This window comes from Paramisgurnus dabryanus, chromosome 9 (assembly GCF_030506205.2).
Source record: "Paramisgurnus dabryanus chromosome 9, PD_genome_1.1, whole genome shotgun sequence".
Lineage (NCBI taxonomy): Eukaryota > Metazoa > Chordata > Actinopteri > Cypriniformes > Cobitidae > Paramisgurnus > Paramisgurnus dabryanus.
The window spans coordinates 12,132,792-12,272,346 of NC_133345.1; the positions used below are offsets into that span (position 1 = coordinate 12,132,792).

Genomic DNA, 139,555 nt, shown 5'->3' on the forward strand with positions numbered 1-139,555 from the left:
CGTACAGTTAGACCACAACCTGAGGGACCCCAGTTTGAAAAAACCCTGCTCTAGTGGACCAAACTGTCTATTACACAATGGCTCTGTTTACATGCACAAAATTTTGTCAATCTGACTGAATTTAATACGATTGAAAGTTACGACGATACAGTTTACATGCACCCTAAACATTGCAATCTGATTTAAATGTTCGTTTACATGTACATTATATAGAATCCGAACCGAAAGTCTGCACAAGCACACCGCAAGGATTGCCAGACTCGCATATCAAAACCATCCGAATGGATGTTCAAAACTAGCCCAAAAGCATCCCAATGACTATTCACAGCCCAAAACGAAATAATTTAATCTTTAAACCGCAGAAAAAACAACTGCTGGAGACAGTTTAAACAGTAGCCCAAATCTAAACTCGAAAAAAAAGCAGAGGACTTGGCAATCCTACGCTGCGGACAGCATCTCTCGTCGAGTTCACGCTTTATCTCTGGATAAAAGTTAAAACTGAGTTAGAAAGTTGTTCTTAAGAAGTTTTCAGATATAGGTAATGAAAACACACTTTTTAAAAGGCACAACGCTATATTAATTACTTTAAGTAGCCTAATGTTTTAAAAGTACACATAAACGCTGCAGAATTTAGTACATTGCGTGCACAGCGCGTGACCCCATTAACGTTATGTGATGCATTACCTTGTTGTTGCGTGTTTCTGTGACGAGAATCATGTGATATAAGAGGTAAATATAATACGTGAACTTGGAGCACAAATGTTCAGCGCATGTGCACAATGTATTTTTGCATCCGATTTAGAAAATACTATGATTCACCCGTTTACATGCATACTTTTCTCCTGTTGATCGGATCACAGATCGGAGTACACCACTTCAATACTATCGAAATTTGCATCCGATCGTCCTCAATCATGTTGATTAAGGTGTTTACATGACGACTTTTCAATACGATTGAGACATCAATATGATTACAAACGGATTATTTGGTTGCATGTAAACGTACCTAATTTGGGGTGATACCGGGTTGCATATTCACCTTATGGTTTGAAGGAGTCTCATCCTCTTCGTTATCATCTTCCTCATGAGCAAATGTAGCCTTACAAAACACCAAAGCACATTTAAAAGGACAGAGGACACATGAGAGTAATATATGAAAAGATATAAGAAAAGAGACAAAATGAGAGCATGACAACGGAAATGTATTAAATATTTAATTTGAAGGACAATATCTCTCAATTATAGCATAACATACCATTTGTTTTGACGTCCACATTTTGTGTGTCTTTAACCACTGGTACTCTGCCTTTTTTTACCCAAGGCTCTCTGTATTGAAGTAAAGCAAAAGTGATTATACAACAGTATCTTGCAGAGTATAAAATAACATAAATGAAAGCATAAAAATATTTTATAGACTTTCCATTTTAATAAATGAAATTTATTTGTTAAAAACAAGTTACCTGATTAACTTAAACCTATTTCTGTCAGAAATGGAATCACCTCAAAAATACATTGTTTTAGATATTGTTGCTATCAAACGACATTGTTTTTTTTTACAACTTTACTCACAAGTTGTGGTTTTACAACGTGTATCAATTCGGAGATCGGTCCTGTCAGACTGCTGTGCAAGCGCTGGTCTGAGTTCAGTTTAAGGTGGGAGGCGCGTGTTGTTATATTTCCCATTTATGTTAGCTCAACATTTAAAAATAGCAGCCTGCGTAGCATGTTTAACATGACTTATCAAATAAACATGTTTACCATGAGGCGACTTAAAACCTATAAAAGTTAAATAAACGAATTAAATGAAATTCACTTACCGTTCACGTTGAGTATTTGTGCTGGAAACGCTTTCCAACCGCCTTTAGGCGTTTTGTTCCTCGTTGTCCACAAGACCAACCGTCTTTGGGTCACTTAACATGTATTGTCCTTCGCATATTTATCCAAACCAACTCTTACATGGTTTTCTTTTATCCATTTAATGAGCAAGGTTCAACTTTCTCGTCTTACTTAGATTTACCTCAGCAAGTTGCAACGGATAAAGAGCGCGAATCACATTAACCAGATCAACTGACAGACGTACAACGTCAAAGTTCCGCGAGAGCGATTTGAAAGCAGACTCCTCGAATCGCTTTCGCGATACTTTGACGTCATCGGCCTGTCAGTTCTTTTGGCGCCGTATGAAGTCGAAAAAGCCTTTTGACTGGATGATCTGGATGAATGAATACGATAGACTGTAAATAAAGATGAATACACAGAACAGATTGGAACCGCCTAGAAAAAAAGAGGAGTGTGTGCGCGCGTGTGTGCCTGCGTGCGTGCGTGTGTGCTTGCGCATGCTCACTGGGATTGGTTAAATGCGGATCAATATACCCCTTATTTGCACAGGCACAGCAGAGCCATCAAATAATTCTGTGTTCCTTGGATATGCAAGATTGCAATTAATGCATATTTTTTCCATGATAATGCCCTGTAACTAAGCTTCCATTGCCTTTATTGCAATTGTAGGACTGACAATATTGTCTGCAAACCCTTCTCCAAATATTAAGTCTTATTCTATTACAACATGCCACCTGCCAGCAACCAAATATCTTTTTAAAAATATATTGTCAATTTTTGTAAATAGATAATTTTGTCAAAATAAAGATTAAAAAAAATCTGCTACCACATTTGTGTGTATATTGCCTTTATGCAGATTTCAAATGTATTTATACAATTTATCATTGGAACCAAAGTACACATTATCACACTTGTTGATGCACAGTAAAGCCGAAAGTTGATGTTTACGCAAACATTAGCCTACTTGTGGTTTGGTAACATGTGATCCACATGTTGAAAGTATTGCATTATATAAGACATTTCTCACATGTGCTTTGTTATAACATGTTCCACATGTGCACTATTATGTTGCAACATGTGGTGAGATGTTTTTCACACGTGGAAATATTGTCCATATGTGAGCACATATTTTCCACATGTGAGCATAAATTGTCCACATGTGAGCACATATTGTCCACATGTGAGCACATATTTTCCACATGTGAGCATAAATTGTCCACATGTGAGCACATGTTGTCCACATGTGAGCACATATTTTCCACATGTGACCATAAATTGTCCACATGTGAGCACATGTTGTCCACATGTGATAACATGTGATAACATGTGGTCACATGTGACCACATGTGAACAACATGTGAAAAACATGTGAAATGCATGTGCTTTTTCTGTAAGGGAAAACACCAAAAAACATATGTTAGGCAAAGGTCATGCCAAATCACTATAAACCTTATACTTACAGCTAAGAAAAAAATCAAATGTTTAATAAATGTGTGTTAAGCTAAAAAATAATATAAACATTTCAAGATGTACACAACAATGCATCCCACAGTATTATAAACTTAAATGATGATCTCCTACTTTAATGGGCAGTTTCCTGGACAGGGTGTAGATTAATCCAGTACTACGCCTTAGTCATATTATGACATTAAGTCATTTTCTTATGTCAGTAAAAGGTGTTTTTAAAAGGAAAACACCACCGCTTTTCAATATGTTACTATGTTCTTACCTCAACCTAAACGAATTAATACTTACATATATTTTTCAATGCATGGACTTCATCTCGTCATGAATGTGTTAGAATTAAGCCTAGCCAAGACAAAAAAAGAATCCGCAAACTGAACTCACCAAGTTCAGTGGTGAGTTCAGTGTGCGGATTCTTCTTTTGCCTTGTTAAAGCAACACTATGTAGTTTCCATGTAAAAATGACTTACAGCTCCCCCATGTGGTTGAAAAGCGCAACAGTGCCTGGTATCAGACACTCTTCTGCAGGCAGGGGGAGGGGCGTGGCTGTGTGCTCTACCCTCCACCGCCACTTTCAGAGTGTGCTTGTAGCAGCTAGGAGGTTGCTCAGGTTGCAGCAACAGTACAATTTGTCCAGTTAAAAGTTGTTCTATCACTGAAATAATTTTAGAGACATTATTTAAAGGTAAAAAAACTACATAGTGTTGCTTTAAGTTGTATTTTTGGATTCCGGCACCTGCTAGTGTTTGGATGTGCGTGTCTCCCTTTCTAGCATTTAGCCTAGCCCCATTCATTCCTTAGGATCCAAACAGGGATACATTTAGAAGCCACCAAACACTTCCATGTTTTACCTATTTAAAAAGTGTTACCTGAGTAGTTACATAAGTATGGTGGCACAAAATAAAACGTTTTGATTTTTTACACGGATAAGAAATGAGACTTCTATTATATGGCCGAAGAGCATTTAGTTTGCAGCACTTCAACCTCGGGCACAGTAACATCATCACTCCTGTGAACTCCCCCCTTTCGCTCAAACTTCCAAGTCAGGAATGATACTGTACATGTAACTACTCATGTTACTCATGTCTTTAAATAGGGAAAACATGGAAGTGTTTGGTGGCTTATAAATCCATCACTGTTTGGATCATAAGGAATTAATGGGGCTAGGCTAAATGCTAACACATTCACGATGCACTGTGCAAAGATGAAGTGCACGCATTGAAAAAAGATAGGTATGTTTTCATTTGTCTTAGTTGAGGTAAGAACACAGTAAAATATTAAAAAACAGTGGTGTTTTACCTTAAATTAAGGTAGCTCAAACATGCACTTTAGTCTGCGACTAGGATAAACCCTGTCTGGGAAAACGCCCCAAACTGTATTACTTACTTACTCATTTAGCTGACACTTTTTATCAAAAGCAACTTACAATTACTATATATGTCAGAGGTCGCACGCCTCTGGAGCAACTAGGGGTTAAGTGTCTTGCTCAGAGACACAATGGTGTTTCACAGTGGATTCAAACCCGGGTCTCTCACACCAAAGGTGTGTCTTATCCACTCCGCCATCACCACCCCCCTATTAATAATATATTTCTAAAACACATCTATAAAGATATTGGGGCAGTTTCCCAGACCGGATTTAGATTAATCCAGGACTAGGCATTAGTTATATTAGGACATTTAAGTCGTTTTTACAAACATACCTTACAAAAAACAATACTGGTGTGCATCTTGAGACACAACAATGGCACTGATATGTTCAGATATGTCAGTGCAAGAGCTTAAGCCCTGTCTGGGAAATCACCCCATTATGTTTAGCAAAGATACCAAGATAGATATATAATATACTTCCTTGATAACAGTCGCAAAAGCGACTATATCATTCCCATCCTGAGATCCCTGCATTGGTTACCTATCCAACTCAGAATTGATTTTAAAATCCTTTTACTGGTATACAAATCGTTATACAACCTTGCCCCCAGTTAGAGGCTGTTTACACTTGGCATTAACATGCGTTTTCATCGATCGGATCACAAGTGGATGACATTAATGCCAGGTGTAAACGGTGTTCAAAACGTTTTGAACGCGTCCACTTTCGACCACTTTCAACCACATCCAGAGGTAGTCGAAACCACTTTCGATCGGATCGCTTTGGAGTTGCGGAACGCAAATGTGGTTGAATGTGTTCGAACAGCCACACGCGTCCGCCTTCTCTCCGCCCATTTATCTAATCTGAGGTATTAAGCACAAGTTTATGTCTTTTTTTGACTTCTGGCGTGAACATAAGGTGAACAGCGCTATTTTTAGCCTTTCATTGATAAAACTACTGCAGGTGTTCTCCGTAGTTTCGTTTTGAAAGCGTGAAAGTTGCGCAATCCTATTTCATCAATTGCGCTGAAAATTCAGAGAAAGCTCCAACATATAAATGTACAAAACACTGTGCAGCATGTATACTTGCTAAACAAGCAGCGGACTCTGACATAATATTAGTTTGTGTCCATATAAACTCATAATTACTCCCGCTCGCGTTTAAATGACAGCAGAGAGACTCGCCCACCGTCTCAAGGACCGTCCCCTCACAGTATTCAGGACAGAAGCGGTCGAAAGTGGAAAAAAGAGACGGATTTAAATACCAGGTGTAAACGTAATGTGTCTCTCTCGTCCACTTGTGATCCGATCGATGAAAACACATCTTAATACCAAATGTAAACAGCACCTTATTTATCTGAGCTAGTTCATCTTTACATTCCCGCAGAAACCTCAGATCCAGTGATCAGCATCTCCTTTTAATTCCTCCCTCAAAATTAAAACGTAGAGGGGATCGAGCCTTTTCGGTGGTAGGGCCCCGTCTATGGAACAACTTGCCGCTCAAGATTAGAGAGGCACCTTCTATATCTACTTTTAAGTCTCTTTTAAAAATCTGTTTGAGATGGCATACTCATTTTTATTTGTATTTCACTGTAGTGTAAAACCTGTTTGGTTTTAAATTCAAATTTTTATGGATTTAAATGCATTTTGTTTTTATTTTTGGTTTATCTGTCTTTTCTATAATTTTAATGTACAGCACTTTGGTCAGTCTTGTGGCTGTTTTAAATGTGCTTATAAATAAATGAACTTGAACTTGAATATACAGTCTATCTATCTATCTATCTATCTATCTATCTATCTATCTATCTATCTATCTATCTATCTATCTATCTATCTATCTATCTTAATATATATCTATCTATCTGATCCTGCCTGTATAGCGTCAATTGCAATAAAATTCATTATAAAGAGCTTCTAAAGATCTTCTGTGTTTACTGAATAAGGAGGTCTAGACCTAAAGAGTCGTCTGATTGGACCCAATCCAAACATAGAAACAAAGACAATTGCACTGTTTATCTGTCACTCAGTTTAACTGCTTCCATTATTGGCTAAAGATTACAGTCATTACGCATTATGGCCTTATGCTGGCACACTCAGGCTACACATATAAACCAAGACAAAGCCTCAGCTTCAGCAAGAAGCTACATACTGCAGAGTCATGCCGATTCTTGAAACCATTTTGATGATTATCCCATTTACTGTAACTGCTGCACAACCTAAATGTACAGCTTATGGAACAGATGAACTTCTTCATTTCTCAAAAGAGGGTGATGCCTTTATCGGGGGCATTTTTTCCTTTCACCAAAATCCGGCTGATGTAAATCCAACACTCTTGAGCAATCCGGGAAACAGCAGGTGTTACGGGTAAGATGGTGATAACAAAACCCTATTTATATTATAAACTTATTTAAAAAAATATATATATATATATATATATATAAAGCGTCAAAAACATTACTGCAAAAAATCTCCCTGACACACTGATTTTCAGACTTGATCCTGGAGAGCTGCAGTATGCCATGACAATGATTTTTGCCATTGAGGAAATAAACAACAGCACACACCTTCTGCCTGGCTTTACACTTGGATACCGCATCTATGGCTCTTGCCCAAGCATCCCTCTCTCTGTTAGAGCATCACTAGCTCTAATGAATGGGCAAACAGAGTCAGAAAAGAGCTGTAAAAGTCCCGCTACTGTACAAGCTGTGATTGGGGATACTACATCCACATCTACTATAGACATTGCAAGGACCATGGGTCCATTTAAAATACCTGTGGTAAGTATACAGTCAAGACTGGGTGTAATATTTTTACATTGAAGAGTAAGTAAAAAAGCTAAATCTGAAGCCTTAGATTAAATGGTATAAATGGCTTGTTGTGTTAAGGTTTTGTGGTATTGATGTACAGTAGATGTGCATACAGATACAATTCATTATGGTTTTGTTCATTAAAGTATGCATGTGTTAATTGTACTGTATTATGTCTATACAGTCATCTAGCTGTACATCAATGCACATTTTGTGTCTCTCTTATCTGACACACTCACTTCAACTTTCTCTGCTTATGAGCCGATGTTTTACAAATGTGCAATGAACTTGTATTAGAGGCGTATAACATGTAAAAACTAAATGATTTTGTGTCTTTTGTTTCAGCTAAGCCATTCAGCAACCTGTGCATGTCTCAGTAATAGACAGCAGTATCCCTCCTTCTTCAGGACTATTCCTAGTGATCACTACCAGAGCAGAGCGCTTGCCAAACTAGTCAAGTATTTTGGTTGGACTTGGGTTGGGGCTGTGAGAAGCAGGGGAGACTACGGCAACAACGGTATGGCCACTTTTCTAGAAGCGGCTGAGAACGAGGGCGTATGCGTTGAATACTCAGTGGCTATTTACAGAACTGATCCAAGAGAAAAGTTTTTGGAAGTGGTAGATATAATCAAAAAGTCCACATCTAAAGTCATAGTAGCTTTTGCGGACGGCAACGATCTGGACATTCTGATAAAAGAGCTTTACTACCAAAATGTAACTGGCTTTCAGTGGGTTGGAAGTGAGGGCTGGATCACATATAGATATGTAGCAACCCAAATAAACTATGCTGTGCTCGAAGGGGCAGTTGGCTTTGCTGTGCCCAATGCACATATACCCGGATTGAGGGAGTTTATTGAAAGTAGCCGTCCCTCTTTGAGACCGGGTAATACAGGACTGGTTGAGCTATGGGAAAATGTGTTTCAGTGCACTTTAAACTCAACTGCACAAAATGTCTCCAAAATGTGCAATGAAGAGGAGTCCCTAGCGAATACATACACACGTTTTACAGATGTGTCAGATTCCAGCCTTCTCAACAACGTCTACAAAGCAGTATATGCAGTCGCTCATGCTATGAAAGAACTACTTGCGTGTAAGAAAGGAATGGGGCCATTTCCCAACAAAACATGTGCAGAGAAAGGAAAAATACAGCCTTGGCAGGTGTGAATGAACTTAGATCTGTAATCATCTGTAATTCTAAACTGCTGTGATGTGTGTGTATAACAAACACCACTGTTTATCCAGGTGCTGCATTACCTGACCCAGGTGAACTTTACAAGCAGAAATGGGGAAAATGTTAACTTTGATGCGAGTGGTGATCCAGCTGCACGTTATGCCCTGGTTAATTGGCAAATGAATGATGAGGGAATATTAACATTTAAAGCCATTGGACTATATGATGCATCTTGGCCCGATGGACAACAGATTAGAATGAAAGATGAGATCAGTGCAGTATGGTCAGGAAATCAGAAAAATGTAAGCTAATTCGAAAATAATGCATGATAAGCTACTGTAAACATACAATGCTTTCCTAACAGTGCTTGTGTATGTTTTACGTTTATATGTTTTAGGTCCCCCAGTCTGTGTGTAGTGAATCTTGCCCTCCAGGCACCAGCAGGGCTTTTGTTAAAGGAAAACCCATTTGCTGCTTTGACTGCATACCGTGTGCAGATGGAGAATTTAGCAACAACACAAGTGAGATGACAAGGCCTCTAATATTAACAGTGATACTCCTCATGTTTCTCTGTGGTCAGCTGAAAGTCTGCATGATGTTACATTGTTTTAAAATGATGCTATTCTCCCTTTGTAATTTGTTTATGCTTTCAGATGCAGTAACATGTCTCCCTTGCCCTCTTGAGTACAAATCAAATGGAAACAGAACTCGATGTGAACTTAAAAACATAGAATTCTTGTCTTTTAATGAAGTAATGGGTAATATACTAGTGACATTTTCTTTGTGTGGAGGATGTCTCACAATCACAACAGGGCTGATTTTCTTCTGCCACAGACATACTCCTATAGTAAAAGCCAATAACTCTGAGCTGAGCTTCCTGTTGCTCTTCTCATTGACTTTGTGTTTTCTCTGTTCACTTACTTTCATTGGTCGCCCCACTGAGTGGTCCTGTATGTTGCGTCACACAGCGTTTGGGATCACTTTTGTCCTCTGTATCTCCTGTGTTCTGGGGAAAACAATAGTGGTGTTAATGGCATTCAAGGCCACACTTCCAGGAAGTAATGTCATGAAATGGTTTGGGCCTCCTCAGCAAAGACTCAGTGTTCTTGCTTTTACTCTCATACAAGTGCTTATTTGTGTGCTTTGGTTAACAACATCACCCCCATTTCCCTACAAAAACATGAATCATTACAATGATAAAATAATTCTTGAGTGTAATTCAGGCTCATCCATAGGTTTCTGGGCTGTGCTGGGTTATATTGGCCTATTAGCCATATTGTGCTTCATTTTGGCTTTTTTGGCTCGGACGCTGCCTGATAACTTCAACGAAGCTAAATTCATCACATTCAGTATGCTCATATTCTGTGCTGTATGGATCACATTTATCCCAGCTTATGTCAGCTCACCTGGAAAATTTACTGTAGCTGTGGAGATTTTTGCTATTTTGGCCTCCAGTTATGGGATGTTATTTTGTATATTTATTCCCAAATGCTACATAATCTTATTCAAACCAGACATGAACTCTAAAAAACTTTTGATGGGTAAAGCGACTTCAAAAGTTCACTGAATAACATGTTGTGGTCTATGACACTACTGCTATTAACAGCCTGATCTCACAAAATACGTGAAATAGTCACGCATTATTTTGCTCAGTTTTGCGTGACATTGTCACGTATTTCCACCATATTACGTGCCCCTGAATTTCTTTTCCGTGACAGTTTCACGTATTGGTTACTCAACTGTTTTTCCTATTTTCTTACAATTGTCGCTTCGGTTTGGGGTTAGAACAACTTTCTGTTACATAAAATGACATCCTTACCCAAACCCAACTCTAACCCTAACGACGATCAGGCGACGATGGTTTAAAAAGCATACGAAAAAATTGTATAAACCAATAATTTAAGTGACATCCTAACGCAAACAGAAAATCTAACCCCAAACCGAAGCGACAATTGTTTAAAAATAGGAAAAACAGTTGAGTTACCAATACGTGAAACTTTCACGGAAAAGAAAGTCGTGGCAGGGGCACGTAATATGGTGGAAATACGAGACGATGTCACGCAAAACTGAGCAAAATAATGCGTGACTACTTCATGGAAATTTGTGAGATCAGGTTGGCTATTAAATCTCAACAATAAACATTTTAATTTGTGGGGGGGGGGTATTCATTTGGGCATTAGTTTTAAAGGCTGACATGTAACATTGCTTTGCTAATAATTTGTGCATAAATAATTTCTTTAAAAATGGACATACTGTATATTTGGATGTACAATGAATTCTGACCATACTCTCTTATTATCTTCATATAATTTATATATAGAGAGAAGTGCATTATTTGATGTGCTTTTAACACACCAAATAATAGTTGTTTTATTTACCCATGCCACTGACCACTCCTGAAGTTGAGATCACATGAACATGCAAACTTTTATTCGAGCTATAGGCACCAAATGTGTGTAAGCACTTATCTGCTTGCTTTCATTTCATGATTCCTTGTTTAGTTTTCACATTTTATTTGCTAAAGTTGTTTAGAAATAAGATGTTATATTCAATTAACTGATTACCTTTCTCATTGACTAGATTCATCATCATTGTCAGTTTTGTCTAAAAATATACTTTTTTAAACTCATTCTTATTTTGGATCACCCCCTAATGTTTGTCAAAAATATTAATAAATGATATTAAATGGTTCACTAAACTGTTTTATTAACAAATATGATGCTAAAGATGCAAATAAGAAGTGAGGCTGTAAATGTAAGGGAAAGATTAAACATAAAATATATCTTTGCCAGAATGATCTACAGGAACGGTTTGGTGACCGTTCACCATACTGGTGAAAAATATACAAATAAAAAAAATCGAAAAAATACTAAGGTGTTTAAAGGGACACAGCTTTGTATAGTTAGAACCCCAAACATGTTTTTGAATGGTCATGCATCATTTCCTCAGTTGCCGCTGAGACAGGAGAAATACAGATTTCAGTGTTGCACTTCCTTCTTTCAATGATGTAAAAATCATCATTTTGCATCATTGAAAGAAGGAAGTCCAATATCTTTGTTGAGGGAGTGAGACTACAAACACCCCTTTTCTCGGTCAAATAGGCACCAAATTCTAAATGTATGTTAAATTTCACCTACAAATATAACACACTTTCGATAAAGATTAATGTTTCTATGAGTGAAATGCTCCTTTAAATCAATGGTTAGGTAAACAACAAAAAACAAATCTGAGTTGAAACAAACCAGCATAAGGTATTTTAAACCCAGGGGTTAAGTATGTCCATTTATTAAAATATATAAAATATATAAACAAAAATAATTTTTGCCATGAAACAGAAGTAGCGATTGCCTTATATTCCACGAGGTGACATATATCCGGGTGTAACTGGCTGTCAGGACTCTGCCTTGAAGTCTTGTTATATTTGTATTTTGTCATGGTGGCAGAGTTCTGGCAGTCCCTGGCCTTGTGTGGAGGTTCATGCCTTGTTTTGTGTTTGGCATGTTTCTCTTATATAATGTTCTTCTGTCCTTGTTTCTGTGCAGGTAATTTCGTTATATAGTCACGTATTTTTTTGATTCTTTTTTCGTGCTATTATCACGAAATTTCGTGTTTTTTCGTGATCGTATAACGAATTCCTGTTTTCGTGTGATTAGTGTATCACGTATTGGTTACTCAACTGTTTTGTCCTATTTTCTTACCATTGTCGCTTCGGTTTAGGGTTAGATTTACATAAAATGACATCCCTAACCAAACCCAACTCTAACCCTAACGCCAGGCGACATATAAAAAAATAAATCAGAAAAAATAGTATAAACCAATATATAAAGTGACATTCTAATGCAAGCACCAAATCTAACCCTAAACCGAAGCGACAATGGTTTAAAAATAGGAAAAAGCAGTTGAGTAACCAATACGTGATAATCACACGAAAACAGGAATTCGTTATACGATCACGAAAAAACACGAAATTTCGTGATAATAGCACGAAAAAAGAATCAAAAAAATACGTGACTATATCACGAAACTTTGTGAGACTGGGTTAGTCTGTGTCATCCAGTATTGTGTATTCCAGTCAAGAAGTCTAGTCTAGTTAATCTGTCAAGTTGTGAGTCTAGTTTAGTGTTTAGTCGTGTCAATTTCATGTTTAATGTGTTACCCCCTCGTGGGCTTTTGTTTTGTCTTGTTTATTATTAAAATCCTTTGTTAACCCCTTCATCGTTCGCTATTGGGTTCATCTGTCCTGCTAATCCTAACACTGGCTTCTAAAATGAAATAAGGCAGGGCTGGATTTCAATTTGTCCATCAAGATCTGAATGGATCATTTGAAGTTGGGTCATGCTGCTAATTGCTAATCGCAGTGATTCTCTCACAGACCCCGTCCACCTGCCATACCATATGAACAGAAGTAAAGACAGATCATTTTGAGGAGGGGAGCACATTTGCATTTTTGATTAAAGATGATGAGGGCACATGAATTTAAAAAATTATATTGAAGCTCACAAACAAGTCATTTGTAAAAAAAAATTTTCATTTTATTTTCATGGCGACTTTAAAAATGTAAAGAAGACTATATCCACTATTTTCAGTTTTTGAAGGTTCTGTTTATGACTGTTGGACCATTAAAGGTGCAAAGTGTAAATTGGAGGAGAACCATTATGTTATGGGGTGTGAGCAGTGTATTGAGCTGTTGGTAGCAATTCGCAACCTCACCACTATGCCACTAAAATGTACAAATTTCACCTTTATTTCACGCAAAAAATGATCAAATCTTTCTCATATTTGACTTGGATCATTATCAAACAAAACCTAACCAATCATATTACCAAATTACATAATTGACACTCAAATTGTAGGTGCCAAACATTGTAATTATTTGTCTACATGCATAAAGATAGACATTTTGGCCTGTTGCTTCATGCTGTTTCTTTACAGTCTCGCTCAATCAACTCCTAGTTGTCAAGTCCCCATACTGTATTAATTTAAAAACAATGCAACTAAACTATTGTAAAACATGACTTCTGCATTCCGTTTATCTGACCTTTGTCTAGCAATTTATAAAAGAAATACATGTAAAAATAATACTATAACTCGTATCCAAATGTTGCACCTCCTTCAAACAAGGTCCACCTGTGTCGTTTCCCAAAAGATTATGGCCACTGTCACCTCTATAAATACAGCAACATTTTACTATTAAATGACACATCTCTTACATTGACAGTATATATGTTGAATGGGTAAATGGAGCCACTAGTTGCACTCCTGCATATGGTAATGGCCATCATGACTTTCTCTAAAGCCAATGAGACTGTATGTCATCTGCGTGGAGAGCCTACATACCCTAAGTTAGGGAAAGATGGGGACATCATAATTGGAGGGGTATTTTCCTTCCATAGCAGCTGGGAGGTCAGACAGCTGGCGTATACAGTTTCTCCACCTCCACTGAAGTGCATCAAGTGAGTAAAACTTAGTTTTAAGACTATACTCAAGTACTATAATGGACTTTTTTATATTATTTTTAAGTTTCATCTGATTATTGCTTAGGATTTTGTTAATGTTTTCTGTTTGTTTAACCAGTCTTAATTTCAGGGACTTCCAGTATGCACAGTCAATGCTCTTCGCAATAGAGGAGATTAACAACAGCACCACTTTGCTTCCGGGGGTCTCGTTGGGCTACAAGATCTACGACACATGCGGCTCTTTGGCTGTGGGTGTTCAAGCAGCTATGGCGCTTGCAAATGGGTTTGAGAAAACATCAGTTGAAGGACCCTGCACAAAGCAATCTGAGGTGCAAGCCATCATAGGAGACACAAGCTCGTCAGCTTGCATAGTAATAACAAAGAGTATTGGACCACTTAAGATTCCCTTGGTATGTTTAATATGCCAAATTTTAACAGTCTGTCATAACATATGCATGGCATTATATGCGTGTTCTTAAATACAATACAGTTACCTATAATAAATGTATTAAGACCAAATGCATCCTAATATTAATTACAAATAACATCTATATTTTCTTCTAGATCAGTCATTATGCCACTTGTGAGTGTCTAAGTGACAAAATTAAATATCCTTCATTTTTTCGAACTATTGCAAGTGATTATTATCAAAGCAGAGCACTGGCAGAGCTTGTAAGACACTTTGGTTGGACTTGGGTGGGAGCCATCAGATCAGACGATGATTATGGTAACAGTGGAATGGCCACTTTCACTAAAGTCGCTGAGCAGATGGGCATCTGTCTGGAATATTCTCTCCCGTTTTTCAGAACGTATCCAGAAGACAAAATAATGCGAATAATTGAGCAGATTAAAAGCTCTACTTCTCGAGTAATTGTGGGATTTCTTGCTCACTGGGATTTGGAATTTCTGCTGCATAAATTTCTTGAACACAACATCACAGGATTTCAGTGGGTGGGCACAGAAAGCTGGATCTCAGATTCAGTCATTGCCAGTATGGATAAGCACCATATTCTACAAGGGGCCATTGGATTGGCTATTCCCAAAAATCAAGTAACAGGTCTAAAGGAATTTATTCTAGATATAAAGCCATTGAAATCATCAGGTAGTGCCATTTTCAGTGAGCTTTGGGAATCTTTGTTTGAGTGTAAATACTCCACTAAAAATGATTCAACATTCACAACTGAATGTACAGGAAATGAATCACTGTCAGACATGCAAAATACATTCACAGACATGTCACTCATGCCCATCTTCAGTAATGTCTATAAAGGAGTCTATGCTGCTGCTCATACACTTCATGACCTTCTGGGCTGCAAGGACAAATGTGCCACAAAGAAACAGCCTGACCCCTCAACAGTGTGTTAACACTACATTCATATTCTGACTTAATTTTGCTAAATATATTTTCTTTAAAGCTTTTGTAGAATATGATTTTTTTTTAATATAAAATAGTATCTGACACAATTAGTGGTGTTTATTGATGTATAGACTAAGAGTGAGTATGATTTGTTTATTCATCATTAGATATTAGAATAAAATGTTATTAACTCTTTCAGTTTTTAAGGTACCTGAAGAAAGTACGATTTAAGACCAAAGATGGTGAGGAGGTTTACTTTGATGAAAATGGAGATCCAATTGCAAAATATGAGATAATAAATTGGCAACCAAGTAAAATAAAACATGATGAATTTGTCCCTGTTGGACTTTATGATTCATCTTTTCCTGTGAAAGATCGTTTGATAGTGAATATGCCTGCAATTGTATGGGCAAATAATAAAACAAAGGTGAGATTATGATGCATTTTATTTACTGTTAGTGTATTGTGTGCGTGCATGCAAGCGTGTGAACAGTGTATCTGAATAAAACAATGCAATAATACATGTAACCGGTTTTTTATATATATATTTAAATCTGTGGGTTGCAGGTGCCTGTGTCTGTGTGCAGTGAGAGTTGTCCTCCTGGCACTAGAAAGGCTGTGCAAAAAGGAAAACCTATATGTTGTTATGACTGCATACCATGCACAGAAGGTGAAATCAGCAATACTACAGGTAAAATACATGAATTTATACCAGGGGGCTGTTATTCTGCTTGGTTGCAAAATGTTCCACGAGTATGCATTATTTTTTCGATAAATTCACACCTTACTTTTCAAATTTCGTACAATAATCACCAGAGCACTGTCTATGGTAACTGTGGTATAAGTGAAATAATTGACTCCGGTCCTTCGTGTAGTGCCGCATAAACACATAGGATGTGCATTATTTTCTAATAATTCAACGGCCAGTTGTTAATTAATATTTACTTAAAACAGCTTGCGATTAATATAGCTATATCTACAGTATGTATAGTTACATATAAGTGTAATGTGAAGCAATCATAAACATATTAATTCTTTTTCATATTTAATAGTTGTTACAATTTTTTAATTTGTTATTATACTTTATAACAGATTCTATCACATGTCTGCGGTGCAATGAAGACTTCTGGTCAAATCTACAAAAGGATGGATGTGTTGAGAAGGAGACTGAATATTTGTCTTATGAGGAGATCATGGGAATTTTGCTCACAACTATTTCAGTTATTGGTGCATTTACAACATTGATAATCGCAGTCATATTTTTCAGATATAAAAACACTCCTATCGTAAAAGCCAACAACTCAGAGCTGAGCTTCTTGCTTCTGTTCTCATTGACTTTGTGTTTTCTCTGTTCACTTACTTTCATTGGTCGCCCCAGTGAGTGGTCCTGTATGTTGCGCCACACAGCGTTTGGGATCACTTTTGTCCTCTGTATCTCCTGTGTTCTGGGGAAAACAATAGTGGTGTTAATGGCATTCAGGGCCACACTTCCAGGAAGTAATGTCATGAAATGGTTTGGGCCTGCACAACAGAGACTCAGTGTTTTTGCCTTTACACTCATACAAGTTCTTATCTCTGTTCTTTGGCTAACAATATCTCCACCTTTTCCCTTTAAAAATGTAGATTACTTCAAAGAAAAGATCATATTAGAGTGTAATGTGGGCTCAGCTGTAGGTTTCTGGGCTGTGTTGGGTTATATAGGATTTCTTGCCCTGTTGTGCTTTATTTTGGCTTTCCTGGCTCGGAAACTACCTGATAACTTCAATGAAGCTAAATTCATCACATTCAGTATGCTCATTTTCTGTGCTGTATGGATCACATTTATTCCAGCTTATGTCAGTTCACCTGGAAAATTTACTGTAGCCGTTGAGATATTTGCTATTTTAGCATCTAGTTTTGGTTTGCTGTTCTGCATCTTTCTCCCAAAATGCTATGTGATTTTACTCAAACCAGAGAAGAATTCTAGGAAGCACATGATGGGAAAGTAAAAATCTGTAAATTTCTTAAAAATAGTACTATTTATAAAAATTGTGTAAATATGGTAAGATACTGTATGAATAAAATAAAAAATAAACTCAAATGTCAAATAAACTGGCAATTGCAAATGTGTTGAAAAAATACACCTTTAAATAAAAGAGATAATATTGACAAATGTTCTAGGCTTAAGTAGATGCCCACTCATTGCCAGATGCAGTGGCAGCCAGTGACTTCTTTTTTTGAGGGCGCAAGATGTGAAGTTCGTCATCTGTGTGGTTCGTAATTTGTTCGCAATTTGAATTTGCACCCCTCGGAAGAGCAGTCACAAGCCGCCACCGGCCAGATGCTAGAAGACAGCTGACTTGTAGTAACTGCAGTTGTAGCGAGTAACCTTTTGGTAACATTTTATAAAAAACTAATCAGTTAGGGCGGGGTGTTGACATATTTAAAGGGATAGTTCACCCAAAAATGAAAAATCTGTAATCATTGTCTCACTCTCATGTTGCTACAAACCTGTATAAATGTAGGAACAAGGAACACACGTATTGATAAAATGTATAGCTTGAATGCACCGCAAGTTGCTTTGGATGTGTGTCTTAGAGATTTTTAATCAGCGTGGGGAATATCTTTTGTTTTAATTATCTTGCAAACTTAGTTAAAATATTGTTTATCCATCAAACATAAAATACTTTGATCATGTTAGAGGGCGGCACCTCCTTCAGGTAAGGTCCACCTGTGTCATTTCCCAATAGATCACTCACACTTTCATACCCATAAATATCTTAAACTCTTACTATTATCTATAATTTTGCAGCAGAGACACCTCTAATATATGATAGTATCAATTCAATGGGTGAATGGAGCCACTTGTTGCACTCCTGCATATGGTAATGGCCATCATGACTTTCTCTAAAGCCAATGAGACTGTATGTCATCTGAGTGGAGAGCCTGCATATCCTCAGCTGTGGAAAGATGGAGACATTGTACTTGGAGGGGTTTTTTCCTTCCATAGCAGCTGGGAGGTCAGACAGCTGGCGTATACAGTTACTCCACCTCCACTGGAGTGCATCAAGTGAGTAAAACCTGAAAAATATATAATACTGAAAAATGTAAAGCTTTTTTATTTAAGTCCTTTTCAAATGATTTCTTCTGGTTCTTTTAACCAGTCTTAATTTCAGGGACTTCCAGTATGCCCAGTCAATGCTCTTCGCAATAGAGGAGATTAACAACAGCACCACTTTGCTGCCAGGGGTCTCATTGGGCTACAAGATCTACGACACATGCGGCTCTGTGGCTGTGGGGGTTAAGGCAGCTATGGCCCTTGCTAATGGGTTTGAGAAAACATCAGTTGAAGGACCCTGCACAAAGCAATCTGAGGTGCAAGCCATCATAGGAGACACAACCTCATCAGCTTGCATAGTAATAACAAAGAGTATTGGACCACTTAAGATTCCAATGGTTTGTTTAATATGCCAAATTTTAATAGTCTGTCATAACATATGCATGTCATTATATGTGTGTTCTTGAATCCAATACAGGTAACTATAATAAATGCATTAGGACTAAATGCAACCTAATCTTTATCACAAATAATCTTTAAATTGTCTCCTAGATCAGTCATTATGCCACTTGTGAGTGTCTCAGTGACAAAATTAAATATCCTTCATTTCTTCGAACTATTGCAAGTGATTATTATCAAAGCAGAGCACTAGCAGAGCTTGTAAGACACTTTGGTTGGACTTGGGTGGGAGCCATCAGGTCAGACGATGATTATGGTAACAGTGGAATGGCCACTTTCACTAAAGTCGCTGAGCAGATGGGCATCTGTCTGGAATATTCCCTCCCAATTTACAGAACCTACGCTGAAGATAAAGTACTGAGAATTATTGACAAAATTAAAAGCTCTACTTCTCGAATAATTGTGGGATTTATGGTGCACTGGGAGATGGAGTTTCTGTTGCATAAACTTATTGAACACAACATCACAGGATTTCAGTGGGTGGGCACAGAAAGCTGGATCTCAGATTCAGTCATTGCCAGTATGGATAAGCACCATATTCTACAAGGGGCCATTGGATTGGCTATTCCCAAAAATCAAGTAACAGGTCTAAAGGAATTTATTCTAGATATAAAGCCATTGAAATCATCAGGTAGTGCCATTTTCAGTGAGCTTTGGGAAGCTTTGTTTGAGTGTAAATACTCCACTAAAAATGATTCAACATTCACAACTGAATGTACAGGAAATGAATCACTGTCAGACATGCAAAATACATTCACAGACATGTCACTCATGCCCATCTTCAGTAATGTGTATAAAGGAGTCTATGCTGTTGCTCATACACTTCATGATCTTCTGGGCTGCAAGGACAAATGTGCCACAAAGAAACAGCCTGACCCCTCAACAGTGTGTTAACACTACATTCATATTCTGACTTAATTTGCTAAATATATTTTCTTTAAAGTTTTTGTAGAATATAATTTTTTTTATATAAAATAGTATGTGACACAATTAGTGGTGTTTATTGATGTATAGAGTAAGAGTGAGTATGATTTGTTTATTCATCATTAGATATTATAAAACAATTTTATTAACTCTTTCAGTTTTTAAAGTACCTGAAGAAAGTACAATTTAAGACCAAAGATGGTGAGGAGGTTTACTTTGATGAAAATGGAGATCCAATTGCAAAATATGAGATAATAAATTGGCAACCAAGTAAAATAAAACATGATGAATTTGTCCCTGTTGGACTTTATGATTCATCTTTTCCTGTGAAAGATCGTTTGATAGTGAATATGCCTGCAATTGTATGGGCAAATAATAAAACAAAGGTGAGATTATGATGCATGTTATTTACTGTTAGTGTATTGTGTGCGTGCATGCAAGCGTGTGAACAGTGTATCTGAATAAAACAATGCAATAATACATTTAACAGTTGTTTTTTTTTTTTTAAATCTGTGGGTTGCAGATGCCTGTGTCTGTGTGCAGTGAGAGTTGTCCTCCTGGCACTAGAAAGGCTGTGCAAAAAGGAAAACCTATATGTTGTTTTGACTGCATACCATGCACAGAAGGTGAAATCAGCAATACTACAGGTAAAATACATGAATTTATACCAGGGGGCTGTTATTCTGCTTGGTTGCAAAATGTTCCACGAGTATGCATTATTTTTTCGATAAATTCACACCTTACTTTTCAAATTTCGTACCATAACCACCAGAGCACTGTCTATGGTAACTGTGGTATAAGTGAAATAATTGACTCCGGTCCTTTGAATTATTTGAAAATAATGCACACCCACAATGTAACAACACTCTGTTTCGTGTAGTGCTGCATAAACACATCCACAGCAAAATCTGGAACCTCAGAATAACTCTATAAGAGTTAATTTCAACACTTTAAAAGTGTCTCATGGGGTCCACTCCCAATAGAGTTATTTTAACACTTTTGAAAGTGTTAGCACATTGACTCTTTTAAAGTGTTAGCAATTGACACTATACAGATTTAAAAATCTAACTATAAATTTACACTGATAAGTGTTAAATATTTTTTATTTGTTAAAAATTAACTCCCTCTGTGTAATTTGTTAACTCCAATGTAGTGTTATATTTTTTTAATACTATGGTGTTAATATGGTAAATGTAAAGACAGAAACATATTACAGTACTTTTGGGACAAAAAAACTTTATTTTTAAACAGTTTTTTTAATGTAACAATACAGCAGTATAATCTATCATTATCATTATAAAACTGTTAAAGATTTTTTTTTAAATGTCATCTGATCAACATTTATTTATGACAGAAAAATTGTTCTCAATGTATCATGCATTTAAGTGTTCATTAAATTAACATATATTAACATCCGAGACAACTAAAAAGCACATTCCCAATGTATAACAACAGTACAGATATTTATAAACACAGTTTATGGGATGCTTCAGTTCATACAAACAAGTTTGACTTCATTTCAATCCAAAATCCATGTTGGTCTTCACATAATAACAGCAGAATATGATGAACCAGTAGCTGTAAGGAGGTGATATGATCCTCGGTCAGATCTTCGGACTAGATATTGAACTTTTCTGTTAATAAAACAAAAATAAAAGGGAAACATTCATTATTAAAAAACAATAAACATTCATTATTAAAAAACAATACAAAATGCATTACAGAATTCACAAACAGAACACATACCAAAATACTTTGAAAATAGTTATACATTTATGTTTTGCACAAAAATACTCACTTTGTTATAAAATTGCTCTTCAAAATTTTCATGTAGTCCTATTTCTGTGCTCCTCCAAAGTCCCCAAGGCAAATCTCCTGCACACATTAATGGATTTAAAAATATATATTTTAATCTTAAACAGCAAATAAAGCAAAAAAAAAAAAAAAAAAAACTTCCAAAAACATTATACGAGTATGAATTGCTCCATCTGAGGCTAAGACCTAAACTCAACTGCTGCTAATGACAATAACACATGACTCTTGATACTCTTGAATGTTAAACTTGATACTAACAGCAATATAAAACATATCACCACACAACTCTCAAATGTTATTGATCAAAATTTTATTTATTGAACATTTACTTACCATTTACAGTGAAAGAGATGACCTTCTGCTTGAACTGCATCATCCAAAAACACGGATCAGTGTGTACTGTAAAAAGGGGGAGGTCTTCTCTATTTAACACCCTAGGAGTTAACAAACTCCACTAACAAAACACTGTAGGAGTTAATTTAAAAAAAAAGTGGTAACACTCTGTTTTGACACCAACTCTTTATTTTTATAGAGTTAAATAAAATAGTTTTAACTCAATCCAGTGTTAAATTAACTCCGAACTCTTTATATTTCCATTAACACCGTAATTTTAACTCTGCTAAATTTGCTGTGTAGGATGTGCATTATTTTCTAATAATTCAACGGCCAGTTGTTAATTAATATTTACTTAAAACAGCTTGCGATTAATATAGCTATATCTACAGTATGTGTAGTTACATATAAATGTAATGTGAAGCAATCATAAACATGTTGATTCTTTTTTCATATTTAATAGTTGTTACAATTTTTTAATTTGTTATTATACTTTATAACAGATTCTATCAAATGTCTGCGGTGCAATGAAGACTTCTGGTCAAATCTACAAAAGGATGGATGTGTTGAGAAGGAGACTGAATATTTGTCTCATGAGGAGATCATGGGAATTTTGCTCACAACTATTTCAGTTATTGGTGCATTTACAACATTGATAATCGCAGTCATATTTTTCAGATATAAAAACACTCCTATCGTAAAAGCAAACAACTCAGAGCTGAGCTTCCTGCTTCTGTTCTCATTGACTTTGTGTTTTCTCTGTTCACTTACTTTCATTGGTCGACCCTCTGAGTGGTCCTGTATGTTGCGTCACACAGCGTTTGGGATCACTTTTGTCCTCTGTATCTCTTGTGTTCTGGGGAAAACAATAGTGGTGTTAATGGCATTCAGGGCCACACTTCCAGGAAGTAATGTCATGAAATGGTTTGGGCCTGCACAACAGAGACTCAGCGTTTTTGCCTTTACACTCATACAAGTTCTTATCTGTGTGCTTTGGCTAATAATATCTCCTCCTTTTCCCTTTAAAAATGTAGATTACTTCAAAGAAAAGATCATATTAGAGTGTAACGTGGGCTCAGCTGTAGGTTTTTGGGCTGTTTTAGGTTATATAGGATTTCTTGCCCTGTTGTGCTTTATTCTGGCTTTCCTGGCTCGGAAACTACCTGATAACTTCAATGAAGCTAAATTCATCACATTCAGTATGCTCATTTTCTGTGCTGTATGGATCACATTTATTCCAGCTTATGTCAGTTCACCTGGAAAATTTACTGTAGCCGTTGAGATATTTGCTATTTTAGCATCTAGTTTTGGTTTGCTGTTCTGCATCTTTCTCCCAAAATGCTATGTGATTTTACTCAAACCAGAGAAGAATTCTAGGAAGCACATGATGGGAAAGTAAAAATCTGTGAATTTCTTAAAAATAGTACTATTTATAAAAATTGTGTAAATATGGTAAGATACTGTATGAATAAAATAAAAAATAAACTCAAATGTCAAATAAAATGGCAATTGCAAATGTGTTGAAAAATACACCGTTAAATAAAAGAGATAATATTGACAAATTTTCTAGGCTTAAGTAGATGCCCACTCATTGCCAGATGCAGTGGCAGCCAGTGACTTCTTTTTTTTTTTGAGGGCGCAAGATGTGAAGTTCGTCATCTGTGTGGTTCGTAATTTATTCGCAATTTGAATTTGCACCCCTCGGAAGAGCAGTCACAAGCCGCCACCGGCCAGATGCTAGAAGACAGCTGACTTGTAGTAACTGCAGTTGTAGCGAGTAACCTTTTGGTAACATTTTATAAAAAACTAATCAGTTAGGGCAGGGTGTTGACATATTTAAAGGGAAAGTTCACCCAAAAATGAAAAATCTGTAATCATTGTATCACTCTCATGTTGCTACAAACCTGTATAAATGTAGGAACAAGGAACACACGTATTGATAAAATGTATAGCTTGAATGCACCGCAAGTTGCTTTGGATGTGTGTCTTAGAGATTTTTAATCAGTGTGGGGACTCTCCTTTGTCTTTAATTGTCTTACAAACTTAGTTAAAATATTCTTTATCCATCAAACATAAAATACTTTGATCATGTTAGAGGGCGGCACCTCCTTCAGGTAAGGTCCACCTGTGTCATTTCCCAATAGATCACTCACACTTTCATACCCATAAATATCTTAAACTCTTACTATTAGCTATAATTTTGCAGCAGAGACACCTCTTACATATGATAGTATCAATTCAATGGGTGAATGGAGCCACTTGTTGCACTCCTGCATATGGTAATGGCCATCATGACTTTCTCTAAAGCCAATGAGACTGTATGTCATCTGCGTGGAGAGCCTGCATATCCTCAGCTGTGGAAAGATGGAGACATTGTACTTGGAGGGGTTTTTTCCTTCCATAGCAGCTGGGAGGTCAGACAGCTGGCGTATACAGTTACTCCACCTCCACTGGAGTGCATCAAGTGAGTAAAACCTGAAAAATATATAATACTGAAAAATGTAAAGCTTTTTTATTTAAGGCCTTTTTTAAATGATTTCTTCTGGTTCTTTAACCAGTCTTAATTTCAGGGACTTCCAGTATGCGCAGTCAATGCTCTTCGCTATAGAGGAGATTAACAACAGCACCACTTTGCTGCCAGGGGTCTCGTTGGGCTACAAGATCTACGACACATGTGGCTCTGTGGCTGTGGGGGTTAAGGCAGCTATGGCCCTTGCTAATGGGTTTGAGAAAACATCAGTTGAAGGACCCTGCACAAAGCAATCTGAGGTGCAAGCCATCATAGGAGACACAACCTCATCAGCTTGCATGGCAATAACAAAGAGTATCGGACCTTTTAAACTTCCATTGGTATGTTTATCACTATAAATATTTCTAAGTAAAAAAAAATACTTGTTTTATGTAAAATTATGCTAAATAAAAAAAAACAGAGGCATACAATTAATGTAAATTATGCACCTTCATTGTTTATTAAATTAAACATCTTAATTGTCTCCTATAGATCAGTCATTATGCCACTTGTGAGTGTCTCAGTGACAAAATTAAATATCCTTCATTTCTTCGAACTATTGCAAGTGATTACGTTCAGAGCAGAGCACTGGCAGAGCTTGTAAGACACTTTGGTTGGACCTGGGTGGGAGCCTTAAGAACAGATGATGATTATGGTAACAGTGGAATGGCCACTTTCACTAAAGTCGCTGAGCAGATGGGCATCTGTCTGGAATATTCTCTCCCGTTTTTCAGAACGTATCCAGAAGACAAAGTAATGCGAATAATTGAGCAGATTAAAAGCTCTACTTCTCGAGTAATTGTGGGATTTCTTGCTCACTGGGATTTGGAAGTTCTGCTGCATAAATTTGTTGAACACAACATCACAGGATTTCAGTGGGTGGGCACAGAGGCCTGGATCTCAGATTCAGTCATTGCCAGTATGGATAAGCATCATATTTTACAAGGGGCCATTGGGTTGGCTATTCCCAAAACACAGGTGACAGGTCTAAAAGAATTTATTCTAGATATAAAGCCATTGAAATCATCAGGTAGTGCCATTTTCAGTGAGCTTTGGGAAGCTTTGTTTGAGTGTAAATACTCCAGTAAAAATGATTCAACATTCACAACTGAATGTACAGGAAATGAAGAACTTTCTCAGGTGCAAAACCTATTCACAGACATGTCACTCATGCCCATCTTCAGTAATGTGTATAAAGGAGTCTATGCTGCTGCTCATACACTTCATGACCTTCTGGGCTGCAAGGACAAATGCGCCACAAAGAAACAGCCTGACCCTTCAACAGTATGTTAACACTAACTTAACATTATAACAGAGTAAAAGATAGTTTCTTTTAAGGCCATATGTGGAAATGGAAAAATATTATAAATATACAATAAGCTACACTGAACTATTAATTTACAATACATCATTTACAACATTCATTTAAATGAAAACTAATAGAATGTTATTAGACAAATATAAAGATATATATGTATGTATATATCACAGATAAAGATGTGTTACATATGTTACATATTTGACTGTTTTTTATATTTTGTCACCTCAATCAGTTTCTGAAGCACCTGAGAAAAGTGCGTTTCAAAACCAAAGATGGTGAGCAAGTTTACTTTGATGAAAACGGAGATCCAGTTGCAAAATATGAGATAATAAACTGGCAACCAAGTAAAAAACAACACTACGATTTTGTTACTGTTGGACTTTATGATGCCTCTTTCCACGGGTTGGAACGTTTAGCTGTGAATATGACTTCAATTTTATGGACAAAAAATTCTGCACAGGTAAAAAATGTGGACGACTTTAATAAGAGAAAACTGTTATGTTCTTTATAATTTATATGTATACATGTATGTACAAATAAACAGGCAATGGTAAACTTAGCAAGCTGCAATAATTGTTGCAGGTGCCTGTGTCTGTGTGCAGTGAGAGTTGTGCTCCTGGCACTAGAAAGGCTGTGCAGAAAGGAAGACCTATATGTTGTTATGACTGCATACCATGCACAGAAGGTGAAATCAGCAACACTACAGGTAAAACATCTTAATGACTATATTTATAAAAGTGGATAAATAAATGCTATGGCTGTAATTTATTAAATTTATCTATTACCAGATTCTGTAACATGTCTGCGATGCAATGAAGACTTTTGGTCAAATCTACAAAACAATGGATGTGTTCAGAAGGAGACTGAATATTTGTCTTATGAGGAGATCATGGGAATTTTGCTCACAACTATTTCTATTTTTGGTGCATTTACAACAATGATAACCGCAGTCATATTCTTCAGATATAAAAACACTCCTATCGTAAAAGCCAACAATTCTGAATTAAGCTTCCTACTTTTATTTTCCTTAATGCTGTGTTTTCTCTGTTCACTTACTTTTATTGGTCGCCCCAGTGAGTGGTCCTGTATGTTGCGTCACACAGCGTTTGGGATCACTTTTGTCCTCTGTATCTCCTGTGTTCTGGGAAAAACAATAGTGGTATTAATGGCATTCAGGGCCACACTTCCAGGAAGTAATGTCATGAAATGGTTTGGGCCTCCTCAACAACGACTAAGTGTCCTTGGATTCACATTTATACAAGTTCTTATCTGTGTGCTTTGGCTAACAATATCTCCTCCTTTTCCCTTTAAAAATTTAAAATACTTTAAAGAAAAGATCATATTAGAATGTAACGTGGGATCAGCTGTAGGTTTCTGGGCTGTGTTGGGTTATATTGGACTCCTTGCTATTTTGTGTTTCTTTTTAGCTTTCCTGGCTCGGAAACTACCTGATAACTTCAATGAAGCTAAATTCATCACATTCAGTATGCTCATATTCTGTGCTGTATGGATCGCTTTTATTCCAGCTTATGTTAGTTCACCAGGAAAATTCACTGTGGCTGTGGAGATTTTTGCTATATTGGCATCCACATATGGATTGTTATTTTGCATCTTTATTCCTAAATGCTATATAATATTATTGAAACCTGACAAAAATTCAAAAAAACATTTAATGGGCAAAGTGCCCTCATAAGCCTACTGATTTATTAAAAGATGATACAAAATACAAATGTATAGATATAATAGTGATAACACAGTTAAGGAGAGATTTTACCTTAGCTCATCTATATTAAGTTATGCAAATTATTATCATTGGGATGCCACTTTTATTAACGAACAGCTTGATTTACATCTAATAAAAATTGCACTCATTATTGAAATGTATTTTGAATGTTTCACATCATGAACAAACAAAAGTCTCAAATCAGTGGATAACATTAAAGTAATGAAAGTTTCCTTTCCTATATTTATTTGAACCCTACAATGGAATTTTTCATAATGTTGCACATCCTGAAAAGATCAGACTTAGAAATATTATTTGTTGACAAACTATTTCATAAAAGACAAGAAGAGATAAGAAAGGGTACAGCAATGAGGTACAACAACACTTATTACACGGCTCTCTGGAATGCTTGATTCTGATTGGTTCGTTCTTTTCAAATAATAACCGCTCCAAAATAATAACGCATAGCCGGACTACTTGCACGAGTAAAATCGCTCCCCGCCATTAAAGATCAATAAAGATTACTGTCTGTTTGGCGCCATCTTGTGACAAACACTCGACAACCACGACAAGACACAGACAGCTTACTGAGACTGAACTTGACAAAATAGAGCATGACAGCTACGAAGCCAACATACAGAATGGGCATTAAATCTTCTCAAAGACTGGTTAAAGAGAAAAAAATGGAGACAGACAAGTATGAAGCAGAGGATCTTAATAAGGTATTACGATCATTTTATGCATCTGTGCAAAGTTTCGCGGAAGGATAAAAATGTTAATTTAAAACAAATATGCCAATAAAATGTTTTAAATTCATATTCATGTCCAGTTTTTTTTCTTATGTGGCAAGTAGCCGTGTAATAAGCGGGATAATGTAGAGGCAGCCGGTAGTTATTGGGAAATAAGCCCCTTCAGTGTGATACAAGACCCTCCGCTTCGCGTCGGGTCCTGATCACACTGTCGGGGCTTATTTCCCAATAACTACCGGCTGCCTCTACATTATCCCTTACATAACAAACCTTGATAATCATTTTAACTAAACTCAGAAAAGTCATTATTTTGTAGTTCAGCTTCAATTGGTCTTTAGATGGTTCAAGATTTTCTATAAAACAATAAAAAACAATGAAAAAATACTTTAATTTCTCAATGCACTTCTGTTTCTTGCATAATGCAGTATGAGTGCAAAAACAAACTAGCGCTAATGACGCTGATCCCAAATGGATTTTTATAAATGTGATAAAAGGCAAATCATTTCCTGTTCTGCCACAAAGTCTCCTGCTCTGCCTTCACATGGGCATGGCAAAGAAGACAGTGTCACTCCTTCTACTGCTGCTATATGTTGCTTGCATTCCAGCTACAGCACAATTCTGCAAAATGCTCAGCCAGCCATTCCCCCCACAACTTTCTGCAGAAAGAGAAATCAACATTGGGGGGATTTTCTCAATTCATAGAAATATTGTGCCAAAGACACATCTTTTCACTACCATACCAGAACCAGTCACATGTGTCAGGTCTGTATGAGAATAACACCATGCATTATGAATACTATATACTGTAGTATTGAATACTTTTAAAGGGACAGTTCACACAAAAATTATTTTATCATTTACTCACCATCAAGTTGTTCCATACCTGCAAAAATGTATTTGTTCTGCTAAACACAAATGAAGATGAAGCAGACCTGGGGCACCATTGACTTCTATAGTAGGAATAATGCCATGGAAGTTAATGGTGCCCCAGATGGTGCCAACTAATCTTAATTTGTGATTTGTGCAACCTAGAGGCAAATAATTTGTTACTTTAAGACTTTATGACCTTTCTTTTCAGTGGGATGGAAAGTTTAGCTGTGAATATGACTTCAATTTTGTGGGCAAGAAATACAAAAAAATTGTGGATGACTTTAAAAAGAGAAAATTGCTACTGTATGTTCTGGATAATTTTGCATGTAAAATGTCTTCAAAAATAAGCTGCAATATTTGTTGCAACTGCCTGTGTCTGTGTGCAGTGCAAGTTGTCCTCCTGGCACTAGAAAGGCCGTGCAGAAAGAAAAACCTATATGTTGTTATGACTGTATACCATGTACAGAAGATGAAATAAGTAAAACTACTGTTAAAAATGAAGAGTTTTGTTGCAAAACGAGATAAATCCGTTTTTAACATTTTTGTCAAAACATGTTTTGTTATCATGTTATTATTTGTTTTATGGTGCTACTTAGCTGTATTTTTTAAGTTATTAATAGGGGTGTAACGATTCATTCGTTTTCTCGATGCATCGATTATAAATTCTACCGATGCATATGCATCGATCTTGAAACCTGGATTTTTGAATCGTGAATCGTTTGTTTCGATTTTATATTTAAAAATCTAATGAATCGTGATTATAAAATGAATTCGATGGATAATAAAAAAGATATGAATACATTTTTAATTTGTTACATCTGCGACGTAAAATGAGCAGTGGACTACGTCACTAATCTTCAATTTGCGGCGCGCCTGTTTGCTGTCATTTGAATAAACGCAGCAGACAGTGCACAAATGGAGGGACACGAAGGAGAACAATGCACCAGCCAACATGAGATCAAAGGTTTGGGATTACTTCAGTTTCACGAAGGAAATTGAAAGATTGTCCGAAGTCCGTTGCAGTTTGCAGACATTATAAATCTGAGTTAAAATACATTGGAAATACAACGAACCTTAGCAACCATCTCCGCAGATGCCATGCCATTAAGATAGAGATACCTGCACTTAAAGGCGGAGTCCACGATGTTTGAAAAACGGTTTGGAAAAGGAGACGGGCCGACTACCAAAACACACTTATAGCCAATCAAATCAAATCAAATGCCGGGTTGCGTATGTGTGGGGCGGGTCTATCAACAGAAGGTCCAGATTCTATTGGGGTAGGGGCGTGTTTGTTTAGGCGATTTCAAATATCAACACTGGCTTTCAAACATCATGGACTCCGCCTTTAAAGCAGCTAGTATTTTAGGGTCAGACGTGAGAAGTGCTACTCCTTTACACATTTTGCTGTATTTACACACTTTGCCGTATTTCCTAAATGTTCAGGAAATGTTTACAATAAAAGCTTATGGTGCATTGAATGTGTAGAAGTAGTATTATTTTTCTTAGTTTACTTGCTTTAATGTATTTTGAGTCCTAAGAAGTTAAGCTATTAAACTGAAGTCCTGAATCTAGTTATTGAAAATCTATTAAATGGTCATGAATTTCCCAAATATTTCTTTTATTTGCTCAGATGCAGATGTATACTAAAATTTATAGAACAGAATCGTTAATATTCGAATCAAATCAAAATTTATTGTTAATCGAATCGAATTGAATCGGTCTGATTAGCAAAAATCGTTTTTGAATTGAATCGGAAACCTTTGAATCGTGAATCGAATCGATTCGCTATCTACCCAAAGATTCACAGCCCTAGTTATTAAGGTTTTAAATTAAAACAAACCAACTGCAGTTGAACTGATATTAATTGGAATGCACAACCAAAGAACGGGATTTCTGAAAAATTAAAAAAACTGAGTTATTTTGCAACAAAACTCTTAATTTCTAAAGGTGGATAAATTATTGCTAGAACAAAGCAAAACAAATAAATTTATAGAGGTTAAGAACAACTTGAGGGTCAGTAAATGATGACAGATTTTTCACTTTTGGGTAAACTATCCCTTTAAAAGATGTACTATAATAATATTATAATGATTATTTGCTGAATGTACTGTAACCCTTAACTGATGTTTATTGTCACAACTTAAACTTGCGTGAGTTTAAATTAGCTCAGACTATGATTTTTGCCATAGAGGAGATAAACAACAGCACACAGCTGTTACCTGGTGTAACTTTGGGCTATAAAATATATGATGCATGTGGCTCAATCAGTCAGGCCATCCTGTCGAGCATGGCTTTGATAAATGGCTTTGAAGAAACTTTACAAAATAAGTCCTGTTCTAGACCACCATTTGTTCAAGCCATTGTTGGAGAGTCAAGCTCCACTCCCACGCTTGCCATCGCCTCCATACTAGGCCCTCTGAGTCTCCCTGTGGTAAGAAATCTTTATTTATCTGCCATATGTTAAATCTCATGATAAATCAATGCATAATGAACCACTGCAAGATGCTCAAAAGGTACAGAAATGTAACTATGAAAACAATTGGTGTAAATATAACAATACTGTTGAACTTGGAGTGGTGTCAGGGTTTAGGGTCAATTATAAGGAGAAAGTAAAGTTTATTTTAATACTTTTCTTTTTCTTTTGTTTTTGTAGATCAGTCATTTTGCCTCATGTGCATGCTTGAGTGACAAAAAAAGTTTTCATCCTTCTTCAGAACGATAGCCAGTGATTATTATCAAAGCAGAGCACTGGCTCACCTTGTCAAGCACTTTGGCTGGACTTGGGTTGGAGCGGTCAGCAGTCGCAATGATTATGGTAACTATGGAATGGGGATATTTGTAAAGACAGCACAACAATTGGGGATTTGTGTTGAATACTCAGAGACTGTATTAAGAACCGATACACAAGAGCAGCTCCTAAAGACACTGGAAGTGGTTAAAAAAGCCACCGCCAAGGTTGTGGTGACTTTTATAGCATTCGGAGATTTCATCCCGTACAAGAAATTGATTGCGCAACAGAACATTACCGGGATCCAGTGGCTTAGTACTGAATCCTGGATCAATTCTCAAACTATTGCAGATACAGAGGAGAACCGCTTCCTCACCGGAGCCGTGGGCTTTGCCTTACAGAACATGAAGCTCGTTGGCCTGCGAGACTTTCTTTTGACTGTGCACCCTGATCAAGAACCAGAAAATAAACTTTTGAAAGATTTCTGGGAAACAGCTTTTCAGTGCTCTTTCAGAAACACAGGAGGCAGGACAGGTGGCTGTACTGGCTCAGAACGCTTAACAGAAGTGAAAAATGAATATACTGATGCATTAGAGATGCGCATGGCAAATAAAGTTTACACGGCAACTTAAGCTGTCGCACATGCACTGCATAATTTGATAAAAGATGTGAAATCCTCCACCAACAGCAGCAAAGTAGAGGTGCCCACACCAAGAAAGGTAATAAGGAAGAGATAGAATTATAAACAGAAAAGTCAAACTGAAACCAATTATGTTTGTGTTTATTCTCAGGTGCTGGAGTATATGAAAGATGTCAATTTGGTAACACTTTATTTTACGACCCGCAAAGTACCGCGTAATTAAACCGAATTTACAGCGTACCTATTTGTAACAACAGGGTAGGTAACCTTTAGGTATAAGGGAATAATATTTTAAGTTTGGGGTAATAAGGGGGTAAGAATATGAAGAATTATAAATTATTTATACTCTAAGTATTTTATAACAACAGGGTACCTATTGTAATATTACGTGGTATGTATGACTTAGTCAAGTCTATGGGGAAATTATGTTTTATTTATTTTTTATTGTGAATTTTTCATATTGACTACTGAATGTTGTATACAGTCAATGTCTACGAGCCACATCGGCAAATAAATATAACAGCATATCACTTTTATTTTAGTAGCCTATATTACTTGCTTTTAATAACAAAAGTCCAGCTGATTTAATGTGGTTATCTTTTTTTTAAGGTAAGTACAATACAAATAGCAACTTATTCCCTATTTACCAGGAAACTCCTACATTTGCGGACATAGTTGAAGTGGTGCTTTGCAATTTATTTACTGTAAACACAAGTATTTTAGCCAAATATAATTTATGAAATGGCAAACCAGAATGAAACAACAGCAGATATCAGCTCCCGCTAAAGCAAAAGACGACTACATGCGTAGGCTACTGCGCAGGTGTAGAGCGCGCGGCCGTCTGCTGGAGGTTTGCTGGAACGCGATCCTGAGGTGAAATTTCTTCAAGCGGTTTTAAAAACGTTCTACACTGTGGAGTACGGCTGCGAGTGATGTTAGCAGGTTCCGCATGCTGGATAAGGTGACTGGTTTTGTTAATACATGACTCACGCATTTCAAACAATGTTTTTCAAGAAAGTTGCTAGCTAACGGTAGCCGGTTAGCTAGCACATAAGTAAGCCTAAAATTTATAAACGTAACTGGCTAAGAAAACTCTGTTTCTGTCAAGGCACAGTGAAGAAACATTTACTGAAGGCTTTCATTTATGTTTTTTATATGTAATGCAGAACAGCATTTGTGAGACGACATCAACTCATCATCCGAGTGGACAAGAACACCAACAGAGGAAGCCAAGCCGCAAAAACAATGAAAAATTGTCATGACTTTTTATTTTAAATAAAAGTTATGTGATAATAAACATTAAGTGTTGGCTTAATTATAGTGTTTTAAAGATGTTTTGAAATAAGTTGTTTTAAAATAAAAATAACAATATTCTGTATGTTTATGGTATTTACCCTATAACAAGAGGTGAACAAAGCACCACTTTAGTTTACAGCCCGCAAATATGAGAGTTACCTGGTACATACACCGAACAATCGGGGAATAAGCCCCACTTCAATTTACAGCCCGCAAATATAAGAGTTACCTGGTAACTCCTGTATACATATACAGATCAAAGAGGTACAAGTTGCTATTATTTTTATTGTGTGTTATATTTTATTTGCCGACGTGGCTTGTAGACATCAACTGTAGGCTATACAAAACACTTCATCAGGTAAGTAGCAAATATGAAAAAAAAACATATTACACATAGACCATATTACCCATAGACGTAAGTCATACATACCACGTAATATTACAATATGTACCCTGTAGTTATGAAATACTTAGAGAATAATTTTCCATATATTCTTACCCCCTTATTACCCCAAACTTAAAATATTATTCCCTTATAACCAGTGTTGGGTGTAACTAGTTACAAAGTAACTAGTTACTGTAATAATATTACTTTTTTCAGTAACTAGTAGTGTAAGGCATTACCCGTCTGAAAATGGTAATATTATTACAGTTTTCCTGAGCTAGTTACTTGAGTTACATTCGCCAGTAGCACCTTCATCACACAAGGCACAAAACACAGAGAACAAAAGGGAAGGGGAGGTGGGCGTGAATGGAACAATGATTGGTCTAAGTTTGGCACGAGGTATCATTTACCATCACTGATTGGTCGACACCCGGCAGCCAGCAGCACAGAGCGGCAGCGGCACACTCAAAGACAGATCGGGAAAATGAAAGCGTCAACAACGGCAAGCTCTTTTTCAGAGGAAGGTTCCCAGCAACAGAAAGCTAGTTTCGACGGGTGGAGATTCAGTCATATTTTATTATGTTCAACGGAAGGAAAATAACTTGACGGTGAAGTGCACACTCTTTAATGTTTCTCCGAACGCTGTGCCCCACGTCCGGTAGTGGGTAAGGAAGCCAGCATTTTCTTGGCCGTGGCTTGCCCAAATAAACATTCTTGTCCAGAAAAAAAATGTAACTAGTAATATAACTAGTAATATAACTAGTTACTTTCTTCAGGGAGTAATAAAGTAAAGTAAGGCATTACTATTTTTGAGAGTAATATGTAATACGTAATATATTACTTTTTTGAGTAACTAGCCCCAACACTGCTTATAACTACAAGTACGTACTGTAGGTACTCTGTTGTTACAAATAGGTACGCTGTAAATTTGGTTTAATTACGCGGTACTTTGCGGGTCGTAAAATAAAGTGTTACCGTCAATTTTACTGCCAAAACAGGTGAGAAAATATTTTTTTCGAATGGTGATCCTGTGGCGAAATATGATCTGCTCAACTGGCAGCCAACTGAAGATGGAGGCATGCAGTATAAAGTGGTTGGTGTGTATGACATCTCACTGCCTCCAGAGCAACGTCTTAAAATTTATCAGGAACAAATCGTATGGGTTGAGAACAGCAGAAAGGTACGTCAAAAATAAATTATGAAATGCCTGTTCCAATAGTGGAAATGACAATACATTTAATATGACAAAGGGCAATATGACAAAAATATATAAAAACTCAATGGTGTAAACACAGAAAAAATAATGCAATCAATAATAAAAATATTTTTTTTTACATTTACATGCATTAGGCTACACATTTTTTAGTCGGTATGTGTGCTCCCTGGGATTCAAACCTATGATCTTTGCACTGCTAACAAAATTGAAATCATTGTTTGGGCCTAACATGGCAGGTTTCTTTTCGCAGCTGCCTGTGTCTGTGTGCAGTGAGAGTTGTCCTCCAGGCACAAGGAAGGCTGCACAGAGAGGAAGACCTGTCTGCTGTTATGACTGTATTACATGTGCAGATGGAGAAATCAGTAACACTACAGGTAATATGTACTACAGTGGTCAGAGACCTTGAAATGTGCTTTGTATTCAAAAAAATACATATTTGTTTAATTCCTTCACAGATTCTAGTGACTGCTTTCCTTGTGATTTGGAGTATTGGTCGAATGAAAGCAAAGACAGATGTGTTTTAAAAGCGATTGAGTTCCTTTCCTATACAGAAATCATGGGGATTGTGCTTTCTCTTTCCGCTCTCACGGGAGCATTAGTTACATCAATTGTATCTCTTGTCTTTTATCTTCATAAAGAAACACCTATCGTAAGAGCCAACAACTCAGAGCTGAGCTTCCTGTTGCTCTTCTCATTGACTTTGTGTTTTCTCTGTTCACTTACTTTTATTGGTCGCCCCACTGAGTGGTCCTGTATGTTGCGTCACACAGCGTTTGGGATCACTTTTGTCCTCTGTATCTCCTGTATTCTAGGAAAAACAATAGTGGTGTTAATGGCATTCAAGGCCACACTTCCAGGAAGTAATGTCATGAAATGGTTTGGGCCTGCTCAACAAAGACTAAGTGTTGTTACCCTAACTTTAATACAGGTCATAATTTGTGTGCTTTGGTCAATAATATCACCTCCATTCCCATATAAGAACATGCATTATTACCAAGATAAGATCATTCTAGAATGTAATTTAGGTTCTGCTGTTGGTTTCTGGGCTGTTCTTGCTTATATTGGCTTGCTTTCAGTTTTGTGTTTTGTTTTAGCTTTTCTGGCTCGTAAGCTCCCTGATAACTTCAATGAAGCGAAATTCATCACATTCAGTATGCTCATATTTTGTGCCGTATGGATCACATTTTTCCTAGCTTATGTCAGTACACCTGGAAAATTTACTGTAGCCTTGGAGATATTTGCTATTTTAGCTTCAAGCTTTAGTTTACTATTTTGCATATTTGCCCCAAAATGCTACATAATTTTGTTAAAACCAGAGAAAAATACAAAGAAACATATGATTGGGAAATAGTGATTCTAAGAAACTCAAGGATGAACATCTAATTGGACAACAATATGATGTAGTAAGTAACTAAGTAAACAACAATTGACAACCAAACTAAAAAAAGCATTGCCATTAAATAAAAAAGCATGCAAGCACAAATATATATCCTTTTGGCTTGTTAGAGTGACGTAATGACTGGAAGAGGTTCAACTAGGGTTGCAGCGATTATAGATTTTGATGGTACGGTTATAGTCTGATAAATAATCACGGTTGTACGGTTATTATGGACTCATTTATTTTACACCATTAATGTAAAATATCACATGGATAAATTTTTGAACAATTGCTAAATTCTTTTGTATTTTCAGTTTGTGTATTTTTTGTCCAATTTTTGGACAAATGATAATAATAATAACCTAGCAGGCTTTGACTTAAACAGCCTTTTGAAACCTGTAGGCCAGGGGTTCTCAAAGTTTACATTGAAAGGTCCAAATCTGAATTCTCATCATTTTCATAGGTCCGGAAAAACTTTATGTAATTAATTTGTTTATATAACAAATCAACACAAATAGTTTGGGAAAAAAATAAGTGTTTTTTGCATTTACAGTTATTTTTTTTTTAAACAAACACAAAAAATATGCCAAAAGTAACAAGGTGCAAAATACAGAGCAACCTATTTAGAGAAATGGCACAGTTTGTTCTCCTTCAGATGCATAAACCATGGCAAAAAAGTGTGGTTGGTAGGCAGAGACACTGACCAAAATTAGGGGTGCACCTATGGCTGATGATGCTTGCTTTGTTTCTCAATGAATTACGGTGAACTGCCGCTACATCCAAAAGCCAGGGGGCGCTCTCGGGCAGAAACCTAATATGTGCTGCAGACGAAGAACTAGACACACGCATCTCCAGGAAATGTCTTAAGGATATATTTATATTGCTGTTCTTCAAACCTTTTCAGGTATTTCATGATAATAAAGAATATGTATAAAGATTATGTATGCCGAGTGTTGCTTTTTCAAATGTATGTTTTAAACAACTCAAACCAACAGTGATTTCAGATTGATAAGGACTTACTGATCAAAAGCCATAGTACATGAATTAGCTGTGCATAATATCTGGGTATGATGGCTTCAGCGTTTTATTTTCGGACCAGAAATACTCTTAAATCTAAAAAGAAAAAGAAAAAACTAAACGAATGGTTAACAAGTTTAATATGCATTTGTAAAGTAGCAAATGCACACATTTAATCAATCACATAGAAATTAATGCACTTGTAATATGAATTTCCGGAGTCCGGACTTTGAGAACCCCTGCTGTAGGCTATTCATTTTAATGATCTTTGGAATAAATGTAATTTTATATTTGGACTGAATAAATGTTTTTATTTTGATTTGTTTGAAGTATTAGTAAAATCATAGAGCCGCTCAAAACGAATAATAACACAGGGTCATCCTGGACTGGGTACTGCTAGTCATTTTGGACTGACAGCATTGTGTTAACTCATGCTATTAATTCATAAATCATTAACGCGTTAAAATAATTCAACGTTATTAAATGCAGTCAGACCACCAGGAGCCCCGCCCGGATTTGATCCCTGAGGAGGAGGTTTTTAATGCTGCACAGACTGATTGGAGTGTGGATCTTTCACGCACCCGTGCAGGCACGCACGCACACAAACACACACACACACACACACACACACACACACACACACACACACACCAATGCACGAACAACCAAGAGACGTGTCACGTGCACATATTCTTTTGAACGCGGAGCTTTGTCATACAGTGCGCTAACAAGCATGTCGCACGCCGCATTTTAAAGCGCGGTTAATAGTGAAACCGGTTAATCGCTGCATCCCTAGGTTCAACATTACTGCCAGGTCAAACAATAAAATCACATGGTATACACTAGGGGTGTCCAGAATTTTTTGTGTGGTGATCTACTTTTAAAATTATAAATCCGACCAGATCAACAGTACCTGCTAAAAAACACATTTTAGATTTTTTTAATAACACTTCAAATGTGTGTTAGGACTATACTGCATATATATCTATATCTACATTGAATTTAGGGCTTTCACCATTACTCCATTCTTTTTGAGGAGTTAAAATAGCGGAGATGCGGTTTAGTAAAACAAACTAGAAAACGACAAACAGAACTGTATCAGAAGCATATTGTTCTCTCTCTCTCGTTTGTTTGCTCGCTCACTCGCGCACACACACACCATGCGCGTGGATCCGCCCCTGCATGAAGGCAAGAATGCCTTTGGAAGTTAGACGACTGAGCTGCAGTGGGCAGGCATAAGATTTATTAAACACATTTGAGAAGAAAGGTGTAGCAAGTCAAAAAGACTTGCGTGTTTCACAAATACTCCAAGACCACAATGCCAATTTCGCCCTCTGTTTTCCGAAGCTAGTGGAGCAGCATACACAGTTAACTTATGTGCGATCTACCGGCATTGCCTTTTTGATCGACTGGCCGTTCACGATCGACGTATTGGACACCCCTGGTATACACTGTCTATATACTGCTTAATTAATAAACAGATCACATAATGTAATTAATAATGGCTATACAATAGCATCACTTCTTTTAGGGCTGTCTGACCAATGAGTTCTGCTCTCCACAGGCTGTGGCAGGCTCTGCAGTGCAGGCTGAGTCAGCACTAGGCACAATCGACTCTCACTGACCATTTTCATCACAGCTTTATTCTGGACCTACATTGTGTACTGCCTAATACAAATGACATTGAATTTATTAAGTGCAAAAAGTCAATGTAAATTCAATTTAATTTTTAAATAAATAAATAAATAAGCCCTTCATTTGGATTATTATTTAAATTTAAGCACACATCTTTTAAAATGTTAAGTTTCTTACATGTACCAGGGGAGTATAAATAGGCTGCAGGTGCGCTGCATATTCAGGTTTTCCCAGAGGAGCCGAGCCAGAGAGGACCGGCGCTCAACAGTGGTACAGTAACCATAGTATGGACTGATGACCAATGAATTGGGAATCCCTACCAAAGTGCCACGAGTGCTGCACCATCCAGTGCCCTACGTAAGTCTCCCGACCTCTGAGAAGCCATAACAGGGCTTTACACAGGAAGGCCAGTCACTGCTGTTACTGCCAAACCCAATCAGTGACACTAAGATAACACTGGGATGCGTCCCCTTTCTGATGGTAAGGGGAACGCTGCAGAATCCAAGTCCTCTCCAAGAAGGTTTATCAGTGGGATGTACAATATGGAATAACTCATGGGGTTTTGCTGCATATCAAAGTCTCTGGGGTGGCTTCAATGAGACTACACCACACAGAGATGGGAAAACCTGGGCCTGGGAAAATTCAGCCGACATGTAAAAATTTTCATTTGTGACGCGCCTTGCACCAGCGACCAGGAGGGATGGAGACTTCTGGTAGAGTGCGCTCGCAATCTGAGTAGGCACACATGCCCGGAGCTTGGTAAGCCAGGCCTATAGCGTCCACTATCCAATGAGACATCCTCTACTTGGAGACAGCTTTCCCCTTCTGCTGGCCACCGTAACGGACAAAGCTTTTCTGAGGTCCTGAAGCTTTGTGTGTGGTGCACATATATCTTTAAAAAGTGCAGATGGAACAGAGCAAAGCCTGGGTCTGCCTCCTCCAGGGGCTGCGTTTGCAGATTCACTGGCTGATCCTTTAAGGGAGTGGAAGGTCTCAGGATTCTGTAAGAGTCTGCAGGCCCGAACTCAAGGCACGAATCGCCAACCAAAAACACATAGAGGTCCCCTACCTTCTTTATAGAGGCCAATGCAGTCAGGAGCAAAGTTTTCATCGAAAGAAACTTGAGCTGCACTGACTGCAAAGGCTCGAAGGATGGTTCCTGGAGTGCTTTCAGCACCATGGACAGGTCCCAAGAGGGTATAAAGGGTGGAAAAAGTGGATTTAATCTCCTCGTCCCCCAAAGGAACCTGACGACCAGGTTGTGCATACCTACCGACTTACCTGCTATGGGATCGTGGTGGGCAGAGATCGCAGACACATAAACTTTGAGGATGAAGGGAGACAGTCTTTGCTCTAGAGCATGCTGTTAAACAGAAAACATGATACTGATTGAGCATTTTCGAGGGTCTTCTCGAGGAGAACACCAATCGACGAACAGGTTCTACTTCAAAGCATAAGCATATCTCGTAGGTCCTTTCTCAGAGGAATGTGCCAGGGAGGGGTTGTCACGAGAAGTATAAGTTCTAGGACGTGAATGACTCGAAACGACCTCAGATGCTTCTGACTCCATAGGACGAGATGGCAGACGAGCTGCATCATGTGACCGGAGCATAAACCACCTTGACAGTTGATATATGCAACAGTCTCAGGATTGTCTGTGCTACCAACGAACTACCAACAACTCGAGGTAACTGATATGTCAGTGCAGCTGGGGACCCTTCCAAACCCCTGACCATTTCACGTGGCCCCCTATCCCATGGCCCAGGCATCACAACAGTATGCCTCGACACCTGTTCTAAGGATACTGCAGCCTGAAGAAACAAGGAGCCGGACCACAACGTGAAGGTTCGGTGGCAGAATTCAGCTAGTTCAACATGGACTGAACACACTCCTCTGTTTTTCAGGGTCTTGACTACTAGAGGCAGAGACAAGGGATCATCTAACCTGAGGTAGCTGGCAGCTGGAGATCCTGAAGAACCCCTGACCCAATGGCAATGCCGTGCTGAGGGTGAGCTGAGGGATCTCCTAGTGACAGTGATGATGCTGTGGCTAGCATAGACAGAGGACAAGAGAGAGGGAAGTTGGGTGGGGCCAGTGGAGACGAGGGTGAGGTGGACGGGACCAACAGAGACAATGGAGAGCTGGATGAGACGAGCAGAGACAATGGAGAGCTGGATGAACCAGCGGGGACAATAGCGAGCTGGACGGGACCAGCAGAGATGAGGGTGTACTGGACGTGACCAGCGGAGACAACAACCGACATAAATCATCAAAGTTTATCAAGTCTATATTCCCAGTATCACTCACTCTCAGCAGTGGTGGTGTGGGCAGGGCTTCCCTTTAAGCCCTCAAACTCAAGTTTTCTCTCAAGTACTCCCATATTTTCTCACAATGTTGTCAGCTCACGACCCTGGTCAGAAGTAATAGGCTTGAGCTCCAGGGCAATGTTGAGCTCTCTTCAGCGCTGGCTTCTCAGTCATGGCAGGCTCTGGCCTCACCTCTGAACTGCCAACTTTTGAAACTGTACTAACACCATACAGTTGTGTATGTGGACCCCTGAAGGTTGAATCGATACATTTTGTAAATGTGTGAGGAGAAAGAGCTATGCTGACAAGAAGCACCCAATATTGGTACGCTTTTGCCCCAAAAAATTAACCTGGAAGTACAGATCTAAAAACCTCGTCTGTAAAGCCTGGACAGAATCTTGAGGGGGAAAACATACCCTATGGCCCCTTTAACCAAGATTTTAAACTTCTAACACCTGAGCTTTCACGGGGTCCACCTCTGTGGAAAAGCCCCTATGCAGTGTTGGGAAAGTTCACTTTCCACATGAAAACGTTCAGTTCACAGTTCACAAATTTTAAAATGAACTAGTTCAGTTCATATTTCAAAATTTTGAACTATTTCACAGTTCCAAAAATGAACTAATCTATAGTTCTTTTACCCATATTTTTTTTATTATTGCCATATAGCCCATATAGAACCACAGACTGCAATTATTTTATCAGTTTTAACACTGAAGCTAAATGCGTCAGATTTCATCTTCATATCCCACTTTAAATCCTTATCCAACCAGGGTTTACATTAGCATTGACTGTCTTTTAAAGGTAGGGTAACAGATTTGATCCTGAAACATTTTTAGTTATGCTGGTTAAAAGTCTCCTCACATCCTGATAGCAATCACTGTGTTAAGTTGTTTAAATGTATTTGTAGAAATTTATGTCATCTGTGAAAGGCGTAGGACCAAAAAATTTTCAACAAATCATAGATTTCGGTCCGAACGGACGTTTCCTTTTTTTGTCCCTCATACGTAAGCGTAATTTGAATGCCCACCGCGCAGCTTGTTCACCCAGACACCATACGTCATCAGTGCGTTCACGTGCGCTCATCTCCTGTCTGTAAACAGTGAGAATGGCAAACTTTTCAGCTGAATTGACAACCTACACAGGAGCCACAAAACTAAAGGTATCTTTTATAACAACAACAGCAAAAACTGTCTGGATCAGCAAGAGCAAAAACTCAAATTAACATCGGTAAATTTACTGCTTTACTACGAGATGAAAACAGCTGCAGGAGGCAAAGGGTCTGAAATGGTCATTGCACTGTTTATTTTGGTAAGGTAGGTACGCAATATGTTTGTATTGAGATGGATTCAGATATTCTACTTTGATGAAACATTGTGTTGCTTATGAAATTTGTGTTCGTTTACGGATTAGCATAACGATATAGTTACTACGTCTACACAACCGAACGTGCGCTTAAACTAATTCTGATGTAAACCAGTTGTTTATGTTGGTTATTTTGGAAGTGTTATTCACTTTGGGGCGGCAGTGGCCTAGTGGTTCATGTAGGTTGTCTACAAACCGGAAGGTTGGTGGTTCAATCCCCGGCTCCACCGGACCAAGTGTCGAGGTGTCCTTGAGCAAGACACCTAACCCCAGCTGCTCCCGACGAGCTGGCTGGCGCCTTGCATGGCTGATACCGCCGTCGGTGTATGAATGTGAGAGTGAATGGGTGAATGTGAGGCTAATTGTAAAGCGCTTTGGATGGCCATAGGTCTGTTAAAAGCGCTATATAAATGCAGTCCATATATCATTTGTACTGCAAAGTTTTCTTACTGCTGAATGAGACATGAGACGTGACCATCTGATCTGTGCGTGTTCATGTGTTATGAAAGAGGCGTGACTTTGGATGGCGATTTGACTTGAGGGTGGGATCGGGATTTCATTGCTAGGCGGCTACCGTTAGCATTTTTCAAAATGTGCTACCCTACCTTTAATTTTTGTATTTGCTTGCACATACCTTGAAAGGCTAGCCGGGTGCTTCAAGGGGGTTTTCCGGGCGAGAAGTGCTGCGCCGCATCGTGTGTAGGACAACTCGCAGGTATTGCACACCGCACGTGCACATTAAATAGCATGAGGATAGTCAGAGTCTATTTCAAGATCCAGAATATGCGTTAGCAGCCTATGTTAATCGTTAACCGCTTAGGACAAATATGATGTTGTTTAATGTTAAACTATGTGAGTGGCGCGGCAGGGATTTCAGCAGCGTCCAGTGCGTCACCTCCATGCTGCTCTTTGTTTTGATGACACATGCAGCTGTGAAACGCGGGTGTTGCCAGATTGGGTGTTTTTTTTCCGCTACACATTAAGGCCTGTTTACAGTGTGTTTTAGCCCGCTTTACACCTGGAAGACTCTATAGAAATCTGGCACCCTATTGAAAGACGTTAAACTGAGAGAGTGTGCCGTTCACAAGCCCCAGAATGAACAAATTCACAGTAACGTTCATCAGGCAGTAATACAGTAAGTTCAGTTCAAGTTCGCCCAAAATATGAACGAGTTCATGAACTTTCGTTCAATGAACTCGTTCAGGCACAACACTGACCCTATGAACCTGGGGAGATGAACAGTGAACTGCATCATGTACCTTTTTTTCTAAAGTGAGAAGAAGCCAATTTAATAAATGTGACAGTTTCCTCCACTTGTTGAAGAAGCGCGTTAGAAAAACTAACCTCTCAAGGTTGAAGCGACAGACTGGGAGGGCATTGATTCACTTTTGCTACAGTATTTTATAATTGATTTATAGTTCTAAAAACTTCTATGGGTAGAGACCTGTATACTGTTAGCCAACATGCCCTGAAGCATCATAAACAGCGGGGTTAATGCACAGATTTTCTGCGGGCTCTTCAGAATAGCAGACTTCATCTGGGGAAGGCGCCATTTGGAGCCCTGACTTACCAGTAAGGCTTCTTAGTGGCAGCCTTATAGTTAGTAATAACGACAGTTCTGACCGCTCAGTTTTGCCACAGTAATATTTGGCTGCTGTTTCAATACCCGAATAGCAAATCAGGGGATAGGGAGCTATTGCGTAAATACTGGTGGCCTTGCCCAAGTGTCATTACATGATGCAGCATTGAGTTCCCTCAAAGGGAACTGTTATGTCCAGGAGTAGCCAATACGCAGACTCCCAAATCCCTCCTTGCAGCAGTCACACAAAAAGACGCGCACTGCGTTTCAAACTGAATTTGCAAAACAATGGATGTTGAAATTAGGGATGCACCGAATATTCAGCCACCAAAATTTTTCTGCCGAAAATGGCCCAAAATCGCATTTTCGGTTTTCGAGCGAAAGACTTTCACCAAAACAATACGCCTGAAATGTTGTGATGACGCAAACAGAAACCGCGACCTACACGTGCTTGTATGAGGCAACATGTCTGCGGTGTGGACATATTTCAGTATATCTGAGAAAGACCCACGGACAGCGATTTGCAAAACATGTAATGCTGAAATTTCAAGAGGGGGTGCATCTGCAAAGACTTTCTTCACATCAAATTTAATTTATCACCTTAAATCCAAAAATTCCGATCGCTACGCTGAATATGAGAGGAACGCGGCACAGAAAAGGAAAACGCCTCCGAGTATGCCCACTCCGTCTGTGGCAGACGTTTTTGAAAAGGGAAGAAAGTTTCCCAGTGATGATGTCAAGGCAAAGGGCATTAAACAGAAGATTGTGGAATTTATTGCCTTAGACAATCAACCATTCTCTGTCATAGAAGATGTGGGATTCCGTAGGCTGATTGAGCACATTGAGCCCCGTTATGTCATGCCAAGCAGACAACATTTCTCAGAGGTGTGTTTACCTGAGCTGTTTAGGTATGAGGTACAACACACAACCAAACGCTGATACTAATTTTACTAAACTAATGTTCCCAAAAAAATGAACAGCAGCATTGCTGCAGTAAGATTGTGCAGAAAAGTCACTATTTTCTAGTTCTGCTTCACTTGGTCTTTAGGTGGTTCAAGATTTTCTATGAAACAATGAAAAAAAAAATACTATAATTGCTCAGTGCACTGGTGTTTCTTGCATAATGCAGCATGAGTGCAAAAAGCAAACTAATGCTAATGACGCTGATCCCAGATGGATTATCAAAATGCGATAAAAGGTAGATCATTTCCTGTTCTGCCACAAAGTCTCCTGCTCTGTCTTCACATGGGCATGGCAAAGAGGACAGTGACACTCCTGCTACTGCTGCTATATGGTGCTTGCATCCCACCCACAGCACAATTCTGCAAAATGCTCAGCCAGCCATTCCCCCCACTACTTTCTGCAGAAAGAGAAATCAACATTGGGGCGATTTTCTCAATTCATAGAAATATCGTGCCAAAGACGCATCTTTTCACTACCATACCAGAACCAACTACATGTGTCAGGTCTGTATGAGAATAACTTTTGACACCATGCATTATTAATACTATACTATTATAAATACTATTAAAGGCACAGTTCACCCAAAAAGGAAAATGCTGTCTTTATTTACTTATCATCAAGTTGTTTTAAACCTGCATACATTTCTTTGTTCTGCTAAACACAAAAGAAGATATTCTGTAAAATGTGTGTAACCAAGCAGACCTGGGGCACCACTGACTTCTATAGTAGGAAAAAATTATGCTTTAAATATTGCAAAATATCTTAATTTGTGACTTGTGCAACCTAGAAACAAACCACACAAATATGTTACTTTTGGACTGTATGATGATTCTTTTAAACAGGATGAAACATGAATATGACTTCAATTTGTGGGCAACAAATTCTAAACAGGTAAAAAACTGTGGATGACTTTAAAAAATAAAACTTGAACTTTATAAATAATCATGTAATTGTAAAATTAGCAAGCTGCAATATGAAGCTGCAACTGCCTGTGTCTGTGTGCAGTGAGAGTTGTCCTCCAAGCACTAGAACAGCTGTGCAGAAAGAAAACCTATATGTTGTTATGACTGTACATACATGTACAGAAGGTGAAATCAGTAAAACTACTGTTAAAAAAATCTGAACAACTATACTTATAAAGGTGGATAAATTATTGCTAGAACAAAGCAAAACAAAGAAATGTATAAAGGTTATAAACAACTTGAGGGTCAGTAAATAATGACAACATTTTAATTTTTGGGTGAGCCATCCCTTAAAAAAATGTACTATAATAATACTATAATAGTTATTTGCAGAATGTACTGTAACCCTTAACTGATGTTTATTGTCACAGCTTAAACTTGCGTGAGTTTAAATTTGCTCAGACGCTGATTTTTGCCATAAAGGAGATAAACAACAGCACACAGTTGTTACCTGGTGTCACTTTGGGCTATAAAATATATGATGCATGTGGCTCAATAAGTCAGGCCATCCTGTCGAGCATGGCTTTGATAAATGGCTTTAAAGAGACTTTGCGTGATGAGTCCTGTTCTAGACCACCATTTGTTCAAGCCATTGTTGGAGAGTCAAGCTCCACTCCCACCCTTGCCATCGCCTCCATACTAGGCCCTTTCAATCTCCCTGTGGTAAGAACTCTCATTTATTTGCCACATGTTGCATGATAAATCAATGCATAATGAACCACTGCAAAATGCTCAAAATGTGCTTTACAAAAGGGGTCAATTATAAGGAAAAAGTAATCTTTTTCCAAATACTATGCTGCTTCTTTTGTGTTTGTAGATCAGTCATTTTGCCACATGTGCATGCTTGAGTGACAGAAAAAGGTTTCCATCCTTCTTCAGAACGATAGCCAGTGATTATTATCAAAGCAGAGCACTGGCTCAGCTTATCAAGCACTTTGGCTGGACTTGGGTTGGAACGGTCAGCAGTCGCAATGATTATGGTAACAATGGAATCTCAACATTTGAAAAGAAAGCACAACAATTGGGGATTTGTGTTGAATACTCAGAGACTGTATTAAGAACCGATCCACAAGAGCAGCTTCTAAAAACACTGGAAGTGATTAAAAGGGCAACGGCCAAGGTGGTGGTAACTTTTATATCATTTGGAGATTTTATCCCACTACTGCAATTAATTGTGCAACAAAATGTCACTGGGCTTCAGTGGGTCGGTAGCGAATCCTGGATCACTTCTCGAATTATTGCAGAAACAAAAGAATACAGTTTCCTCACAGGAGCCGTAGGCTTTGCTGTAGCGAACGTCAAGCTTGAAGGCCTGCGAGAGTTTCTTGTGACTGTGCACCCTAATCAAGAACCAGAAAATGATCTTTTGAAAGATTTTTGGGAAACAGCTTTTCAGTGCTCTTTCAGAAACACCGGAGGCAGCACAGGTGGCTGTACTGGCTCAGAACGCTTAACAGAAGTGAAAAATGAATATACTGATTTATCAGAGCTGCGCATAGCAAATAAAGTGTACACTGCAACTTATGCTATCGCACATGCACTGCATAATTTAATAAAAGATGTGAAATCCTCCACCAACAGCAGCAAAGTAGAGGTGCCCACACCAAGAAAGGTAATAAGGAAGAGATAGAATTATAAACAGAAAAGTCAAACTGAAACCAATTATGTTTGTGTTTATTCGCAGGTGCTGGAGTATATGAAAGATGTCAATTTCACTGCCAAAACAGGTGAGAAAATATTTTTTGATGCAAGTGGGGATCCTGTGGCGAAATATGATCTGGTCAACTGGCAGCCTGCTAAAGATGGAAGTATGCAGTATAAACTGGTTGGTGTGTATGATAGCTCACTGCCTCCAGAGCAATTCCTTCAAATTAATCAGGATCAAATGGTATGGGCTGAGAATAGCAGACAGGTACGTCAAAAATAAATTTAAGAGACCAAACTATCGCTTTAAGGACAAGCAATTGACATGACTTGAAATCATTATTTGGGCCTTACATGGCACTTCACTTTTCACAGCTGCCTGTGTCTGTGTGCAGTGAGAGTTGTCCTCCAGGCACTAGGAAAGCTGCACAGAAAAAAAGACCTGTCTGCTGTTATGACTGTATTACATGTGCAGATGGAGAGATCAGTAACAGTACAGGTAATATGTATTACAGTAGCTCATGCTGTAATGCTGTACAATGGCCAGAGACCTTGAAATGTGCTTTATATTCAAAAAATACATATTTGTTTAATTCCTTCACAGATTCTAGTGACTGCTTTCCTTGTGATTTGGAGTATTGGTCGAATGAAAGCAAAGACAGATGTGTTTTAAAAACGATTGAATTCCTTTCTTATACAGAAATCATGGGGATTGTGCTTTCTCTTTGTGCTCTCATGGGAGCATTAGTTACATCAATTGTATCTTTTGTCTTTTATCTTCATAAAGAAACACCTATCGTAAGAGCCAACAATTCAGAGCTGAGCTTCCTGTTGCTCTTCTCATTGACTTTGTGTTTTCTCTGTTCACTTACTTTTATTGGTCGCCCCAGTGAGTGGTCCTGTATGTTGCGTCACACAGCGTTTGGGATCACTTTTGTCCTCTGTATCTCCTGTATTCTAGGAAAAACAATAGTGGTGTTAATGGCATTCAAGGCCACACTTCCAGGAAGTAATGTCATGAAATGGTTTGGGCCTGCTCAACAAAGACTAAGTGTTGTTACCCTAACTTTAATACAGGTCATAATTTGTGTGCTTTGGTCAATAATATCGCCTCCATTCCCATATAAGAACATGCATTATTACAAAGATAAGATCATTCTAGAATGTAATTTAGGTTCAGCTGTTGGTTTCTGGGCTGTTCTTGCTTATATTGGCTTGCTTTCAGTTTTGTGTTTTGTTTTAGCTTTTCTAGCTCGTAAGCTCCCTGATAACTTCAATGAAGCGAAATTCATCACATTCAGTATGCTCATATTTTGTGCCGTATGGATCACATTTTTCCTAGCTTACGTCAGTACACCTGGAAAATTTACTGTAGCCTTGGAGATATTTGCTATTTTAGCTTCAAGTTTTGGTTTACTATTTTGCATATTTGCCCCAAAATGCTACATAATTTTGTTAAAACCAGAGCAAAATACAAAGAAACATATGATTGGGAAATAGTGATTCTAAACAAAACTCAAGGATGAACATCTAATTGGACAACAATGTGATGTAGTAAGTAACTAAGTTGACAATAATTGACAACCCCCAAAAAATGCCAACAAATAAAAAAATTTTAAACCAAAAAATATATGCTTGTTAGAGAGACATAATGACTGGAAGAGGTTGAACATTACTGCCAGGACAAACATTACAATCACATGGTATACACTGTCTTTATACGGTTTAACTAATTGATAAGCAGGTCACATAATGTAATTAATGATGGCTACACAACAGCAACACTTTTAGGACTCTCTGACCCATGAGTTCTGCTCTCCACAGGCCGTGGCAGGGTCTGCAGTGCAGGCAGAGTCAGCACTAGACACAATGGACTCTCACTGACCATCTTCATCACTGCCATATTCTGGACCTACGTTGTGTACTGCCTAATAAGAAATGACATTGACTTGTTGCACTTAATAAATAATGTGAATTCAATTTAACAGCCTGTATTACTTACATTCAATTAAAAAATGTCATCCTTTCATTTGGGTTATTATTTAAATGTATGTACTGTACACATCTTTGTATTAATTATCTTCTGCCATAATGAATACTAGCCAAATATGGTTCATTTGGATTCCAGTAACACCAAGTTATATTGCAAAAACACACAAAACAAAAACAGATTTTGGAAAAAATCACTAAAACCTCTTAAACAAACATGTAAAGATTACATGTTACTAAACCCATGAACTTCCCTTTCAGGGGATACTTGACGCTGTGTCATGTTAATGACATTTGGGGAACGCTGTGCAGCGTGACGCGCGTGAATACTGTGTCAACTAGGTCTATATATAGACGCCGGCGGATGACGTCAAGTGTGACGTGGCAACGCGAGGCTATAAATAGGCGGAGATAATATAGGTCAAACAGCTTCTGCTATTTCAGCAAACGCTTACGAACAGAAAGTGAAAGCAACCAGTAAACTTGATGAGAGGTTTTTAAAAAAACGTGCACAACCTCAGCGTCGGGGTTTACCTTTCTTTCCCGATTTACATCAGGAGGTTATTAAATCGTGGAATAAACCTTACTCATCTCATCTTTTGTTTAATACATCAGCGAGTTTCTCTTCTATTTTGGGCTTAAGGAATCTGGCTACGGCAAAATGCCCAGTATTGAGAGCAACCTTGCCTCTTATTTATTACCCGAGTCAGCAACATTATTAAAAACACTGACGCTTCCCACAAAGCCGTGTCGCGTTACCTCAGGCTTAATAAATAAAGCATATATGACTGCAGGTCGCGCTGGAGCTTGTTTGCATACAATGGGCATTCTCCAAGCATACCAGGCAGATTTATTGGGGGAAATTAAAAAGGGTGAACCAATTAATCCTGAATTATTAGATGAGCTTAGGAGAGCAACGGACCTTTCTCTCCGTGCTACAAAAGAGACGGCTCAATTAGTGGGTCGTTCAATGGCAGTTATGACCACAACAGAGAGGCATTTGTGGCTTAACTTATCTGGTATGAAGGAGAAAGATAAAAGTGTTCTTCTAGACGCACCGCTCGCCAATACAGGATTGTTTGGCGAAGCAGTTGATATAGTTGTGGACCATTTTCAGGAAGAAAAAAGACAGGCAGAAGCATTTAAAAAGTTTTTGCCCCGTCGCATTTTTCCCATCAGATCTGCATCCAATACTGCGGTTCATTTGGGTGTTATCCACGGAGGTGGGCCCAGAAAAGGCTATCATTACGGCTCAACACCAAAAAGAGCAATTTAATCCCCCAGCAGAAAGTACTATTTCTCGGGGTGACTTGGGACTCAGTGAAGATGCAGGCACATCTGTCTCCTGCATGCACAGAGTCGATCCTGGCATCTGTTTCCAGGGTCAAGTTAGGCCAGCTTTACACCGTAAAGCACTTTCAAAGAGTGTTAGGTCGGATGGCGGCAGCATCCAGTATTATTCCCTCCAGTCTGTTGTACATCAGACCACTACAATGGTGGCTAAAGAGCAAAGGGTTTTCCCAGAGGGGCAACCCGTTCCGTACAATCAGGGTAACGCACAGATGCCTTCATTACCTGTCAATTTGGAAGAAACCCTGCTTTGTGAATCAGGGTCTGAAGCTAGGGGTTCAGTGTCACAGGAAAATAGTGACAACAGATGCATCTCTCACAGGCTGGGGGGCGGTCATGGAAGGCCACACTGCCAGGGGGTTATGGGAAGATCGCCATCTCCATTGGCACATAAATTGTCTGGAAATGTTAGCAGTTTTTCGAGCAATCAAACACTTTCTCCCAGCCCTCAGAGGCCATCACATCCTTGTGAGGATGAACAATACGTCGGTGGTCTCGTGCATCAATCATCAGGGAGGCCTGACGTCACGCCCTCTATACAAATTGGTGCACCAGGTCCTCCTTTGGTCTCACGGGAAATTTTTGTCACTCAGAGCAATGTACATCCCCGGAGTACAGAATGTGGGGACAGACATCCTGTCGAGGCAGGGACTGAGACCAGGGGAATGGAGACTCCACCCAGAAGTGGTGGTGGAAGTCTGGAAAAGATTTGGTCGAGCGGAAGTCAACCTGTTTGCGTCTCAAGAGACGACTCATTGCCCATTGTGGTATTCCCTTACACATCCAGCCCCATTGGGTCTAGACGCTATGGTACAGACGTGGCCGAGGCGACGTCTGTATGCTTTTCTTCCGATCGCTCTGCTCCCAGGAGTGCTAGCAAGAGTTCGCCAGGAACAAATCAGTCTCATTTTGATAGCCCCGTACTGGCCGGCCAGGATATGGTTCTCGGACCTCCAGCTCTCCTAGCGGGTCAACCATGGCAGATTCCCCTCAGGAGGGACCTTCTAACTCAGGGAGGGGGTGCAATATTTCACCCCCACCCAGAACTTTGGAAACTATGGGTCTGGCCACTGAGGGGGACCATTTCGTAACTGAGGTTGTAGAGACCATACTTAATTCTAGAGCCCCTTCTACCAGGAGATGTTATAGAGTTAAATGGCAATTATTCACTACTTGGTGTAGTAACAAACATTTAGATCCAGTTAACTGCCCAGTGGCTTCAGTTCTGGAGTTTCTACAAGACCGGTTTTCGCACGGTCTACATTCATCTACTATCAGAGTATATGCTTCGGCTATCCCTGCTTTTCATGCTCCTACTCCTGAGGGCTCTATCGGGAAAGCATCCCTTAGTAATTAGCTTTCTGTGTGGTACACTGAGGATGAGACCTCCTACTAGAGTCAGAGTTCCGGCATGGGACCTGGCAGTTGTTCTCGAAGGGCTTTCTGTAGCCCCTTTTGAACCCATTGATTCATGTACAGTTAAGAATCTGTCAATTAAATTTGCCTTTTTATTAGCCATCACCTCTCTGAGGAGAGTGGGCGATATTCAAGCTTTATCGGCTTCCACTTCATGTCTGGAGATCACTCCGGGACAAAAATTAAGGCTATATTACACCTGAGACCGGGATATGTTCCTAAGGTTCCTAACAACGTGGCTAGGACATTGGTTCTACAGGCTTTTCATCCTCCTCCTCATGAGTCTGCGGATCAACAGAGGCTAAATCTTCTATGCCCTGTTAGGGTTTTAGATGAATATATTAACAGATCTTCCACCTGGAGGAAATCTGACCAACTTTTGGTATGTTTTGGTTCTTCGAGCAGAGGACGTGCAGCCTCTAAACAAACAATCAGTAGGTGGATTGTAGAGGCTATTTCTATATCGTATGAGGTGCACAATATGCCTTCACCTCTACGAATAAGGGCACACTCCACTAGGGGTATCGCATCTTCTCTGGCCCTTTTGTCAGGGGCTTCTTTGCAAGATATTTGCAATGCTGCGGGATGGTCATCTCTGCACTCATTTACGAGGTATTATAGTGTAGACCTACCTTCTTTTCCTATTTCTCAGGTCCTTGCGTCTTAAGTAGTGCGTAGACACCTTCACACTTACAGACAGCCACAATTAATTATGGCATTGTGGGTATCTCGTTCCCTAAATGTCATTAACATGACACAGCATCAAGTATCCCTTGAAAGGGAATGTCAGGTTACGACTATAACCATGGTTCCCTGAGATAGGGAACGAGACGCTGTGTCCCTTTGCCATAACTCCTTGTGCCTGTAGCATTCGCTTCATTTTAACAGAAGCTGTTTGACCTATATTATCTCCACCTATTTATAGCCTCGCGTTGCCACGTCACACTTGACGTCATCCGGCGGCGTCTATATATAGACCTAGTTGACACAATATTCACGCGCGTCACCCTGCATAGCGTTCCCCAAATGTCATTAACATGACACAGCGTCTCGTTCCCTATCTCAGGAACCATGGTTACAGTCGTAACCTGACGTTCACATACATCTTTAGTAAAGGGCCGTTCACATTGTAATGATAGCTATAACTATAAAAAATATAGTTTTAGAGAATAACCAAGTTTACACCACAACTATAATGATAAAGATTAAATGAACGGTATTGTTCGGATCACTTTCTGGACAATTTTATTTTTCAACTAATAAGAGATAAACCAGCCAATAGAAATCTATTTGGACTTCAAGTGCACGCACACTGGAAATAACCAACATGATCTCACAAAGTTCCGTGGGATAGTCACGGAATTTTGTGCTCATTTTTCCGTGGCATTCTCACGGATCTCCGCATTTTTCCGTGGCCCTGCTACGGACTGTCTTTTTCCGTGGCATTCTCACGGATTGGTTACTCAACTGCTTTTTCCTATTTTCAAACCATTTTCGCTTCGGTTTAGGGTTAGATTTGGTGTTTGCATTAGTATGTCACTTTAACTATTGGTTTATATAATTTTTTCTGATTTATTCTTTTATATTTTCTAAACTTTAAACAATTGTCGCCTGGCGTTGGGGTTAGAGTTGGGTTTGGGTAGGGATGTCATTTCATGTAAATCTAACCCTAAACCGAAGCGAAAATGGTAAGAAAATAGGACAAAACAGTTGAGTAACCAATCCGTGAGAATGCCACGGAAAAAGACAGTCCGTAGCAGGGCCACGGAAAAATGCGGAGATCCGTGAGAATGCCACGGAAAAATGAGCACAAAATTCCGTGACTATGCCACGGAAATTCGTGAGATCAGGTTGGAAATAACAGATGACATGGTGGAGAAGCTCATTGCTGAGGTCTATCACAAAATAACATAAAATTACCTCATGTATTCATCGCTGATGCAGTGCTGTGAAATTTATTACGTAATGCTTTTTACGCTACTACACTGACTACGCCAAAAGGTAAGATATTAGATCACACAAACTACTAGATTCACTGTTTAGAGTTACGCGAAATGCAGTGTGTTGAGGACAAGTGCTGCTTATACCCGATGTGTAAATGCAACAAAAACAGCATATTACATATTCAGTGACATGTAACAATTGCAAAAGTTTTTATAACATGACTATGCAGTGTTAGTTAATGCCATTGAAGGTAAGTGATTTGCGCGAGTGAATTAGCATAAAGCTCTTGTTAACGTTATAGTTATCATTATAATGTGAATGGCCCTTGACCATGGGCGGAAATCCCGGGGGGGTCGGGGGGGACAGGACCCCCCCTATCTGAGGGTTGTCCCCCCTAAATTATCATTAGAATATGTGTATTGAAAATAATTTAATGATTTATAATACTTAAACTAGTTGTGTAAGAAGTGAAACAATACAAATGCAAACGGAGCAACAACAAAAAAACGTTTTAAATATTTGGATTCCCCCTCCCTTGCCTCACAGTGGTTTGGTCCACTGCCCACGCCCCTTTTACCTCACCACCACACATTCCGGTGGTAGAGAAGTGTACGGAGCCGACGCGTTAATAAGCTATATACAATACAACGTTTCCCATCACTTATCAGTTTATCCTCATATGTTTTAAAACTGGACTATTTTGACATATAAACATGAACATATTTCGTTTTCTGAGAACAGAAGCAGATAAACGATCAAGAAAACATTTTTATGCATTCATGCAGAGGTGAGGCAGAGCTGAAAGTAACAAATTACATTTACTCACCTTGCTGTAACTGAGTTTTTTGTGTACTTTTACTTTGAGTAGTTTTTAAAATCTGTACTTTACTTTTACTTAAGTATGTTTAAAGTATTGTTGGTTACTTCGCTACATGTTAAATCATATCCGTTACTGAGTAAAAATAAATAAAAAAGTAAGGTGATAAAGACGCGCCACGGTCGGATGATTGATTGATGGGCGGGGGAACGCGCAAAAAGAACCATGGAGAGGGACGAGACAGGCGCAGGCTAATGCAGACCCTCAATTCAATTCTTACGAAAGAAACCCCTGGCCATTGACGCAAAGCGATTGTTTCATTCAGGTAGGGTTCATGCTCTTGAGTACGGAGTTTGAGAATTGCCGACCGTGTTTAACCGCTAATTTGCACGATGCATTTTTAATACATGCGCATTATCTTCCGAGGTCTAGCAGCTTCGCGTCAAGTCAAACAACTTGAGAACGTCCTCGAGAATGCGCAGATCATTAGACATTGCAGAGAGAGAGAGAGCGCGAGAGAGATAGATTGAAAGACATCAGGTACACAGGTCTGGGAGCTAATAAACGTGTAAAGGATGTATAGTGTATAGCCATGGCACTCATCTCATTATATGTTCATTTATGTATATAGTTTAATAACAATGTATGTTACCAGCAATACATCAATTACAACCTTCATATAATGATTGTATTTACTAGCTGCTGACCTCATATTATTTTTGCTTCAAAAGTGCATAACTCACCTGTAAAAATCATTAAATAATTCCATAAATGTTTCTTAGTTATAAAAAGCTTTTTATTTTATTAACATTTGTTATTGCACTTTAATTGTAGAGATGTTTACAATTAAAAACATAGTTTGAGATGTATATATCCTTCCTTTGTGAACTATACTAGAAACCTCTCCCCGCTGTAAAAAAGTAACTCTTAAAATTAAAATGACTTTTTACTTGAGTAGATTTTTAGACCAGTAACTTTACTTTTACTTAAGTAAAATATTATTAAAGTAACTTTACTATTACTTAAGTAGAAAATTGTATTACTCTTTTCACCTCTGCATTCATATGTATTAAAATTAAATTTGCGTCCGTTCATAGAGAAAGAGAAACGTTTTCTATCTGTACCCATTTCCTTGCAAGTACAATTTTGCCTGTATTATTGGTGTCCCCTTCAAAAATTGTTCTTGAAAAATTTTATGTTTATTGTCCCCCCCAACATTTAGATGAGATTTTCGCCCCTGCCCTTGACTAACAAAAAATAGCAACCAGAGCAGGCTTTCAATCTAAGGCATTTCACACAGGACGTCACAAGTTTTGGAATTATTGTGCGGTTGTCGCTTTTCTCATATAGTGGAAGCTTTTGGTGCAGTCTTGGCAGTGCTGTCATCGCAGTGGACAATGCCATTGTTAAAGTCAGCAATAACACATGGTTAATTACTGCTTTTTATTTTATAATAATATTACACCTTACAAGATGAACTGTATTGTTTTTATTACCTTAGAATGATACATTTTTATCTACATACACCACAGGTCTCATTACATGGAAGTTGCCAGTTCGCACCGCCATGTTTTTACAGTAGCCCTAATCTGACAAACTGCTCTATAGATCGCGTTTTGTGACTACATTGTCTCAGACGATGACATGTTTGTCCTGTAGTGGCTATCATAGATTCTCTATCAGGGCTCCAGACTGCCACCAAAATTTGAGAGTGTGTCACTGAATTTTACATCCAGTCGCACATGTGCGACCAGTAAATTTGACTTTTTTTGTGATGTGACACTGAATTTGAAACAGCACATTGTATTTCTGCATTTAGCATTAAAGTATTTATTATTAATACAGTGGAAATTAGTAGAAACGTAAATATTTGGTTAGCATGTTGATTTACGGCGTGTGCCCCCAAATGTTCTGGTTGCGCCCCTAAAATTTTCAGTTCGGGGCCACTGTGCTCCTAGTGAAAAAAGTTAGTCTGGAGCCCGTTCTATGCGCTTTGAAAGGGAGGGATGTGCTGTGGACTTGCTGGTTGCAATTCACAATCTCACCGCTATGCAGCTAAAACACCTTTGATTAAAAAGCTTTACAGGTAGCAATCTTTTGCTTCATACTTTTTGCTGATTATGTCAGAATGAAGCACCTCCTTCAAAAAAAAGTCCAGTTGTGCAGTTTTTCCACAGAGGATTAGTAGCCTGTCTTTCTTCTATAAATATCACAAAACAATACCTGTTCAACCTATTGCAACTTCAAACCTAGCACATCTCTGAAATATACAGTTAAATAGCATTAAATAGATGAATGGAGCCATTCTTTGCACTTGTGCATGTAGTAATGACCATTGTTACTTTTACCAGAGCTAATGAAACCACCTGTACACTGCAAGGACAGCCTGTATACCCTCAGCTATGGAAAGATGGAGACATAATACTTGGAGGAGTTTTTTCCTTCCATAGTAGCTGGGAAGTCAGACAACTTACATATTCAATTACACCACCTCCACTACAGTGCATCAGGTAGGAAACACCAGACAATCAGCACATCAAAGGTTCTTTAAGTGTAAAATATCCATTTACAGTTTTTTTATTCATTACCTTTGTTTCATTACTGTTAATGACATACATTTTACTCACTACTGCAATACAATTATGAAACTTAGATTTACCTAAATTTAATGAATGTCTATTTAAAAAAGTCTTAATTACAGAGATTTCCAGTATGTACAGTCAATGCTCTTCGCAATAGAGGAAATCAATAACAGCTCCACTTTGCTGCCAGGGGTCTCATTGGGCTATAAGATCTATGATACATGCGGCTCAATGGCAATGGCTGTTAGAGTGACTATGGCTCTGGCTAATGGGCATGAGAACAGAACTTCTGATGGGGCTTGCACAAAGCATGGCAATGTCCAAGCCTTACTTGGAGACACAACATCATCAGCATGCATGGCAATGGCAAAAAGTATTGGACCGTTTAACCTTCCAATGGTATTAATTGCTTTTTCTGACTAGCACCTTGCATGTTTCTGTTACTGTGGTCCGTTGTCAATTTCTCAACATATATTTCCTTAATCTAAATTTTACACAGTAAGTTGTTTTTTAAATGTTGTTGTTGTAGTAGAAAAACATTACAAAAATAGAAATAATACATTAAATCAAAGATACTAATTTGTCTCCTAGATCAGTCATTATGCCACCTGTGAGTGTCTTAGTGATAAAACCAAATATCCTTCATTTCTTCGAACTATTACAAGTGATTATTATCAAAGCAGAGCACTGGCAGAGCTTGTAAGACACTTTGGTTGGACTTGGGTGGGAGCCATAAGAACAGATGATGATTATGGTAACAGTGGAATGGCCACTTTCACTAAAGTCGCTGAGCAGATGGGCATCTGTCTGGAATATTCCCTCCCATTTTTCAGAACGTATCCAGAAGACAAAATAATGCGAATAATTGAGGAGATTAAAAGCTCTACTTCTCGAGTAATTGTGGGGTTTCTTGTGCACTGGGATTTGGAATTTCTGCTGCATAAATTTGTTGAACACAACATCACAGGATTTCAGTGGGTGGGCACAGAAGGATGGATATCAGATTCAGTCATTGCCAGTTTGGATAAGCACCATATTTTACAAGGTTCCATTGGTCTGGCTATTCCCAAAAATCAAGTAACAGGTCTAAAAGAATTTATTTTAGATATAAAGCCATTGAAATCATCAGGTAGTGCCCTTTTCAGTGAGCTTTGGGAAGCTTTGTTTGAGTGTAAATACTCCACTAAAAATGATTCAACATTCACAACTGAATGTACAGGAAATGAGGAACTGTCAGACATGCAAAATACATTCACAGACATGTCACTCATGCCCATCTTCAGTAATGTGTATAAAGGAGTCTATGCTGTTGCTCATACACTTCATGACCTTCTGGGCTGCAAGGACAAATGTGCCACAAAGAAACAGCTTGACCCCTCAACAGTGCGTTAACACTATATTCATATTGTATCTTCATTTTATTATCTCTTTTAAAATTATTTTGGACAAAAAAATAGCAACAGTAAGCTATAGCAAATAGAACTGTTTGTGTAGCATTTTATAAAAGTTAACATACAACCGCATTTTAATGTGCAGATTATGAATGAGCCTGTATGATTTGTTTTAATGACTGATTTATATATACAAATTCTGCCATTTTTTAAAGTTTCTGAAGCACCTGAGAAAGGTACGATTCAAAACAAAAGATGGTGAGGTGGTTTACTTTGATGAGAATGGAGAGGCTGTGGCAAAATATGAAATAATAAATTGGCAACCAAGTAAAATAAAACATGATGAATTTGTCCCTGTTGGACTTTATGATGCATCTCTTCATGTGAAAGACCGTTTGTCAGTGAATTTGGCTGCAATTGTATGGGCAAATAATAAAACAAAGGTGAGATTCTGAAACATTTAGGTGTATTGTGTGACCATAGTGTAATGCAATGATACATGTAACATCATTATAAAAAATGTAAATCTATGGGTTGCAGGTGCCTGTGTCTGTGTGCAGTGAGAGTTGTCCTCCTGGCACTAGAAAGGCTGTGCAGAAAGGAAGACCTATATGTTGTTATGACTGCATACCATGCACAGAAGGTGAAATCAGTAACACTACAGGTACAATACAAAAATATAAACATGGCATAATTAAAGCAATAACTGCATGCGTTATAACTGTATGTTTAATGCTATACTATTATTATTACACATTATAACAGATTCTATAACATGTCTGTGGTGCAATGAAGACTTCTGGTCAAATCTACAAAAGGATGGATGTGTTGAGAAGGAGACCGAATATTTGTCTTATAAGGAAATCATGGGAATTTTGCTCACAACTATTTCTATTGTTGGTGCATTTATAACACTGATAATTGCAGTCATATTCTTGAGATATAAAAACACTCCAATAGTAAAAGCCAATAATTCAGAACTAAGTTTCCTCCTTCTGTTTTCATTAATGTTGTGTTTTCTCTGTTCACTTACTTTTATTGGTCGCCCCAGTGAGTGGTCCTGTATGTTGCGCCACACAGCGTTTGGGATCACTTTTGTCCTCTGTATCTCCTGTGTTCTGGGGAAAACAATAGTGGTGTTAATGGCATTCAAAGCCACACTTCCAGGAAGTAATGTCATGAAATGGTTTGGGCCTCCTCAACAAAGACTCAGCGTTCTTGGTTTCACACTTATACAAGTTATTATCTGTGTGCTTTGGCTAACAATATCTCCTCCTTTTCCCTTTAAAAATGTAAAATACTTTAAAGAAAAGATCATATTAGAGTGTAACGTGGGCTCAGCTGTAGGTTTCTGGGCTGTGTTGGGTTATATTGGACTCCTTGCTATTTTGTGTTTCTTTTTAGCTTTCCTGGCTCGGAAACTGCCTGATAACTTCAATGAAGCTAAATTCATCACATTCAGTATGCTCATATTCTGTGCTGTATGGATCGCTTTTATCCCAGCTTATGTCAGTTCACCTGGAAAATTTACTGTAGCTGTTGAGATATTTGCTATTTTAGCTTCAAGTTTTGCTTTGCTGTTCTGCATCTTTCTCCCAAAATGCTATGTGATTTTACTCAAACCAGAGAAAAATTCTAAGAAGCGCATGATGGGCAAGTAATGTTTTATGAATTCCATTAAAAAAATACAGTTTATGACAAATGTGTGAACAAAGGTTAATAAAATGCAACAATATGACAATTAAAATGTATAAGAAGTGCAAACACATTTCAATAAATCTTTATTAATGTATAATAAACTAATGACCCACCCTTAAGATTTTTCGATAAAATCTTCAAATCCACCTGCAGAAGCACATACTGTACACTCTCAAAAAAACTAAATGCTGTTGTCACTGGTTCGAAACCTTTTCAAAAAGTACACGGTACCTCAAATGTACCTTTCTCTTCCAAAAATTGTACATATTAGGACTTTTTAAAAAGGTATTGTCTTTTTTACCAGAAGTGTCAGGCACTGCAAAACATAAAATAGGTGAGAGGTTATAAGCCCTATTATAACACTGCTCGTCATTATTGATATTTGTATATAAATAACCATAAATCACAACAATTTCACAAAAAACTAATAACATTTTCAGAAGGAAACACTAGTGGTTGGAAGGGGTAAAATAAAATGTTTCCTTGAGAAGAATTATGATTGGTACTTTCAGTCTGCTGGGAGTTCTGATGCCATGAATGGCTTCAGTTGTTTGGGATCTTAAGACTATATAAATGTGGTGGCCGTCTACGTGCAGGTACAATAGCTGTCATGCAGATACTTCCACTGCTTTTTATGATCCTGTTAACCCAGGCAGAACAGCCTGATTGCAGGCCACAGGGGCATCGCCTGCAGCCTGAACTGGAGAAAGATGGAGACGTGATCATCGGGGGTATCTTTTCCTTCCGCACCATACAAGACGGCTACATAGATTCCTTTACAAAAATGCCCATGATACGTCCATGCAAAGAGTATGTATATCTTAGGAATTGTTTAAATCGTAAAACGTGTGACTGTAAAATGTTGTTTTTTAGGTATCTTACAGTAAGTAAATACATTTTTATGTAACAAAAGTGAATAAGCAAAACATAACTGACATAAAACTCCTTTAAGTTTCAGTTTCAGAGAATTCAAGTTTGCACACACAATGATGTTTGCAATAGAAGAGATAAACAAAGACACAGATATTCTTCCTGGAGTAACACTGGGTTACAAGATTTACAATAACTGTGGATCCACAGACATACTAAGAGCAGCAATGGCATTGGTAAGTGGTGTGGAGCAGTCACAAACAGATGCATATTGCACTAAGCCAGTTCGAGCAATCATTGGACACTCCGGATCAACACCAACTATGAGCTTTGCAAAAATTGTTGGAAGATTTAACATACCGGTGGTAAGATATACATCTTATTTTCTTTATAAACTTTAGTCTTTATAAAGTAAGTTTTGACAATTGTAACTAAAGGTTAAGCAATATTAATTTGATAAACCTTATCTTATCGGACAAAACGGTTTAAATAGATGTTTCTGTATATCAAAATCATTTGTTTTATGTCTGCTCAGATAAGTCATTTTGCTACATGTGCTTGCTTAAGCAATAGAAAGGAGTATCCCTCCTTCTTCAGAACCATTCCCAGTGATTTCCACCAAAGCAGAGCGCTGGCCCAGCTGGTAAAACACTTCGGCTGGATGTGGGTTGGAGCATTAAGCAACAAAAATGATTATGGAATAAACGGGATAACTACTTTCATTACAGCCGCTCATGAGGAGGGGGTGTGCATTGAGTACTCAGAAGCTTTTGAAAGTACCAGTCCCTACAGCGAAATACTGAGAATTGTAAATATCATCAGAGGGTCCACATCAAAGGTAATAATGGCCTTCATGTCACACAGAGAGATTAAGATGCTGGTGGGGGAGTTATACAAGCAGAACATCACAGGACTGCAGTGGATTGGAAGTGATGCTTGGATCACAGACGACTCGCTTACTGATAGCCCAGGACACACGCTGCTGATTGGATCTATAGGATTCACTGTCCGCAACGCACAGATCACTGGACTAGGACCTTTTCTTCAGGAGGTCAACCCTTCTCAATTTCCCGATAGCATGTTTCTCAAAGAATTCTGGGAAAATGTATTTAACTGTTCTTTAAGTCAGAGTGAGGCTAGAAAGAGCTGTAACGGCTCAGAGCACCTGCGAGATGTGCCAAACTCCTTTACTGATATGACTGATTTAAGGTTTACTAATAATATATATCAAGCTGTTTATGCAGTGGCCCATGCTATTCATAATTTCATGCTTTCATGTGAGAAAAACAAAAGCTCCATTCCTACTGACATCTGTCCAAAGCTTAATCAAATAACACCATGGCAGGTAAAAAATGTAAAGAAATAATGAAATATTATTATACTACAAAATTCAATTGGTACTGCAGACACTAATGTTTAACTTCAATGTGTGTGTTCAAGGTTTTAAACTTCTTGCAATCTGTAAATTTCACCACACCTGGGGGTGAAAATTTTGTCTTTTTTGACAACAATGGAGATTCCCCAGCTAGGTATGAGCTGATAAATCTGCAAAGTGTTAATAAAGGAAAAATGGAGGTATATACAATTGGCTACTATGATGCTTCTTTGCCTAAAGGTCAGCGGTTCTCTATGAACGATGTTCAGATAGTCTGGCGAAAAGGAAGCAATATGGTAAAGTGTTTGTGTCTATAAATAAAATAAAGTTTGGATTTACAGAGGAGTAAGCAGATATTATATGTTTGTGTATGCATATGACAGGTGCCTGTGTCTGTGTGCAGTGAGAGTTGTCCTCCAGGCACTAGAAAGGCTGCACAGATAGGAAGACCTGTCTGCTGTTATGACTGCATACAATGTCCACCAGGAGAGATCAGTAATGAGACAGGTAATAATCTCAATAATTTAATAACCACTCATACACTTACATACAGCAATAGTGTTCACTATAAATATTTTATTTTATTTTTGCTTAGATTCCATTGGTTGCCTCAAATGCCCTGTTGCACAGTGGTCAAATACAAGAGGAGATGCCTGCATCCCTAAAGAAGTGGAATTCTTGTCATATGAAGAAATAATGGGAATAACTCTGGCATTGTTTGCTTTAATTGGGGTCTTTCTCACAATGGTAGCCATGCTTATTTTCTATATCTACAGAAGCACACCTATTGTCAGAGCAAACAACTCAGAGCTAAGTTTCCTGTTGCTCTTTTCATTGACTTTGTGTTTTCTCTGTTCACTTACTTTCATTGGTCGCCCCACCGAGTGGTCCTGTATGTTGCGTCATACCGCGTTTGGGATCACTTTTGTCCTCTGTATCTCCTGTGTTCTGGGGAAAACAATAGTGGTGTTAATGGCATTCAAGGCCACACTTCCAGGAAGTAATGTCATGAAATGGTTTGGGCCTGCACAACAGAGACTCAGCGTACTTGGCATCACACTCATTCAGGTTCTTATCTGTTTGTTTTGGTTAACATTATCTCCTCCTCTTCCAAATATGAACTTAAATCATTACCAAGACAAAATCATTTTAGAATGTAATGTAGGTTCAGCTGTTGGTTTCTGGGCTGTGTTGGGTTATATTAGTCTCCTGGCTTTTATTTGCTTTGTTTTAGCCTTTCTGGCACGGAAACTGCCGGATAATTTTAATGAAGCTAAATTCATCACATTCAGTATGCTCATATTCTGTGCTGTATGGATCACATTTATCCCAGCTTATGTCAGTTCACCTGGAAAGTTTATTGTAGCTGTGGAGATATTTGCAATTTTGGGATCTAGCTTTGGTTTACTGTTCTGCATTTTTTTGCCAAAATGCTATATAATTTTGATGAGACCTGAAATGAACACCAAAAAGCTTGTCATGGTAAAGACATCTCAGGTTGTTCATCATTAGATATTAGACTGTAAGATTAAACACTAAGAAAATATGTGAGATTAAAAAACATTGCCAAGAACTCTTACATTAGCCTACAGCATTATACCATTTTTACAAATAAAATACAATTTCTACAAATAGAAATGTATTTTAAAATGTATTTGTTATGAGATAAACATTTTCTTAAGCTGAGAATCATTTTAAATTAAACATGCAGTACATAATTTTCTCACGCATTAGAAAAATTTCACAAATTGGCAGTGTACTGTACAAAAAATGTAAGATTGTGAAGACACAAGGCACAACAGTGGCCTAGAAAAGTTGTTGTATTTGATAATGAAGATATTGTCCCCATATGAGAGATGCCATCTTAAGGTAATGAATAAGATCACAAACACAGCTGTGTCTTGCATTTTGACTGCAGTTACTACTACCATAATAATTAATAATGCTTACCTAATATAGCTCTTTAAACATGTACATAAAAGTACATTTAAACAAAACACAAATGAAGTGAAGTAAAAGTGACATGTTTGTCAAGTATGAAACACATACGAATTGTGACCTCTGAATTTTACCCATCCCAGTGAGTAGTGAACACACACACCCGGAGCAGTGGGCAGCTATCCCTACAGCACCCGGGGAGCAATTGGGGTTAAGGTGCCTTGCTCAAGGGCACCTCAGTCACATCCTGTCAGCCGTGAGATTCGAACCGGCATCTTTTGGGTTACAAGCCGAGTATGGTTATGGTTCATCAAACAGAATAAGTATGAGTATAAAAATACAATTTCCAAAATACAGCAAGTTGTGGCTGCTTTGTTGATTGATCAATAAAACAAACATGGCCATAATGAAGACAAAGGCTAAGGTCTCAATTGCTGAGTGATCACACACATGCACAGCGCCACAAAAAGCTTTTTTTCAAAATATAGCTGTGCACTAGCAGTACCCATATCAACAATAACATGGTATGTTTGTTGTATAAAGTTGTATAAACTTCCAAAATTAATAAAAAACACTAAAACTGTTTTTTTTTAAGTTCAGAATAGAATGCAATTGTTATTATTATTATTATTAGTATGATTTAATATAGATGTGCGTATACATAATGCAATAATAATGAATGTTAATTAAACATTACAATGATTATTTATTTCCATTTTGATTTATAAAATTAAAAAATATTGTTTTGTGAATAATCTGGTATTTAATGGTATTCAAAATATTCCATATTTAACTTTAACATTTCACATTAATAATATTAAAGAGCTCCTTTTCATGATTCTACATTTCTTTTGGTGTGTAAGTGTTAGTACATGTAAACAGTATGCAAAGTGTCATGATCCTGCCAGCCTGTCACAGTAATTTATAGTTCATGTAGCAGGATCGTGGCGGTACCCATGTTTTGTGTGGTAGCGCATGGCCTTTTGTTTGGGCTGTGTGCTTCCGTGCCTTGTCTTTGCCCCGCCCCCTTGTTTCCCCGTTAATTATTCATTATTGGTTAACTCCCATCACCTGACCTTTCCTCGTTATCTTGTTTAGTTTTCCTATTTAAGGCCCCAGTGTGTTCTGTCCTTTGCTGTATCGTTTTGGTTTGTTTGGTCTGTTGGTTTGTTTGACAATTCTGTCATTGATTCAGATTCAGGTCAAGCTGTCTCGTCATAATCTTGTCAGTTATTTGTCATCTTTTTTATGCCATTTTCCCCCACATGGGGTTATGTTTTACTTTGTGTTAAATAAACCCTTTTTGAGTTAAACATTTACCTGCACTTGAGTCCCGTTCCTTGTGAATCATGAATTCCAAAGTAAATGATGAGAAGAGTTATTGTCTCTAACCGAAATCATTTTCATTTGAATGCGCAAGGATTGTAATCACCAATTTACCGTAACGAGTCCATGTGGACTTTTCAATCACATTTTTATAATTCCGTCCGCTCTATGCTTTGGTACGCCCTCAAAAATGAACTCTGGTCTAAACGGAAAGGAAGTGGCTATGGGAGCTGATATTCCAAATATGGTAAGGCGCTTAACATTTCCGTCACACGCTTGAGGTATTCAGCCAATCACAATGCACTGGATAACTGGATAACATTGCATTACACCAAATACACACAATAATGTTATTTTGCAACATCATATGGGGCTCTTTAATATAGATTTATATTCTAATATTAGCTTGATGAAAGACTTAAAATTTACTATTAATATTAGTTTAAAAACACAATTTTTTATTTAATATGTGAGCATGGCGCCCCCATGTTGACAACATGATGTCACACAATTGAGTTGCTAAAAAAATAACAACAGTAGTGACAAAGTGATGAAGACAAAACTGTCCATTACAAATGTGGGCAGAAAAACAAAGACAAAAAATTTAGATAAACTGTAAAGCACATTTGGTATTAGAAAATCCAACTGAGTGCTCCCTATAAGAAAAATAAAAAATAACTTCTTTTACTTGTTTCTTACACACTTTCTATTGTCTGTTAAACTGTTGTATAAAAGCAAATATTACATTTGCAGTTACACTGTTATGGCCATATACAGTATCAGCTGGCTGGCCTGGGATTACTTGTGGCCTTGGGCTTCATCAAAATCGTAGCCATAATGACATACAGCCATACTTCATTCATGCTGTAGATATTTTACTAGAGGCTGAATTTTAACTATGTAAAATGTACTTTTTCATTATCTCTGTCTTCTCTGTGCACACTCTTGTGATGCTATTAGCCAATCAGCCATCTCATGGCCTATTTGTCCTGTCTTATCTAGTGCCTGTGTGACTGTAAATGCTGCAACCTTTTTTATTTTCTATTTAGTTATATAATTTACAGAAGTACAATACAAGGTTATTAATATGTGTGACTCTTTCTCATTGGCTACTATAAGTTCAAAGCAGAAAACATGCAAAGCAACACCCACAACATGGAATTTAACCGCTCTTATATAAGACCGCATCGGAGGTTACGCTGCATAAAAGATGGGGTTCCTACACACATGGCTTCTGTTCACACTGGTGCGCGCAGCTGACCCTCCATGCAAGTTATGGGGGCCTCCTGACACCCCTCAGCTCAGAAGAGATGGGGATGTGACAATTGGTGGCATCTTCTCCTTCCACAACAGCTGGGAGGAGATGATACCCACATTCACATCAAGACCAAAGCGGCCAAAATGCAAAAGGTGAGCGCGTAGAGAAATTATTATATTACATAAACAATTAATAATAAATGCTGTCATTTTCCAGCAGGTCATAATAACCTGTATATGTTGTAAATGCATGTAAATGTTTTACTATGCATTATTTCATGCCAAAACTAAATAATGACTTCATGACTATATTTTATAGTTTGAGCCTCAGAGAGTTTCAAAATGCACAGACAATGGTGTTTGCCATTGAAGAAATCAACAACAGAACTGATATTCTTCCAGGTGTCAGTTTAGGTTACAAAATTTATGATTCATGTGGATCCATTGAAGAGGCTCTCAGAGCATCTCTGTCATTAGTTAATGAGGGAAATGAAACTCGATTGTCCTGTCAAAGACCTAACACAGTTCAAGCTATCATTGCAGAAACCTCCTCCATGCCAACTATTGCTATTTCTTCAACTGTTGGACCTTTGCACATACCGGTGGTAAGTAAATTTTTCCTGTTCAAATTATTCTCTTCGTCAAAAGCCTTTTTGTTTGAGAATAATTATTAAAAATACTCCATGCATGTAAAAATTTCACTCACAAATTTTATTTAATGGGGATCCTGCAGATAAGTCATTTTGCAACCTGTGCCTGCCTCAGTGACAGAAAAAAGCACCCTTCCTTCTTCAGAACCATTCCCAGTGACTACTACCAGAGCAGAGCACTGGCCAAACTGGTCAAGTATTTTGGCTGGACGTGGGTGGGGGCTCTCTGCAGTGATAATGACTATGGAAATAATGGAATGAATACGTTTATCAAAGCAGCCACAGAATTCGGCGTGTGTGTCGAATTTTCAGAGGCATTCTTTAGGACCGATCCCAGGGAGGAAATTTTGAGAATTGTGAACATTGTTAAAAGTTCAAGCTCTAAAGTGATTGTGGCATTTGTATCTTACTCAGACATGGAGGTACTTCTAGGTGAATTAGGCCAGCAGAATATCACTGGACTGCAGTGGATAGGTAGTGAGTCTTGGATCTCTGATATGAACATTGCTACTGGTAAATGGCAACACATTCTTAGAGGGTCTATGGGCTTTGCCATCCCAACAGCTGAAATAACAGGCCTTGGGGAATTTCTTACAAAACTTAACCCATCATCTGGTATCGACCTTTATAAAGAATTATGGGAAACTATATTTCAATGTAAAGAAACTGCAGGAGGTGAGAATATATGCAAAGGCAATGAAAGCCTGATCAATGTGCAGAACCAGTACACAGATGTTACAGAATTACAGATTGCTAACAATGTTTACAAGGCAGTATATGCTGTCGCTCATGCTCTAAACAGCACAATGAGCTGTTCAAAATGGGACACAAATCAAGGCAATGCAAGCAAATGCATGGAAACACTCAACAATACATGGCAGGTAGCTTGAGCTCCACAGATAAGCTTAATTTTCTCCATTAAAATTGCATTTGTTCATGTTACTAAATGAAGGCTTTCTTGTTCAGGTAGTTAATGCAGTAGGGGAAGTAAGTTTCTTCACGGGAACTGGGGAAAAAGTGTACTTTGATGAAAATGGAGATCCGGCAGCAAGGTATGACCTATTAAACTGGCAGCGAGGGAAGGATGGGACAACCAAGTTTGTTAAAGTGGGTTTTTATGATGCCTCTTTACAACCAGACTGTCAGCTTTCATTTAACAACATCAGCATAGTATGGGCCCAGAGCCAACACAGGGTAATGAAAGTGATTCACGAAGCAGGCATATAGCCTTATGTATTTTCTATAAACCTAAAACTGGTGCATAATGTCACATTTTACAGGTGCCTGTGTCTGTGTGCAGTGAGAGTTGTCCCCCAGGCACCAGAAAGGCTGTGCAGAAAGGAAGACCTGTCTGCTGTTATGACTGTATTACATGTGCAGATGGAGAAATCAGTAATGAGACAGGTACAGTTAATGAGCCACAAACTCAACACTATACACAGGGTTAATAAGCAGTAGCATAGAGTGTAATAAATTGTTGAATATCATTTTATCCTCAGATTCTGTGACTTGCCTCAAGTGCCCCCCAACATTTTGGTCAAACCAATGGAAAAATGCATGTGTCCTTAAATTTGTAGAATTCCTTTCATTTGTAGATGTGATGGGAATTGTTCTGGTTGCCTTTTCTTTGCTAGGTGTGTCTTTTACATTAGGCATCGCTGTAATTTTCTTTGTACATAAGGATACCCCTATAGTAAAAGCCAACAATTCAGAATTGAGCTTCCTGTTGCTCTTCTCATTGACTTTGTGTTTTCTCTGTTCACTTACTTTCATTGGTCGCCCCACTGAGTGGTCCTGTATGTTGCGTCACACAGCGTTTGGCATCACTTTTGTCCTCTGTATCTCCTGTGTTCTGGGGAAAACAATAGTTGTGTTAATGGCATTCAGGGCCACACTTCCAGGAAGTAATGTCATGAAATGGTTTGGGCCTGTACAACAGAGACTCAGTGTCATTACATTTACTTTATTACAAGTCATAATTTGTGTGCTTTGGTTAACTATATCACCTCCTTTCCCTTATATGAACATGAATCATTACCAGGAGAAAATCATTCTGGAATGCCATTTAGGTTCACCATTTGGTTTCTGGGCTGTGTTAGGTTATATTGGTCTTCTGGCTGTTTTGTGCTTCATTCTGGCCTTTCTGGCTCGGACGTTGCCAGATAACTTCAATGAAGCTAAATTCATCACATTCAGTATGCTCATATTCTGTGCTGTGTGGATCACATTTATCCCAGCTTATGTCAGTTCACCTGGAAAATACACAGTAGCTGTGGAGATATTTGCTATTTTAGCATCTAGTTTTGGACTATTATTTTGCATATTTGCCCCAAAATGTTACATCATTTTACTGAGGCCAGAGCAAAACACAAAGAAACACATGATGGGAAAGTAATAAAAACACGAAGATTCTGTAGATCTATATTAAATCTAAATTTAAAATGTCTTATATCTTTATTATATGAACATATATGTGATTTTAGTTTCTATTTTGTTGTTATTTTACCAAATAAATATTCTAATAAATTAAAAAATCCAGAATAGGTCTCTCTCACACACGTTGTTTTGCTGTGTGTGACATCACCAAAGTGCCATTTTGGAGGTATCGCCACTAACTGTGAGCAATAGAAAAGATTAAAAGCGGAGATATTCTTTGTAAATAAATCACCAAACTTATGTAACTCAATAAAACCTTATTAAGAAAAGATCAACAAAGATACCAGGCACTGTTATTTGGATAAACTATCATCCATTCAGAAAAACGAGCTGACTACATTAAGTCGGACTGCTGCCCCAACCTCATATTTAAATATAGTAAGCCATCTTGTTTATGGTTGAGAACAATGTAAACACTATAAACCTGCTGTACCCCATGAAAATAATGGAATGCTTATGAACATACCAATGCCAGATACAGGATTTATATAAAATTCCAATTAAACTGTTAAGGGGGTCGCACACTGGACGTGCAGCTCAGCGCCATGTCGCGTCTAGGCAACTTGGAGGTATCATACACCGGAACTGCACATTAAGTAGCGCGAGCTTAGTCAGATAGCATCTACTTCAAAATGCAAAATATACGTTAGCAGCCAATGTTAATCGTTAATGATTTGGGACAAATATGATGTTATTTAATGTTAAACTATGTGAGTGGCGCTCTGTGGCACGACAGGGATTTGAGCAACTTCCTGAGTCGTAGCTGGGTGCCAGGGACAGGTGCCAACTGTCGGCGCCGGTGTGCATATACTCATAGAAAACAATGTGTTCGTTTTTTTAGAATGGCGCGGTGCTGAGCTGCGCGTCTGGTGTGCGACCCCCTTTACTTTCTGTACGTGTTTGTTCTAGCATGCAATGTTAGAAAGGTGCAGAGGCTAAAACTTATTCTCTCTTAAATAAAAGTGTTTATTTACATGCACAAGTACAGTATATAAAATGTACTGTCAGCTACTTATAGTGCTTAAATACATATAGTGTTTATTCATTATTGTAGATCATTTTGCACTTTTGTAATTGGTTATCACCATATGAGTTAAACACCTTAAGCATTAAATCTTACCCTGCCCTGTGTTTGGTTTCCATAGTGAACTGAAGACAATTAACAAGATAACAATAAATAACATCAAATTTGTTATAAAGACTTCGGAAAATTGTGTATTATTGTGTATGTAAGGTTGGTCAAGCATTAAAAAGTATTAGAATAAGACACATTCTACATCAAATTAAATGTAAATAATAATAATAAATGTATCAAATAAATATAAAATGTAACTACGTCACTGTATCCAGTCCTGCTCCTGGGGGTATGGGTCATGAGGTCAGCTCCAATCCCAGTCATATCCAATTCAATACACCCCAAGCACTAAACCTAAAATAATCATTCCCTATTGCAAGGTTTTTAACCTCTTCAACTTTGATACCTTACAAATGGCGGGGATGCCCATAATGCACTTTGGTTTTTGCAGGACTGACATCACATGACATAGATCGATAGGCAAAATACAATGAAGAATAGTGTCCTGAAAACATATTAGGGGCCTATGTTCAGTAAATTAATATTAAGTTTAGAATTATTATTTTTGTTAATTTATCTTGACTTTTATGCATATTTGTTTGAATAAACATGTATGGTACACAGCCTTACTGACACCAAAGCAGTCATCTAAAAGTGGATTATTGCTATTATTGCTAATGATAAACCAGCTTTGAGACTGGAACGGCCTGTACAATGCAGTCTATGTACTGATGCTGTACTATACTATATACAGCAAATGTTTTTAGATGTCGTTATAATTTTGTCTAATATACTGAACAATAAACCTAATTTTATGGAATCCTTTGACCTGTATATAAAGACATCTAATACTGTATATAGTGTAGGCCAGCATATGTATTCTATACTGTATATATACATTATCAACACCTTAGCACTGAACAACTGTCCAAAATATAAAAGTCTAATTAAACTCAAAACTTTGAGACATGTAATTTTAACTAACTGCTTAATTTTTGCCAGTGGTTCTAAATGGGGGGTTATTTTTTATTTAAAAGAAATTGATGTATTACAATAAGTACTGTAGATCATCTGTTTAGGGTGTCAACCTAAATGTTAGGCTATATAAAGGGGCATGTGTTTGGTTTCAAAGCATTTAAGAAGTTCTGACCCACAATGCTGATTCTGGAGCTGTTATTGCTTATGTCAGTGCTGATCAGGGCAGAACAGCCAGTTTGTAGGCGACAGGGCAACGCACAGCTGCCAGAGTTTTTTAAAGATGGAGACCTAAAAATAGGAGGCATCTTCACATTTTACACTGGATATAACGGTGTAATTCCAAAGTTTGACCGCTTACCTCCTCAACCAAAGTGCAAAGAGTAAGTATGCTTTATCAAATGCATTTATCTTTAGTTTTGATGTATTGTAATTTACTAAATTATATAATATATATATATATATATATATATATATATATATATATATATATATATATATATATATATATATATATATATATATATATATATATATATATATATATATATATATATTATGCTTAAACTCAACCACACAGTACAAATCAAACATTTTATATTTAAAGAAGTGTTTTCTTGTGCAATGTTGTGTCTCTTTTAATTTTCTCTAACTTTCCTTATAAAGTATCAATTACAGGGAATTTAAATTTGCATACACCATGATCTTTGCAATAGAGGAAATAAATAAAAACCCAAGCATCCTCCCAAACTACACGGTGGGATATGAAATCTTTAATGCCTGTGGATTCTCTAATATCCTTCAGTCTGCGATCACACTGTCCAATGGACAAGAAAGCATCATCAATCCAGGAAACTGCACCAAGACTAATACAGTACAGGCTATCATAGGTCATTCAGGATCCACTCCAACCATTGGTTTTGCAAGAATAATGGGCAGATTTCAAATACCCACAGTAAGATACCACCATTGTATTTTCTGATCAATCATCAAATTTAGTTTATGTAGGCATACCTAAGGTGATCTAATTTGTTCCTGTCATTGTCTCTCACTGTTGATAAACATGCTGCATTAGTTGAAATAATATAGACAAAAATTTGACATAGTGGGGTATAAAGTCTATCAACAATGACCCCAGTGATTCTTTGAATATATTTTGTATGTAAACATAATGTATGTCTGCCACTCCACAAGTTTAGTCAAAATGTGATGGTCTATGTTATATTAACATTTTTTGATAATGTTATTTGAAAGCATTTGCTTTATTAGAAACTAAGAAATAGAGCTTTGTATTTTACTGGAATAGTTAGATAAAAATTGCAGATCCTTAAGATATGTAATACATGTGTCATGCTGTTTCTGTAAGATATCTTAAAAATCATAAAACATTATTTTGTGTTAAAAATTAGATATTTTAATCATTGTATACATTCCAATATTTGCAATGTAGTCTCAGATTGTAAATTACTTTATATTTTTAAAGTAAACATGTGTTTGCATGAAGAATAGTCTGCTAATGTACAAATTGTGTATAGAAAGCTTTGCAGATTGAAAATCAGCCTCATGCTCCTCTCACATTTGTTTATCCAAACAGATCAGTCATTTTGCTAGTTGTGCCTGCCTGAGCAACAGAAATGAGTTTCCTTCCTTCTTCAGGACTATTCCTAGTGATTACTACCAGAGCAGAGCGCTTGCCCAGCTGATCAAACATTTTGGCTGGACATGGGTGGGGGCCTTAAGCAATGACAATGATTACGGTCAAAATGGTATTGCCACATTCATTAAGACTGCCCAAGAGGAGGGAATATGTGTTGAGTACACAGCATCATTTGAAAGCACGGGGTCAATAACTTCACTAACAAAAATAGTAGATATAATCAGAAGGTCCACATCAAAGGTAATAATGGCCTTCATGTCACACAGAGAGATTAAGATGCTGGTGGGGGAGTTATACAAGCAGAACATTACAGGACTGCAGTGGATTGGAAGTGATGCCTGGATCACAGACGACTCGCTTACTGATACCCCAGGACACACGCTGCTGATCGGATCTATAGGATTCACTGTCCGCAACGCTCAGATCCCTGGACTAGGACCTTTTCTTCAGGAGGTCAACCCCTCTCAATTTCCCAACAGCATGTTTCTCAAAGAATTCTGGGAAAATGTATTTAAATGCTCGCTGAGTCCTTACAGTGTGCAAGAGAAATGTAATGGCTCTGAAAACTTAAAATACATGAAACATCCCTTCACTGATGTGTCCGATCTGAGATTTACCAACAATGTCTACCAAGCTGTGTATGCAGTTGCTCATGCACTAGATAATTTACTCTCATGTAAGCAACAAAAAGTCCCATTTAATAATGGCACCTGTGCACATACAATGACAATACAACCCTGGCAGGTGAGACTGCATAATGTAAATGTAATTATTAAATACATTACTATTAAAAAATGTTTTATCTAGTAAGTCACCCTGTGATGTTACTTTAATTTTACTTTTAAATTTTACAGTTTTCCTAAATGTCTCAAATTTTTTTTTTTTTTTTGCCATTTTAGGTTTTACACTATCTGCAAACCGTTAATTTCAGCACAAATGAGGGAGAAATGCTGTTCTTTGACAGCAAAGGAGACTCCCCTGCAAGATATGAACTGGTTAACTTACAAAAGGTCACAAAAGGCACCATGAATGTGGCAACAATTGGCTATTATGATGCAACCCAACCTCGAGGCCAACAATTTACCATGAACCCTGTCAATATCATCTGGGGAGGAGGCCTTAAGAGTGTAAGAGTCACATTAACATTTGGATCAAAACATGTTAGGGCACTGATGCATTGTAACGGCATAAATCAACAAGACAAGTCTGCGTAAACATGTGCAAACATGTCGCACGGCATATTCTTTTTATACATCTTTTCCCTGATGTGTGGTAGGTGCCTGTGTCTGTGTGCAGTGAGAGTTGTCCTCCAGGCACTAGGAAAGCTGTGCAGCAAGGAAGACCCATCTGCTGTTATGATTGTATTCAGTGTCCTCCAGGAGAAATTAGCAACACTACAGGTAACATTTGCTTAATTGCTCTTTTAACACTTGCAGTTCATCGAACAAAGATCAAATGGAGAAGTTTAACAGTTGTTTACATCTAAATGATCATATCCGATCAATGCAATTATTAATAAAACCTCATATAAAATATTTTAAAGGAGCAGTTTTAGACTGGATGAAGCTGCAATGACATAACAGGCTCATTTTGCAATTGCATTTTCATCCACACTAGATGCGTCTGACTGTGTGAAGTGCCCTTTTGGATACTGGTCCAATAGCAGAAGTGATGAATGTCTCATTAAGACAGTGGAATTCCTGTCATTCACCGAAATCATGGGTATTATTTTGGTGATGTTTGGGTTACTTGGGGCATTTCTAACTTTGTTAACATCTGTAGTTTTCTTTCAGAACAAAGACACTCCGATAGTAAAAGCCAACAACTCAGAGCTGAGCTTCCTGTTGCTCTTCTCATTGACTTTGTGTTTTCTCTGTTCACTTACTTTCATTGGTCGCCCCACCGGGTGGTCCTGTATGTTGCGTCACACAGCATTTGGGATCACTTTTGTCCTCTGTATCTCCTGTGTTCTGGGGAAAACAATAGTGGTGTTAATGGCATTCAAGGCCACACTTCCAGGAAGTAATGTCATGAAATGGTTTGGGCCTGCACAACAGAGACTCAGTGTTTTTGCCATAACACTTATACAAGTTCTTATCTGTGTGCTTTGGTTAACAATAGCTCCTCCTTTTCCATATATGAACATGAACTACTACAGAGAGAAGGTCATTCTAGAATGCCATTTAGGCTCTGCTGTTGGTTTCTGGACTGTTCTGGGTTACATTGGCCTATTAGCCATATTGTGCTTCGTTCTGGCTTTTCTGGCCCGAAAGCTGCCTGATACCTTTAATGAAGCTAAATTTATCACATTTAGTATGCTCATATTTTGTGCTGTGTGGATCACATTTATCCCAGCTTATTTAAGTACACCTGGAAAGTTTACAGTAGCTGTGGAGGTTTTTGCCATTTTAGCTTCCAGTTATAGTTTATTGCTCTGTATCTTCATTCCAAAATGTTATGTCATCCTTTTAAGACCAGATGCCAACACAAAAAAGCATCTACTGGGAAAAATGCCACATTAACCATAACAGCACATATTGAAACTTATTAAAAAACAATACATGGAACATATCAGGCCAAATGTTTAATTTATTACCAAAAATATAATGCATAGAAAATGATAAAAGCTGTAAAGACACATGTGTCCAGTAGTGGAAAAAACTGAACATACTGAGTAAAATCACATATTTCATCTCCCTCTAGTGGAAAAAGACTGTGTAGGCCAACAAATGTAAGATCTTAAATGTGCAAAATGTTTATCAGATCCTTACAAGTGAATATCACGATAAGTAGTGACTTTGCAGTTGACATCTGCATGGCCACTGCCAATGTTTTAAGCTGTAACATGAGATCTTGTCAGCTTTAATACTTAGAATTCTTAATACCCTGTACCAAATAAAACAATAAACATCTATACACCTCATGTGTGCTTTCATTGTTCCATTGTCCTTTCTTTTAATCTACATTAAAGGCCATGAAATCAAAGTTAAATGTATCAAATTTTGCTAAGAATTAGCCTTCAAAATGTACATTTATGTACAAATATGCAGACATATTCAAAACGAGTATTTTATTTTTGATTTATATTTATCATATTAGTACATTTTTATTCAAGACACTTTTTAAATAATGTAAGTCATAAAGAATTTATTTATGTTTTGCCACTGTTGGATGAATCACTACAGACCAGATCACATACAATACTTGCCTCTTTCTATCAAAGTCATTTGCATTGTCAACTTTCACCTGCCCTATAACCATCAAGGCCACATTTTACTTCCGTGTAGGACCTACGCTATAGGCTCTATGCCGTAGGCTATGCATCAGTTTTCATTCATAGTTGTGCGTCATCATCCGCATCGACACCCAAACAACAATTTGCAAGTGGCTAAACGATCACTTTTAAATCGTAGCTGTATCCTATCTAGCAAGAACTGCTTTTTTCTAATTCTACCCTCAACCTAACCCTAAACCCAACATCTCGCGACATTTGGCCAAAACTATATCCCCTCTAGTCAGAACCCTGGTATACCCACAAAAGAAGTAGCAGCAGCTCTTTGTGAACGTTATTTGAGAAGACCAGCTGTGATGGAGGTAAATGGACAGCGAATTTTGTTGCAGATTGAGCAAAATATCACTCCTCAACTTGGCTCATCTTTGTTTTTACCCTCATAAGTGGAAAAAATTGCCTATTTTTTACCTGATAGGAGGGGTTCTGGCAGGCCAATCACATGGTTGCAACCTGCATAGAATGGTCACGCTTTTCACATTTTTGTAGAGCTGCGCGTCAGGCTACACAGAGCTATGCAAAACCTGCTCTGTACTGTGTGCAGGTCCTATGCAGAATCATTTGCGCTTCATCCTGATCTCATTAAACCCATTGCTCCATCCTCTCTAAACGGACTATAACAGTGGTTCCCAAACTAGGGTTCGTACTAGGGGGTGCGCGAGAGAATGTTTGTAATGGCGGGGGGAAAGATTGGCTCTTTATTATTTTTACTTATTTAACTGTGGTAAACTTCACATGGGAAAGTTTTATTAAGAAATAAAATTTCACATTAAAAGCTATTAATTACTCCTGATTTAACAAGCACATCTGTGTCTCAATAGCCCTGCGCCCTCTTCATATTAGGCGATAATAATTCGTTCATGTATTTTTTCACTTACTACATTCATCAAAATGGACACCTGGTTAAAAACGGGCACTTTAAAGAAATCAAGGGACCGGAATGAGCCATCTACATCAGCCTCTTCCGACCACGGTGAATAGAAAAACCTGATCAAAGGGACTCAGGTGATAATGAACGGAGTGAAGAGGCGGCACCAGAAAAACCTGACAGAGATGTACTGGTCAAGAGAAATAGGCCTACATGCCAGAGTGAGAAAATGTCAAGTAAGAAACGCAAATACAGTGACAGTTACATTGCTTTCAGTTTAACCAGAGTATTTGTATTTAGTTATTGCAACTAAAAATATGAAGTTTAACAAAACTGTCATCCATTACCCTGAATTTTGATGATCTGTGTACAAACATGCAGGACTTCTCACAAAAAAAGGTGGTAATCTATTTTTTTATGTTTTCTAATCTACAGTGAATATTTGTATTTAGTTACTGCAATTAAAAATGTGAAGTTTAACCAGAGTAATGTGTTGGGGGGTGCTTGACAGGTGTCAAACACTAGAAAGGGGTGCATGCTGCAAAAGGTTTGGGAAGCACTGGACTATAGGAATGTTAGGCATGGTGGTTATATGTGCATGCAACAGGCCACACATCTGACATAAGACTTTTCAACCCATCATGAGACTATTTCACGATAAATGTTGGTATAGCATTTTAAGGTTTTAAATGGCACTATTAAGGTGTAGACCCCCCATTGAACAGGGTTAAAATGACTTAAACAGTTGAAACAAAAGATGAGAGCGGTGTTGGGATCAATCATAATTGATTTATTTGTTCTTGTTTAGTGTAATATGTGTGCGCTTTAAGTGTCATTGATATGAAAAAATAGCGTTTGTGCAGGTGAATGTGTGACCATCCACTCCGATGACAGCTCTTATCAGTCACAAATATGTGACAGTATGGCTCAAGTCGTTAAACAAGCCTCAGGTACTAATTAAAAAATGACCAGTAGTGGAATGATACAAACAGTGAATATTGCATGGCTGGAAGCCTCTTAGCCAATCAGATTCGAGAACCAGAAAGAACTGTTGTTAAAAATGAGATAACAGCATTTAGTATTGTGTTATAAATGTTGTCCTTATTTTTCATCTAAGTGATTAAAACAATACGAAGATTAGAAAAATACAACAAAGACTTAAGGGGGTCGCACACGAGAACGCCGCGCAGCGTTGCGTCTAGGACAACTCTGAGGTATCGTACACCGGACGTGCGCATTAAATAGCGCAAGCTTAGCTAGTGTCTACTTCAAAATGCAAAAAATAAGTTAGCAGCCAATGTTAATCGCTAATGATGTGGGATAAATATGATGTTATTTAATGTTAAAATATCTGAGTGGGGCGACAGGGATTTGAGCAGCGTCAAGAGTCACAGTGGACAGCCGCCGCCGATGTGCATACATTCATAGAAAATAATGTGTTCGGTTTTATGGCGCGAGGTGGCGCTTCTCATCCGGTGTGTGACCCCCCTTATTGTAAAAATTAAATTACTATCCTGACTAAGCTTTAAAAATAGTCATAATGTTCTGCAAAAAAATCCCATTACTTTGAAATATTTTGGCATTTCATTTGAAATCATTTTGAGTATTTATTATAATTTAATTTAAAAAAATAAAAAATAAACCAACATGCTGTGCCATCTGAAGGTGTAAGCTTAATACATTTCCAGATTTCTCTACAGGCATAGTGCTGCTTGAAAACAAATATTTGTGCAATGTATTTCTTGCCACTGGGAATTGACCCTTGGGTTTGACATGAACTGTCCCTTCCTCCTGTGTTACTTACCGAGCATATAAATCTAGCAAGCTATCCTGAACAGAACCTCCACACCAACCCAGCCTCTGAGATGAGAGGAGCCACTGTGGTTCTACTTGCTCTTCTAACAGGAGCACTGAACCCTTGCTGTAGATCACCAAGTCTAGGAGATGCAGAGAGACAGAATGTGCATAGAGGTGTCAATGTTAACAGAGCCTTTACACATGCAGCAAGTCATGAAACCATGGCATGTAAAGGGTGGGTATCATTTGTTTTGAACTTTTAAGTTATTTAACTTTTTAAGTTAATACTGTCTGTCACAATTAAATGTCAATATGTTTGTATGTTAATTGAAAGATTTATAGGGTAACTGTGATCATGAAAATGTGATGCTGTGTTGCTGATGTCATACTTTTTTAATTAATCAAACATCACTTTTGGGAGTAAATGCAACAAAATGAGTGAATGAGTCTTTTACTATATCTTCTAGATTTTATTTCAGCTGCTTTGTAGAAAAATACTCTACATCTCTGAAAAACTTGGAAGTGATCACAGTGCAGGTTTTTCCAATATGCCCTGTACTCTGCTTTTGTGAGCTTCTGAATGAGCAGGAAATGGGGTTGCACACACAGGTGCCCAAACTGAACACAGAGTGCTTACATGAGGTGAGCACTGTAAATACATCAATGTCAAAGTACAGTCAAGTAAAAAAGTGTCAAATGTTGTTAAATTGTCTGCTTTTAAACACACTTTCGATTTAGCAAAAGGGAAACCTGAGTCAACTGTGTATATATGTATATAAATGTGTATATGTTAAAGGTGCTTTAAAAGAATAACACAAGGTTGCTCTTGAAACCTCTTTCAATCAGAATTCAGCCTGCTTGATTCATCCTTTTATGTCTTTTTTTATTTAGGTTTCCTATCCATCTTTAAGACCTTGTTCAAGCTATTGTCTTATGTATGCCCCAAACTTAATATCTATGGACATGTACTTCTTTTATCCCACTGGTCGGGGAAATATTTCTGACATTTCCTGGACAAATGGACTTAACATTATCTCTGAACTTAATGTCAAAACTCACACAAAAAGAATGAACTGTGTGTGCTTTATCAAAGCTTATATTTTAATGTCTGAAGATGAGCAGATGAAACTGTGGATGAGAAATGGGGCCTGGTTCGTGTCATCTAATTTCAAGGAAAATCCCAAATTCCAGGGAGTGACTATGTTATTACAAGGCATGAATGTGATAGCTCTCATGTGTACCTCTCCCCAGCTGACAGATTGTTGTAGTATGTCTTGCTCAATCTGTGTGTGTGCTACTATGCGTTGCAAGTGTGTACAGTCACTCCATAGGTCTGTGTGTGTGACCTCCCCTATGGGGGAAAACAGTGACGGCTGCTTTTCCTGTGCTGATTTTTCCCAGGTAGAGAAAAAATTCTGCTTTTGTAAATGCTACTGCAACTATTAATTTCTCTCTTTTAGATAATGACAAATGAATTCCTATCCAAAATTTGAAAGCATAAAGCATGATACATTAAATGTAAAATATAGAGAAATATAACATGCCAAGAAAATCATTCATAATTTTATCTTTCTGACAGTTCATACACATATTGACATATTCACTGCAGCAACAGAGGAAGTTCAACCACATGGCTAAAAGTTGCTTAAGATCAGCTATGTTCTTCTGCAATGAACAAAAAGGTGACATGTTTATGATTTGTTTTTTAAATATTAAAGTATTTGCTGGGTTGCTATACTTAGGCATATGTGCATGATGAACATAGTTACATTTATTTGTGTGTTTTTCCATTTCATTTGTGCTGACAGAAAGTCCAGAACAACGTCAGATCTGCACTCAGCTGAACATTGGTCGGTTTCACCAGTGGATTATGAGAGTGCTGCTGATGATTGTCTCTATGGTTTTTGTTGGCCAGAGAGCAGTTCGGATATATTTAAGCTACAAACAAAGACTTTATTGTGTTCACAGAAACCAGAACTCAAAGCTAAGTTTTCTGCTCCTCTTTACAATGTCATGGTGCTCTTTAAATCCACTTACTGTTACTGGGCAATCAACCGGATGTTCCTGCAAACTTCACCACACAGCATTTGGGATCACTTTTGTATTCTGCATCACCTGCGTTGTGGGGAAAACAATAGTGGTATTATTGGCATTCAAGGCTACAATTCCTGGCAGTAATGTTTATACGTTTATAATTATCATAATTGTTCTTGTGTTTTGGTTTTCCATACATTCCCGTTGCTTTAATATAATTATGAACTGGTACCGATATAAAACCCTGGAATGTTATGGGCTCTCAGCAGTTGGTTTCTGTTTCATTTTGCGTTACTTGCTGCTCACATTATTTCTGACATTTCTTGTATGTACCATGCCATTTACAACATCCTGTTATACAATACTGAATGTCCATGGAGTTATGTGTTTGATGACAGGAATGTCACTTAAAAACATTTTTAGACCACCACATTAAAAAAGTATAGCTGGGCGATCTTAGAAGGTCAGAGCCAAATACAAACTTTTGAAAAGTAAAACTTTTTATACAAATAGAAAATTTGAAACACATTTCTGACATTGAAATATCAAAATTCCAATGTAAATAAATAAGCTATCCAAAATTTCTTAGCTAATTTAAACATTTATTATTGGCATGGATTCAATTTGGGGTTGTTAAAAATGCCTAAAGGAAAAAAAATCCACACAGGAAGAAAAAAGGTTCTACATTATAAAAACCAAGACCCCGATTTGATTATGATAAATTATAGTATTAACTGTTGAGTCAATATAAACACCTGTATCTGTATGTAACCTTAATAGACTATAAGAAGAATTAATAGACTAGAAGAAGAATCTGTTAATGCACCTTGGCCAATACTAGAAGCTAGTTATTATGGTTCATAAGTTTTTAAATATAAATACAAAATTGAATCAATTACCCACAGAAAGCCTTTATTAACCTCCTGGAGCATAGTAGATTATGTCTGTGAAGTATGGGTGCACTTTTTTGGGCTTCAAAGTCAGAAGGTGTTCCCTGGTTCCTGTTTACTACTATAATAAAGCTTGGAAGAGCCAGGACATTTTCCAAAATAACTCCCATTGTGTTTGTTTGAAAATAAATGAAGAAAATTGCTTGAAGGCGAGTTAATCATGGTTTAATATTCTTTTTTCGCCAGGGTATCCGTTTAATAAACATCTATGACTATAAATAAAAAGGTGGCATTTAGTTGCTTTTGCATCCAAGCTCTTCATTTGTTAAAGGGGACAGAGAATAAAAAAACATTTTTACCTCCTCTTTGTTGAATAATGGTGGTCTACCCGCATTCACAAGCATACAAAAAGTGCTAGACATGCTTAACATCTCAGTCTCATAGAAATTCCTCTTTTAGAAATGTCAGCCAGAAAACGGCCCAATCTGAAAAACTGATGCTTATGACATCACAGGCATCTCACTGCCCCTCCACTTTAAAATAATTGGCTACATTTTTTGAGTGGCAGCAAAGTCAGCCAATCAGTAATGAGATTGCAAGTTAAGCCAGTAGGGGGAGCCGAATAGGTGCAAAACCACTTGTTTAAAATCCCCCACCCTAATAGAGCTATCTGAGAGATGTTTTTAGGAAGCTTCTAAGGCATTACAGACCCAAACAAAAAATATTTGTCTACCTGTCAGATCACAGAACAAGGATAAATACCCCGCTCAATCATTCTATGTCACCTTTAATATATTTTCCTCAATTGTTTTGTTAATCTGTTAATAATTTTACTAGAACTTATTTCGTCTAGGCCTATTTTATCCCTTTTACATTTTCAGTATTGTCACAGGTGATGGTTTGTAAGGGCGGAACCAAAAGCGTGGAAGAGGATGGTTCCGCCCGGACGCTTTACTCTGAACACCGGAATTCCGGGGTTTCCCCGAAGACGAAATCAAGCCTGATTTCGCCCAGGTGGGGATAATTTACACAGCGGTTGCTGATAGGCTAATGAGGAGAAGAGGTAGAGAATATAAAGACCTTTGAAGACATCAAACGGTGTGCTTGGTATGTACACCCTGCGGGACAAGAAAGCGTGGGTGAGCCAGAGAAATAACCAACAACACATCGGGACTGTGAGTATTATAAGCCTACTCTCAACCGGTGACCAAAACAACGCTCAGCTATCCTCTCGAGGGAATCGAAACCTGGTGGCTAAGTCCATATTTAATTTCACGTGAAGTGTGTACAAGAGTGTCGTGGGTGAGTTACACTTATTACTTGGTGCTGTGCCGTGCTTGCTGTGTGTATGCTGTGCTTGTAGCGACCGAACCACCCGGCCTCGGACGAATTGTGAGAGGTTTACATCTGTTGTGGCCCGAGTCCTACGGAGAGAGTGAAATTCAGCCTTGGCCCCGGGTGTTTGAGAGAGCTTCACTCTTCGACAGAGCGGCAGTGGTGAAACCCAGTGGTGGATAGGAGTGAGTATTTTTGGAAGTACACTGTGTGGACTGAGGGTCATAGTTGTGTGTGTGTTCGACCTATCCAACAGAAGCGCGTGGTGGCGGAGCCTCACCGAAAGTTCGCCCCAACTCGGGACCCCGTGGAAACAAGAGGGGGAGTTCGGGAAGCGTTCGGCTCCGTGCCACTGGACCCATCAGTCCCTACGACGCCCGAGAAGTTGAGCGGACGGGTGAAGGAACACGGTGCACTGACGCTGTAGCGAAAGTCCACTGTCCGTGAGTAACTTACCTCTGTGGAGTATTATTGACCGGTGCTTACAGCAACCACTTGCCTGTGTCTCAAGGAAAGCTCTGTGTGAACGAGGATCCCCAGTGTTGTGAGTAACTTACCTCTGTGAAGTATTATTGATCTGTGCTTACAGCAACCAATTAGCTGTGTCTCGAGGAAAGCTCTGTGTGAACGAGGATCCCCGGTGTTGTGAGTAACTTACCTCTGTGAAGTATTATTGACCTGTGCTTATAGCAACCATTTACCTGTGTCTCAAGGAAAGCTCTGTGTGAACGAAGATCCCCAGTGTTGTGAGTAACTTACCTCTGTGAAGTATTATTGACCTGTGCTTACAGCAACCATTTACCTGTGTCTCAAGGAAAGCTCTGTGTGAACGAGGATCCCCAGTGTTGTGAGTAACTTACCTCTGTGAAGTATTATCGACCTGTGCTTACAGCAACTATTTACTTGTGTCTCAAGGAAAGCTCTGTGTGAACGAGGATCCCCAGTGTTGTGAGTAACCTACCTCTGTGAAGTATTATCGACCTGTGCTTAGAGCAACCATTTACCTGTGTCTCAAGGAAACCTCTGTGTGAACGAGGATCCCCAGTGTTGTGAGTAACTTACCTCTGTGAAGTATTATTGACCTGTGCTTACAGCAACCATTTACCTGTGTCTCAAGCAAAGCTCTGTGTGAACGAGGATCCCCAGTGTTGTGAGTAACCTACCTCTGTGAAGTATTATTGACCTGTGCTTACAGCAACCATTTACCTGTGTCTCAAGGAAAGCTCTGTGTGAACGAGGATCCCCAGTGTTGTGAGTAACTTACCTCTGTGAAGTATTATTGACCTGTGCTTACAGCAACCATTTACCTGTGTCTCAAGGAAAGCTCTGTGTGAACGAGGATCCCCAGTGTTGTGAGTAACTTACCTCTGTGAAGTATTATTGACCTGTGCTTACAGCAACTATTTACTTGTGTCTCAACGAAAGCTCTGTGTGAACGAGGATCCCCAGTGTTGTGAGTAACCTACCTCTGTGAAGTATTATTGACCTGTGCTTACAGCAACCATTTACCTGTGTCTCAAGGAAAGCTCTGTGTGAACGAAGATCCCCAGTGTTGTGAGTAACTTGCCTCTGTGAAGTATTATTGACCTGTGCTTACAGCAACCATTTACCTGTGTCTCAAGGAAAGCTCTGTGTGAACGAAGATCCCCAGTGTTGTGAGTAACTTGCTTCTGGAAGTAATATTGACCTGTGCTTACAGCAACCACTTACCTGTGTCTCAAGGGAAGCTCTGTGTGAACGAAGATCCCCAGTATTGTGAGTAACTTACCTCTGTGAAGTATTATTGACCTGTGCTTACAGCCACCACTACCTGTGCCTCAAGGAAAGCTCTGTGTGAACGAAGCTCCCCGGTGTTGTGAGTAACTTACCTTTGTGAAGTACTATTGACCTGTGCTGGCAGCAATCACTTACCTGTGTCACGAGGAATGTTTTGTGTGAACGAAGACCTCCAGTGTTGTGAGTAACCTACCTTTGTGAAGTGCTATTGACCTGTGTCTACAGCAACCACGTACCTGTGTCTCGACGAAGGCCCTTGTGAAATAGAAACCCTAGTGTTGTGAGTTGTTTTCCTGCACGGTCCACTAACGATCTCTGCTTCAGTAGCGTCCACAGCACAACGAACCTAAGGCAGAGGAGAGAGAGAGAAGACGGGGGATTAGAGCAGCAGTAAAATTCACATCGAAGCACATTGTGATAACCTTTCTGTTCTTGATCTGCCTCCAGGAAGAAGCGGAGCGCGCCACGGGTTCTAGGACCAGTGCCATAAGGAGCCCCTGTCCCCGGTCCTTGGCACGAGTGGCCCTGGAGGGCAGAAGAAGTCATTTTAGTTTTTAACCTTGCCCTTTCCCTCTTTCCCTTTTCCCTTTTTAAATATTTAAATAAAGTTTATTTTAAACGTAGTATACTCGTCTGTCTGGTCATTGGGGTGGTCTTGGGAAACTCCTCGAGGTGGAAGAGTTGAGAGGGGTGTGACCTTTAGTATATTTGGGTCCGCCCCCGGCCGTGACAGTATCATTTTATTTTTGTTTTTCTTCATTAACATAATGACTGCAGGTGTGTGATGATGTGTGAATCATCATGTTTTCTGGCTTTGTAAAAGTAAACCCCTGGCATTTTTAATGGCTAACAGACACGTATCTTTTCTAATCTAATTCAAATGTAACATTCCCATCAAGTTGGTTAACCGTTAATCATCAGTTAACATGCATCAGTTGTTGTTCAGGAAAAACATTTTTAACATTGACTCACTTCAAATTTAAAAAGATGTAAAACTAATAGAGAGCGGGGTAAGTTGTCACACTTTTCACACTGTCTAACATTTACTGCGCACCATACATCACAATGGAATAAATCTCATTCCAAATGAAAGAATAAGGTCTTGGGCACATATGTTGTATCCATTACATTTTCATATCTTATCTCATTACGGAGTTGTAGACTGTTGAACAGAGAATGTTCACTTGTGACAATTTGCTCCATCGCGGGTAAGTCACTAGATTATCTAAAAAGAAGAACACTTGAATTTTTTAATTCAAACCGGAACTGGAAATGTTAACTCTACCGCTTTTCACACTATGCTTAACCCTGGGTTTACTTCGTTCTACACCTTGCTTTTAACCCTAGGTTAAGGATCGTTTCACACTTGTAATTTAGAAGGGGGTTATCCCTGAAATTAACCCAGGGTCATGAAACCCTGCTAGCCCTGCTTTTGTGGGCTTAAACCGGTATTGTGGTGCCAAACACACGCAGTGTGAAACGAAGCAGGGTTAGAATGTTATGACCCCAATTAAACACAGCTGAAGCAGCTCATGAAGGTCTTCAGGGTTGCTTGATAATTATGAGCAGGGTTTAGAAATGCACAGTGTGGAATGTCAGATTATGAATACCCAGTGCTATCTCTTAACCTATGGTTGAGTATGAACAGTGTGAAACGTGAACTTGAAGGAATTTGTTAACTCTGGGTTTAGAATAACCCGGCGTTTAGAAAAACCCTGGTTAACTATTTTCAGTGTGAAAAGCATGTGACGACTTGCCCCAAACTGACATGTGTGCTACTGTTGGCTAAATCTCAGGGTTAGCTCAACAAAGCACATCAGCTAAAGTATCAAAAGACACGTTATTGTCTTCTCTATTTTAAAAATAATAATTGTTTAACAATCATACATAACAAAGTTGTATTGCATAAAATGTAAAGGCAATTCTTTTACTTTTTAAACAAAAAAGAATAAAATTGTGCTAACGTCTGATTAGAGCGATCTTGACTACATGTGAACACATAGTTGACTATAAAAGAAGTCGTCACTAGGGTTGTTGCGGTGACAGTGCGTGACAAACCCGGTTATATCGGTTTCACCGGGTGGGAGGGGCTTATAAATGCACATACAGACGTGCGCATTTTACTTTTACTTTTGAATTAGATGCAACTGTTATAATCCAGCGCTTGCGTACACTGCGTTAAATCGCGTATGAATATGCGTGCAAATGCGAGTGCAACAGCTGGTTTAAGTGCTTGACTCAATGTGCGGAGGTACTTCTGACAGAAACCCGCCCGTCCCAAGCAGAGCAACCGGCTATTCCTCCATAAAGCGCTGTTTGAATGATGGGTTTATTATTATTCTTAATGAAAAACACAACAACAAAATTATCTCGCTTATATTAAACATCATATATGTATACTATAACAAAAACGAGTAAGCACGCGGCTTCTGCCATCATCTGCTCGCCGCAGTCTGACAGGAATAAATTAAATCTGACACCCGCAGCCGCTGCTCTGTGACGCGCGTTCAGCTCCGCTGGATTCAGACAGAAGACACATTCAGTTGTAAGTGTTTGCCCTCTCTAACGAAACTAAATGATTTAATTACAAAAAATATCAAAACGACGGTGAAAGACGGTGTCGCGGTGGGCAAGTGATCTAACCGGTGAGAGGCTGAGGCACCGGTAATCACCGTTTCACCGACTATCGCAACAAGCCTAGTCGTCACACATAGTGGCTTATTTGAATTAGGGACAGAGCCTCTAGTGTTGGAGTTATGAACAGTGTGACAACTTACCCCGCTCTCCCTTACATTAAAATTACAATTATCTACTATTATACAAATCGGTCAACACACAAAACTGTCTAAAATAACTATGTGCACAGTCATCATTCATATATGAAATTGTAACTCTATAAGTGTGCCCATATTACAACACCAACACGCTCATCTGGGAATATATGACACTAACTGGAAAACAGCCAGCAATAATGGGTCAATATTAGCTATGTGTAAGAGAGATACTTTATATAAGAGCCAACCTTATTCTTTTTGAGCTCGTGCTCAGCCATGGGAAGGGTTTATATTTTGCTACTTCTCTGTCTGCTATGCATACACACGGGCTTCACGTGCCAGCTGCTTGGTAAATTTGAAATGCCTTATATTTTCAAACCTGGGGACATCATGATTGGAGGAATTTTTCCAATTTTTAACAAACAAGTAAATGTAATTGCCTCATTTGAGAGAAAACCTGAAAGAGTTAATTGTAATGGGTAAGTTTAAAGCATGCTTGTGATTCAAAAATGATCAGCAAAAGTTATGCATTCCTTATCACTCTTCTCAAATCTTGTACAGATTTGACCTCCGTGCTTTCCGCTGGATTCAGGTCATGATGTTTGCGATAGACGAGATAAACCAGAATGAGTTTTTGGTTCCTAACATTTCTTTGGGATATAAAATAATGGACTCTTGTGCTTCTCCCACAAATGTTTTACGTGCTGCTCTTACACTGGTGAGTGAGCAGGACAAAGAGGAAACTACACCTCAGTGTCACCTTCCTATGACAGCTCTTGTAGCTGAATCAGGATCGTCGCAGTCCTTGGCAGTTGCCGGGACACTTGGGCCATTCAGAGTGCCAATGGTAAAATGAATTATTCTTGCATCTTTTAAAATATTTTAAGTGCTCTAGATGCTGTCAAAGGGCATTTACGTAATCAACCTTTAACATGTCAAGCCAGCCAAACCATTATTACTTTCTTTCAACCGTGGTTTAAAAACATTCTGCAGAATTTTTCAATGCAAGAAAGTAAGTCATACTGGTACAATAGAATGTAAGTGAATGACGACTAGCATTTTATGTAAAACTGTGCCTTTATTACTGCATCAAAGTCAACTATATTTCATATTCACTTTTTATTAACTCTAGGTAAGCTACTTTTCAACATGTGAATGTCTAAGTGACAGAAGTAAATATCCCTCATTTTTTCGTACAATTCCAAGTGACTACTACCAGGCAAAGGCTTTGGCCTCTCTTGTACAACGACACGGATGGACCTGGATCGGCGCTTTACAGTCTGACAATGATTATGGAAGAAATGGAATCTCAGCCTTCACAAAAGAAGTTGAAAAAGAGGGAGTTTGCATTGCATTTGTTGGCACAATTTTAAGGACATATCCCCCAAGTAAAATCAACGAAGTTGTTGAATTAATAAAACAATCTACAGTAAAAGTGATCTTGGCATTTGTGCCAGAGGGAGATCTCTATCCTTTAATGAAAGAAGTTGTGAGACAAAACATCACAGGAATTCAATGGATAGCAAGTGAAGCCTGGGTAACTGCAGCAAGGCCCTCTACCCCAGAAATGTTTAAGTCTTTTGGAGGGACAGTTGGATTTGTGGTACGAAAGATGGCTATACCCAAACTGGGACCCTTTTTGAAAAACATAAGTCCTTACTCGCCTTCACAATCTGATTTTGTCAGTGACTTTTGGGAAACAATGGTTGGCTGTAAACCTTGTATAAATTGTTCAGCACTATCTGCAAACATTACACTTGATAACCAAGTGTGTAAAGGAGATGAAAAACTTAATTACACAGACAAATTTTTTGATGTAACACAATTAAGAGTAACATATAATGTCTATCAAGCTGTATATGCAATTGCACATGCCATTCATAAATTGCTATTTTGCAAAACAGATCAAAATAATCTCATAATACAGTGTCTGAACATATCACAGATAACTCCTAAACTGGTGAGCAAATATAAAAGGCACAAACTGTTTAAACAATATATGTTATTTAATAGTTAACTAATTGACTGTTTTGTACTTCACTTTAAGGTCAGCGATCGCTTGCAGAAGGTGAATTTTGTGGATGAATATGGTGAAAAGGTGTTCTTTGATGAGAATGGAGATCCACCTGCATCCTATGAGCTCATAAACTGGCAGCTAAGAGATGGAGAGGTACAACATGTAGCAGTGGGCTATTTTAGCACCTCCACAGATGGAACATATAAACTTAAAGTTAAAGAGGATGACATCCACTGGAACACAGGCAATTCGGTACTTTAAACATTGTATTTATAGCACACACGGTTATAGTTAACTTTTATTGCGAATTGTCTGACACATGTTCACTTGTCAGATACCAAAGTCTGTCTGTACAGACGTCTGCCCAAATGGCACAAGAAAAGCACAAATCAAAGGACAGCCAGTGTGCTGCTTTGACTGCATCCCATGTGCTGATGGTTCAATATCAAATACAACAGGTACCGTTTTATCAATTCACCTGTACTGCCTACTGTATAATATATCTAGGGTCACCAAATAAATCAACATCAGGATTTTTTTGTTTTTCTGTCCACTGTATAGGAGCAGCAGACTGCATTCTCTGTCCTGAAGAATACTGGTCAAACAAAAGGCGAGATGAGTGTATCATAAAAACCATAGAGTTTCTATCGTATACAGAAACAATGGGGATAATTCTGACAGCTCTATCACTATTTGGTGCCAGTATTACTTTAGCCACTATTATTGTTTTTATCCACTTTCGAGAAACACCTATAGTTAAAGCTAACAATTCAGAGCTGAGCTTGTTATTACTAGTTTCTCTGTTCTTTTGCTTCCTCTGTCCACTTACGTTTATTGGTGAACCAACAGTCTGGTCATGTATGCTACGTCACACAGCATTCGGGGTTATTTTTGCGTTGTGCATTTCTTGTGTTTTGGGAAAAACCATAGTAGTCGTCACTGCTTTCAGAGCCACACAACCAGGAAATAATATGGCTGGAAGATTTGGGCCAGTTCAACAAAGAATTATTGTGTTCTCATGTACTGCGATTCAAATAGTCATCTGTGTACTGTGGCTTAAAATAAACCCACCGTTTCCTGATAAAGCTCTGAGGTATAACAATAAAAAAATCATTTTAGAATGCAACACAGGATCAGACGCTGCATTTTATGCAGTTTTGGGATACATCGGTCTACTTGCTGCAGTCTGTTTGGTTCTGGCATTTTTAGCTAGGAAACTACCAGATAATTTTAATGAGGCCAAATTTATCTCTTTCAGTATGTTTATTTTTTGTGCCGTCTGGGCAACATTTATACCTGCCTATATCAGTTCACCTGGTAAATACACAGTTGCGGTAGAGATTTTTGCGATTTGGTCATCTGCCTTTGGCTTATTGTTGAGTATATTTTTGCCAAAATGTTTCATCATTCTCATAAAACCAGAAAGGAATACTAAAAAACACATGATGGGAAAAGTTCAAAAAGCATTGAGGTAGATATGCTTAAAAACTGTTTCATTAATTAAAATGTAATTAACATCATGTTATTTTTACTGGTGGCCATCAGTTTAACTGTAATTAGTTATAATCAGTGTTGGGGGTAACGCATTACAAGTAACACGCATTACGTAATAATATTAATTTTCTGAAGTAACGAGTAAAGTAACACATTACTTTATAAATGTACACATTAATATTTGAGTTACTTTTAAAAAAAAAGTAATGCGAGTTACTTTTCAGTTTAATTAATTCAATTTAAAAATAAAATAATGCACTGAATGAATCTGTACATATTAACGTAGAATTACCCACTCTGGGCCCTATCTTGCACCCAGCGCAATTGACTTTGTCAGTGACACATGTATCTTTCGTATTTTGCACCGGCGCACAGCGGGTTTTTCCCTCCACAGACGCACGTCGGCAAACTAGGGAATGAACTTGCGCTCCCAGGGCGGTTCAGCGCAAAAAAAGAGGCGTGTTCCGGCGCAAACCATCCCTGATGCTATTTTGCAGTTTCAAAAAACAATTGCGCCACTGACCGGAAAAAAAAAGTTTAAAGTCAGTGGCGCGTTGTGCGTTGTTCATTATGCTATTTTAAGGGCGCATGCTTGACCATAATGTATAGCGTGGACAACGCGCACACACTTTGCATCTAATCTACACAGATGCAACAGTTATTTTTGCAAATCATAAATTGTTACACTTAAAAATATTAATACACGAGATAAGGGGAATCATAGTGGTGAGCATTGTGGTGATAGTTTTTATCTATTGTGTGGCTGCGTTAAAAAATTCTCATGCAAATAACGATTAAAATATTTTCATAAGTTTGTTGTGTGGCTGTATTACGTTTATTTTATGTAAATAATAATTAAAATGTTTTCATAAGAAACCTTAATGTATATGAACTTGATTTGTAAGAGTACTTTGGGGTTGGACCTTGCTTGCGTTTCTTGGGTCCGATTTCAAAGCCCCCAAACCCTTTCAGCGATGAGGGTGGACGCAGCGATGTCCTCTGCTGGCGTCTGTGTAGAGGCAGACTCACCTCCCGTTACACGGCGTGCCCGATTTATGCTGGCAAGCTTGGGATTCCCCCGTCTCCTGACATCATTGTAGCGCTTGGCGCAACGATGGGGATGCCAGCTGATGAGACTGTGGCTATTTCCTCTCACGCCTGTTTAACCTACGCTGATTTGGGCGGGTTTCTCCCATCCCAATACAAAACAAATTCTCTGTCTTTGACTGCTCTTACAAGAACGTGGTTCTCCTCGGCTGTGAACCGCTCATACAAGAACGTGGGTCTCCTCGGCTGTAAACCGCTCCTGGCGTACGCCTGGTAAATCCATCATAATAATAGCAACACGCCATGAAACTTGCACCCTTGCGTTTAAAGGGAATGTTGGATAGCGTTCTGATTGGTTTATTTGACGTTACACCCAAACCACACCTATGAATAATGAACCTACTTCAGACCAACCCCTTATTGATTTGCGCCCGGCGCAAGAATTATTTCTCACGCCGGGAAAATAGCAACAGCGCCCAAGATCCGCCCACAAACTCACTTGCGGGTTGCGCTTCGCACTTGTGTTTCAGATCGTTAAAATAGGGCCCTCTGTCCGCCTGAGCGGGAACAGTTTGAGTCAGAAACGAAGATTACTTCCATGAAAAGTAATTAGTTACTTTTTTGGGGAGTAACTTAGTACTGTAATGCATTACTTTTAAAAGTAACTTTCCCCAACACTGGGAATAATTAATAATAAATTAATAATAAAGCAACTTTATTCATCTGTATTTGAATGTCTAGGTGTGTAAATCGTTTTGGGCATGTCTTTTTTTCAATAAACAATACTGTTTCCCACTTTCTGGAATTGTCTGCAAACACACAATACCAGATTCAAGTTCTGTGTGTTTGTACACAAGGCACAAAACATACTGTAGAGAAGCATTAATATCACTGTAATCACAATGCAATATCAAAATCTACAGTATTCCTCCCTCCCCCCCCTCTCTCTCTCTCTCTCTCTCTCTCTCTCTCTCTCTCTCTCTCTCTCTCTCTCTCTCTCTCTCTCTCTTGGCTATGTGAAAAACCCTGAATGACTTCTTGTTGAACCTTAACCTATTCAGTTTCACAAGAGGAAATTTTATCGGGCCATTTTGTTTCCCCTACCCAGTATTAAATGTCACTAATCCCATCACAGGTGTAAGCTTAATTATAGTGAAATTCAACCCCAAATTGTGATGCAAAACAAATACAGTATACAGGTGAGAATATTCAGGGGAAAAAACAGCAAATGCCTGCTTAAATTTTCTTGTGAAATGATGTTGACTGTAAAAACAAAAAAAGCAAAGGCCTACATACAATATGACATAAGATGGATTGTTATCACCATATGATCAACTGAAATGGAGCACTCACAGAAATGGTTCTTCGGATCTACCACTGATTTCTCCTACAGTACACTTCTTGAGTCGACTGACTGGTCCTGTCTGTATCATCACAGTGTTTTGGATCACCTCTGTTATTCTGAGAAAAAAAAAATTGTTAATATTCTACACGGCTACAGACCTTAAAAAATATATAAGTAAGGTACTGCTTTATTTTGTATCTCAATTTTATATAAAAAAAAAACACTGCAAGGCCTTAGGAGAGAGACGTGTGCTTCTCTTTTAAAAATTTTTTGGGCTGAAAACCATCAACTCAAAAATTTCTTGAACTAACAGTTACTGAAAGCAAACACGAAGTATGGACATTTCATAATTTCAAGGTTTTATATTGCATTAACTAATTTCACCATGGACATTCGAAAATGGATTAAAAAGAAACTACAGCAACTGCCACTACCTCTGGGTCTGAACTTCAAATGAGCAGTGTTGTGCTAATATGTAACGTTAGGTATGCGTTTTTTGTTGTTGTAGTATTGTTCAGAGCTCTGTACGTTGCTAACTACTATAGCTGTAGTTTTTGTGGTTGTATTACAGAGATGTTTGTTTATAACACGTTAAAACTTAATGTACCAAACCTAGGTATTTCCTAGCTGGGGGAATTATATGCATTCATGCGATCGCCCCCTCTGGTATTTTAGACGCCCCCTCATCAGCGCTCGGCTAGCGCCTGCACTGAGTCATGCAGATAGACATAGGACACCGGTTAAAAAGACCACCGTCTAATGTTATGGATAAACTGAAGAAAATTTCACACTGGCACTGTCTCAGACTCAACGACCAGGGGATTTGTTTATGGGTTGTTGACTGACATTGCAATTCTAGACTATTTCAGATTTTGTGATTTACTTTACAAGTTTATCAGAAAGCCCATGATATTGGTTTATTACAAAGGCGATCGAGAAGCTAAAACGCCTCTTAGATCAGCAGTGGCAAGCCATTTAGACAGTTTGTGTTATTCTAGTCCTGTGGACATATTTGTTCATTTTTGGAGGTATTGTCTCCAACATAAATCTCTTTTCTTGGACTACAACAAACACACGGATTGTAGTTAACAGTTTACTTCCTGAAATTGGTGATGTAGACAAATCTATGAGTTATGTACATGAATCAGTGGGAAATCTGGAGCTACAAAAATGTATAGTATGTGGAAAATAATGTGTTTTTTTTTAACCATAAACCACACGAACACATTGTATTATACCAAAATACACAAATTAACTTTGTTTTTTGCAATGAAATAGGTGCTCTTTAATAATCTGTTACGATTTATAAACTGAGGGGACGAATTACAAAACCGTGATTACGGATGTGCGGGTCTTGTTTTATTTTCTTTAAGGGGTGACCTGCCTGGCGCCGTAATGTTTCACTCAAGAAAGGCCCACTTGATAAAACTCACTTTTGAGAAAGAATTGACAAAATGCACAAAATACTTTAATTATAGAAGTACAAGTTAGTTATTTTGTATTGGTAAATTTTCATTACTTTCTCACACTTTTACAGACAATATCTTTCTTAAAGCAATAGTAAATGTGTGGTTAGGATTCACAAAACACACAATTGTAAAACTTTGGTGAATTTGGCTGTTCAAGCAAACTTTACTAATTTTACCTACAATTCAGTCAACTCTGTCGTAACAGCAAGAGCGTCGAGTAGAAACACATCTCGTCCGTTTTTAGGAGTTGTCCGTGCACTTATTTGAGACTCGCGCTGTTGAGTAAGAGAATAAACGCCAGCTTTACAACACCAGCCACCAGGCTTGTTCGCCTTCATGCGGCGCCGCAAGAACCGACAGCCGGATGACGTCAAAGTACGGCGAGAATGATTCAAGAAAACATATTTTGTCTCGCTCTCGCAATACTTTGACGTCATCTGACCGGCTGTGGAATCTTGCGGCGCCGCATGAAGTCGAAAAAGCTTATTATCTTCATCGCAGCGCATATCAGCCAGTGGGGAACCTTCAGGGCCTTCTACGCCTTCAGAGAAGGCCTAAAAAAATTTATAAAAAGATTTTTTATAATAATAATACAAATAAATAATATAGTATTCAATAAAAATATGTTTTTACATTTTAAAATTTCTATTTAATTCAATTTAATACAATACATGTAATATATTTTCTCTCATCTGTTCTAACGTTAAGCTTACTGTCAAGTTCATGTCATGAAAACATCTAATCCAATCAGAATCGTCTGTCTCTATTAAGGCCCGGTTATCTGGCTCATTCATTGGTTAGGACTTCATGAATCCCAGGGAAGGCCAAGCTATGTGTTTTGGTGTGGAGAGTGACGGGCAAATCGACCAATCAAGTTTTGATTTCAAGGGGGCGGGTAAAAAACAAAACATTGTAAGCCTTCATGAAGTCCTAAGCATGCAACAAAATGGATGCAGGCAGCCTTTGAACACCAAAGACGAGGATCATAGACCGTTAATATTAATACAGTCTAATGGCCCGAATCTCTGCGGTGAGAGTGGTTGAGGTAAATGGCGGAAAACGTGATTGACGTTGTGGTTAGCTTGATAGGGCTGAGGTAAAAACGAAATTACTTAAGCGCGTACTCGTGAAGAGCACAGCCGGGAGAAGCGCGTGCAGAGGAGACTGTGCATATGAAGCAAACACGAGTAAAATAAAGTGTTTAATTATAATTTTACTTCCTGACAGTTTCACTTGTTACGTGAGGATAGTAATGACTGACAGACGATGCCGAATTACATACAATATAATTTCCTAACTAAATCTGAGAGAATGCGAAAACATTCAAATATTTTTTTCCCCGCTATACTCGATGGGCAGGGCGGAGATACATTTTGGTAGCCCTCGGGGCTCGGGCTAGAGATTTTGCGAGCCCTGGATATCTTATAACAACAGTTATAAGCCACAAGGAGGTGCACTGAGAACGCAGGGTGCTATATTTCCCCTTATGAAAAAGGCTAACAAGGTATCCTACAGCTAAATATATATTTCCAAAAAATAAAAAATAAATTAAAGAACATAATTTAAGCTTGTTAAATGCAAATTTACAGAGCCCCTGTCATTACAGAGCAGCAGAGTCTGTATTTGTGTTTATCAGTTAGATTAAAGTAAATTTAAACTTTAAAACTGCATTTAAAGGCAGACAATGCCCATTCTGTAATTTAACTTTGCGTGCTCAGAATTTTTACACGTTCACTGTATGATTTAACGAAATACGAATAGCCTAGTATTATGGATGGAGAGGCATTTGCACTTCATTGCATATTTTGAAGGCCCAGCTGAAGTACCCACGGTTCGCCACTGATATCAGCACATGACATCATGATTACGTGAGTGATTCCAAGAGCGGCATAGACAGTAGGCTTGTTTGAGATGCAGCTTGCCTCGCCTGAAATATAGGCGAGAGTAGCCGGCTGCAGTGAGGGGAGGAGTGAAAAAAGTGGAGGCAAGCCGGACGCTTCATGAATCTCGCAGTGTTGTTGACTGCAAACGTCACCAATGGAAGAGATCGCGTTCGCGTATTTTTTCGCGGATTAAATAGATGCAACTGAAATACCAACAAATGCATTAACATTAAGATGTGTATCAGGAGAATTAACAAAGCTGAACTGTTCATTATTGGAAAAGGCTTCTTAGTAAATTTTGGGATGTAATCTAAGTCTAGACGTAATACAAATTCGTTTCTGTGTGAAATATAAACAGCACACTGTACAAATACAACACCAATACAAAAGTTTAAAGGAATTTATTAATAATATAAATGTCATAAGTCAAGAACAAGTTGAATAAATTTAAAAACTACTACAGGAAGTGGAGTTTTTAGAATTAAAAAGTCATCAGCTGACATTCCCGGGCAAATCAGCATTAAGCTGTGTCGTCAGCAAGTCTTTTCCCATTGTGCTTTTCGTCATAGCAGTCGGTGGAGAGCAACTGCGCTCGGCTGTAGAATCCGACGAGCCCGCCTCTCCATCGCGAGAGTTATTTTGTACACGTCAGCGTGACATCAGAGCAAGTCGGACGTAAGTCGGACACTTTTCTAACCGGAATGCATCTTGCGCTGATCACCGAAGATCGATTCTGCGCAGAATTTGCTTATCTCAAACAAGCCTAGTGTATATATTTCTGCAAGAGCGGTAGGCTTTTGAATAGCTCTCGCGGAACTTTGATGTCATAGTCCGATTGGTCTTGTGCAGTGCTGCATCCAGTCGAGCACATATTGAAAACTGTGCGCACCATGACGTCCGTTCCGTGACTGTTCAGGATGAATACAGATGCCTCGTAATATTTATTCGTTTATTTAAAAACTTCATTAAGCCTGGTTTATTTAAGTTAACATTTGCAAGTGAAAAGCATATTACAACAATTTACGATTAACTTAGAATTATAGTCAACTTTATAATCGTTAATATTCTGAAATATTAAAGGTGAAAAATGCAACTGGCCTTTAAAAATAAATTTACACATTTTACGCATAAAAATATTTTCTTAATCTTTCATTAATTTTATTTTTCTGCCAATTTCTGTGCATTTGTCTTTAAACTGTAAATCTGTAACTCTAACCTACAAGTAGAAAAAAGTTAAATAAATAATATGTGATGTTTTCTATGTAAAATCATCTTACATAATGTAAAGAACATTCTGTGAAAATACAACCTTGATATTATTTAATAATGACTAAGGTCATGCCATGACTGAAATGAAAGTGAAATTAATGATTGAAATGAAATTGGATTTCACAGGCAGTGTCACCACCAATAGTGAATAATAACAACAACAAAACCGGAAAGTTGGAAAGTTTAATAAACTAAAGTTGCTCAAGTTACATTTTGTTGTCAAGTGACAAATGTCAAGTGAAAAAAATTTCACACACACATACAACTAGTATGGTAAAGACTGCTACTTTAAGTGTTTATGGTATGAGTACTATTTCATCATTTTCTTTTTGTCATTTTTTTCAGGTTTCAGTAATACAATATAACATTTAGGTGCAAATATACACAGCAGGAGAGCAAAGGCAGAAGCTAGAATGGCAAATACATGGACAGCAACCATATACTTTCCATGTGTGCTCACATAAACTGGAATGAAGGTGATCCACACCGCAAAAAATATAAACATGCTGAATGTGATAAATTTAGCCTCATTAAAGTTATCAGGTAGTTTTCTGGCTAAAAATGCCATTAAGAAACACAGGCAGGCAAGGACGCCAATATATCCTAGCACACACCAAAATCCAACTTCAGATCCTACAGCACATTCGACAATTAAAGTTGCACTCATAAACTTGGTGTTAAGTGAAGCAAAAGGGGGCTTTGTTGTTAACCAGATGATGCAAATAAGTGCTTGCACACAAGTGCACAGAATTACACTTGATCTTTGTTTAGCAGGACCAAACCACTTCATGACATTACTGCCTGGGAGGGTGGCCCTAAAAGCCATTAAAACAACCACAGTTTTTGCCAGGATGCATGAGATACAAAGGGCAAAACTGATTCCAAAGGCTGGGTACCGAATCCGGCATAACCAATCAGTGGGCTTCCCTATAAATGTGAGACTTATCAGAAAGCATGCACAGAGGAACAACAGGAGAAGGAAACTTAGCTCCATATTATTTCCTCGTATGACCGGAGTTTTCCTGTACATTATAAACACACCAAGCACTGCTAATGTTGCACAGGCCCCGAATGCTGACACTACCCATAAAACCATTCCCAATGGCTCCAAAAAGGACAAAAACTCTACAGTTTTGGGAATGCATTGGTCTTGAGCTTGGTTTGGCCATGTCTCCTTTGAACATGTCAGGCACTCAATTGAGTCTGTGAAAACATTGGGAAAGGGGAACACATGACACCAATTTTCCCTTTTTTTTTTATTCATAAATAATATAAAATGTGGAGCTGTAATTAAATCCACACCTGTTTGATTACTGATTTCTCCTTCAGCACATGGTATACAGTCAAAGCAGCAGAGTGGCTTTCCCTTTTGCCGGGCCTTCCTGAAGCCTGGCAGGCAACTTTTACTGCACAATGATTCTGGGGCCTGATAACCACAGCAGACGTAGCAGTAGAGGAGTACTACAGTACATAATCTAAACTCTAATTAATAAAAAATTATTTACTTGATTACAGTGCTAAAAACTTTCTATGCACAATTGTTAACATTATTCATTAAGTTGTAACAGATACTTGATATGTCTAATGCAAAATGTAATAAGCATAACTGACATCACATTTCCATTTAAACTTACAGAATTGGATATTGCTTAGTTTACACATAAACATTAGATGAAGTTGTATGAAAAGCAAAAAAAGCAAGCAGTATCTGGTGATGAGTGGGATGGCACACACCTTCTCTCCTCTGTGCCACATAATTATTGGCTCATCTATTACCAGGTCTTTGTCCTCATCGAGGGAAGCATCATAGAAGCCCACCCTCACCAGCTGAAGGGAACCATCAGGGGCTCTTTGCCAGTTTATCAGATCATAGGATGCAATCGGGTCACCATTGCCATCAAATCGAACCTCTTCTCCTAATGTTGTGAAATTTGTTTGTTTCATGTAGTGCAAGAGCTTGGATGAAGGTTAAGTAAAATGATGATTTAAAGAAGTAATTTAAATAAATAAATGTAAAAATGTATAGATCTGTTTCACACAAAGCTAAATGTAAACATTATAAAGTAACACACACCTGCCATGGCAGAATGTGATACAGACTCCCACATGTCCCATTCTGAAAAGGGCCCTTTCCTGGGACGCATTTGTTCATATCATGTAGTGCATGTGCTATAAGATACACAGCTTTGTAAACATTGTAAGAGACTCTGAGTTGTGAAACGTCTAAATAAGGGGTGTACACATCAGCCAGGCTCTCACTGCCATTGCAGGGTGGCCAGTTCTGTATTGTTTCTCCATGTACATGAGTATTTAAAGATCCATTCATGCGACAGTGGAAAGTCTCTTCCCATAACTCAGAAAGGAAATGGGATGTTTGTGCAATTGAAACACTTACTGTCCTCAGGTAACTACCAAGATGTGGAATTTCAGCCCTTCGTATGGCAAACCCCAAAGTTCCCTTTAACAAATCACCAAAACTGTCCCATAGTGCTTGGGATGTGGCCCAGGCTTCACTAGCAATCCACTGAAGATGTGTAACATTTTGTCTTCTGCATTCTGTTAGGATGCTATGCAGATCTGATTCCACAGAGAAGTTTAGTATGACTGTGGCAGAAGAGGCTTTTAAAATGTTCACAAGCTCCTCAACGGCATCTTTAATGGGAGCAACAGGATAAAAGTGGACATAAGCAGGACAAATATTAAATCTTTCTGACTCTTTCAGGAAGAGCTGGACGGCAAAGCGAGCATAGTCATTATTCACACCGATCACCCCGATCCATGTCCACTGAAAATAATGGAAAAGTTTAACTAAAGCTTTTATCTGAAAAACATCACTTGGCATTGTGCGCATGAATGTTGGAAACTCTCTCTTGTTACTGAGACAGGAACAGGATGCAAAGTAGCTCACCTGAAATAAATTAGACAGCACAACATTTTAGTAAGGTTAAAACTGCACCTATTAAACTTTAAAGTAACTCTCAATCTGTTATCTGTAATGGTTGCAATTAACAAAATAATACACAGTATATTATATAAAAATATGCTAAATTGCAGAGTTGCACAGTGTTTATTTTATGCATAAGTCTACATAATAATGTAACCATATTAATGCATCACAGCCACTATAACACAAAGAAACAATGTTAATTTACCAAAGGTATTTTGTAAGATCCTAGAGTTCTTAAAACAGCCATGGATATTCCTGATTCAGCGTCTCCCACTATTACAGGACTGGGTTGTTTTTCTGTGTCTTCACAGCTTTGTCCACCGCCTTTCTCTGGCTGTCCATTGACCAGTAGAAGAGATCTCTTTACAGATACAGGTATGTCATCACAGCTGTCTCTGATGTGGTAGCCCAGAGACACATCTGGTAAGAGGTCCTGCCGCTGGTTTATTTCTTTTACAGCAAAGATCATCGTCTGCATCCACCTTAGGGCTCGAGGGGTAAAGCTGCAAGAGATTTTACAAACACTGGTATAGAAGATATTACATAACTGCAACACAACAAAGAAAAACATGCAACCAGATAAAATTACAATTTACAAACAACTCTTTCTGTTTTGTTTACACAACATCTGTCAGAAGATTAAACTGTAACACACAATTTATACTCTGTTGGCATGGGTTTGGTCCTAAATGATAAATCAGATGATGATACAGGACTGAAATGCAAAGGAAAAAGCCCCCCCAAAACAACATCTCCCTTTTGGTAAAAACTGAGAGTATCCTCATCTCCCTGATACATGCACTTGTCTTTGCTTTTAGATTGACTCTGCACACCAGTAGATGGCAGAAGGCAAAATGTGAGCAGAGTTGCATAGAGCCGTGCCATAACTGACACAGACAAATGTAACTGGTGCATGGGGACAGAATATATAGGAAATCTGTGATTGAGGGATGACGTTAACTTTCATGGGGAATCTCACAAACCAATAACATAGCAATTGGTATTTGTTATGTCTGTTCATGAAGACTACAGTCACAGTTTCAGATTTTGTTTTTGATAAAGTTGATAAGGTGATGTTGTTATGATATTTAAATGACTACCACAACATCTAGCTTCTCATCACAGCATTTTATTTTAAAGTTGCATGTATGTTAAAATGAATTTAATAGTGTTTAATTCCCGGCAACCCACTTGCTGAAAAAATGTATACCTTTAATAAAGTGTAAGTCACTTTGATTTAAAGTGTTAGGGATTAATGGTTTGCAGGTTACTTTAGATAAAACAAATGTAGAACTGAACAGCTTTTTTTGACTGGTCAGTTTTTTTGGAAGTCACAACCAACAGATTATCACGCTTTGATGCATTCAGGGTGGCATAATGCAGCAGAACAGAACCGAGTGATCTGTTATATACAGTGGAAATGACCCACAAGGCTTCTGTTAAAGCACAATAACTGCTCATGCTACCATGAATTTAATTAGTTTTATTCATCTGACTGTTAAAGATATCATGTAATGTTTATATGTGTGAAATTCTGTTTTAGTCAATGAAAGGGAAGTGTTTGCCCTTAAAAGACTTTCAAAGTCATCTTATGATATTTCTGGTCTCTGAGCTTCTAATTTTATAACTGATTAAATCATCTTTTGTTTTTATTCACTGGATTTGTAGCAAAGCATATAGCTATGACAATATAATTGTTAAGTCAAATTTTTTTCTACAAATATGAAGTAGGATATTTTTATTTGATATTTTATTTTATTTAACTTGTTTATAGTTGATTGAGTTGCTACATTCTGAGCTGTATGTACTGCTTGTCACATGTACTGATTTCAATACCAACCTGGTCTCAAGTCGAACATGCTCAAGCTGATACAAATGCAAATTCAAATTCTGAAGATCATTATATTGAAACCTTTTTGACTGTATTTCATGTGTGCATTATTCATTCATTAGCTGGCCAACCTAAGTAAATTATGCTTTGAACTAATTGATAAGCTTCTACAAAAATGCTTATTTGGGCATAAATTGCCACACTGCTATTACTAGTGTAATAATAATACAGTAATAACAGGAACAGCGAAGTGTGTTTAGAAAAGCAAAGTTTAATAAACAACCAAACATATTAAGATGTAAGGGACTTTAATGGGTGCATTTCAAAGAGGAAAGCATTCAATTTGTATAAAGCTGTATGTGTGTGTGTGTGTGTACCTGGTAATTATCACGTTGTGGGGACCAATTGTCCCCACAAAGATAGGAATACCAGTGTTTTTGTGACCTTGTGGGGACATTTTGATGTCCCCATGAGGAAACAAGCTTATAAATCAAACAAGATGATGTTTCTTGAGAGTGTGAAGTAGCAGAATGGTTTCTGTGATGGTTGGGGTTAGGGAATGGGGCAGGTAAGGGGAATAGAATATACAGTTTGTATGGTATAAAATGCATTACGTCTATGGAATGTCCCCACAAAACATGGAAACCAGAATGTGTGTGTGTGTGTGTGTGTGTGTGTGTGTGTGTGTGTGTGTGTGTGTGTGTGTGTGTGTGTGTGTGTGTGTGTGTGTGTGTGTGTGTGTGTGTGTGTGTGTGTGTGTGCGTGTGTGTGTGTACCTGGTAATTATCACGTTGTGGGGACCAATTGTCCCCACAAAGATAGGAATACCAGTGTTTTTGTGACCTTGTGGGGACATTTTGATGTCCCCATGAGGAAACAAGCTTATAAATCAAACAGGATGATGTTTATTGAAAATCTAAGGTACAAGAAAGGTTTTTGTGATGGTTGGGGTTAGGGAATGGGGTAGGTAAGGGGAATAGAATATACAGTTTGTATGGTATAAAATGCATTACGTCTATGGAATGTCCCCACAAAACATGGAAACCAGAATGTGTGTGTGTGTGTGTGTGTGTGTGTGTGTGCGTGCGTGCGCGCGCGCGCGCGCATGCGAGAGAGAGAGAGAGAGAGAGAGAGAGAGAGAGAGAGAGAGAGAGAGAGAGAGAGCTATTTCTTCATCATAATCCTTCTGTCATTTTTTTCAGGTTGCAGTAATACAATATAACATTTAGGTGCAAATATACACAGCAAGAGAGCAAAGGCAGAAGCTAGAATGGCAAATACATGGACAGCAACCATATACTTTCCACGTGTGCTCACATAAACTGGAATGAAAGTGATCCACACAGCAAAAAATATAATCATGCTGAAGGTTATAAATTTAGCCTCATTAAAGTTATCTGGTAGTTTTCTGGCTAAAAATGCCATTAAGAAACACAGGCAGGCAAGGACGCCAATATATCCTAGCACACACCAAAATCCAACTTCAGATCCTACAGCACATTCGACAATTAAAGTTGCACTCATAAACTTGGTGTTAAGTGAAGCAAAAGGGGGCTTTGTTGTTAACCATATGATGCAAATAAGTGCTTGCACACAAGTGCACAGGATTACACTTGATCTTTGTTTAGCAGGACCAAACCACTTCATGACATTACTGCCAGGGAGGGTGGCCCTAAAAGCCATTAAAACAACCACAGTTTTTGCCAGGATGCAAGAGATACAGAGAGCAAAACTAATTCCGAAGGCTGGATACCGAATCCGGCATAACCAATCAGTGGGCTTCCCTATAAATGTGAGACTTATCAGAAAGCATGCACAGAGGAACAACAGGAGAAGGAAACTTAGCTCCATATTATTTCCTCGTATGACCGGAGTTTTCCTGTACATTATAAACACACCAAGCACTGCTAATGTTGCACAGGCCCCGAATGCTGACACTACCCATAAAACCATTCCCAATGGCTCCAAAAAGGACAAAAACTCTACAGTTTTGGGAATGCATTGGTCTTGAGCTTGGTTTGGCCATGTCTCCTTTGAACATGTCAGGCACTTAATTGAGTCTGTGAAAACATTGGGAAAGGGGAACACATGACACCAATTTTCCCTTTTTTTTTATTCATAAATAATATAAAATGTGGAGCTGTAATTAAATCCACACCTGTTTGATTACTGATTTCTCCTTCAGCACATGGTATACAGTCAAAGCAGCAGAGTGGCTTTCCCTTTTGCCGGGCCTTCCTGAAGCCTGGCAGGCAACTTTTACTGCACAATGATTCTGGGGCCTGATAACCACAGCAGAGGAAGCAGTGGAGAAAATAAGTGACATCCTAAATTAATGTTTTAATTAATTGTACAACTAAAATGTAAGATGTTGCTTTGTTTTCTGAATAATGCCGTTTCAAATTACAAACACATTTTAATTTGCATTTGTTTAATACAGAGTTTAAAATTATTTTTTAAAACTGGATTCTGCATAGTTCAGTCTTAAACATTAGGTATAGTCCAAAGAAAAGGAACCAAAACAAGCAGTATCTGGTGATGAGTGGGATGGCACACACCTTCTCTCCTCTGTGCCACATAATTATTGGCTCATCTATTACCAGGTCTTTGTCCTCATCGAGGGAAGCATCATAGAAGCCCACCCTTACCAGCTGAAGGGAACCATCGGGGGCTCTGTGCCAATTCATCAGATCATAGGATGCAATCGGGTCACCATTGCCATCAAATCGAACCTCTTCTCCTAATGTTGTGAAATTTGTACGCTTCATGTAGTAAAGGAGCTTGGGATACAGAATGATATAAATAAAGCAAACACATTAAAATGCATGAATCTATTTTTCTAAGAAATTATAGATGCTATCAATAAAAGATACTAAGAAGATGTACAACAGGAAGTAACACACCTGCCATGGCAGAATGTGATACAGACTCCCACATGTCCCATTCTGAAAAGGGCCCTTTCCTGGGACACACATGTTCATATCATGTAGTGCATGAGCTATAAGATACACAGCTTTGTAAACATTGTAAGAAACTCTGAGTTGTGAAACATCTGAATAAGGGGTGTACACATCATCCAGGCTCTCACTGCCATTGCAGGGTGGCCAGTTCTGTATTGTTTCTCCATGTACATGAGTATTTAAAGATCCATTCATGCGACAGCGAAAAGTCTCTTCCCAAAACTCAGAAAGAAAATGGGATGTTTGTGCAACTGAAACACTTACTGTCCTCAGGTAACTACCAAAATGTGGAATGTCAGCCCTTCGTATGGCAAACCCCAAAGTTCCCTTTAACAAATCACCAAAACTGTCCCATAGTGCTTGGGATGTGGCCCAGGCTTCACTAGCAATCCACTGAAGATGTGTAACATTTTGTCGTCTACATTCTTTAAGGATACCATGCATTTCAGATTCTCCAGAGAAGTTTAGTATGACTGTTGCAGAAGAGGCTTTTAAAATGTTCACAAGCTCCTCAACTGCATCTTGAACAAGCGCAACAGGATAAAAGTGGACATAAGCAGGACAAATTTTGAATCTTTCCGACTCTTTAAGGAAGAGCTGGATGGCAAAGCGAGCATAATCTGATTCCACACCGATCACCCCGACCCATGTCCACTGAAAATAATAGACAAGTTTTACTAAAGCCTTTATCTGAAAAACATCACTTGGCATTGTGCGCATGAATGTTGGAAACTCTCTCTTGTTACTGAGACAGGAACAGGATGCAAAGTAGCTCACCTGAAATAAATTAGACAGCACAACATTTTAGTAAGGTTAAAACTGCACCTAATAAACTTCAAGGCAACTCTCGACCTGTTTTTTTCTGCCATGATGTTTACAACTATCAAAATAATATCTATTTGTTAAAAAATGCAAGAGTTGCAGTGTTTATTTTATGCATAAGTGAACATAATAATAATGTAATCATGGATTACAGCCTCTATAACAAAGACAAATAATGTTACATTTTTTTACCACAGGTATTTTGAAAGATCCTAGAGTTCTTAAAACAGCCATGGATATTCCTGATGCAGCGTCTCCCACTATTACAGGACTGGGTTGTTTTTCTGTGTCTTCACAGCTTTGCCCTTTGCCTTTCTCTGGCTGTCCATTGACCAGTAGAAGAGATCTCTTTACAGATACGGGTATGTCATCACAGCTGTCTCTGATGTGGTAGCCCAGAGACACATTTGGCAAGAGGTCCTGCCGCTGGTTGATTTCTTTAACAGCAAAGATCATCGTCTGCATCCACCTTAGTGCTCGAGAAGTAAAGCTAAAACAGATTTCACAAAAAATCTTATTAATAGCATTACATACCATAGCTGTAGGCCTAAAACAACAAAGTATTACAAATTAACTCATGAACAGAAATATCGATAATACAATTTCAATTATTCATAAACATCAATTAGAAGATTAAACTATGACACACAATTTATATTCTGTTGGCTTAGGTTTGGTCTTGAAGGCAGAAACTGATGCTTTAGGACTGGAATGTAAAGGAAAAAGCCCCCCTAAAATGACATCTCCACCCTGATAAAAGCTGTGAATATCTTCATCGCCCTGATAAATACACATGTCCTTGCTTTTAGATTGACTCTGCACACCAATAGACAGCAGAGGGCAAAATGTGAGCAGAGTTGCATAGAGCCGTGCCATAACTGACACAGACAAATACAACTGGTGGTTACAAAATATATAGACAATCTACGACTGAGGGAGGGTCTTATTATTGTATCACATACAGTAGAAACAAATAATCCAACCAAATAATTCCCAATCCTGCTGTCAATGTTAAACCCATTGCAGATCAAAGATCGTGGGCGGCCTCGCAAATGTAAGCTGATCGTTATTGTTTACTTATTTAAAGGGGACAGAGAATGAAAAACTATTTTTACTTTGTCTTTGTTGAATAATGGTAGTCTACCCGCATTAACGAACATAAAAAAAAGTGCTAGACATGCTTAACATCTCAGTCTCATAGAAATTCCTCTTTTAGAAATGTCAGCCAGAAAACGGCCCAATCTGAAAAACTGATGCTTATGACATCACAGGCATCTAACTGCCCCTCCACTTTAAAATAATTGGCTACATTTTTAGAGTGGCAGCAAAGTCAGCCAATCAGTAATGAGATTGCAAATTAAGCCAGTAGGGGGAGCCAAATAGGTGCAAAACCACTTGTTTAAAATCCCCACCCTATTAGAGCTATCTGAGAGAGGATTTTAGGAAGCTTCTAAGGCATTACAGACTCAAACAAAAACATTTTTGTCTTCATGTCACATCACAGAACCAGAATAAATACCCCATTCAATCATTCTATGTCACCTTTAATGGAAAAGATAACACAACAAACAATACATCATTAAAAAGGTCTAAGGCTCCAGCGTTTGTATTGATCTTTATTTTATATAGAAAATCTTATTGTGTAATGAAAATGAAAGTCCATACCTGTAAAAAGAAATATGACCCTCAGCGCAGTCATTAAAAAAATCTTATGCCTGGTCGTCATGAAAGCACTTCACAAAACAACTTCCATTGGGGCTTTTGATTCAAAAGCGTGCATGTTTGGAAAATATTGATTGATTTTATATGTTTACTCAAATTTCTAAAGAGAGCAGTAATATTTATTCAATTTTTAGTCCAAACGTGGTGATATTAGGGCAATGAATGGCTTTATGAAAGTCAAAACATCACAAAAATTGTGCTCCTACGCAGAATGATTTATGAAACACTGATTTTCACTTTTCCGCTATCTTTTAAAAAGTACACCATTCCATCCAAAGGTTTTATATTAGTCCCTCAAAGGTACATACTATCAAATGTATGTCTGTACCAGTGTTAGGTAAGTTACTCAAAAAAGTAATGAACTACTAGTTACTAATTACATCCTCAATCATGTAATTAGATTTCTGTACAAACTACTCTCTCCAAAAAGTATTCAATTACTTATTACGTATTACTTTTCAAATCCTATTTAGTAAATGATACAAAGATAGGCTTGAAACGGCTCGAATAAATCATATAAAAGTACATAAATTATTCTGGTCAAACGTTTTAAGGTCAAATTCTTACTATTAACTAATTTTGCCTCAATATTCTTCTCACGTGAAACTTTCGCATGCTCACATGAAACTTTCATGAGCTCACGCGAAACCTTTATGTGCAGAATTTTTTTTTAAAGTTTCGTTTCGCATGCGCATGTGAAACTTCCGCTTTCACGTGCACGTGCGATAGTTTCATGTGCGCGCGCGCGCGAAACTAAACTTTATTTAATTTTTTCTCCATGTCCCCTGAGGGGCTCCATAAATTCCTTACTTTACTTTTTTAAGAAAAAAGTAATTATATTACAGTAACTAATTACTCAGTAACTAGTTACACCCAACACTGGTCTGCACCTAAATGGTACAATTAAAGAATCGTCAAAGTGTCCTGCCCAGTAACAGCATGGGACAATTTTATGACCATGTTATTCTGACAGTGTGCATGACCCAATGCAATAAATTACATTTATCAATTTCTTAAACATCTGCTTATAGATGTGACATTAAACATAATTGGATGTTTAGTGATTTTGTAAATATTTGACATTAATCAAAGAGATAGTTTGGTATATTTATAATTAAGGAACATAGACATTCTATGCTGAAAAGGTAGCCTACAGTGGATTTTTGGGGGGAGACAGACTAAAAAAATACAATTTTTTTTTTAATTGTGTGTTCTGTATAGTGACAATATATAAACTGTATATATCTGATTAAAGTTGGTTAATGTTTGTTGCAGATAAAACAGATGTTCAAAGACATGCAAGGGCACTTAAAACTACCAGACATACTTTTAAATCATGTGCAAGAATCATGTATCTGAATCAAGAATCATGTATCTGAATCAAGAATCATGTATCTATTTTCTTTCCTCTGTATTTAGTGCATTTGTTGTGAAGATAATACTATGTCTGTTCTTCTACTGAATGTGAACATAAATGTCAAGAATAAAACAGTAATTTATACTGATCATAACAGCAACAACAAGTGTCTTTGTAAAGCAAGGTTTATTAGGCAACCTGTAGGATATGTTTTGTAATTGCATTTTTAAAGTTTTTAGTTAAAAATCCTTTTGTCAGTGTGTTTTTACTTCAAATGGGAGTCTCATTGTAGTCTGAATTTCACATAAAAATACAACATCTCTATGATTTAATGATAGGCTGGCATCTCAAGTTTTTCTTTTTTGTGTGCTGCAAGTACTACTTTTTCATCATACTTCTTTTGTCATTTTTTTCAGGTTGCAGTAATACAATATAACATTTAGGTGCAAATATACACAGCAGGAGAGCAAAGGCAGAAGCTAGAATAGCAAATACATGGACAGCAACCATATACTTTCCACGTGTACTCAAATAAACTGGAATGAAGGTGATCCACACCGCAAAAAATATAATCATGCTGAATGTTATGAATTTAGCCTCATTAAAGTTATCGGGTAGTTTTCTGGCTAAAAATGCCAATAAGAAACACAATAATGCCAGGAATCCAATATATCCTAATACACACCAAAATCCAACTTCAGATCCTACAGCACATTCAACAATTAAAGTTGCACTCATAAACTTGGTGTTATATACAGCAGAAGGAGGGTTGGCTGTTAACCATATGATGCAAATAAGTGCTTGCACACAAGTGCACAGGATTACACTTGATCTTTGTTTAGCAGGACCAAACCACTTCATGACATTACTGCCTGGAAGGGTGGCCCTAAAAGCCATTAAAACAACCACAGTTTTTGCCAGGATGCATGAGATACAAAGAGCAAAACTGATTCCGAAGGCTGGATACCGAATCCGGCATAACCAATCAGTGGGTTTCCCTATAAATGTGAGACTTATCAGAAAGCATGCACAGAGGAACAACAGGAGAAGGAAACTTAGCTCCATATTATTTCCTCGTATGACCGGAGTCTTCCTGTACATTATAAACACACCAAGCACTGCTAATGTTGCACAGGCTCCGAAAACTGACACTGCCCATAAAATGATTCCCAATGGCTCCAAAAAGGACAAAAACTCTACAGTTTTAGGAATGCATTGGTCTTGAGCTTGGTTTGGCCATGTCTCCTTTGAACATGTCAGGCACTTAATTGAGTCTGTGAAAACATGGAGGTAAAACGAAACTTATAATACAAATTTTCCTCTGTAAATACTACAAAGTGTGGAGCTGTAATTAAATCCACACCTGTTTGATTACTGATTTCTCCTTCAGCACATGGTATACAGTCAAAGCAGCAGATTGGCTTTCCCTTTTGCCGGGCCTTCCTGAAGCCTGGCAGGCAACTTTTACTGCACAATGATTCTGGGGCCTGATGATTACAGCAGTAGAAAAGAAACCTTTTTGTGACAACATATTAATACAGTAAGCACTTTCTACAAAGATATATTCTACAAAAAATGTGCATAAATGATAAAAGCTGGATGATCTGAATGATCTATATCAGGGGTCAGGGACTAAATAGGTTGTAATATATACATTTCAAACCTAACAACTTCAGACCCATTTTGTAGTTATAAGCAAATCACTAATTATTTCACGACATCTTGGCTATGCCTATATATATTGTTGTTTAAACCCCCGAGGGACCCCACTTTGAAAATGATCTATATAATGCAGAACTATAAGAGTGCAGAATTAAACATAAATAGCATTGTTTATAGTAATAGGTTTATGTTTAATACAGAATATAATGGGGCATTTCCATTTAAAGATACAAAACTGGATTCTGCATAGTTCAGTCTTAAACATTAGGTATAGTTCAAAGAAAAGGAACCAAAGCAAGCAGTATCTGGTGATGAGTGGGATGGCACACACCTTCTCTCCTCTGTGCCACATAATTATTGGCTCATCTATTACCAGGTCTTTGTCCTCATCGAGGGAAGCATCATAGAAGCCCACCCTTACCAGCTGAAGGGAACCATCAGGGGCTCTGTGCCAATTCATCAGATCATAGGATGCAATGGGGTCACCGTTGTCATCAAATCGAACCTCTTCCCCTAATGTTGTGAAATTTGTTTGTTTCATGTAGTGCAAGAGCTTGGATGGAGATTGGAACACAAAATAATTTAAAGCAAAAAAGACATTAAAATAAATAAATGTCAGTTTTATAGATGAGTTATCTTTAAATATAGTATTTAAATATTACTTTAAAACATTTCCACAGTCTAATATAAAGGCAGAGAAAAGAAAGGCATGTAAACGAAAAAGTTTACACACCTGCCATGACAAAATGGGATACAGATTCCCGCATGTCCCATTCTGAAAAGGGCCTTTTCCTGGGACACACATGTTCATATCATGTAGTGCATGAGCTATAAGATACACAGCTTTGTAAACATTGTAAGATACTCTGAGTTGTGAAACATCTGAATAAGGGGTGTACACATCATCCAGGCTCTCACTGCCATTGCAGGGTGGCCAGTTCTGTGCCCCTTCTCCATGTACATGAGTATTGAAAGATCCATTTAGGTGACAGCGAAAAGTCTCTTCCCAAAACTCAGAAAGAAAATGGGATGTTTGTGCAACCGGAACACTTAATTTTCTAAGGTAACTACCAAAATGTGGAATTTCAGCCCGACGTATGGCAAACCCCAAGGTTCCCTTTAACAAATCACCAAAATCCTCCCAAAGGTCTTTTGAAGTGGCCCAGGCCTCACTAGCAATCCACTGAAGATGTGTAACATTTTGTCGTCTGCATTCTTTTAGGATGCTATGCAAATATGATTCCACAGAGAAGTTTAGTATGACTGTTGCAGAAGAGGCTTTTAAAATGTTCACATGCTCCTCTGCTGCATCTTGGGTCAATGCAACAGGATAAAGGAGAACATAAGCAGGACAAATATTCAATCTTTCCGACTCTTTAAGGAAGAGCTGGATGGCAAATCGAGCATAGTCTGTATCCACACCGGTTACCCCGATCCATGTCCATTGAAAATAATGGAAAAGTTTAACTAAAGCTTTTATCTGAAAAACATCACTTGGCATTGTGCGCATGAATGTTGGAAACTCTCTCTTGTTACTGAGACAGGAACAGGATGCAAAGTAGCTCACCTGGAATAAGATAACAAAATGTAGGGTTTTTTCTGTAAGTTGACCATATGTGATTCTTAATAAAATTAAAGCATAATATGAATACAGCAATATTTTATAAACAAGACAAAGACCGAAGAAATATAATAGCAAAGGTTACCACAGGTATTTTAAAAGATCCTAGAGTTCTTAAAACAGCCATGGATATTCCTGATGAAGCCTCACCCACTATTACAGGACTGGGTTGTTTTTCTGTGTCTTCACAGCTTTGTCCACCACCTTTCTCTGGCTGTCCATTGACCATTACAAGAGATCTCTTTACAGATACAGGTATGTCATCACAGCTGTCTCTGATGTGGTAGCCCAGTGACACATTTGGCAAGAGGTCCTGCCGCTGGTTAATTTCTTTCACTGCAAAGATCATCGTCTGCATCCACCTTAGGGCTCGAGGGGTAAAGCTGCAAGAGATTTTACAAACACTGGTATTGAAAACATTACATAACTGCATTGTAACAAAAACTGTTAAAAAACTCAGAACCAGATATATGAATGATTGTATTTCTAAACAATTGTATTATTGTTTTTACAGCAAGATAAAACCATTACACACAATTTGTAAGTGTTGGGCTTGGGTTTGGTCCTGAATGACAAATCAGATGATACAGGGCTAAAATGCAAAGGAAAAAGCCCACCCAAAACAACATCTCCCCCTTGGTAAAAACTGTGAGTATCCTCATCTCCCTGATATATGCACTTGTCTTTGCTCTGCACACTAACGCAAATCAGAGGCCAAAATGTGAGCAGAGTTGCACAGAGTCGTGCCATAACTGACACAGACAAACAAAACTGGTGGGTTTAGAATATATACACAATCTGTGATGGAGGGATGGCCTTAACTTTTCATGGGGAATCACACAAACCAATAACATTTGCCGCTCATGCTGTCATGTGTTGTGCGCTAAGCCAATATAATCACTTTTTTATCGTACAAAAGCAATGTTTGCAATTTTATAGAGGTCATATACAGTATATCTTGATATTCTTCATGTCGGTCAATTTTATCTATGCTGGTTAAATGGATAGTTCACCAAAAAAGAAAAATTCTGAATTTATGATTTACTCACTTTGAAGTTGTTACAAACCTGTATTTATTTCTTTGTTCTGCTGAACACAAAAGAAGATATTTTGATAAATGTTTGAAGAGTTTGGTTTCAAAACGCAATAAAAATGAATTTTGACTAATTTCTGTAAAAATGTGTTACAAAGAAAGTGACAAGATAAAAACCACTATTTTCTGTTACAAACTAACATTTTTTAGGTTATAATAACATTAAAAATTCAAATCCATAATTTGATTTTCAAAGATTTATTATAAAAATGTATTATTTTTTCTGCAAAATGGAATAAAATATAAATTTATTGAATCAATATATAAATGTGCATTCATCTTCGCCATGTTATATTTATTTCATGCGCCCGAGTGCCTCTCACGTAAATTATTTGATTTTGATTGGTTACGTTTCTTCCCCGCAACAGAAAACCACCACAGTTTTCAAAGCCATCAAAATTACTCTTTTGTTTTTGTTTGTTTGTTGATCACAAAGTACAAATGAGATGAGGAGAACTGGGATTCTGAGTGTATGTAAAGTGGCGGCATTAATCTTTACATTAATGTTTATGCGGATTTATTGCACTCTGCAGAGAAGGAGGACTTGCGTTTGTTGAGGTTTGGCAAAAGGGAGAAAAGATGATTGGATTTCGCGTAAAATGAAGAATTTGCTTTTTAATACAGACCTGATAATATACTAATTTTGGCAGTAACTCTTTTTTTATGCCATTTATTGTGTTTTGGAACCAAAGTCTTTGTAACCTAACCATTCTTGAGCACCATGACTTAAACAGTATTTTTTATTTCATACTATGGAAGACAACGGTGCTCCTGTTTCCTGCTTGATACAAATATCTTCCTTTGTATCAGCAAAACAAGAAATGTATACAGGTTTAACTTAAGGATGAGTAAATTATGACAAAAAACTGTCCCTTTAAGTAAAACTACAAAAACTAAAATATGTTAAATATATCACACCCTTACATTACAATGAAATTATTGAAGTCTTATGTAAATAGGTAAGACTTGTGTTATTATTACACTGTAGCATGGACAGTGCTAACAATGTAATTTCCAATAATAATGATTGACTTAATGTATATTATAATTATAAGTACTCTCTTATTGATATTACTATTATTATATACTATATTATTACTATTATTACTATTCATGAACTGAATAGTAATGTGTAATATGTATGCAAATTGTTTCTTTTTGGGGGTTTCGTGAATGAAGTCACAAAGCACCTGATTCGATATATACGTAACTCAGGAGGATGTCATATACATAATGATATGCGTGAAGCATGACTGACATATAAAACAAAGTAACAGAAGCATCTCGCTGCCTTTTAACTTTTAGAGTTATGAGGATAATGATTCAGATTTTTTTCTCGGTTTTTCACCTCTCCAATGCAGCTGTTTCGTCAGACTGTTCTGCACTAGGTGACTATGATCTGCCAGTGTTCAAAAGTACTGGAGATTTTACAATAGGGGGAATTTTTCCTTTGCATTACAGAGTTGAGCTTCCATCAACAGACTACATAAAAAGACCTTTAGCAGCACAGTGTCAAGGGTAAGGAAAAGTGTTTTTATTGGTTATTTTTATTACTGTTATTAATTATGTGACATTTTGACTTTTTATACAGGTTTGATCCAAGGGCCTTCCGCTGGGCTCTTTCTATGAAGCTTGCAGTGGAACAGATAAACAACAGAGACGACCTTCTGCCAAATCATACGCTAGCTTACAAGATATTTGACTCCTGTGCCACTCCTGTGAAAGCTCAGAAAGCAGTCCTGGCGGTACTGAATGGTCAGGATGTTGTTTCAACTTTTATTTGTTCTGGGTCTGGTTCTTTATTAGGATTAGTAGGGGAATCTGGATCCTCACAATCCATTGTTGTCTCCAGAACTCTGCAACCTTTTCGAATACCAATGGTAATATGATTTTAGGCAGAGCTGTGTTTTCTGACTGTTTTCCTTTGTATGTTTCAAGCTTATATTTGTTGAGGTGACATGCATATTTACAGTTACTATTAATCACGAGATCTTTCTGTAAAAATGTCACCGTTTTTGGAAACTTTTTTGTTCTGTAGATGTATAAAGCTGGGTACCATTCATATTTTTTGTGTATGTTTTTCTTTCCCTTAAATTTTTAGATAAGCTACTTCTCAACTTGCTCTTGCCTAAGTGATCGGAAGCAATTCCCAACATTTTTCCGAGTTGTTCCCCATGATGATTACCAGGTCAAAGCAATCGCACAGCTTTTAAAGAAGTTTGGCTGGACGTGGATTGGTGTGGTCACTGAAGATCATGACTATGGCAGGTTTGCTTTGCAGGGCTTAAAGCGAGAAATTGAAAACACTGACATTTGTTTGGCCTATCATGAAATGATCCCTAAAGACTACACCCGGGAAAAAGTCCTTAGGATTTTAAATGTGATGAGGGAATCAACAGCTAAGGTGGTAGTTGTCTTTTCAGGAGAGGGTGAATTTTACCCATTCTTGAGAGAGTTTATGATTCAGAATATCACAGGAATTCAATGGATTGCAAGTGAGGCCTGGGTTACAGCTTCAATCTTAGCAAAGACATACCCATTTTTAGAGGGCACAGTTGGGTTTGCAATTCGTCAAGGACACATTCCAGGTTTGGAGGACTATCTGAAAATAGTAAATCCAGAAAGATATCCATCTAACCCTCAGGTTCAGGAGCTGTGGGAAGCTTTGTATGGCTGTTCCCCCTCTTCCTCCTCCTCATTGAACAGTCATCTGCCCCGCTGTACAGGGAAAGAGACTCTCAGAGAAGAGCACTCAGCCTATATGAACACTTCTAGCCCTCGTGTGAGCTATAATGTGTATAAAGCCGTGTATGCATTTGCTCATTCTCTTCATAATCTCATTCACTGTGAACCTAGAAACGGACCGTTTGAGAATTTCTCATGTGCAGACTTTAACAATGTGCATCCATGGCAGGTAAAAATATCTCAGGAACTGATGGAAAGTATTGTAAACATAATTTTATCTTTCTTTAAGTAACTTTGGTTAGTAACAATCCACAAATTCCATCTCAGTTTTTATCCTTCTAATAACAGCTGTCTGCTCCCTCTCACCATTTCTTCTTGCTTGCTTATTTTTTTATTACTTTAAAGCTTCAGCATTATTTGCAGGAAGTTTCCTTCTCTGTTTCCGGAGAAGAGGTTAATTTTGATGTAAAGGGCGATTCAATCCCATCATATGATTTGATAAACTGGCAAAGACATACAAATGGAGATATTCAGTTTATTAAAGTGGGTCTCTATAACACTGCAAAGCATGCTGGGAGAGAACTAGTGATTGAGGAGCAGGCCATCATGTGGTCGAACCGACAGAACAAGGCAAGGTGTTGACTGCGTACTGCACTGCCATCTGTTGCCATTTATGATAAAGAATGACATTAGAGGATCATAAGGCCACAGTTTTCACAATAACGTATTTAATTTTGCTAAGTCATATATTATTGCACTATAAACATATGCATTTTATCCAGTAAATTTACCCATTTTTGGACATTGCAAAAATCCTGAACTATTTACTATTTTCACGAATTCTAGCTTTAAAACATTAATTTCTCTCTTTTATGCGTTACATCTATATAAAATTCTCTAAGATAGTCCAAACTAAACTAAAAATACTTGAAAGGTTCTTTACAGCAATGCCATACAATGCCATTTAGTCAAAGGTTCTTTAAAAAACAATTTCCTTGATAAATTTTTAATAATCTGAAGAACTTTTTTACCTTAAATAAACTTTTGTGAAACAGGAAGGGTTCTTCAAATGTTAAAGGTGCTTTAAAAACCATTTAGACAGAAAAGGTTCTTCAATGGCATTGTAAAGCACCTTTATTTTTAAGGGTAAATACAATTTAAATTGCATAAATTAAATAAATTCATGTCCAAATCCAGCCCACAATACAGTATTTTAGTCTTAGTTTATTCAGATTTTTTTTTCAGTATTTCTGGAAACAAATTTTGTTTTTCTTAGTTAAATCCCTACCATGTCAATGCAGCTGATATGTATGTATGTATATACTATTTTAACAGTGTGTTTATTTTCAGATCAATATATAATGAGAATAATTTTCATGTAGGTACTTGTGTCTGTGTGCAGCAACAGCTGTACTCCAGGATTTAGGAAAGCTGTCCGTCATGGGCAGCCTCTGTGTTGCTTTGACTGTGTTCCATGTGATATTGGCAAGATCACTAATCAGACAGGTAAGACCAACCTAGTTGTATGGTTTCATTTAAAGGTTAAATAATAAAAAGACTCAATATCTAATTCCATGTGTAATTCCGCATAATTGTACAAAAGCTAACTCTAACTTTGTTAATGTATTATTATTTTAGATTCAGTAGATTGTCTGTCATGCCCTGAAGATTATTGGTCCAATGCGAATGGCACAATTTGTATTCCAAAGGTTGTTGAGTTTCTATCCCATGATGCAATGGGAATGACTCTAACTGTCATGGCTATTGTGGGAGCCTTTCTGACTATCACAGTTCTGGTGATATTTCTGTACAACAAAGGAACTCCTATAGTCCGTGTGAATAATTCAGAGCTCAGTTTCTTCATCCTGTTATCCTTGACTCTATGTTTTCTGTGTGCTTTGGTTTTTATTGGAGAACCCACATCCTGGTCTTGTATGCTGAGACACACTGCATTCAGCATCACTTTCTCACTCTGTATCTCCTGCATACTGGGAAAGACTTTAGTGGTGCTGGCAGCTTTCACAGCTACCCAACCTGGAAACAATATAATGAAATGGTTGGGTCCCACACAACAGAGAATCATCATCTTCAGCTGTACTTTAGTTCAAGTGCTGATATGTACGGCCTGGCTTGTAGCGTCACCGCCGTTCCCTTATAGAAACACTAAATATCAACAGTCCAAGATTATTCTGGATTGCAGTGTGGGATCTGATCTGGCCTTCTGGTGTGTTCTGGGATATATCGGACTCTTGGCCTGCGTTTGCTTTTTTCTAGCGTTTTTGGGTAGGAAGTTACCAGGCAATTTTAATGAGGCCAAGTACATCACTTTTAGCATGCTTATATTTTGTGCAGTGTGGTTGGCCTTTGTACCTGCATATGTCAGTTCACCTGGTAAATTCACAACTGCTGTAGAGATTTTTGCTATATTGGCTTCTAGTTTTGGCCTGCTCCTCTGCTTATTTGCTCCAAAATGTTACATTATTTTACTGAAGCCTGAAAAGAACACCAAGCACCATTTAATGGGAAAAGTTGCAAAATAAAAAAGCATGCTTTTTATTGTAAAATTGTACTTGCACTTTTTAAATAACGCTCCACTTCACTAATTTTACCAAACCTTATTGTATGAAATAACTGTGCAAAAAAACTGTATAAAAATTATTTAAAAAATGTTTTTTAAAATAATACGTTAGTATTTTACTAATTTTTTACTTAATAGCCAACTTCAGTTCTTCTTAAGTACCTCTTAAGACACTTTTAAGAATATCTAAGTGTACTTATCTGTGCTATTTTAAGACTTCATAAATATGAACTAAAATGGGCTAAAAATGTATTTAAAATAATTATTTAGTACCACTTGTAGTAAATGTGAACCCATCTATCATACAAAGATGGGTTCACATTTACTACAAATGGTAACTAATTACATTTAATGCAGAGATAGTATATGTTAAAAGCACATTTTAGTTCATATTCATGGTGTCTCAAAATAGCACAGATAAGTTACGTACACTAAGATAACCTTAAGAGGTATTAAAGAAGAATTTTAAGAAAGTAGAAGTACAAAATTAGTGCACAAAAATAGAGCACTTTAGTATATTAGTTTACACAATTTTTTTACCTGGGTGTACATTGAGCACCACCAGGCTTTGTTGGGCCAGATTTCATTTAAATTTTAATAAATTTTAATTTAAAACCATTTCTTTTATTTGGATGAATTTGTCTTTTATGAGTTATAATTTCTATATTTGCTGGTCAATTATAAACAATAGGTAAATTTAAACTGCTAGCAAAAACTTGAGAAAATTGTTTGGGTCCCCGAGTGGCCCCTCCCCTAACAGATGAAATCTCACTCCAAACTTTTGGTAAAACTTCAGAACCCTGTATAAGTCAATCAATGAAAACCTGAAGTGAGTGACCTGTTTGGTCAACATTTTAGAGTGAATAATGTGCTATATATGATATATGGTTGACTGCCTCCACTGAAAGCATCCATCATTGCATATTAAATGGTTTATTTTTTTTTCTCTTCTGTTTTTATCAAGTTTAAAGTTTGAAACCAACATGGTTAAATAGCAGACTGAGGTCACTAAAGCATTCCTGTCAGTACTATCAAGCCTTGGTTATTGTTCTTGTGCCTCTTTATGTTGCCTTTTTTTTTTCATTTATTGATTATGTAAAATATACTGCTTAAATGTAATAAATGTTTGTTAAAAATACATCTTTAAATATATGGGTAATGTGTGTGTTAGACCCTTGTTTATTGTACTTGTCCTCAAATAAAAAAAACAGTTGTTGAAAAAGTATTTGATTTATTAAAATAATGACATTTAAGAAAATACATTTAATTAATATGACAATTTAATTATCAAAATCAGAAAAGTTATATTATTTCAGGAAAAGTCTTTGTAAAAACGACATCTAAAATGCAAACAATTCATGTTAAAGTATTACAATAATAACTAAATAAATATAAAAAACAAATAAATAAATATGAGTAATAACTAATTAAATATTTAAACAAACAAACAAATAAATAAATAAATAAGAGTAATAACTAATTAAATATTTAAACAAACAAACAAATAAATAAATAAATAAGAGTAGATTAATGAAGTCTGGTCTGGTCAACTCAGTCCTGGGTAATGTCCAGCACATTTATGTTTAGCCCTGCGGAAGAAAAACAAGAGAATTGTTCTTTCATTCTTCTATTTATCTATTCATTATACGTATAATATGATCAGGCTCTTAAACAGAAACTGAACAATGATCTCTGGTCCCTTCAACACCTGTGACTACTCTGTCTGTAATGCTACCTCATGTCTGACAGCAGTGATGAACTGAAGACCCTGCCTGCCTTCATTCTGGATTAAACCAGCTGTGTTTCAAGATCTGCTGTAATGTGGGCCGTTTAGCTGGTTTACGAGCTAAACACTCACAAATAATGCTACGACATTCTGTAGAATTTTAAAGATTAGAGATGGTTATTCATGACCATGTGACACAATACTCATACATGACAAATAATATAGCTTCTATAAGATTAATACCCTACATGCATTCATCATGTAATTATAAGAAACCTCCAATGACAATTAAAACCTCTAAGTTCAGAGAGTCTCACTGTATGTGTTAGATTTGACTCTTAATAATATTCAGCTGTTTCTTTTTGTTACTCCATGTGACACTACCAGAGATTTATGTGTGCGTTTAAAAAACGTTCCTGTCAATAATTCTTCACTCACCTTCCGATAAGTCGGGATTCACAAACTGGACTTTCTTTGAGTTTTCAAAAGGCATATTTATACGCCCGTTGACCATTTTATACAGAACCAAACCTAGACTCCAGACGTTTACAGGAATGGCCTGATACCTGCGCTTGTTAAAGACCTCAGGTGGGCAGTAGTCTGGTACTCCTGTAAGCAAGACATTTTCAGAGTTGAACGAACCTGTACAAGCGTAATGTGATTGCTAGGTTTCAACACTGTGCTACAGCAACACAAAAAGTCAGCTCACCTCTATACTGACTTATTTTGTAGCCAGCAGTAGTCAACAGCTGACCACAACCAAAGTCAATCAACTTGAGCTCCAGTGTGCTCGTGTTGACCAGAATGTTGCCCGGATGGATGTCAGTGTGAAACACGCCGTGGTCAATGCAGTCGATCACTCCCTGTACTGCTTGACGCATTAAAACACGTGCTGTGTTTTCACTCAGTGGTTCTGAGAGATATTTCCATAAGCTTAGGCAGGGCTTAGGGTACTCCATAATCACTATTACATCCTTGGGGTCTTCGAACCATTCAAACATTCTGATCACATTTGGGCTTAAGGGAGCTTCGCTCATCTTAAGCATCAGAGCCACTTCGGTAATCAGAGGTTTGGGATGGCCAGGCTAGAGAATACAGAGAAAATATTGCTCCAATATATTTGAATGGACTTGAATATCTATAGATGCAATAAAAACTCCTAACTCACAATTCTCCAGTATATTTAGGCTTACCTGTTTATTTAAGTCAAGTGGTAGGTATATTAGTTATACTGTATCGTAAGGAATTAAGTAACTTTATATTTATATATTCATTAAGTTTTAACACTCACGATCAAAATAGTACGGCCATCTTCCAACTTGGACATATATTTGATGGCGACCTGCAAAAGATTTATAAAGTTAAAAAAGTCCCGTCCTTGCACATGTTTTGAACATGGACAATATCTAAGTGCATACAGAATTTTTGTTGAATTTGGGAAGAGCAAACTACCTCTTGGCCATCAGAAATCCGTGTTCCCTGACAAACCGTTCCAAATCCTCCTTTTCCCAGGATATTATTCAATGTATAGTAAGACAGAACATCTCCTGAAACACACAAACACCAAGTACATGACAATATTGTATATGAGTTTGCAAGTTCGATTAATTGTCAGGCATGAAGCATAATTTCAATGCTGGTTGTGACAAAGAGTTTAAAAAACTCTTTGTTTTAGGCTTGGTTTCACAGACAAGGCTTAGCTAAAACCAAGACTAGGCCTTCTTTAATAAATATGCCTTAGTTACTGGTGTTTATCCTGAGACAAATCAAAGGCACTGGCATATTTTAAGATCAAACATGTGTCTTATAGGGGTGGCACGGTTCACAAAACCCTCGGTTCGGTTCGTATCACGGTTCTATGGTCACGGTTCACGGTTCAGTACGGTTCTTGTTGTTATTTTTTCTTTAAATTTTTAACACTCCAGAAATGTATTATCTTATTAATGTATTAATTATCCATAATTTAGGATACAGTATTAAAAAAAGTTATATCATGTAATCATGCACAAACTGAATTTGACTTTAAGCACATTATTGGGACCATCTCTGAGGAAAGCCAGATGAGATTTTGATAGAGCAAGAGGGAAGACATTGATGATTTCAACATGCTTTTCATTTAATTGGCAAAAAAGAGAATGTGTATTGCCATCTACATAAACTTTACGTGCATTTTTAGCACACAAAGATAACTTGCATTTATTAAAATGCCGACTTCAGTGTAGCTCTTAGATTTATCACTGAGAGGCTGCTTTAATACTGAGAGTTTATGTGGACGAGAGAGAAACATAACCTTTGCACCTGTAATATTAAAATCTCTTTAAGTCTCTTTTGTCCACTTTTGATTACTTTGAGGGGCAATTTCTGAAATAAGATCGCGCAACTTTCACACGCTAGCAAAATGAAACTACGCGGAAATCAGCCGCTTTAATTTTATCAATGAAAGGCTAAAAATAGCGCTGAATATGAAAAGACGCAAAACATTGTTGTCAGTACCTCAGATTAGATAAATGGTCGGAGAGAAGGCGATCTCCTGTGGCTATTGGAGCATATTCAACCCATAGACTGCAGTTCTATCTATTGTTTTATTTCCGCTGTCATCATAAGTAACATGAAATAAAAATGTGTTTCCACACACCAAACTTATACGACGCTGGCGCATCCTCCAACTGCGGGCAGACTTCCATTTCTCTCCCACTTGCCATTTCTACCGTAACATAACCCGCAGTACTTATACTCCAAACCAGTCACCTCTTCTTTCGCGCGAAAGGGAAACACGCTATCTGAGGTCACATACAGGGCATGAGACTACATTGCGCATGCCATGAACCGTTGAACCGTGCGGTACACACGCGCTCCGAACCGAGACAAGCGAACCGAACGGTTCGGATTTTTTTCATGGACCGTGCCACCCCTAGTGTCTTAGTCTAGGACTAGCTTTGTCTTTGAAACCAGGCGTTAATGTTTAATCCAATACAACACAAAACAGCTAATAGCAGACTATACGGTTGCGGTAAAGTGAGATGAAATCAAAATGAATATTTCACGCAATGGTAAATGAAACTTAAAAACTGGACAGAACTAATAATGTAATAATAACTACAGACTCACCATCAGTGGGCTCAAACAGTTTTTCATAAGATGGAGATCTTTGTGGCAGTACAATAGGCTCAATTCTATTGCTTCGGCGGGTGAAGGTTTTCTTCACAGCCTTCCAGGTATTCTTGCACAACCTACGGATTTTTCCTGCCCTCTTCTTCTTCTTACTTTTGACATGTTGTTCTACATAAAAAAAGAGCAAAAGTAAACGATTAAAAACATCTCTGATCACAGATTAAAAAGAATGATTCATTTAGCTGCTAATAATAATCATCAAAATTCATAAAGTCAAAACTAAAATCACTTTATAGCATGAATTTTGCTCTTATTTTTGTATATTTGTCTCATTTCCTCTTACCATTTGGGTTGATCCCAGTGAATGTTCCATTAGGATTCTTCATGTCATTTAAAATGTCCAGTCTTACGGATGCAGATGAGTTTCCTGTCACCCTCCTGGACTTATCGTCAATTGACAACAAAGAGTCCGATAACTGGTGTCTCTTTTTCATCTCTATGGCTGGCGATGAATTATCATTCACCTCAGCAGACCATAGGTCAGGTGGCAGTGAAAAGTCACTGCTTGCACTGAGTTCTGTCAGTGCTTCAGCGCCATCACTCAGATTGCCATCTTCACCAGCGATGTGCAACGAGGATGCAGACATGATGTCCGATGTGTCCATAACATGCGCTTCCACAATATCTGAATCCGTGTTTAAAGTTTGTTCCGGCATTGAGCAAACTTTGGCTGCATTTACACCCTCAACCGAACATGCATGCTCGAGCCGGTGGGAACCTGAACTTTGCTCGAGGCTTGATACAATTGGGACAGACAGCCCTAACGAAGATTGAGGTGTGTCCGGCATTATTGAGGAAACAATAGGCTCCACTTTATTAGTGCGGCTAGGGAGAAAGAGGCTTGTCACAGCCTTACAAGTTCTCTTAAAGAACCCACGGATCCCCGCCATCTTCCTCCCTTTGCCATGTTGTTCTGAAATGAAGAGAACCACACAGTAAACTGTTAAAAACATCTCTGAAAAAATTCATTATTTTGTCCGCGTGCAGCCCAAATTTGAGACTGTGCGGCCAGTGTGCGTACAGTCCACGTACAACAGCGCATGCGTGTGAAAATATTTAGACAGGACACTCCACTACAAACACTTATTCAAAGGAAATAGACAGCATTTGCACACACACTCTCGTTTTTCTTCTTTCATTTTTACTTCTTCCAAGAACAGAAAGCTGTGGAGCATGTTTGTTACCATAATGTTTGATTCATGTTCTTTGTATTTGCAATGGTGGATTGGTTACTTTTCTTCCCCTATCCTAATGTTTTTATGTACTGTAAATGTTGCCAAATCAGTGCTGCCCTGACGACCTGGTAGAGTAATAATTTGAATTCAAATTATTAATCATTTGTATTACGTGTAGTGTCGAACGCGGCCATCCGTGTGTAGCCGCGTATAGGGGAGTATACTTGGAAAGCTGGACACGTGCGCGCGCGAGCCAGATGCGGACGCAGAAAAAAGTATACCCCTCCTTGAGAGTGAGGCGATGGGGTAGAGGGGGGATACTCCAAAAACTGTCACAGGTCAGAGATGAGGAGTGGCTATATATAAAGACCCCTTTGCGCGCTTATGGGTTTACATGAACATGCTCCTAGTTTTTAAGTTCACATTCCTGAAAGATGCTCAATTTTCTTATCAAAATGACAAAAATAATAGTGTGTGACGTTTAAGTGGACAATACACAGACATTTTAATATACTTATCAGACACAGATAACCGTGTCTGATTGGGTGATAAACAGGCATGGCATTCTCCCTTGTGTGCCATTAATAGTGACTAATAGATCTAATGTCGGCATAAATGTTTTAGTTTACATATTCATTTCCTCTTACCTTTTGGGCTGTCGTCCACGGTGTTTGACAAATCCATTGGCATATTGACAGGGCTGAGTGACAAATCCCCTGAAGGGATGTTTTTAAATTCAGGGAAACTGTCACTAGAAATGCCAACTTCCAATCCACTTCCTTCACTCCTTTCATAGGTGTCAACCTCGGTGTCAGTGAGGGACACTGTAGACAGGATGTTAAAAAAGTGGTTAAATGAGACAATGCGTGTATTTGTACACTTGGGCATTTCTGCTGTTTTCACACTATCAGTCTTTTTTCTTTCTGATACATCAAATTTAAAAAGGTAATAACAGAAAACTACAAGAAAACTTTTCAAATATAAGTCATATGTACAGTAGACTTCATGCTGCACCCCCACATCCCACATAGGACGTACTCTATTTTTTGTTATGTAGGTGACACTTGGCCATAAAACAGACGTCTTTGTGTGCCAATTTACTAATATTAAAGATCATCTATCTAACGTCAGCATAAATGTAGTTTACATGTTCAATTCATCTCACCTTTTGGACTGTCGTCCACAGTTTGTGCAATATATCCATTCTTGAACTTTCCGCCAGCGCAGAGCGACGAATCCTTTGACTGATGGATATTCAGACCAAGGAATCGGTCACCGCAAACGCCGACTTCAAGTCCCCTTCCTCCTTTTCTTTCAAAGGTGTCCCCCTCGATGGAAATGGGGGACCAACATGCTGAGAATATGATGATAAATCAAAGGTTAACACTTGCGTTTGCACAACAACTTCTGCACTTCTACTATTGCTTCAAAAACTAAAAAAAAACCTGAGCCGGGTCATCTTTTCAAATTTAAGTACCAGGAAATATACTCCTAATGGTTAAAAGGCATACCGCACCCATTCACACGACATAGAAATTATGACAGGGCCTTTTTTTTTGTTCAGGACATTTATATGGCTTAAATCAATAAAAATGCAAGCTTTCATATATTAGTTTGATATATACATTTGTACTGTAAAATATTTCCAGATTTTCACAAGACTAAAGACTTAACCCTGGTTTATTTACAGTAAAATATCCTGCCCTTATTTACTTGTTGTACTTTAACATTGCAGTAAACTTGACCATTCACTGTTATAACTGCAAATTACAACTAATATATGCTCAATGTTCTTATCAGAATAACACATATGGGGCTCTATTTTAACGATCTGAAACGCAAGTGCGAAGCGCAACGCGCAAGTGAGTTTGTGGGCGGATCTTGGGCGCTGTTGCTATTTTCCCGGCGTGAGAAATAACTCTTGCGCCGGGCGCAAATCAATAAGGGGTTGGTCTGAAGTAGGTTCATTATTCATAGGTGTGGTTTGGGCGTAACGTCAAATAAACCAATCAGAACGCTATCCAACATTCCCTTTAAACGCAAGGGCGCAAGTTCCATGGCGGGTTGCTATTATTATGACGGATTTACCAGGCGTACGCCAGGAGCGGTTCACAGCCGAGGAGACCGACGTCCTTGTACGGGGGAATCCCACGCTTGCCAGCATAAATCGGGCACGCCGTGTAACGGGAGGTGGATCTGCCTCAGGACTTGACGCCAGCAGAGGACATCGCTGCGTCCACCCTCACCGCTGAAAGGGTTTGGGGGCTTTGAAATCGGACCCAAGAAACGCAAGCAAGGTCCAACCCCAAAGTACTCTTACAAATCAAGTTCATATACATTAAGGTTTCTTATGAAAACATTTTAACTATTATTTACATAAAATAAACGTAATACAGCCACACAACAAAGTTATGAAAATATTTTAATCGTTATTTGCATGAGAATAAATAAAAACTATCACCACAATGCTCACCACTATGATTCCCCTTATCTCGTGTATTAATATTTTTAAGTGTAACAATTTATGATTTGCAAAAATAACTGTTGCATCTGTGTAGATTAGATAAGCAAAGTGTATGCGCGTTGTGCACGCTATACATTATGGTCAAGCATGCGCCCTTAAAATAGCATAATGAACCACGCGCAACGCGCCACTGACTTTAGACTAGATTTTTTTGGTTAGTAGCGCAATTGTTTTTTGAAACTGCAAAATAGCATAAGAGATGGTTTGCGCCGCAACACGCCTCCTTTTTGCGCTGAACCGCCCAGGGAGCGCAAGTTCATTCCCTAGTTTGCTGACGTGCATCTGTGGAGGGAAAAACCCCGCTGTGCGCCGGCGCAAAATACTAATGATACATGCGTCACTGACAAAGTCAATTGCGCTGGGTGCAAGATAGGGCCCATGGTGTGTGATATTTAACTGGTCAACAATGACATTTAATGTACCTTTTGGCCCATATTGTACAATAATTGTCTACTAACAGTAAATATATTCTAATATCAGCATCAATTTAGTTTGCACATTCATTCATTTCATCTTACTGTACCTTTTGGACTGCTGTCCTCAGCATGTATAATAAAGGGTTTCATGAACATTTGGTCAACGGAGAACAACATATCCCATGCCTGGATGTTGCTGACCTCAGGAAAACTGTCACTCCTGACTTCCTGTCCATGATCTCCTTTACACTTAGAAATGCCACCCTCGGTGTTGGTGAGGGGCAAAAGTACTGTAGATATTACAAAAATGAATACATTTAAAATAATTACAAGAATACTGTTACTCGTTTTCTCATCAATATAACATAATGTGTGATATTTACAGTAAGTGGTAAAGACATTTTTATATATACACATTGCCTGACAACCGTGTTCAGTTAGGCCATAAAACAAACATTGTCTTCTAATATATGAAGAGCTTATATCTAATAACCACATAAATGTAGTTTGAACAAAATTATTAATTTTATCTTACCTTCTGGACTTTCGTCCATAGCACGTAAAATAGACGCCTCCGTAAACTTTCCGTCAGCGAAGTGCAACGAATCCCGTGAATGATTGGTGGTCAGACCAGGGAAAAAGTCACTCCAAACGCTGACTTCAAGCCCGTCATCGTCTCTACTCTCGGTGCTGCCCTCGGTGTCAGTGAGGGACAAACCGGAGTACATGATGAGCGGTCAAGTGGTCGAAAACATGTGTGAACAAACACCAATACACTACGTATAAGTGGTTGTAAACTTGTATATTTCTGCACTCTCGCACTCAATGTAGCTTTTGATCGCTTTGTAAAGTTTGAGTCTCTTTCTGTGATTTTCTTCGCTTTCGCTCAGATGATCATTGAATGAGTGTGTGACTGCAGTTCTGTGAGCTGCTATTTATACCCGTCTATGGAACGCGAGCATTATGATGTCAAAATACAGTAACTGTTACGCACTATCGTCATAATGTTGTAGAACACGTCACGCATCAGTGCACTGATCTAACTTTGTCATAATAATAAAGCCACCGCGCTGCCATATTGACTGTTTTTATAACTAAAGTCTCTTACAACTAAGCATACTAACATTGTTATTTATTTATCTGAATTTTACTTGCTCAAAACAGTAATTACTGTACATGGTTATTAACGTTAGTGAATATGCACATAAGTTCCTGTTCACCTTGTACATGTATTAACTGTTATGTATTTTTTATTTGTACACTGAGTAAACAATTAAACGCTTTCTTTAATGCTATTTTGAAACTGTCTAAGTATTTGATTGAGCAATAACGTTACGCATATGATTCCTATTCAAATCAGATTGTAAAAGAAGCCATAAAGTATCATGCAGCTTTTAAACAGCTTTAATGTTGCAACGGTTAAAATGTGCACCAGACACACTTACCTTAACGATTTCTATATTGCTTATCGTACTCGAAAAGGAAAAAGATTGTAGCTTACTTTGATAAGCTTATAAACAAGGTGAAATTAAATGTTTTGAGTCAAGGTCGCCCTCTGTCGGTTGGGAATACCAAACACTTAGCACAAGGGTATTTGGCAATCCAATTTAATTTTATTAGACTCTTATGTTTAGTTATTTTAAAGATATTTAAATGTAATTGCAATAAAACGGCTACTAGTGCAGTCATTATCTGAAATGCTTTATTTCAGTATTTAACAAATATCTCTTTTGACTGCAGAATCCTCTTAGTGCATTGGCAAAATCATCCACTTAAAAAAACACACACACACACACTTCTTTGGAAACAGTAAACCATTTCAAAATCACTAAAGATGCAACTAGAAAAATTGCAAATAATGAACGTTATGTGAAAATAAAGAAATGAAACCCACACATTATATGAACATTAGGGGGCGCTGTGACTTTCACATACAATACAGTACTTGTTAGTTGCATTAATCTGTAGGCCTACTTGATTAATTTTCTTAACAATGTCGATGAAGTCTAATGCCGCAAAAAATTAATATATAAATAAAAATATATGGCAAAAAATAAATTGATAGACTAAATAAACTTAAACTTACGATTGTTTAGAGAATAAATCTTGTTTATTGTTATTATATAAATATTGTTTATTCTTAACCAATGTAAAAAAAAACATGTTTAGGTATTGTTATTGTTAAACACGTAAACACAATTTAAAAAACTGAGATGAAATATGGTCTAAACCAGGGGTCTTCAACCTGTGAGCAAGGGCTACCACAATGGATAAAACAACCTGGATGGCTACTTTTTTCATATAGTCTACTTAAAACTTGTATTGTTTTACTTGATTTTATTTTATTTGTTGATATGTTTTATCATTATTTAAAATGTTAATATACATAAAAAACACAATTTCGGAGACCATTGGTCTAAACTGATTTCATGGTTTTTAATAAAAGCACATCAGGAAGTTTTAGGCTGTCATCTCCCTTTGAATACATTGTGGATAATATTACACACAACTGATTCAGCAAATAACCAAGTACGTCAGACATAATGATATGCAAAGAGCATGACTAGCCATATAAAACATCAGGAAACAGAGATGTGTCCTAGCTCTTTGTTTATATGGAGCTCAAAAGAACAATGATTTACATTTTTGTCTATGTGTTTCATCTTTCCAGTGCAGCTGTGTCTTCAAACTGCTCCCCACAGGATGACTTTGGTCTGCCAGTATTCTTAACAACTGAAGACTTTACAATAGGGGGAATTTTTCCTTTGCATTATAGAGTTGAGCTTCCATCAACAGACTTCATAAAAAAACCTTTAAAAGCTCAGTGTCAAGGGTAAGAATATGGGCTTTGTGTTCTCCTTAGCTGAGATGTTCAATATTTTGTCTAGAATTTGTTTTAATTCTGAAATCAAATAATAAGATGTCAACTTATTGAAAAATAAAAAATAAATGTTATTCCATTGTATGCAGGTTTGATCCAAGGGCCTTTCGTTGGGCTCTCACTATGAAGCTTGCAGTGGAACAGATAAACAACAGAAACGACCTTCTGCCAAATCATACGTTGTCTTACCGGATCTTTGACTCCTGCTCCACTCCTGTGACAGCTCAAAAGGCAGTCCTGGCAGCACTGAATAGCCAGGACGTTATGCAAAGTTCAATGTGTACTGGCTCTGGTCCTTTATTAGGATTAGTAGGAGAATCCGGATCCTCACAATCCATTGTACTCTCTAGAACTCTTCAGCCTTTCCGAATACCAATGGTAATAAAACGCAAGAGATTTCCAAAGAGAAAATGAAAAATTCAAATTTTCAGGAACTGTGAATTATGTAATACATTATTTTTATATTGTATTCAGACATTTTATTTTTTGGCAATGGTAATTAGATGTGTATTTGTTTTATATATTTTAACTCATAGATAAGCTACTTCTCAACTTGCTCTTGCCTAAGTGATCGCAAGCAATTTCCAACATTTTTCCGAGTGGTTCCCAATGATGATTACCAGGTCAAAGCAATCACACAACTTTTAAAGAAGTTTGGCTGGACGTGGATTGGTGTGGTCACTGAAGATCATGACTATGGCAGGTTTGCTTTGCAGGGCTTAAAGCAAGAGATTGAAAACACTGACATTTGTTTGGCCTATCATGAAATGATCCCTAAAGACTACACACGGGAAAAAGCTCTTAAGATTTTAAATGTGATAAGGGAATCAAAAGCTAAGGTGGTAGTTGTCTTTTCAGTAGAGGGTGAATTTTACCCATTCTTGAGAGAGTTTATGATTCAGAATATCACAGGAATTCAATGGATTGCAAGTGAGGCCTGGGTTACAGCTTCAATCTTAGCAAAGACATACCCATTTTTAGAGGGCACAATTGGGTTTGCAATTCGTCAAGGACACATTCCAGGTCTGGAAGATTATCTGAAAATAGTAAATCCAGAAAGATATCCGTCTAACCCTCAGGTCCAGGAACTGTGGGAATCTTTGTATGGCTGTTCCCCCTCTTCCTCCTCCTCATTGAACAGTCATCTGCCCCGCTGTACAGGGAAAGAGACTCTCAGAGAAGAGTACTCAGCCTATATGAACACTTCTAGCCCTCGTGTGAGCTATAATGTGTATAAAGCCGTGTATGCATTTGCTCATTCTCTTCATAATCTCATTCACTGTGAACCTGGAAACGGACCGTTTGAGAATTTCTCATGTGCAGACTTTAACAATGTGCATCCATGGCAGGTAAAAGTATTTTAGGTTTTGATGATTCTAAAAAAAGTAATTTTAAATTAATGTTCTGTTTATATTTAACAATTATATATCACTGAAAAATGTACATATTTTTTTGTCATTAAAAAATTAAATAAAGTGCCTATCTCTTAATCTTCAACATGCAATTTAAAGCTTCAGCATTACCTTCAGGAAGTTTCCTTCTCAGTTTCTGGACAAAATGTTAACTTTGATAATAAAGGAAATTCAATCCCATATTATGATTTAATAAACTGGCAAAGACATACAAATGGAGATATGCAGTTTGTTAAAGTGGGCCTGTATGATGGTGCTCAGCACCCCGGGAGAGAACTGTTCATTCAGGAGCAGGCCATCATGTGGCCAAACCAATACAATAAGGCAAGGTGTTAAATGTGCACTGCACTGCCACCTGTTGTTGTTTTTTACAAAAATCAAGCATTGTGTAGTGTTTCAGCCCCAAATATGTTTATTTGACATCTGCTTTTTATCATAACATGCTGTATATAAAGCTAAATATTTTTTTAAATCTTTTCTGACCCAATTTGCCTCAATGACACATAAAATTTGTATTTCTAATAAAAAAAGATAATTCTTAATTGTAAAACTTTATTTTTGTTATGATTTTTATAGGTTCCTGTTTCTGTGTGCACTGATAGATGTACCCCAGGATTTAGGAAAGCTGTCCATCGTGGGCAGCCTCTGTGTTGCTTTGACTGTGTTCCATGTGAGAGTGGCAAGATCAGTAATCAGACAGGTATGAGCACAAAACTCAAAGTACTGTATACTCATTAATTCCTCACATGCTAACTCTAACTTTGTTCATTTATAATTATTTTAGATTCAGTAGATTGTCTGTCCTGCCCTGAAGATTATTGGTCCAATGCAAATGGCACAATGTGTATTCCAAAGGTTGTTGAGTTTCTATCCCATGATGCAATGGGAATGACTCTAACTGTCATGGCTATTGTGGGAGCCTTTCTGACTATCACAGTTCTGGTGATATTTCTGTACAACAAAGGAACTCCTATAGTCCGTGTGAATAATTCAGAGCTCAGTTTCTTCATCCTGTTATCCTTGACTCTATGTTTTCTGTGTGCTTTGGTGTTTATTGGAGAACCCACATCCTGGTCCTGTATGCTGAGACACACTGCATTCAGCATCACTTTCTCACTCTGTATCTCCTGCATACTGGGAAAGACTTTAGTGGTGCTGGCAGCTTTCACAGCTACCCGACCTGGAAACAATATAATGAAATGGTTGGGTCCCACACAACAGAGAATCATCATCTTCAGCTGTACTTTAGTTCAAGTGCTGATATGTACGGCCTGGCTTGTAGCGTCACCGCCGTTCCCTTATAGAAACACTAAATATCAACAGTCCAAGATTATTCTGGATTGCAGTGTGGGATCTGATCTGGCCTTCTGGTGTGTTCTGGGATATATCGGACTCTTGGCCTGCGTTTGCTTTTTTCTAGCTTTTTTAGCTAGGAAATTACCAGGCAATTTTAATGAGGCCAAGTACATCACTTTCAGCATGCTTATATTTTGTGCAGTGTGGTTGGCCTTTGTACCTGCATATGTCAGCCAGCCTGGTAAATTTACAACTGCTGTGGAGATTTTTGCTATTTTAGGTTCTAGTTTTGGTCTGCTACTTTGCTTATTCGCTCCAAAGTGTTACATTATTTTACTGAAGCCTGAGAAGAACACCAAGCAGCATCTTTTAGGAAAAGTTACTAAATAAACATTTGTAATTTCACTATTACAAATACTTTAGATATGTTTTCTTTGTTGCAAGATTATGTTTATTCTATTATGCCATATCTTCATATAGGATAAGTAACATAACATAAATGAGACTTTATTGACTGTAAACTTTATGTACAAACTTAAAAAAAATACAAATATTCATGTATCATGCTGATGATTACAATGTGTATAATCATTTAATCTTGTCCTTAATGATAATAATAAACCATGTTTACAGGCATATTTCTCTAGATATTTTAAATTTAGTCGATGACACATGACAGTGACACATAATGAGATGCATGTCTGATATGTGTATATATATAACTGAGTCCTGCCCTCTGTGTTCATGCTGAGAATGCATACATTACTCAACATGAATGTCATGCTGCTGGGGCTTGTGGTTCAGCATCTCAGTTCACTTACTTTAGTTGGTGCATCCAAATGCATCCTGCAAAATGACTTTGAGCCGGGCCTCATGGCTGCTGGAGATTTTCTAATAGGTGGTATTTTTCCTTTACACTATAATCAGGAAATGCCAGACCTCAATTGTACTTACAAACCCGGGCCAGTCAAATGTAATGGGTGAGTATCAAAGCCTTTATGTTTACACATGTTAAAATTATGGTTGTGATGCATTTGCTTTTCATGCCCTTTTGTCTAATTTTGTCTTTATTTGCAGGTTTGATCCGAGAGCTTTCCGCTGGGCCATTACAATGAAACTTGCAATAGAGGAAATAAACAAAAGAGCTGATCTCTTACCTAACCACACACTGGGTTACAAAATATTTGACTCTTGTGCATACCCTTTGACAGGTCAGAGATCAGCTGTAGCTGTTTTAAATGGGCTAAGTGAGAAAGAAAGCCCAATGTGTTCAGGTGCTGGTCCACTCCTTGCTATTATAGGAGAATCTGGTTCAGCTCAGTCGATTGTAGTTTCGAGAATTTTACAGCCTTTCAGGATTCCAATGGTGAGTCTAACATAAGATATTTAAGTTTCAAGTATATGCAGAGTGCATTAATATTACTGTGTTTCTATACTTTTGGGACTATTTGTGTTTGGGCGTAAAGCGTGCATGCATGAGTTTTTTCAAGTCATGAGTCAAGATTTATTTCTTTACAAGATGGACAATGAGATGTTCAAAAACAGTTTTTAACCAATTTATCCTTTCTTTTTTTCCTGACAGATCAGTTATTTTTCATCCTGTGCCTGTCTGAGTGATCGGAGAGAATTTCCCACATTCTTCAGAGTCATTCCTAGCGATGACTATCAAGTAAAGGCCATTGCCAAACTCCTGCTGCATTTTAAATGGAAATGGGTGGGAGTGGTGCGAGGAGATCACGAGTATGGTCGCTTTGCCCTTCAGGGCTTACTGAGGGAGCTGGAGGGTACGGGCATATGTGTGGCATATCAGGAAATGATCCCTCTGTTATATGACCGTCACAAAGCGCTAGAAATCATCCGTGTCATGAGCCACTCCACTGCTCGGGTGGTAGTGGTGTTTTCGGCAGAAGGGGAGCTCACCCCGTTCCTTAGTGACTACATGGAGCAGAATGTCACTGGGATACAGTGGATTGCTAGTGAGGCATGGATTACATCCTCAGTGTTTGCAGGGAGTGAGTATTATCCTTTCCTGGGTGGTACGATAGGGTTTGGAATCCGGAAGGGCCAGATCCCAGGCTTAAGGAAGTATCTCACAACAGTAAACCCAGAAATGTATCCCTCTAATCCTCTGGTTCAGGAGCTTTGGGGGGCTCTTTATGGCTGTTCCCCCTCATCATCCAGCCTGAACGGTCATTTGCCCCCCTGTACAGGACAGGAGAGTCTTAGGGAACAGCACTCTGCCTATATGAATACTTCCAGCCCTCGCATTTCCTATAATGTATATAAAGGAGTGTATGCCATTGCACATTCTATGCACAATCTCATTCACTGTACTCCTGGAAAAGGCCCTTTTAATAACTTCACATGTGCAGACATAGATAATGTCTACCCATGGCAGGTACTCTTAAAAAATGGCTGTTTATATGATTGATGTAAAATGTTTTCTTTGCAGTAGGGGTTCTCAAAGTGGGGGCCGGGACCCCTCATGGTTTACAATTCATGTGAAATAATTTGCTATACATAATTAAAATGTGTTGTAATAAAAGCATACATGTAATGATTGTGACATAAAGTATCACAAAAGTTTTCATAAACCACCCACTTTACTTAGTTTTATTTAAAGCACAGTGAACCGTGAGCTGGTGAGAAAATAATATAATTCAAGTAAAGCAAGGCCTAAAATATTTAAATTGAGAAAATACGGTGATTATAATATTTAGTTGGTTTAATTAAGGTGAGCCTGGCAGAGGTTGTAGCACTTAAAATAACCTTAAACTAGGCATTTTTATGTATAGGTTTTTTAATTGGCTGTCTGCTGTTGATTTTATAAGATAACTTGTAAAGTATTAATATTGTTGTGTCCAAAAATGCATTTTACACAAAATCTATACACTACAAATAGTTCAATACTGTATAAGACTACAAATTGTGGTAAGCATATGATTAATAACTGTTACAATTATAATAGGGTCCTTGGCATTTTTTCTCCCCTGTAAGGAGTCCCTGACCCCAAAATGTTTGAGAACCCCTGATGACTACTTTAAACATGGAGTCACGACTTTATCTCATCAATGTAATATTTCAGTTACAGCATTATCTCCAAGAGGTCTCATTCACTATTTTAGGAGAGACAGTGAACTTTGACATGAAAGGTGATTCAATTCCATCTTATGACCTCATAAACTGGCAGAGGGGCTCGGCTGGAAATATTGAGTTTATTAATGTGGGCATGTTCGATGGTGCGCAAGAATCCGGCCAGGAACTGGTCATCCAGGAGGAGGCTATCATGTGGCCTGGCCATCAGACTGAGGCAAGCTGTTCTCACAGTGTATTT

At 37.9% G+C, this 139,555-nt stretch overlaps 17 protein-coding genes, 3 long non-coding RNA genes and 1 pseudogene across 21 annotated transcripts in view; 14 read left to right on the plus strand and 7 right to left on the minus strand.

Annotated features, from left to right (window-relative positions):
- The window catches only part of LOC135773415 (uncharacterized), an 8,698-nt gene extending 5,823 nt beyond the window's left edge, over nt 1–2,875 (minus strand). Inside the window, exons 1-3 of one of the 2 annotated variants that reach the window (XR_010543521.2) lie at nt 1,818–2,875; nt 1,256–1,326; nt 1,040–1,099 (exon numbers count right to left, since the gene is read on the minus strand). This is a non-coding gene — a long non-coding RNA (uncharacterized lncRNA). Of the gene's footprint in view, nt 1–1,039; nt 1,100–1,255 lie in introns of both variants that reach the window. The other variant, XR_010543520.2, reaches the window with a different exon arrangement.
- A 3,950-nt stretch (nt 2,876–6,825) lies between these two features.
- On the plus strand, nt 6,826–10,212 carry olfcj1 (olfactory receptor C family, j1). The gene is made up of 6 exons (XM_065282645.1): nt 6,826–7,031; nt 7,159–7,444; nt 7,820–8,632; nt 8,717–8,947; nt 9,043–9,166; nt 9,299–10,212. The coding sequence occupies exons 1-6, from the start codon at nt 6,826–6,828 to the stop codon at nt 10,210–10,212; spliced, it is 2,574 nt and encodes an 857-aa protein (XP_065138717.1).
- A 3,671-nt stretch (nt 10,213–13,883) lies between these two features.
- On the plus strand, nt 13,884–17,446 carry LOC135769342 (extracellular calcium-sensing receptor-like). The gene is made up of 6 exons (XM_065278676.2): nt 13,884–14,098; nt 14,220–14,511; nt 14,666–15,457; nt 15,658–15,885; nt 16,026–16,149; nt 16,551–17,446. The coding sequence occupies exons 1-6, from the start codon at nt 13,884–13,886 to the stop codon at nt 17,444–17,446; spliced, it is 2,547 nt and encodes an 848-aa protein (XP_065134748.2).
- Nucleotides 17,447–18,292: 846 nt separating this feature from the next.
- Nucleotides 18,293–23,425, plus strand: LOC135769338 (extracellular calcium-sensing receptor-like). Its single transcript, XM_065278675.2, has 6 exons — nt 18,293–18,507; nt 18,602–18,893; nt 19,048–19,839; nt 20,037–20,264; nt 20,402–20,525; nt 22,530–23,425. The coding sequence occupies exons 1-6, from the start codon at nt 18,293–18,295 to the stop codon at nt 23,423–23,425; spliced, it is 2,547 nt and encodes an 848-aa protein (XP_065134747.2).
- On the minus strand, nt 20,936–22,077 carry LOC135773159 (uncharacterized). The gene is made up of 3 exons (XR_010543457.1): nt 22,027–22,077; nt 21,677–21,753; nt 20,936–21,512 (listed from the first exon to the last, which is right to left on the minus strand). It is a non-coding gene; the product is annotated as an uncharacterized lncRNA (long non-coding RNA).
- An 850-nt stretch (nt 23,426–24,275) lies between the features above and the next one.
- LOC135773160 (extracellular calcium-sensing receptor) lies at nt 24,276–27,549 on the plus strand. The gene is made up of 6 exons (XM_065282648.1): nt 24,276–24,490; nt 24,585–24,876; nt 25,028–25,819; nt 26,089–26,316; nt 26,439–26,562; nt 26,645–27,549. The coding sequence occupies exons 1-6, from the start codon at nt 24,276–24,278 to the stop codon at nt 27,547–27,549; spliced, it is 2,556 nt and encodes an 851-aa protein (XP_065138720.1).
- Nucleotides 27,550–28,875: 1,326 nt separating this feature from the next.
- On the plus strand, nt 28,876–36,814 carry LOC135773162 (extracellular calcium-sensing receptor-like; annotated as a pseudogene).
- Nucleotides 36,815–45,991: 9,177 nt separating this feature from the next.
- LOC135769337 (extracellular calcium-sensing receptor-like) lies at nt 45,992–49,809 on the plus strand. Its single transcript, XM_065278674.2, has 6 exons — nt 45,992–46,206; nt 47,037–47,328; nt 47,483–48,277; nt 48,350–48,577; nt 48,685–48,808; nt 48,914–49,809. Exons 1-6 carry the CDS (start codon nt 45,992–45,994, stop codon nt 49,807–49,809), a joined length of 2,550 nt encoding a protein of 849 aa, XP_065134746.2.
- An 8,311-nt stretch (nt 49,810–58,120) lies between these two features.
- On the plus strand, nt 58,121–61,459 carry LOC135769336 (extracellular calcium-sensing receptor). The gene is made up of 6 exons (XM_065278673.2): nt 58,121–58,335; nt 58,515–58,806; nt 58,999–59,790; nt 60,014–60,241; nt 60,339–60,462; nt 60,564–61,459. Exons 1-6 carry the CDS (start codon nt 58,121–58,123, stop codon nt 61,457–61,459), a joined length of 2,547 nt encoding a protein of 848 aa, XP_065134745.2.
- A 647-nt stretch (nt 61,460–62,106) lies between these two features.
- On the plus strand, nt 62,107–65,253 carry LOC135769407 (extracellular calcium-sensing receptor). Its single transcript, XM_065278720.2, has 6 exons — nt 62,107–62,306; nt 62,449–62,731; nt 62,902–63,711; nt 63,807–64,037; nt 64,125–64,248; nt 64,337–65,253. Exons 1-6 carry the CDS (start codon nt 62,107–62,109, stop codon nt 65,251–65,253), a joined length of 2,565 nt encoding a protein of 854 aa, XP_065134792.2.
- Nucleotides 65,254–68,215: 2,962 nt separating this feature from the next.
- On the plus strand, nt 68,216–71,307 carry LOC135769335 (extracellular calcium-sensing receptor-like). Its single transcript, XM_065278672.2, has 6 exons — nt 68,216–68,415; nt 68,582–68,867; nt 68,996–69,793; nt 69,879–70,106; nt 70,193–70,316; nt 70,412–71,307. The coding sequence occupies exons 1-6, from the start codon at nt 68,216–68,218 to the stop codon at nt 71,305–71,307; spliced, it is 2,532 nt and encodes an 843-aa protein (XP_065134744.2).
- A 2,271-nt stretch (nt 71,308–73,578) lies between these two features.
- LOC135769334 (extracellular calcium-sensing receptor-like) lies at nt 73,579–77,577 on the plus strand. Its single transcript, XM_065278671.2, has 6 exons — nt 73,579–73,781; nt 74,065–74,353; nt 74,993–75,799; nt 75,955–76,182; nt 76,332–76,455; nt 76,673–77,577. The coding sequence occupies exons 1-6, from the start codon at nt 73,579–73,581 to the stop codon at nt 77,575–77,577; spliced, it is 2,556 nt and encodes an 851-aa protein (XP_065134743.2).
- A 12,580-nt stretch (nt 77,578–90,157) lies between these two features.
- On the plus strand, nt 90,158–93,310 carry olfcn1 (olfactory receptor C family, n1). The gene is made up of 7 exons (XM_073815658.1): nt 90,158–90,297; nt 90,380–90,665; nt 90,951–91,503; nt 91,588–91,778; nt 91,866–92,087; nt 92,170–92,293; nt 92,397–93,310. The coding sequence occupies exons 1-7, from the start codon at nt 90,179–90,181 to the stop codon at nt 93,308–93,310; spliced, it is 2,409 nt and encodes an 802-aa protein (XP_073671759.1). The 5' UTR covers nt 90,158–90,178.
- Nucleotides 93,311–100,652: 7,342 nt separating this feature from the next.
- LOC135769333 (extracellular calcium-sensing receptor-like) lies at nt 100,653–104,174 on the minus strand. Its single transcript, XM_065278670.2, has 6 exons — nt 103,945–104,174; nt 103,495–103,792; nt 102,417–103,250; nt 102,077–102,298; nt 101,645–101,768; nt 100,653–101,545 (listed from the first exon to the last, which is right to left on the minus strand). The coding sequence occupies exons 1-6, from the start codon at nt 104,172–104,174 to the stop codon at nt 100,653–100,655; spliced, it is 2,601 nt and encodes an 866-aa protein (XP_065134742.2).
- Nucleotides 104,175–106,284: 2,110 nt separating this feature from the next.
- On the minus strand, nt 106,285–109,778 carry LOC135769332 (extracellular calcium-sensing receptor-like). Its single transcript, XM_065278668.2, has 6 exons — nt 109,552–109,778; nt 109,095–109,392; nt 108,024–108,857; nt 107,679–107,900; nt 107,279–107,402; nt 106,285–107,180 (listed from the first exon to the last, which is right to left on the minus strand). Exons 1-6 carry the CDS (start codon nt 109,776–109,778, stop codon nt 106,285–106,287), a joined length of 2,601 nt encoding a protein of 866 aa, XP_065134740.2.
- Nucleotides 109,779–112,359: 2,581 nt separating this feature from the next.
- Nucleotides 112,360–116,014, minus strand: LOC135769331 (extracellular calcium-sensing receptor-like). The gene is made up of 6 exons (XM_065278667.2): nt 115,800–116,014; nt 115,350–115,647; nt 114,377–115,210; nt 113,975–114,196; nt 113,345–113,468; nt 112,360–113,255 (listed from the first exon to the last, which is right to left on the minus strand). Exons 1-6 carry the CDS (start codon nt 116,012–116,014, stop codon nt 112,360–112,362), a joined length of 2,589 nt encoding a protein of 862 aa, XP_065134739.2.
- A 1,724-nt stretch (nt 116,015–117,738) lies between these two features.
- LOC135769405 (extracellular calcium-sensing receptor-like) lies at nt 117,739–121,582 on the plus strand. The gene is made up of 6 exons (XM_065278717.2): nt 117,739–117,875; nt 117,949–118,237; nt 118,459–119,271; nt 119,448–119,672; nt 120,425–120,548; nt 120,681–121,582. The coding sequence occupies exons 2-6, from the start codon at nt 117,983–117,985 to the stop codon at nt 121,580–121,582; spliced, it is 2,319 nt and encodes a 772-aa protein (XP_065134789.2). The 5' UTR covers nt 117,739–117,875; nt 117,949–117,982.
- A 1,573-nt stretch (nt 121,583–123,155) lies between these two features.
- LOC135769404 (uncharacterized) lies at nt 123,156–127,397 on the minus strand. Its single transcript, XM_065278716.2, has 7 exons — nt 126,801–127,397; nt 126,455–126,625; nt 124,799–124,893; nt 124,638–124,688; nt 124,056–124,431; nt 123,785–123,955; nt 123,156–123,209 (listed from the first exon to the last, which is right to left on the minus strand). The coding sequence occupies exons 1-7, from the start codon at nt 127,303–127,305 to the stop codon at nt 123,172–123,174; spliced, it is 1,407 nt and encodes a 468-aa protein (XP_065134788.2). The 5' UTR covers nt 127,306–127,397; the 3' UTR covers nt 123,156–123,171.
- Nucleotides 127,398–128,345: 948 nt separating this feature from the next.
- On the minus strand, nt 128,346–132,037 carry LOC141282533 (uncharacterized). Its single transcript, XR_012337258.1, has 3 exons — nt 130,740–132,037; nt 128,858–129,046; nt 128,346–128,516 (listed from the first exon to the last, which is right to left on the minus strand). It is a non-coding gene; the product is annotated as an uncharacterized lncRNA (long non-coding RNA).
- A 1,228-nt stretch (nt 132,038–133,265) lies between these two features.
- LOC135769330 (extracellular calcium-sensing receptor-like) lies at nt 133,266–136,611 on the plus strand. The gene is made up of 6 exons (XM_065278666.2): nt 133,266–133,465; nt 133,603–133,891; nt 134,050–134,862; nt 135,025–135,249; nt 135,502–135,625; nt 135,710–136,611. The coding sequence occupies exons 1-6, from the start codon at nt 133,266–133,268 to the stop codon at nt 136,609–136,611; spliced, it is 2,553 nt and encodes an 850-aa protein (XP_065134738.2).
- Nucleotides 136,612–136,992: 381 nt separating this feature from the next.
- The window catches only part of olfcv3 (olfactory receptor C family, v3), a 3,910-nt gene continuing 1,347 nt past the window's right edge, over nt 136,993–139,555 (plus strand). The window contains exons 1-4 of the mRNA XM_065278664.2: nt 136,993–137,201; nt 137,299–137,587; nt 137,804–138,619; nt 139,307–139,531. Of these exons, the coding sequence (XP_065134736.2) occupies nt 136,993–137,201; nt 137,299–137,587; nt 137,804–138,619; nt 139,307–139,531 (1,539 nt within the window). The remainder of the gene's footprint in view (nt 137,202–137,298; nt 137,588–137,803; nt 138,620–139,306; nt 139,532–139,555) is intronic.

Excerpts from the sequence above, each read along its gene's own strand:
- olfcj1 (XM_065282645.1), top strand. The coding sequence starts at position 6,826 with ATGCCGATTCTTGAAACCATTTTGATGATTATCCCATTTACTGTAACT. Across the intron at positions 7,032-7,158 it reads GGAAACAGCAGGTGTTACGG|ACTTGATCCTGGAGAGCTGC; the intron begins GTAAGATGGTGA and ends ACTGATTTTCAG. Across the intron at positions 9,167-9,298 it reads AGAATTTAGCAACAACACAA|ATGCAGTAACATGTCTCCCT; the intron begins GTGAGATGACAA and ends TTATGCTTTCAG.
- LOC135769342 (XM_065278676.2), top strand. The coding sequence starts at position 13,884 with ATGGAGCCACTAGTTGCACTCCTGCATATGGTAATGGCCATCATGACT. Across the intron at positions 14,099-14,219 it reads CCTCCACTGAAGTGCATCAA|TCTTAATTTCAGGGACTTCC; the intron begins GTGAGTAAAACT and ends TTGTTTAACCAG. Across the intron at positions 14,512-14,665 it reads GACCACTTAAGATTCCCTTG|ATCAGTCATTATGCCACTTG; the intron begins GTATGTTTAATA and ends ATTTTCTTCTAG.
- LOC135769338 (XM_065278675.2), top strand. The coding sequence starts at position 18,293 with ATGGAGCCACTTGTTGCACTCCTGCATATGGTAATGGCCATCATGACT. Across the intron at positions 18,508-18,601 it reads CCTCCACTGGAGTGCATCAA|TCTTAATTTCAGGGACTTCC; the intron begins GTGAGTAAAACC and ends TCTTTTAACCAG. Across the intron at positions 20,265-20,401 it reads GGGCAAATAATAAAACAAAG|ATGCCTGTGTCTGTGTGCAG; the intron begins GTGAGATTATGA and ends TGTGGGTTGCAG.
- LOC135773160 (XM_065282648.1), top strand. The coding sequence starts at position 24,276 with ATGGAGCCACTTGTTGCACTCCTGCATATGGTAATGGCCATCATGACT. Across the intron at positions 24,877-25,027 it reads GACCTTTTAAACTTCCATTG|ATCAGTCATTATGCCACTTG; the intron begins GTATGTTTATCA and ends TGTCTCCTATAG. Across the intron at positions 26,563-26,644 it reads TGAAATCAGCAACACTACAG|ATTCTGTAACATGTCTGCGA; the intron begins GTAAAACATCTT and ends ATCTATTACCAG.
- LOC135769337 (XM_065278674.2), top strand. The coding sequence starts at position 45,992 with ATGGCAAAGAGGACAGTGACACTCCTGCTACTGCTGCTATATGGTGCT. Across the intron at positions 48,278-48,349 it reads AGGTGCCCACACCAAGAAAG|GTGCTGGAGTATATGAAAGA; the intron begins GTAATAAGGAAG and ends GTTTATTCGCAG. Across the intron at positions 48,578-48,684 it reads GGGCTGAGAATAGCAGACAG|CTGCCTGTGTCTGTGTGCAG; the intron begins GTACGTCAAAAA and ends CACTTTTCACAG.
- LOC135769336 (XM_065278673.2), top strand. The coding sequence starts at position 58,121 with ATGGAGCCATTCTTTGCACTTGTGCATGTAGTAATGACCATTGTTACT. Across the intron at positions 58,807-58,998 it reads GACCGTTTAACCTTCCAATG|ATCAGTCATTATGCCACCTG; the intron begins GTATTAATTGCT and ends TTTGTCTCCTAG. Across the intron at positions 60,463-60,563 it reads TGAAATCAGTAACACTACAG|ATTCTATAACATGTCTGTGG; the intron begins GTACAATACAAA and ends ACATTATAACAG.
- LOC135769407 (XM_065278720.2), top strand. The coding sequence starts at position 62,107 with ATGCAGATACTTCCACTGCTTTTTATGATCCTGTTAACCCAGGCAGAA. Across the intron at positions 63,712-63,806 it reads ATCAAATAACACCATGGCAG|GTTTTAAACTTCTTGCAATC; the intron begins GTAAAAAATGTA and ends TGTGTGTTCAAG. Across the intron at positions 64,038-64,124 it reads GGCGAAAAGGAAGCAATATG|GTGCCTGTGTCTGTGTGCAG; the intron begins GTAAAGTGTTTG and ends TGCATATGACAG.
- LOC135769335 (XM_065278672.2), top strand. The coding sequence starts at position 68,216 with ATGGGGTTCCTACACACATGGCTTCTGTTCACACTGGTGCGCGCAGCT. Across the intron at positions 68,416-68,581 it reads AAGCGGCCAAAATGCAAAAG|TTTGAGCCTCAGAGAGTTTC; the intron begins GTGAGCGCGTAG and ends TATATTTTATAG. Across the intron at positions 69,794-69,878 it reads CACTCAACAATACATGGCAG|GTAGTTAATGCAGTAGGGGA; the intron begins GTAGCTTGAGCT and ends TTTCTTGTTCAG.
- LOC135769334 (XM_065278671.2), top strand. The coding sequence starts at position 73,579 with ATGCTGATTCTGGAGCTGTTATTGCTTATGTCAGTGCTGATCAGGGCA. Across the intron at positions 74,354-74,992 it reads GCAGATTTCAAATACCCACA|ATCAGTCATTTTGCTAGTTG; the intron begins GTAAGATACCAC and ends TTATCCAAACAG. Across the intron at positions 75,800-75,954 it reads TGACAATACAACCCTGGCAG|GTTTTACACTATCTGCAAAC; the intron begins GTGAGACTGCAT and ends TTGCCATTTTAG.
- olfcn1 (XM_073815658.1), top strand. The coding sequence starts at position 90,179 with ATGCCTTATATTTTCAAACCTGGGGACATCATGATTGGAGGAATTTTT. Across the intron at positions 90,298-90,379 it reads GAAAGAGTTAATTGTAATGG|ATTTGACCTCCGTGCTTTCC; the intron begins GTAAGTTTAAAG and ends AATCTTGTACAG. Across the intron at positions 92,088-92,169 it reads ACTGGAACACAGGCAATTCG|ATACCAAAGTCTGTCTGTAC; the intron begins GTACTTTAAACA and ends TTCACTTGTCAG.
- LOC135769333 (XM_065278670.2), bottom strand. The coding sequence starts at position 104,174 with ATGGCACGGCTCTATGCAACTCTGCTCACATTTTGCCTTCTGCCATCT. Across the intron at positions 101,769-102,076 it reads TGTGGCACAGAGGAGAGAAG|GCCCCAGAATCATTGTGCAG; the intron begins GTGTGTGCCATC and ends TGTGGTTATCAG. Across the intron at positions 101,546-101,644 it reads AGAAATCAGTAATCAAACAG|ACTCAATTGAGTGCCTGACA; the intron begins GTGTGGATTTAA and ends ATGTTTTCACAG.
- LOC135769332 (XM_065278668.2), bottom strand. The coding sequence starts at position 109,778 with ATGGCACGGCTCTATGCAACTCTGCTCACATTTTGCCCTCTGCTGTCT. Across the intron at positions 107,403-107,678 it reads TGTGGCACAGAGGAGAGAAG|GCCCCAGAATCATTGTGCAG; the intron begins GTGTGTGCCATC and ends TGTGGTTATCAG. Across the intron at positions 107,181-107,278 it reads AGAAATCAGTAATCAAACAG|ACTCAATTAAGTGCCTGACA; the intron begins GTGTGGATTTAA and ends ATGTTTTCACAG.
- LOC135769331 (XM_065278667.2), bottom strand. The coding sequence starts at position 116,014 with ATGGCACGACTCTGTGCAACTCTGCTCACATTTTGGCCTCTGATTTGC. Across the intron at positions 115,648-115,799 it reads AAGCCCAACACTTACAAATT|CTTTACCCCTCGAGCCCTAA; the intron begins GTGTGTAATGGT and ends AATCTCTTGCAG. Across the intron at positions 114,197-114,376 it reads ATCCCATTTTGTCATGGCAG|CTCTTGCACTACATGAAACA; the intron begins GTGTGTAAACTT and ends TCTCCATCCAAG.
- LOC135769405 (XM_065278717.2), top strand. The coding sequence starts at position 117,983 with ATGAAGCTTGCAGTGGAACAGATAAACAACAGAGACGACCTTCTGCCA. Across the intron at positions 119,673-120,424 it reads GGTCGAACCGACAGAACAAG|GTACTTGTGTCTGTGTGCAG; the intron begins GCAAGGTGTTGA and ends ATTTTCATGTAG. Across the intron at positions 120,549-120,680 it reads CAAGATCACTAATCAGACAG|ATTCAGTAGATTGTCTGTCA; the intron begins GTAAGACCAACC and ends TTATTATTTTAG.
- LOC135769404 (XM_065278716.2), bottom strand. The coding sequence starts at position 127,305 with ATGCCGGACACACCTCAATCTTCGTTAGGGCTGTCTGTCCCAATTGTA. Across the intron at positions 124,894-126,454 it reads ACTGTTTGAGCCCACTGATG|GAGATGTTCTGTCTTACTAT; the intron begins GTGAGTCTGTAG and ends TGTGTGTTTCAG. Across the intron at positions 123,956-124,055 it reads CAAAATAAGTCAGTATAGAG|GAGTACCAGACTACTGCCCA; the intron begins GTGAGCTGACTT and ends TCTTGCTTACAG.
- LOC135769330 (XM_065278666.2), top strand. The coding sequence starts at position 133,266 with ATGATTTACATTTTTGTCTATGTGTTTCATCTTTCCAGTGCAGCTGTG. Across the intron at positions 133,466-133,602 it reads TTAAAAGCTCAGTGTCAAGG|GTTTGATCCAAGGGCCTTTC; the intron begins GTAAGAATATGG and ends CATTGTATGCAG. Across the intron at positions 134,863-135,024 it reads ACAATGTGCATCCATGGCAG|CTTCAGCATTACCTTCAGGA; the intron begins GTAAAAGTATTT and ends TGCAATTTAAAG.